Below are 136,416 nucleotides of genomic sequence, written 5' to 3' on the forward strand. Positions count from 1 at the left end.
TACTGGTGAAATTACTTTTAATTCAACAGAAATCCCTATAATATGTATAGGAGAAGGTTATATTATTGAGTCTTGTAATCAAATGTTCCAAAAAACTTTCGATTATTTAAGTGAACAAATTGTTGGTCATAAATTAACACTTGTAATAGAAAACCCAAATCAAGATGATACTGAAATGTCTATTGAAGAACAAGGCGCTTTTCATATGTATGATAAGATTAAAACTATGTTCCAAACAAATAATGAAATGCAATGTAGTTATCCTGTAAATGTTATTAATAGTAATGGAGATTTGGTTTCAACTTATGCAAATGTTTTCCCTGTAATTGATAAGAAACATAATAAGTTCTCTAACTTTATAATTTCGTTCACTAAACAAAAATCAAACGCTGAAGAAACTAAAAGAATTAATAAGCTGAAAGAAACTTGTCAAGAAATGGAAGAACAATTAATACCCAAAAATCTGGTCGAAAAACATCAAAATGAAGAAATCAACTTCACAGTGAAAACCGTAACCGTCGTCGCCATTCAAAATCTGTTGAACGTTTACGATGAAGAAACGATTAATATTAGTGAAGAAGGTTATAAAAGAATTCATGACCTTGCATTAAAATACCCGAATTTGGTGAAGGTAAACTTTATCCATGATACTGCAATATTCGCTTCTGGTGTTATCGATCAAGAAAATGCTGAACAAAATTTGAAATCGATTGTTGATTTTACTATAGAATCCGCAGAAATAATTGGTAGTGGATTTAAGATGGCTTTGTTTACTGGTGGACCTTTGCTTTGTGCAACTGTTGTTTCTGGTGGTTGCAAACAAGTACAATGTTTTGGATCAGTAATTAACGACGTCATTTTAATGTTAACAACGACAGAGAAAAATGAAATTACTGTGGACGAAAACACGAAACAGATAATGGGCGAGAAATATGGACATATGTTAAAAGAAAAACCAAATCATAATCAATATGTTTTAAGTATTGATTTATAATATTATAAGTAAAATAAACAGCAATATATTGTTAACTTTTCGATAAACATCGAATGAGGTGTTTATTTGTAATTACCAGACAAAGATTTCATTAATAAAAAGTTTTAATATTGCATAATAATATAATATATCTCATGGCTTTGTTATGTTTAAATATGCCTCGAGGCAAAGATATTTTTTGTGTATCGACTTACCAAACAAACTTTATTGACCTTACGAGATCAAAAAACATATTATTATCAACACAAACAAAAAATGAAATTTTCATTTTTTGGGCAAAAATTCATTAAATTTTTTTATTAAATGAAAGTAATTTTTCATTTTTTAGAAATGATAACATTTATTGTGTTTTTGATTAAATTTCATTTATCAAAAACTTTTTGCTACCTAAAAACATTAATTTGTTTTTAGTGTTTTTTGTTTTATTGTTCGCAAATAGATTCTCAACTTTTGATAATTCAACTAAAATACTTTCTATTTCCAATTCAACAGATTATGATAGTAGAATGTTATATAGAAAGGAAACAATTAATCTTATTATTGGAGGTTACATCACTGAAATTGAAGATGAATGTTTTTATGAGTAGAATAATTTGGAAAGTGCCAAAATGATTCAATCAATCACTGCAATTGCAAATTCTACATTTACACCATGTTCTAGTTTGGAAATAGTTTTTATTGGAGAAAATGTGGAAAGAATTGGAAATAATGCATTTTATAATTGAACGTCGTTGGTAAATATTACAATTCCAAACAAAGTAACAGAAATTGGAAATTCTGTATTCGCATTTTGTTCCAAACTTTAAATGATTAAAGTTTCCGGCGAAAACTCAAATTATTCCAATTATAATGAAGATGGGATTTTATATAATAAAAACGTCACTAAAATTATTTGTTATCCATGCGGGATCACAAACGAAACATATACATTCCCAATAAATGTCACTGCAATTGGTGTTAATGCATTCTCTAATTGTATCTCATTGAAGAACATCGAAATTTCATGCAATATAACATCAGTTGGAAGCAATGCATTTGCATCATGCTGCAATCTCACATGTATTTTTTATTATGGCGAAACAGTACCAACGAATACATCGAATGTATTTGATAATAATAATTTAATCAGAAGTGTCATAACAATCGATTCATATAGGGGCCAAACATTCTGCGGTATAAATGCAAGTCATTGATGAATGTCTCCCACCAACGCAATCGTTCACATACTCAAACACATTTACCAAGTCTAATACATCAATGAAATCAAATGCATATATTAAATCTAATGCATTTACAAATTCATATGAAATTTCATTTGTTGTAACAAATTCAATTACTTTTTCATATTCGAAGACAATAACATTAACACAATCATTATCTACTACTCAAACAATAAGTATTTATAAATCGACTTATTCGAATTGATTTTCTGTTTCTATTTTTAATTCTGAATTAACATATGTTTTGAGTGAATTTATTTATTAAGAATATACTGTTGTTTTATATTCTACTTATCATAGTAATTTCTTTACAATTATATATCAAAATGAAAATATTAAAGATGATAATAAAAACACAATTATAAATACAAGTGTTTGCGTTGTAGTTGTCGTTATTATAATAATTGCAATACTTATCATAGTTTTGGTGCGAATTCATAATAAGAAACAAATAAATAATGAACAAGAAGCAAAAAGTTTCGAAGAAAATCAAAATGAAAAAGAAAATAAATTTGCAATGGGAACATCAACAAATAATATTGATGAAGATCCATTTGCTGATGATTTTAAAGAAGAAAAATTCATTAATCATGTTTAGCATATAAATATTTGATTATTAATTAAGTAAAAATCGGTAAAACTTAAATTTATTAGTTGAATAAAATTTTTATCATGAGATATGTTGTGTTTTTTATGTAATATCACTGCTAACCTGTGAGATTTGTTTTAGGATTCAATTCAGAATTTACTTACAAAACTTATAAGTTTGCAGAAATATTATTATCTTCTTCAATGTTTTTTTGTAGAAATTGTTGTTGAATTATTCATTGAAATATCGCGATTCCAATCTATTACTTTCACTTCGTCATCTTCTTCAATATTCTTATGCTTTTTGTTTCTCATTAACAAAACAATAATTACTAATATAATCATGACTACAGTAGTCTATTCTAATTAAAAATGTTTTTTTGTTGTTGGCAGATAAAAAGTGACAAAAATTTAATTGAGTAGTTTGTTCGAATGTGTTCCTTCAAACGTTTTCCATTCAAATCCAATTGTTTACAAAAATTCATGTCAATTTTCAATCTATCGTAATGTCGAATTATTTGAACCGGTTTATTATTTCGCTAAAGCACATGACTAATGATGATACTGCCATAAACATAGGAGACCAACAGTTGGGTGATCTGTCAACCTGCATGAAATTCCTAATTGAGCTTGAGAAAACTATATTCGGTTTAACTGAAGAAAAATTCCAGGTGTCAGTTAAAAAAATATTGGAATTATTCGATTCAAATTATTCCTACACATATAATACTATTGTAAGTAGCATCGCTTATAATGCATTTTCATCAAAAAAGCGTGTATTTGATATTTTCTTAAATTTTTTAAAGACACTTCCATAATGAAAGAAGAAGAAATTAATCAAAACATAGTTAAATTAATACCAATTTTTATCAAACGTATATCTAAAATTAACACACAAGAATCATATTATTTAATCGAACAAATGATTGAACAAAATTTAATTGATAAAAATATCACTAAAAACATTAATTCAAAATATTTTGCACATTATAAACCAAAAGAAGAAAACCAAAACCATTTTTCATTTGGGTTTAATGGAAATGATACAATAGAAAAATACTTTTTGGATCATTATGAAGAACTTTCAAAGAATGATTGGGAACTTCATAAGAAATATATTAAAGAAGGAGTTAATCCAAGAGAAATTGCGAAAATAATTCGAAATGATGAAATCGAAAAACTTCAAGAAATATCATCACAAACAAACTTTGATTTTAATCAAACAATTGAGCCATCACTATATGAAAGATGTTCATTTATTAATCAAGAAAATGTTACATTAATTGATTATGCAGCATTCTTTGGATCAATTAATTGTTTTAAATATTTACTTATGAATAATGCAAATGTAAATAACACAGGTATATATGCAGTTGCAGGTGGAAATGAAGAAATCATTCATTTATGTGAGCAAAATCATTCATCATTTGAAGGTGCATATGAAACAGCAATTGAATTTCATCAAAATGATATCTTTAAATATCTTTATGAAAATAATTTAGAAAAAACACAATCAATACCAAAAATGTCTGAAGATAAAACTTATGATTTAGTAAGTTTTTGTATTAAAAAGGATAATTATGAAATTTTAGCATTTTTGGAAGAAAAAGGAATTAATGTTAATGCTAATAATATAAACGAATCAGCAAGAAATGGAAATTTATATCTCGTTAAATGCTTCCTTCAAAACAATCACATTCCAAAAGATATTTTGCCATTTGCTTCAGAATCAGTAAATATTGAACTTGTGAAATATGTTTTTGAACAAAAAGGAATTGATGTTAATGCAAAAATTATCCATTTGAATAATTTGAAATATGTTTTAATAATTTGGAATATGTTTTAATAGTTTTTAATATGCTTTAATAATTTGGAATATGTTTTAATAATTTGTAATATATTTTAATAATTTGAAATATATTTTAAAAATTTAGAATATGTTTTAATAATTTGAAACAGCACTTCATATAGCAGTTAGAAATAATAATATAGAAATAGTAAAATTACTTTTAGATAAAGAAGGAATTGATGTTAATGCAAAATATATTCATTTGAATAATTTAAAATATGTTTTAATAATTTAAAATATGTTTTATTAATTTTATATATGTTTTAATAATTTAGAATATGTTTTAATAATTTGGAATATGTTTTAATAATTTGTAATATGTTTTAATAATTTAGAATATGTTTTAATAATTTGAAATATGTTTTACTAATTTGAAACAGCACTTCATATAGCAGTTAGAAATAATAATATAGAAATAGTAAAATTACTTTTAGATAAAGAAGGAATTGATGTTAATGCAAAATATATTCATTTGAATAATTTATAATATGTTTTAATAATTTGGAATATGTTTTAATAATTTTATATATGTTTTAATAATTTAGAATATGTTTTAATAATTTGTAATATGTTTTAATAATTTAGAATATGTTTTAATAATTTGAAATATGTTTTACTAATTTGAAACAGCACTTCATATAGCAGTTAGAAATAATAATATAGAAATAGTAAAATTACTTTTAGATAAAGGAATTGATGTTAATGCAAAATATATTCATTTGAATAATTTATAATATGTTTTAATAATTTGGAATATGTTTTATTAATTTTATATATGTTTTAATAATTTAGAATATGTTTTAATAATTTAGAATATGTTTTAATAATTTGTAATATGTTTTAATAATTTGGAATATATTTTAATAGTTTTTAATATGTTTTAATAATTTGGAATATGCTTTAATAATTTGGAATATGTTTTAATAATTTGGAATATGTTTTAATAATTTGAAATATGTTTTACTAATTTGAAACAGCACTTCAAATTGCACAACAATTAGGTTACACAGAAATAGTAAGTTTACTCCTTGAAAAAAGTACAAACGAAAATTCTAATTCAGATTCCTCTTCTACAAAATCAAATCTTTATTTTTAAGAAATAGTGAAGCATATATTGCTAATAATCAAAATCAACTCAAAGATCGAATGTATGCAGAAAACAATCTAAATAATTGTATCAAAACAAAAGTTGATATAAACACACAAACATATGAAAATCATCGAAATGGCAATATACAACATAACAAATATCCCCACAAAGCAAAATGTAAATAAATAAACACAATAATATTATAAAGTGCATTATAAGAAAAACTTCAACAAAAAATTTTGGAAACAACATTACAAAGATAATGCAAAAATATTTTATAATAATTGCTTTGGGTTCAACTGAATCGAAATTTTGATATCTGCAATTGTTCAATCAAAAAAATAATAGATTCGACCAAATATATATTGAATTTTAAAGAGACAATATTCTGAGAAGTAGATGAAGTTCACTAAATTTATGTCTGTTCAGGTACAACAACCAAGCGAGAAAACACTTATTTTATGAAATTAACGTACAATTTTTGACCGTTTATTTATCCGAGCATGTACTTAGTAAAAAAAACGAGTAAAAACTGTCACAAAACGATAGGGTGTACATAAAAAAGTGGCTACCGGGTACCCTATCGGAGGGTACCAATTCATTCATAATTATCAAAAATTTTTAGGAGCCGTCCGAAATTGAATGCAATTGAGCATATCGTTTTTTACGATATGTATTTGTTTTTTTTATTTGGTCATATCTCAATATCATAATTTTTTTTAACAAAATCTGACGTTTTGCTCCATCTATTTTTTATCTAACAAATTTAATTACAGCAAAATGACATCTAAATTATTTTTTTGCTACTAAAATTGACAAGGTTTGTCTGTAGCAAAAAACGATTGCCCAAATCTTTGAGTGAATTTTTTTTAATTAATTTTTAAACTCTAAAAAGAAATTGAACTAAATGTAAAGAAATAATCCAAATAAAATCAACATAAATAATATTTTATTACATTTTCCAATCAATAATGACCAAACGAATTATTTCTTACCAAATTCCCTTTAACCTTATCATAATACTCAGATAGTTCAATTTGCTTCGAAAAGAATTCGCTTGCCATATCCTTATCTTTGGATATGCACTTGAGTATCATACCTTCGAACATTTGCCAATAATTACTTTCCTCTTTTCCCCTTAATTTCGTGAAGTATGTCTCTTTAGCGATGAGCACGTGGATTTGTACGTAACTTTTAAGGAGTATTTCACCAGGTGCTTTCTTCAATATATTTCTCATTTCATTATCTTTAATTTTCTTTGCACTTGATATAATATGCATTTCCTTCATTACTTGCATGATCACCTTATATTTCCGTAGCAAATTCGCCTCTTGTAATGATTTTATTTCATTGATAATTTGTTCTGAGTATGGTACGTTTTGAATTTCAATATTCGAAAACATCTTTTCCCATTTCTCTCCAAATTTTCCTATTTCTTCAAACCTTTTCGAAAGCTCTTCATTGATTTTACTTTTGGTTGTTTGTACGATCTTCGATATGAAGCATAAACCCTGTAACCGATTTGGCATTTTTTCCATAATTGTGGGGCGCCCCGAAAAGAACTTCAAGTTCGATTCGACCAAAACCGATAGACAACATTCGGCAACGTTTTTCCATTCAAAAAGTGCCTTCTGCTTTTGCTTTAATGCCATCAAACTTTCAAATGAATTTGCGCCACCAATTAACTTATTTAAACATTCGTTAAAAACGAAGTTATAGAAATCACCATTACCAGAATGTTGTAATAAAAACGAAAAGTCTCTATTGACCGAATACATTGCATTGAATTGTCTCGAAAATTCGGGATTATCAATCTCATTCACTTTATAATTATCGAAAACAATTCTTTTGCTTAGCTTAATTTTGTTTTCTTGTGGTTTTGATGTGGACGAAGTTTTAGGATATGCATGACACCAAAACCATGTGAATTTGTAATTACGTTCGATGTCTTTGAAATCAGAAATGTCAACTCCTGATTTGGATAAAAGATTTTGCGAATTGAGAAGTTTCGCAATAAGTAATATGTCATTGACACATACATAAAGCATAATGGATGACATATTAAAGTCTTGGAACAGAAATGGCGTGCCAAGTGTGGAACGCGTGTGAAATAACGCATGATAGAAATTGCGTAAAAGATCTTTTTTGATCCCAACACTACTAATAACGCGCTTAAGAGCCGCACGATGAGTAGTACAATGCGACGCTTCAAGCCAGCGAAGGGCTGCAGGCCATATAAAACGAACTAGGACGAGATTTGCAAATACTTTAGGTGACCAATTTTTGGATTGTATGGCGGTAAAAAGCTGTAGAATTTGCTCAGGAAGGAGACTGACAGACGATGTGAGATAGTCGAGAAGAATTGGAGAATATTTTTCTGATAACAAAATCATCTCTTCTTCGGTTTTAGGTACGGATTCAAGTAGAAACTGATCAAAAAATCGTGTAAGAGCAGATTCAAGAAAACGAAAACTTGCAACACTTGTGAGAAATGGTTCAATAATCATTGCTGCAAATTCTTGGTCTGTTGCAAGATCAACAATGTTGTAATAGAAGCAATGTGCATAATCAAGTTGTTCTGAGCTGCTAAAAAAGCCATAAAATGATGGAATTGAAACAAAAATAATATGTTTGAAATGGTTCCTTCGATTTGAAACTTTCGAATAGTCTAAAACAGCCTTGGCAAAAACGTCTGGATTGGTTAGTAGATAGGATAATAAAAAAGACGCATTTTGTGAGAGTTGAGAAACCCCAATAAAAGTATTGACTTCAGTATGATTAAAAATCCCATCTGAAGCTCTCTGATCTGAGAGGTCAGGGTCCTTGTCATCTCGAATATGAACAAGAGAATAATTATATAAATTTACTATTCTATGTTTCCGTATTATTTCTTTTCTGGTTTCATTCAAAGATGAATTGCATGAAAATGTAACAGATTCAATATTTGAAGGAACTGTTGAATTAAGGAAATGGAATATTTCTTCATTTTTGCAATCCATTTACTGGAAACCGTTTATATAATCAAAAGTGTCAAAATGATCTAAGTAACCCAATTGCGGTTTTAAGAACTTTTTTAATCGAATATCATCGGAACCAAATAAAAAGAAGCAACAATTAACTTACTGATACTACTAATCCGGTAGTTTTAACGATTGTTTAAATGCCATAAAATTGAATATAAGCATTTTTTAATTTTCATTTTTTTTCTATCCATGCTTTCTACGATTCAAGTGCACATTTTTTGGATAGTTATTTTTTAACATTTTTTTGAAAACAAAATATATCTTTCTCAAAACTTCCGTTTTCATTTTTTTTAATTACTATCTACTTTTCCCCATCAGCTTATATTTTTTGCATGCCTGAGTTCATGCTGTATACAATACATTACTACATCTTGAGAATCATGGTCAATTGGAAGCAGGCTTTGTCCATAATTTAAAATTAATTTTTATAAAAGTTCATTTTTGGAAGTGTGGAAACTGATTAAAGTTTTACTCTTATTCCATTAGTTTTTTCATATAAAGCTAATGAGACATATCTGGGAGGTTGGGGTAACAATACTTCCCTATTTGGATCTTATCAATTTACAATTTCAACAAAAAATTTTTGCGATTTTAACAAATCTAACTCTATTCAACATGTGGAAGTTTTATTGCGGGAAGAAAGAAACATTATCTCATATCAGTTCAATGGCAAATTTGATTCGACGAATTTAATTTTTAATGGATTATCTTTCTTTGATAATAATTTAACAAAAAATTTAATTTTTGAAATAACCAATAGCATTCCAAACTATTCTTTGGATTTATTTTTAAATTTTTACCATAATTTAACCACACAACATCTAATTGAAGTAAAAGGTCTTTATTTTCAATTTTTTCCAAATGCTTCATATCCAGATAGTAACTATTTTTATGATCCAATAGAACTAAATGGTACTATTTTTTCTTTACAAAATCCAATCTCTTTACATGGTTTTAAATTTCGTTAATTCGATTATCATGTTGAACTAATTCTCTTCAACACTATATCCAATCTCTTCTTAATTTTTTCTATATATGCTTGGAAATCTCTTGCTTTTCCTCATAAAACTCATTCGCTATATTGGGAGGTTTCCATCATTGGGATCGTTCTGCATTCAAATTTTGAATGCGCCTTTCGGCCGATATTTCTGGGTTGTAAAACGATAACCGAAACCGTTTTTGACACGAGCGGTTTTCTATATTTTTTCCCTTTAATTCTTTGTCTTTTTGGAAGTTTTTTTGTGCTTTTTCTTATTTTTTATAGAAAATTTGTTTGGAGGATTCAACGTGGTGTGGCTAATAAATTGATAAAACTATGTTTAGCTCTTGCTATTTTATATACTGTTTCATTATTTGTTCATGTTCTTTTATTTTTCTTGTTGTCTTCATGTTTTAATATTGTTTTACCTATAGTTTATTCGTTTTTCATTCCACAAATAATATATAATATTATATATCCGAATAAATATAAAAAAGATTTTTGGTTTAATACTTTTATAACTATAAATCGAATTTTTTATCTTTTTTACTTCGGTTATAGGAAATCAAATGTTTTGGGATGTGCTCACCCATTAACATGTACATTATCTTTGATTTATTTATTGTTACAATATTCGATTTTAATTTGTCAACACTTCTTCGGAGGTAATTTTTTTTTTCCAAATAAGTACAAAATGAAAAAATATAAATATAAAACAGTCACAGATGAAGAAGTAGATTGCCCAATTTGCTTTAACAAGGTCAAAAGGGTCAAATTTTGATGATTACGCCTTGTAAACATTCGTTTCATAAGGATTGCTTGTCGAGATGGCTGGATGATAAGTTTGTATGCCCTGTTTGCAGAGCTCAAATACCACATAACGATGATTGATTTTAAAATAATCATTTTTAAAAATTCATATGGTCAATCAGTTTTAGAAAATTTTTTACTTGTTATGTTAAAAATATTAAAAGCGTTTTAAATATGGGGGTATTTTGAAGTTTGGTGTATATCAAATATTCAACTAGATGTATCAAATTAATTGGTATTATGCAATCATGACTCGCCGATTGATAACCGTCAAGGCTCGAAGAAGGTGTAAATATATCAAAAAGTCGATCTTTGACTTGGATAAATTGAATAAATAATACGGTTATCGATAAAAAATGGGCGATGAACTTGGAGAGCTCATTCATTTCATGAAAAAATTAACAAAAATTATATTAAACTTAAACGAAGAGAACATTGAATCATCAGTTGAATTAACCTATGAATTAATAGATGCCCATTATCCATATACATTTAATCAGATTATTTTAAGATTAATATATTCATCTTTTGTAATTCATTTTAATCATGCTTATAAATATATTGAATATATAAATAAAATGATAACAAAATTTGAAATCAACAAAAATAAAATTAATCAAGAAGCTTTTTTTAAGCCTCTTCTGGAATTGAATACCCAAGAATCATATTATCTCCTTGAGCAGATGATTGAAAATAAAATAATTGAACCAAGTTTTATAAGTGATGTCAGAAGCTTATATTTTGCGCACTTTCAAACTAAAGAATTCATCAAAAAATTCGATAAACCCTATCTAATGAAACCATTATTTTATCAAGAATTTAAATTTAATATTGAAGAACTATCAAAGAATGATTGGGAACTCCATAAACAATTAATTAAAGAAGGACATAATCCAACTGAAATTGCTAAAATAATTCGAAATGATGAAATAGAAAAACTTCAAGAAATTTCATCACAAAATGATTTCGATTTTAATCAAAAAATTGAACCATCACTTTATGAAAGATGTTCATATATTAATGAAGAAAATGTTACATTAATTGATTATGCAGCATTTTTTTCTGCTATTAAATGTTTTAAGTTTTTATTCATGAATGGATCAAATATAAAAAATACATTAAAATATGCAATTGTAGGAGGAAATACAGAAATAATTCATTTATGTGAGCAAAATCATTCATCATTTGAAGGAGTTTACAATACGATTATTAAATTCCATAAAAATGATATTTTTCATTATTTTTTCAATAAAGAAAAAATTGATTTTCAAAAATTGATTAATCTAGGAGTCCGATGTATTAGATTTGATAATTATGAGCTATTTTCATATTTGATATCGAAAATGATGGAAATAAGCAATGATATTATAAATGAATTTGCAAGAGTTGGAAATATATTCTTTGTAAAATATTTTTTTAAGAAAAAACAAATTCCGCAAAATATTTTGGTTTATTCAATAAATTCTGGAAATTATGAATTAATTCATTTTATTCTGAAACAAGAAGGGATCAATATTAATGGAAGAAATATTTATATTTTAATGTTTCAATAAAACTTTTTTTGAAATTTATTTTAATTTTATGAAACACCACTTATTCTTGCATCTTCAAAAGGTTATGTTGATATCGTTAAATTTCTACTTGCTAAAAAAGAAATTGATATAAATGCAAAAGATGTACCTAAAAAAAATTTGATATTTGTTTTAAAAATACGAAATTAATTATAATCATTTGGACCTTATTTAATTTGTATTTTACAGCACTTATGAGAGCATCTTGGAATGGTTATATAGAAATAGTTAAATTACTTATTGAACAAAAAGAAATTGATATTAATGCTAAAGATATTTATTTATTTTATTTAAAATTTATTTAATTTACTTGATTATAATAAAAATTTTTTGATTAAAATTCATATTTGGAGTTTTTTTATAATTGTATCAAACTGCATTTATTTTAGCATCTTATAGTGGTATTATTGAAATTGTTAAAATATTTTTGGAAAAAAAGAAAATTTTATTTAATTTAAATGAAAAAGATATATCATTATTTAACTTAATTGTTAATTAGATATTTGAATATTTTTAATGTATATTTGGAATTTATTTCATTCATTGTTTACAGCTTTAATGTTTTCTTGTCAGAATAATCATATTAACGTAGTTAAATTACTTCTTGAACAAAAAGGTATTAATATTAATGAAAAAAATACATGTTTGTTTTGTTTGATTTTTATTTTCTTTGTTTAATATTTATTAGGATATTTTGGAATTTACTTGAATTATTTGATACTGCATTTATGATTACAACTGGACTTGGTCATATTGAAATCGTTAAATTGCTTCTTGAACAAGAAGGAATTGATATTAATGCTAAAGACAAAATTTATTTTAATAATTTTATATTTCAAAATAATATTTGGAAATTATTTAAATTATTTTGGACAGCACTTATATTAGCATCTAAATATGGTCATACAGAAATATTTAAATTACTTCTTGAACAAGAAGGAATTGATATTAATGCTAAAACTATTTATTTCTTTTATTTGATATTTATTTTAATAATTTGATATATCAATATAATATTTGGAAATTATTTAAATTATTTAAAACAGCACTTATTAGAGCATCTGAAAATGGTCATACAGAAATCGTTAAATTACTTCTTGAACAAGAAGGAATTGATATTAACGCTAAAACTATTTATTTCTTTTATTTAAAATTTATTTTAATAATTTTATATTTCAAAATAATATTTGGAAATTATTTAAATTATTTAAAACAGCACTTATATTAGCATCTGAAAATGGTTATACAGAAATAGTAAAATTACTTATTGAACAAAAAGGAATTGATATTAACGCTAAAACTATTTATTTCTTTTATTTAAAATTTATTTTAATAATTTTATATTTCAAAATAATATTTGGAAATTATTTAAATTATTTAAAACAGCACTTATATTAGCATCTGAAAATGGTTATACAGAAATAGTAAAATTACTTATTGAACAAAAAGGAATAGATATTAATGCAAAAGATATTAATATATTTTAATTAATATTTTATTCATAAATCCGAAATTCTAATTAAATATTTGGAATAATTTTATCTCATTATGTACATCACTTTTTTTAGCATCTTATACTGGAAACTTGAGCATTGTTAAGTTGCTTCTTGAACAAAAAGGAATTGATATTAATGCAAAAGATATTAATATTTTTTAATTAATATATGTTTTAATAATTTTATATTTTATTTATCTGTTTGAAATATTTTAATTTTACTTTATACACCACTTCTCATTGCGTCTGATAATGGTCAAATAGACGTGGTTGAGTTACTTCTTAAACATAAAGAAATTGATGTTAATGCAAAAATTATTTTATAGATTTTTTTAATTTTTATTCTCTCGTTTTAATATTCGAATATTCCATTTGAAATTTATTAAAGATATTTATTACAGCACTTATGATAGCATTAACAAAAGGTTACATTGAAATTGCAAAACTACTTGATGAACATAATAGAAATGATATCAATGCAAAAGATATTTTTTTGTTTCGTTTAAATTTATCCCATAGACTTGGAATTTATTCACATTATTTCAAACTTCACTGATGAGTTGTTGTGTTATAATCACATTACACATTAATAAACAATACGTTTAAAATTTTTAGAGAGATCTAACAACATTAAATTTAAATCTTTTTCATGATAAAATTATAAAGCTTTAAAATTATAAAACCTTATCAACTAGAAACAATAATTAAATTTTTTGTTTTTATTCTTTCGTGATAACATTAATGTTCAATCGATTGAATATTTTGTAGCTAAATTACTTTTAATAACTTTCGAAAAAAAAAATTGATTATGTTTTGTACAATTTATTTTAAGATTTTATCATTTTTTTTTTTGTCGAAATGTATGATAAATCATTAAAAGGAAAACGAATAACAAATTCGATCAAATTTTATTTATTCATTTAATGGTCTGAACAAATCCCCGAACAATTCTATATGCGACAACCAGAACACAGTTTTAGCGTTATCCACGTCCATCAAAGTAATTTTAATAAACCTTGCCGGGTCCAACATATTTAGTACTGGCCAATAGCACTCTTGGTTTTGTCTTTTATAATTCTCTCTATTAATATTCATATCGACCACTGTATAATTTTTATCATCATTCGACACCTCTACTTTCCAAGACTTAAAGAAAGCAGAACCATAATGCGATCTCAATGCGTACAAATCCAATTTCACTTTCATTTGTAGGAGGTCTATTTTGATCCAAGTTTCTTTTCCTCTTGGCGATCTCCAACAAGAAGAACCTTCCACCAAATACTTTGGGTCACAAGAACTTGTTATATCTATTTTACCAAGTTCGTAAGGGTTCCCTTGTTCTATTCTCGTTATATAATCGAAGACGCCTTTATTATTATTATTTGGTAAAATCCTTTCGTTTTGTAAAGGCAAAGTACCAAAGAATTCGACCTCAAACAAAAACATACAATAATTGCCCGACCCGTTTTTATCTATTTGAGTAATTTTTATATATTTACATGGCTTAGATACATCGAGTATAGCCCAAATATGATCTTTCGTATTCATTGTACTTCTTCTTTCATCTAATAAGAACCAATGAATACCATCACTAGAGCCATCTACGCGCCATGAATGCATACTCGGAAGCTTCTTATCAAAGAAAGTACGCATCATATAACCAGTGGGGATAATTTCATATTCTTTAAAGTTAAAACATACCCATGAATTAGGGATATCAGGCGTAGACCAATACTTTTGCGCGTTATGATCGACGTCGTTATCTTTTTGCTTGGAGCGACTTACTAATAAATGTTTACTATTATGTGACGTGATACGTATTAAGTTAAAATCTTGCGGATTACCATTACAACTTTTACATAAATAAGAGAAAACGCCTTCACTCGGATTATCAAGTTTTTGATGACAATTAATGATTTGATAATTCCCAATGTTCGATTTAACATCTTTGTTTAAATATGTAACAAGTTGATTACGAATAATGTTAATGTTTATGTTGGAATTTTGGATTAATTGCATTGATATTTGTGGTGTTAATGAATTGGAATCCATAAATTGTATCATTTTGTTTCGTTCGTTTGGATTAATTTGGATATAATCATATAGCCAACTCATAAAATCTGGTGGTAATGGATCTTTGATATATTTCAAGTGATAATATAATATGGAGTTAACTAAAGTTGGCTGTAATTCTGTTTGAAGTGATTTGTCTTCAATTAACTCATTGATATGTGTGCTTAGATATCGAATATGTGGTCCCGTAGAAATGTCAATGGAAATTAAATCATTGAATAACTTTAAAGATGAAGTTAAGTTTAATTGCGGATATAATAATTGAGAAGATGTATTGATCAAGTCTTCAATCCCAAAATCACAGGATAATAGGTATAAGAAGCGTGAGTTTTCGGGAGTGACTTCGATTTCTTGGCCAAGTAACGTACTGGCAATTAAATCAAAAGGTCCTTCTTCGGTTATTCGGGAATGTACAGAAGTCAAAAGATTGTTACTAAGGTATAGATGTTGAATTCGAGTGGAATAATTATATGAAAGATATAAATTAACCGGATACATTAAACCACAATGGATTAAGTTAAGGTCTAAAAATTTCTCATAAAAATTGGCGTCAAGAGTGGGATTAATATGGTTGAATTGAAATGATATTCCTGTAACACGTTCTGGATAAAATGGAAGATCTGGCTTTACAATTTCAAAAGGTGAATCAATGGAATATTTAAATGAGGCTTCATATGAAAAAAGGTCAACAAATTTGACAATGGCAAAGCCTAAATGTTCATTGGAATAATTCATTTTAACAGAAATTTCTGAAGTGCGAAGTGGTCTAAAGCGTGCTTTAAGGTATTCTTTGGTTACTTTCTCACTAGAAAAAAAGATAAATATCGATAAATCAAGTTTTGTATCTGGTCTTGATCTATGAATATGTAATAAATTATTTTTAAATACAATACTATGTTTTTGTGAAATGCATTCCTCTTTTGACAAACGTTTAGCAAATTCTATAAAACCAAATCCTATTGGATAATCATAATCTTTATATCTATGAGTAATAATTTTGATTCGTTTTATAGACCCAAATGGCTTAAATAAATGATACAAATCTTTTTCTGTACACTCTGGAATAATATTTCCAAGGTAAACAGTACAATTTTCGTTCATTTGTTGCTTGACGACGGTTTTAATCGTCTTTTAGCAAAAAAAAATTTTTTGCACAGATGATAAAATTCATTAAAAAAAATAATAAGAAAAAAATGTTTTACATGACAGATGACATTCGTAGTTGAATAAAACGAAGTTCAAAAATATTAATAATTATTGAGTAATGTCAAGAATAATTGAATCTATGAAGACATCACCACTATCTTGGTTCAAGTCTTTGCATGTGATTGTCTTATCATTTATATCCTTTACATTTACAATTGATGTTGCAGGTACTCCCAAATAATTATCTTTACACTTCAACTGTGGGTTTATCATTATTGCGTATTGGCAATGTATTGGTCTGATAGCATTTGAAGGTACAAATCCTAATTGGTTTTTCTTATTTTTTGCCAAAAACCAACAGAACCCAGATTCATGTTGATACTCATAAAGGTATATGTACTCTCCTTTTTCTAATGATAGTTCGCTTTGGTTCTCCCCTTTAAAGTTATGAATAGCGACAGCAAAGTAACACGGAGCACTTTTTGGTAAGAGTCGCGGCCGTTTAAACGCTTTTGTCAATTTATGTTCTTGGAAAGAGAACTTATATGGCTTGAAATAGCTTTGGGAGATATCGGTACGAACAATACCTTCTCTTTTAACAAATTCAACAAAAGAGTTCTTCCAAGAATCCGAGAAATGAACTTTAAAGGTATCTGGTATTTGGATTTTGACCCCTTTACATATGTCACAAAACATTAAAAAGATATTGAGTAAGAACGCACGCTTCTCGTTTTCCATTTGTTTGATCGTGACCATACTTTTTGAAATAGTAATGAGATGTCGTGAATGTTCATTATTGATTCTACGAACAAGGGATGATTGAAGTGTGAGCTGAATAGCATAGTGTCGGAATTTGGATTCAATATCTTGTGACTTTTTAGGTGAACGTCCTTGTTTTGGTTTGGAACTTGATTTTTGGGCTGAAATAAGTTGGTTATAAAGGCCATTTATAGTTTCATTGGACTTTATAAGCTTTTCATATAATGATTTGTAATTTTCGAAAATGCCATTGACTTTTTGTATTTCAGAATCAATAAAAGAATCGAAGTCAAAAAACATGGCAACTCTTTTGGTGGTAAAATTTTCTTTGACCATTTGAGCAAATTGATTAAATGTATTACTGATTGGTTGAAATACAGAAAAAAAGTCAGAACAGTTTTTGGTTATGAAACCAGGAACTCCAGGAGCTGGTGGCATTTTACTAATTGCTGCTTCATCAAGAGCGAATTTAGGAAGACCATTAATAAATTCTAATGATATTTGGTACTTATCAAGGAAAATTGAAATAATTTCTTGGTGCTTTGAAGAGACTATTAAGGCCTTTTGTATAAATGCATCGTATTTGCCTTTTAAAGCTTCGAATTCTGCTTTTTGTTGGGCAAGTTTTGCCTCCATTTAAAATTTGTCTGACTAACGTATTCAAAACAGCAAAATGAAAAATAGGTTAAATCACAAATTTAACACACTTTCTTCATTTTGATTTTAAACACATTCAAGAATCCATTTATTAGAAATGACTTTTACTAAATACAATGTTTAAAAAATTCACAAGATTGATTGCCAATGAACAATAATTCATGCTAAAAATGAATGGCATTGGCTGGTTGAGATCTGCATTTTTTTTAAAAAAATTAATTAGTATAAGGCATAACTTATTTTGATCGATATATCTTAATAAACAGCAAAAAAACTAAGATCATGCATGAGATAATAAGTGCAATTACTTTTTTTTTAGTTAGTACTTTTTCGATATTTTGGAAACCTTTTTCAAATGCAAGTGCTGTTTTAAATAATTTAAATAATTTCCAAATATTATTTTTAAATATTAAATTATTAAAATAAATCTCAAATAAAATAAACATGGATTTTTAGTATTAATATCAATTCTTTTTTGTTCAGAAAGAAATTTAACTATTTCTATTTCCAGACTGTGATGCATTTATAAGTGCTGTTTCAACTGAATAAAATAAATTCCAAATATTATTTATAAATTTAAAATTATTGAAACAAACTTTAGACAATATAAAAAAAGTTGCTGCTAATAAGAATACATGTCATTAGTTTTGTACAATCATTGAAATATGGTTATGTTTCATTCGTATAACTTCCAGTGGCATATATGATTAAAAGCTTTTTCTTACCAATACAAGGGCTTCCAGTTGAAACAAATCGAACTGTTTGGGTGGTACTTTTAGAAATGAATTCATTTATATTAACGTGCGCTCTTTGTGATAAAAGTGTCAAAACTCCACTTTTATTTACTTCATCATGGTAAAACCGTTTTCTTCATTGAACTATGTAAACGGTTATCATTCAAAAGACAATAAATTTCAATTAGTTTACTTAGGAGATGTAGCACACTGTCCTGCAGACTGGTGGATTTGACTTTGTGCAGAGCTTACGGCATCTCTTTGGCATTCTTTTATATACATTTTCATCATCATTTGCAATAACTGAAATGATCTTTGAACCAATCTTGATAACCTTAGTAACAACCTTGATAACCTTTCCAAGCTTCTTGAAGAACTTCTTAAGTCTAAATTTGTTTTCACCAAGTTCTGGGGCTTCTTCGAGAACATATTCAACTTCATATTCATCATCATCTTCTTCATCGTTTGTAACTTCATCAATTACATCAACAACCTTCTTTGTCTTGTCAACGACATCTTTGATCTTCTTAATGACTTTCTTAATCTTGAATTTGTTTTCGTCATAATCGTATTCATCATCATTTTGAATAGAAACTGGTGGGATTATTGGCTCAGTTGGGACTGTCGTTAAAATTGTTGGCTCAAGTTTAATTGGTATCCTTATTGAGCGTAAAGCAAGGAGAGCAAAAAACATTTTGGCAATTTGATACCGATTTAAATATTTTTTCAACTCACACAAACTTTGAATTATAATTCAATATTGAATTAAATTTAATTCAAAACCAGGCCAGCGTTTTTTTACAAACGGTTTGAATTGTTGTAAAAAAACATTTTGAGGGGTGAAAACCGTCGTCATAAAACAAGAGCTCCTGGGTGGAATCAGAGGAATTGATTACAGGATGGTAAGTACCCCACGTGCAATGCCGAGGAGTTTTGTTGCAGAAGCTGAAGGCCTGCTAACGCAACCCCTCATTTATTTTTGCACATGGTTTTTTTAATCCCCACCAATTCAAAACGATCAATTTCAACACAAAAACGCTAACCGTCGCCATAAAAAGACGATAAGTATTCAATCCTTTTCAATTCAATCTTAAGATTGGTTAAAAAGTCCTTCTTGTTTTTCATTTTGTTGAAATTTCATTTCTTTTTAGTTACTCACGGCTTGAGTGAAAATTTCCTTCATATACAAGAAATTAAATTTAAATGAAGATTTGCCCCGTTATTTTTAGTGACCACTCATTAAACTGTATTATAATTTTATTGTTTATTGATATTAATTAAAAAAAATATATTTCAATGATAAAGATTGCTCTTATTTCATAATTTAACTATTTCTGAATGACCATTTAAATATGCTTTCATAAGTGCTGTTTTAAATAATTTAAATAATTTCCAAATATTATATTGATATATCAAATTATTAAAATAAATATCAAATAAAAGAAATAAATAGTTTTAGCATTAATATCAATTCCTTCTTGTTCAAGAAGTAATTTAAATATTTCTGTATGACCATATTTAGATGCTAATGTAAGTGCTGTATAAAATAATTTAAATAATTTCCAAATATTATATTGATATATCAAATTATTAAAATAAATATCAAATAAAACAAATAAATATCTTTAGCATTAATATCAATTCCTTCTTGATCTAAAATATATTTAACAGATTCAATATTTCCTGATTCGACTGAACATATTAAAATATTTTACGGAATTGGATTTTCTTTAAGAAAATATATAATCAAATTTTGTTTGTGATGATATTTTTTGAAGTTTTTCGACTTCATCATTTCGAATCATTTTTGCGATTTCATTCGGATTATGTCCTTCTTTAATATATTTTTTATGAAGCTTCCAATCATTCTTTGATATTTCTTCATAATTGGCAAATATTTTTTCAAAACTGAGTGCGTGCTTATTCTTTTCAATTTCTTCTTTGGTCATATAATGTATAAAAAAAGGGTTTTGATCTGTTTTTTAATATTTCTGTATCCACTGTATTATTTTCTATCATTTTTAAATGGGGACAATTTACTTCTTGATTAAAGTGAAGAATAAATTGAGAAAAAAACATCAAAAATTTTTGGTTTGATCTTATTACTTTCTTGAAGTGTCTGGATTTCTTTCATAAAATCAAAACATATGTCAAAATCATTCAATCCAACAAAATTGTAGGAAAATATAAATTGACTTATTACTTGATTAAAAGAATATGGATAGTCATAATCAAATTTGGCAATAATTGATTCTGATTGAGAAATGTTTTCTTTGTTTAAATTTAATATAACTTGTTGAATTGTTTCAATAATTTCCAATTCTTTTATTTTTGGCTTTTTATCTTCTTTATTAGAATTGCTTGTTTTTTCCATTTAAAATGAATCAATTGATAATGTCACTTTTAATATTCTTTTTAATAACAAAGAAAAGGAATTTTAACTTTTTGAACATTTTGACAGCTTCCAATCATTTTATAACTTCACACTAGTGTAAAGTATTCATTCTGCTTTACGACAACGATACAGATTTTTGAGATAGCTCCTGCTGTTTTTTAATAATATCATTTTGAAGGGTCTACCAAGGATCATATAAATATCAAAACTTTTATGCAAAATCTCCAATTTTTTTATTAGACATGCAATGTAAAACTTTAGCAAGTATTAATAACTCAATTTTCTATAATAGAGAATACTTACAGATATGAATGAAAATGAACTAACCCCTGTTGCACTTTTTCGAAAAAAACAAAAATATCCTTATATCTACTTATTCAATGAGAAAATAAACTAATATGTTTGTTGTTAATTTTTATTAGATTTTATTGTTTTTATGTTTATAACTTAATATTGTCCTCAGATGAAGTGATATGGAAATTTTCAGAAATATTGATATTTTCACTTTTTTTCTTCACACATCAGATATTTTAAATATCTTGTGTGTTTATTCAAAAGAACCTTCTGGGAAGTATTCCTTGGTAATAAATTTTTACTTGGTGTTTTTTTGTTCTTGATATAAATTTGATTCATCAAAATTGATGTTTCATATTTCAATAAATTCGAATGAATTTATCACTTTTTCCTGATCAAAAATGATTCTCCTTAAGTTATCATCAAGTTCAGACATAATTCCAGCTCTCGCGAAGCTAGCGCGTACATTTGTGCGTGTCGTAACCTGTTCATAAGCCCGAAATATTTTTTCGGTTAAAGCAGCAACATCATTCAAACTTTTCTTTGAAGTAAGTCTATTTTTTACATTTTTTAGTCCACCAAATATTACAAGATCAAGCATCTGGAAAATGTCGGAGATATGAGGAGGAAATGTAATCACGAGCTAAAAATCAATTTTTAGCGAGAATTTCCAAAATCTCGGGGTCACAATGTGTTGAATGATCATTCATTAGTATAACTGCGAATTCATTTGAAAATCCATCAATACTCCTTTGACGACTTACATATGGTAGGAATACTTTAATTATATATCCATATAATATCTTATTTGTTACATAGAGTGAATTAGATTTCGATATTTTTAAATCTATATCTTCCCTCACACCTGTTTTAAAAATTTGTTTCGCTTGGGGGCTGGTAGCAATAACCATTGCACAATTGCATCCCCTGCTGCGCTAACGCATGCCATTAATGTTTGATGCCTTACTGAGCGCTTTACTGGAACCATTACTGGCTTTTGGCATAAATTTCTAGGGGCGATAACAGTTTTTATCTTCTTATCTTCCCACTCACTTGACCCCATTTCATAAATGTTAAACACAAGTTCAGCAGCTTTCCCAACAACATATTTCTTTATATTTTCAATATGTTTGTTCAAAAAAAATTCTTGGTACGCTCACTCTTGTGTTATCTTATGGAATTGCTTTTGTGGAACTGATTTGTGAAACATTTCTTCCAAAGAATCCCGAGAGCCATCCTTTTGTTATTACTTGATGAAACTGCTCTCTTATGTAGTGCAGAAGTTCTTGTTTTGTAACAAATTTGTTTTTATCTGCTATATCAAATATATATTTCAATATTTGTTCTTCTTCTTAATCATCAAGATTTTTGGGACGTCCCAACTCTTTTTTTATGTTTTTTGCCTTTTTTCTAATATTTGCGATTACGCCATGACTTGTGCCAAATATTTCTCCTAATCTTTTGTTATTGAGCAAAGTATGACATTCTAATTCGCAATATTCGCGCATAAAAATGACTTGTTCGTTTCTAGTTTGTAGCTTCAAAAAATCAGGATTTCTTAATAAAGCTCTTCGATCTGATAGGCTTAAGCTAGTGTGATTTAGCCTTTCTCTTAAGATATCAATCGAGATAGCTGGAGCTTTGCGTAGATCGCTTGTTTTTTGCATTTTTCTCAAAAAAGTGAAAAGTGCAACAGGGGTTAGTACATTTTTATTCATATCTGGATATAGTTTATTTATAAAAATATCGAAAATTTAGTTTTGATCAGAGAATTTTCATAAATAACACATAATTATTATATCTAGAAATTTTATTTCTCTTCATAGAAAGGTGAACAACACAAAAAATAAATAACATTTGTGATCAAAAATTTGAACATACATGAAAACTTACTCATCATATAGGCGGTATCCAAAAAGGCGAGGAACAAACCGTTCTGGATTGCCTTGAGGAACAACAAAGTGATTGTATTTTTGTATAAATATATGAACCCATGAATTACCAAAAAATGATCCATCAACTAAGGCATCATCTGCATTTTCTGGGTAATATGTTTCATTACAGTTTGGGCAAAAAAATGCTAGTCTTGATTGACCAAAATCATTAGATTGCCCAAATGGTAAACATTGAGTTTCATGGCAAAGAACTCTTGGACAATTTTCAAATTCATGGTTTTTATATTTTTCGTACATTTTTGATAGACCTTCGCTTGTTAATAAATACCTTGAATGAATCAATCCATAAAGAATCATAGCATATTCTCCGATGTTATTTGGCCACTCAGCAGGCATTTCCGATTGTGGAATATATTTTCCTTGAATTAATTCATAAGCGTATCTAAAATAAGGAACTTTTTGCGCGAGTCCATATAAATTAAAGCTATTATTTAAATAATGTTCATCAACTTTTACAAAATATTTCCCAATTGGTTGGGATAAAAACCAATCAACCCAAGAGTAATCCATCCAAACCCCCTCCTGAATTGTGTGATCAAAATCAATTGAATATTTTTATTCTTTTATGAACTCACTTTAAATAGATTTTTCTCAATCAATTAATCATATTTGTTAATTTTAATTGTATTTATCTATTAGGAAAATTATTTCTTTTTGGAAATTGCAAAATTAATTTATTGGAATCAATCCTTATTTTCTATTTTGGTGATACATCACAATCATACCTAAAGCCCCCATGAAAAACTCTCTACTACTATATACAACCTATAATAAAGTATATATGTATATATTTGTAGTATGTGCATTTCACTCTCAATGCTTTTTTAAATGATCTATCGTTTAAGGGATCTTCATTTTTTACAACAATCTTCTGTATTTTTGGCAATAAGTATTTTCTGTTACAAGGATCATTATATATTTTCCCAAGCATTTCTTTTCACGATAGTGTAGACAGATTTTCACTGCGTCTTTACACCTTCTTTAGGTATTTTTATCTAAAAAAAAAACAAATTTTAAAAGTCACATCATAAGGAATGCTCCTTAAAAAGCATTTTTTCCATAAAAAAAAATAACTTTCAAATTAATATTTTATTTAAAATTTGTCTTCTTCAAACCACAAATTATTCGAACTTTATCGACTCGATCAAATCAGCTGCTCTATTTTCTCCCATATTTCTCAACTCCTTTAAAGCCATTTCAGTATAACCTAAAGCTGCCAATATTGCGTAGGTCTGGTCCTTCATTTTCATATAATTTAGTGTGTCAATTAGCTTTGATGTTAATCTTTCTTTTTCATCATTGGTAAGTTTTGTTTTAAACAATACTAAAGCACCTTCGATATCATTAACAGACAACAGATGTTTTGCCGCCTCGAAATAATCATTCACCAAATGTAATATATCAATTGCGTCTTCAAACTTTTCCGAGTTAATTAACGATCCAACGGCTAGCATGACACTTTTTTCATCAAGTTTCGCCGATACCAAACCGGCCTTCAAAATGTTCTGTGTAAACTTCTCATTATTTGAAGGAGTTGAGAACAAAACCGAAAACGCGTCATCGTCTTTTCCGACCACTTTCATCAATCGAATTTTTCGTGAAATAAATTCCAATGAATCTCCCACTAATATCATTTCATTTAAATGTTTTAAGAACAATTCATTATTGACGTTAACACCATAAGCAGAAAAGTCGAATGAATCCTTTATAAAAGGTTTAATTCGATCTGCAATATAAAACAAATCGAATTTTTTCGCATTTTCATAAACATTTTTAATGCTTAAGTCATTAGAAATGATTTCTTTGAACTTATCGAAACTTAAATATTCCGATTTCTTGAAATTATTCCGAATGGGCTCGAAAGTAGGGAACTGAAACAAAACAAAAGAACTCATTCCTTTAACTAATGCAATAACAATTTCATTCGTCAAAAACGCCAAATTTTTAAATTGATATTTAATTTGATTTGTTGTTATGTTTCCATTTTCGTCAGTCTTACATAGAAGTGGTGAACCAGAGTCAAACATTATAACGCAAGAAAACCAATCTTGTGAAGAAATGATTGATTTAATTTTATTATTAGAATTTGATATTAAACTCATTTTTTCGGAATCTATATAATATATTTCACCAATAGTTGATGTACATAAATATGTACCACAACCAAATTGTATAATTGTTAAAGGTTCTCCTTTAATACTTTGTATGAGAATATTTTGTTGTACTTCGAAATTCGGTAATGAAATAATTTGAATAACATTTCGTAAGAAAAAGATAACATTTCCATCACAAGTGAAATATGTTGAACATTTCCGTGGTAATAAGAAATGTTTAAATAATTCAGGTTTAGATCCTTTTTGGATCATATAAAATAATAATAAAAATGGTTCGATTTCTAATATGAAATATTTACCTTGTTGTTGAGGAATGATTTTGATAGGTTTAGCGGAAAGTGACTCTATCTGTGGTTTTAATAATGAAATAATTTCCATCGTTTCGAAATCAATAAAATATATTTTATGATGTTCATTAATTGTCGTACATGAAATTACCATTTGAGTGTTGGAAATAAATTCGGTTTGATTGATCGTGGTGATTTGTTCTATATATAAATTGATTCGTTTCTTTGGAATTATATTTGAAATTGTGTTTTGAAATAGATTTATGTTTCCATCTTTAAATGTAATGGAGACAAAATCATCATTCGATGCTATTAAATGTGTAGGTTGGTCTGGAATAGATTGATATAAACTTGCCACAAATAATTTCTCTTTATATATCTTGATAAGCATTAATTCATGTGTTAAACTTGAAATAATAAACGTTCGCTCGTCTATCGGCTGAAAAGTGCCAATGTCTTTGATTTGAATTTCATGAATTGTTTCCCATTCACTTGATTCATTAACCTTGGTAAGACATATGGAATTACGCTGTATAATTGCTAAAAGATGTGTGCAATATGTCGGTTGAAAAATACCAAGCATTTCAGAAAAATTGGTACTAAATTTTGGTGCAAAGATACAACGATCTTTGATATAACCAAATAAAATCTTTTTGGTTGAGAGGACAAAGAATGATTCTCGTGCATGAGAAAGAAATCCACAATTTGCAAGTTCACATTTATCTTTGTCTTTAATTGTGTCAACTGATATTAGACATATTGGATTTGTTTCATATATGTTATTAAGAATTCGTATTTCTCCTTTCTTTGATCCTACGATTAATGAATTATGATTATTTTCATCAATATCTAAAAAATCAATTGAAAAATCATATTGAGTAGACCACATTTTTGAGATGCTCATTAACGTGTCTGAAAGTTCATTAGATTTGGTTAATAAAATGTTGAATATTCGGCCATCTGCAGTTCCTAAAAAAAGTTGATTAATATAATCACGTGACCATGTGCACTGTGTAAAATATGTACCGGTAACGGAATATTTGGCAATTATTGTATTATCTGAAAAATCAATAAAGCAAGAATTTCCATCTTTAAATGCAAGAAACAAAATATCAGGAATAAGTGATTCTTGCTTATATGCTCTGCACCAAGCAGCGCAAGTTATATCTGAATTAAGCTTTTGTGAACAATAAAATGAAGATATATCTGAGTTATTATTAATTATCTTATATGTAAATAGATTCTTTCTGGAATATAATGCTACAATTCCATTTCTTGAGCACGCTAAATTTATTGAAGCACCATTTTCATGAGAATAAGTCCATAAAAAGCCATCCATTTTTTACACACAAAAAGTTATTTTTTTTTCTAAACAACGTAGAAAAAATTGAATGCACCGACATTCCTTACAAAAAGTCGTAAACAATCACTTCGTTTCCGCACGCCACTGCCAGTGTTTTTGTTCCAGGCACTATATCTATTGCACTAACACATTTCCCTTTCTTATCTACACTTTCTTTTGCAGGTGATCTAAATATATTTTTTCGAGATTCTTTTCCTACTTTGAATTTTTCAACTTCTCCTGTTTTCTTTGCAATGTATAATTTCCCATTGTAAAATCCAGTGCCAATGGATTCATCATTAATCCATGATGACCGAAAGAATTCCTTACCAGATTTGTTGATTTTATTCATCTTAAAACCTTTACTAGATGAAATAGGTATATGAGAAAATGGTTCACTTGTGTTTCGTACGTCCCAAAAAAGTAAATCAAAGAAACTTCGCGTGAAGAAATATGTTCCATCAGGTGAAAACTTGCATTCATTAATAAAAGTTAGATCATTTCCAATATTTTTAGTTACGTCTGCACGAAAATTTGGTTTGTTTTGTTTTGGCTGAATTCGTAAATCAATAATGTTACAAAAACCTGATTCATCGCCTGAAAGAAGAAGATCATATTGTGTTGGATGGAAATCAACACGTGTAATAAGTGAATCATTTGTATAAACATTTAAATGTGGATCGAAATTATCAATGCGACGAATAAATACATCATTGCCTTCTGAATAACAAAGTGTGAGATTGTCTCTACAAATACAAATGGAGTTAAAATATGAATCTGAGATGGGCTGGAAATGTTCAACTTCTTTTGCAGTTAGAACACACTTTTCTGGAATAGAAAATGATGGAAATTCTAATCCATTTGGGTTATATGGTGAATTTAAAATAGGTTTGGGCTGTTCAGAGATGAGCCAAATACCAATTTTGCGTGAGCTACAACATGCTAAAATTGGCTTCCCTTGATATTGAAAAAAATCTGTATCTAAGATGCAACCGTTGATTTGTTTTTGAAGTGCTGGATCTACTTCGTCATTAGAACCGATCCATTGTAGTGTTTTATTCCATTCACCATTAGATGACTTTTCAAATAATAACATCTCGCCAGATTGAGAACCTGCGCATAAAACGTCACATTTACTGGAAATTGATAAGGATGTAAACCTGCTTTGTGATGTTTTTGGTTGACTAAATCTATATTTTTGTCTGATTTTTTTCTGTTTTTTCATTAAAATGACGATAGAAGATTTGGCGGTTAATTTTTTAGTTCAAGTTACGTTAAGTGACCGTTTATTTATTGGCTTCGTTTTTTTTTCACTTTTCTTATGCTTTCAAAATGATTTGGCTGTGCGCATCGTTTACAGTTTAATGTCAAATGAATATCGTATTAAGTATATTGATAATTGCATTTGGCAGAGATGCTTCATGTGTTGTAAATAATTCAAGTTTACATCAATCAATTTTTAAAATTTCGAAAGATTTTTTTCGATTCTTCAAACACAATAAAACACAAAATAATCTTTTAGAAGAAAAAACCAAAAAGCTGTATGATAGGTATATTAAAAATTTCTTTTCTAACTTACAAACATCTAATTTAAATGAAAATTTTCGCTTAATTTTCAACAAAAATAATGATAAAATCGATGACACTGATATACAAATGAATGTGAGGAACGAAAAACTTCTTGCGTCAGACGATACAATTTGGTTTGAGCTTATTTCTTATGGAAGATTCCAAAACGGCGACAAATTTGGGTTTACAATTGTTGATGCACCCAGGAGTGACATGGAATTTAAGTACATAAATAAGCAATGCACTTGGAGTAGTGATATAATACGAACTGGTATTTATTTTGAAGATCGAGATGAAACAATAACCTTTACTGTATATTATCCATATTTTTCAGATGTGAATTCACAAGGATATAAAATTATTAATACTAATGTAGTGCAAACATCATCGGCAAAGAAACAATTAAACATCATTGCAGAAACATCAGAAACTTATTACGGAAAACCAAACCCTCAAATTCAAATGTATACTATAACGCCAATTCTTGAAATTACAATTCAACTTGGTTCTGGATTCGATCCGAATGAAATATCATCAACGAATTGGCGATTTTATATTAGTGGATTAAAGCACGAAGGCACATTTAATGTTAAGACACATGCAGTCAGTGCTGATTCCAATGCAAGTATTATTAATGATTATGAAATTACGAATGGAGAATATACGAATAATGTTTCAAGAGGCACAAGAGTTTATAATGTATATGCTCTTGAACAAAAATATGAAGAATTAACAATTAAAGCAACAATAAATGGAGAAACATTTTATAAACGATATGATTCTGCTGAAATTAAAACTCTAATGATACGTCATTATAATTTTACATTGAATAGACCAACAAATACATTTACTAAATCAAATACATTTACTAAATCAAATACATTTACTAAATCAAATACATTTACTAAATCAAATACATTTACACAATCAAATACATTTACTAAGTCAGATTCATTTATCAAGTCGAATACATTTTATGAAACATTTCTAAACAGTGAATCTTTAACTTATTCATTTGTATTAATTCAATCTGTAACAAATACGAAAACACTTCTTATTAATACATTTTTGTCGCAATCATTATATTTAACATTTAGTAATTTAAATAGTTATTTCAAGTATTCAGAATTCATATTTTATAAATATACAATTATTCAATATTTAATTTCATATTCATTTTATTCAAAATATTATTTTATCATCAAAGAAAACGAAGAAAATGTTCAAAATGATAATGAACATAATATTCTTATAATTATTTGTGTTGTTATTATTGTTATAATCATTGTTTGTTTGATTCTCATTATTTATATTTATCGACGAAAACATAAAAAAAATTCACCATCATTTGAAGAAAACGAAATGAACGAAGAAAATGACAAAAATTATAAAAATGAAGGAAATGTTATCGATCACAAAATCATAAACATTCAGATGAATCATATTGAAGAAGATCCATTTGCGAATGATTTCCAAGATAATGAATTTGATAATCACATTCAAATATAAATAATTTTTAATTATATCATTCATCAATGTTTATATAAATTTTGAATTTCTTCATTTGACATTTCTTTACATCGTCGAATTCATTATCATTTTTAATTATTTTTTACTAAATGTAACAAATTCTTTTTAATTTACATTTAATGTTAACATTGAAGAATAAAAATATTTTCCCATCAATGATCACATTAATGAATCCAGCAAAAATTTTATGCATCCTAAAGAATTCGATTGTTTTCTCTTCATGCACCAATTAGCCATCACGATAAAATCTTCGTAATGCATTGTACATAAAATACTTTTTGTTGTGAAGATGTTTATCAACTCTTAACATGTTCAAATGCATTCTGAAGACAATATTTAAATTTAATGATAAATAAAGAAATCAAACTCGTTTAGATGTGTTTTTCTATTTTTTCCGTCTTATCTGTGCACTTGTTATCTTTTTAAATGTGGCTTCCTTTCAATAATATCGCAACGATTGTATGGAAACATAAAATTTTATGTATACGAAAAAATCTCATTAATTACAAATCATTTAATTGATTCAAATGAATTCATAAGTCCTTGCATAAAAGATGAGCATTCTATCGTTAAGGAACTTCTAATTTTATTAGCACGGTAGAAATTTTATTCGTAATGTAAGGGAACAAATCAATTAAGGTGAATTAAATATATTCAATTTAGACAAAAAACTAAGTTGACCAAAAAAGAGGAAACCAGAACTCGAATCAGAACTAATAAGTTTGACTATAGCTAATAGAAGAATGGGAATTAAGGAGTTAGCAAATCACATGATTTTCAGATATATCTGAAAATCCAAATTTCTCAAATATCTCATCATGAATAGTACACTCATACACACAAATAATGTTGGATCTGCCCCATGGTGGTGCACTAATTTGTTAAAAAATAATTTATTCATTTATATTACATAAATTAAGTTTTCGGTTCGTCACTCGATTGTGAACTTTACTCATACGATATATTTCTATGTAATTTGATCGGCATATAAATTGAGTATGTTTGTTTGGGAAATCTTCTGAACTGGTTTCGATCATTTCAGATACAAATTGTATAAATTAGTAATTAATAATATTTCATATTTTAAATAATTATTGGATACAGGAAGAGGAAAAGAAAATTGCTAATAATTAATTTTATAATGGAGATGTAATTAATGTATATTTTTAAGAGCAAGAGAAAGATGTAGAACAATTCATCATCACGACTTGCACGAAATGGCTTCACACCATGTGCCCAAAAGGGGAAAACGGGGGATTTTGTTCAATATTGTTGCGAGTTTTCTGGGTTCCCAGCCCAACTGCTAAATTTTCAAAAAAATAGGTTGTCCATTCTTCATCAATGTGTCAAAGACAAAACAAGGCTTCCACCTCTCCTCCTTGGATGTTAGGCACAACCACCCTACAATTGATACAGATTTTATTATCGATAAAAATATCGAAAATGAAATTCATGTTCTTCATGCCGCCGATTGCTCCATCCACCCATAGGCTCTCCTCTTGACATAAGCTCTTTTAATTCAAATAAAAACAAAATTCATACAAAAATTTTTGACAATTGAATTGTGGATAATATTGATTAACGACATTAGCAGTTGACTCACTTGATAACACATTCACAACCATTCAACTTGAAACTTTAAAGGACCAAGGAAACCAAAGTCTACTGCTTTAATTTTGAAATTCGAATTTTCCACTTTTTTTACCACTTTTATGTAAAGTCCTTATCTGGTGCGGACATAAGCGCTTTCAAATTTGAACTTCCTGTTCATAAAATGACTTTCTTTTTTCTTCTTTTTTCACATTCTTTGCAGACATACGATAGTAAAACAAAAACGCTTACAATAAATAATCCAAGTGAATTTAATGATGACTACCAATTAAGTACTCTACATATTATTATTGGAGAAGGAATCAAAGAAATTCCAAAAAATGCATTTGAACTGTGGATAGGTGTACTTTCTGTGGATATCGGTAATTCAGTTACTTTAATTGGAACGAGTGCATTTATGTCGTGTATCAATTTGATAACAATTATTTTTGGGTGAAAATTTAACTACGATTAATGCCACTGCATTTGCAGGGTGTCCAATAACAAACATTAGCATACCCAAAATCTGTTTCTTCAATTAACTCAGATTCATTTATGAGGTGTCATAAGCTTAATCACATTGCAATATCTGAAGACAACGCACACTATTCCAACTTTAATAACGATGGTGTTATATATGATAAAGACATCACAACAATTATTTTTTTCCCATCTGCCAAAAAAACCGAATATCAAATTCCGGATACAATCATAACCATTGGCAAATTATCATTTTTTGAATGTATAAATTCACAAGATTTAATAATACCAAATAATGTCTTAATTATTGAAGCGAATGCATTTATGTTATCAAGTTTTAAGTCAATTACAATTGGTGATAATGTTAAAACGATTGAAGCTGCATTTTCATATTCGGTAATTGAGAACATAACAATTTCGAGTTCTGTTACTTCAATATCCGAAAATGCATTTAAAGAATGTAATCATCTTCAATACATTAAAGTTTCGGAACAAAATCCGAAATATTCCAATTATGAAAACGACGGAATTTTATACGACAAAAATGTTTCATATCTTATACAATATCCACAAGGAAACAAAAACGAAATATTTAATATACCAAATTCAGTTGATACAATTCGAAATGAATCATTTTCTGGCTGTAATAACATTAAAATTGTTACAATTCCTGAATCAGTTACATTAATTCAACAAAATTATTTCGGCTCTTGTAAAAATCTTCGAATTATTAACATATCGAAATCAAATCCAAAATATTCCAATTATGAAAATGATGGAGTTGTTTATGATAAAAATATTACGAAATTAATTGTATATCCTTTATTTAAAGAAATTTCTGATTTAATTTTACCAAATACTTTAATTAACATTGGCAAAAGTGCTTTTTCTAAAGTCAAATTTTTGGTAAACTTAACAATTCCAAATTCCGTAAAAATAATTGAAGAATTAGCTTTTAATGAATGTTATAATTTAACAACTCTATATATCGGGGAAAATGTGGAAGAAATTCAATCATTAGCGTTTTCTGAGTGCTTCAAACTACAATGTATTTATTTTTATGGTGAAAATAAACCAACAGTTGCTGAGAATGCGTTTAATCAAGTTCGAGCAAAAATTGTAATGACATCAGAAACATATAAAAGTAGCAAATTTGGTGCTTTAGATGTAGCTAAAGGAAAATTAATCGATGAATGCAATCCAAGTTATGGTGTCGAAGATAATAATAAATGGAAAATTGTTGTTGGAGTTTGCGTTCCAATTGGAGTTATAATTGTCATCGGAGTGATTTTGATCGCTAGGAAAAAGAAGATGAATCGGAAAAATAATTTATCGAGTATTTCAAACGAATACGAAAAATTAAACTAAATAAATTTAATAATTTTGAATAAAATAATAAAACTGAGTGAAATCAGGTTGAAACGCTTCAACTAATTTGAGATTTACTGTATCCTGAATAGAATTTTAACATATAACAGTAATTCCATCTGAATAAATAAATAAATGGTACAGCTGTTTGCTTTTTGTTTGGCTTGCTTTACAAAATTAAATATCCGAAAAGTGACACATCTACAAAATAAATCACTTGCTTAACAAAAATATTGTCTTGCTTTGGAAAAGTAAATGTCTAAAATTGAGAAGTTTACATATGCTATACAAAAAAAATGTCTATCCTATCAAAAAGATTCTCTTGCTTCACAAAAGTAATTGGCAAAAAAGTGACGATTATAAAAAAAAGTGTCTTGCTTTACAAAAGTAAATATTTAAAAATTGAATAAAAATAAATTTGACACAACACTTTATTTGAATTATTTGTGCCTTAATTATTTTTTTGCCCTGTAGGGGTACATATGCGATGAGCATATTTACTTTTTCTCTCCATTTTCATGAGAATACAAATTTTGCTTAAAATCAATAAAATTGTTCAAAATATATTTAAATACATACACTGTTCAAATCTAAAATTAGTTAACTAAAAATTCAACACATTTTGATCACCTTTTAAATTGAAAAGATAATTGGTTGAATGTATAACTGCTTACGATTAAATGCAATTCAATTACAAACTCTATAACAATGAATTAGGGTGCCCTAAGACATTATCTCAAGTTTCGGAGTTTTCTCCAATATGGAAGTCAAAGCCATGCCAACTAACAGAGGAAATCTCCAAATATTACAAGATCTAGAAAAAATTATATTTGATTTAAATGAAAATAATATTGATCAATTAGTTGAATCTTCATTAAATTACATTTCTTGAGAATTTCAATATTCTATTCTTCATATCATTTGTAGAATTATTTATTCATATTTTGTATCACGTGGCTATGAAAAATTATGTCTCAAGTATTTACAAACAATCGAAACAAAGTCAAGTTATAATATCATCAACATTTTCACTCAATTATTATTATTAACTGATAGTCAAGAATCAAATTATCTTCTTGAAAAATTGATTGAAGACGAGATAATTTAACCAAAAATTATCCAAACATATTTTATGCATTATTTCCCAGAAAAAGAAAACACTAACAAGCAAATAGAAGAACTTAAAGAAAATGATTTTGAACTGCATAAGAAATTAATTGAAGAAGGACATAATCCAAATGAAATTTCAAAAATAATTCGAAATGATGAAATAGAAAAACTTCAAGAAATATCATCACAAACAAATTTTGATTTTAACCAAACAATTGAACCATCACTTTATGAAAGATGTTCATTTGTTAATAAAGAAAATGTTACATTAATTGATTATGCAGCATTTTTTTCTTCTGTTAAATGTTTCAAATATTTACTTGTGAATGGTTCTGATATAGAAAATACAGGTAAATATGCGAATGCAGGTGGGAATTTAGAAATTCTTCATTTATGTGAACAAAATCATTCATCATTTGAAAATGCATATGAAACAGCAGTTAAATTTCATCAAAACGATATCTTTCATTATTTATATGAAGAAAAAATGTGTAAAAATCTAAGTTATCTAAAATTTATTAAGATTTTCTGATGTGATTATGTTCCATAGAACAGAGTCCAATCTTGACAATGATTGACTAACCATTCCAGTTAGTGTAGTAGATTCAAATCGCCACACACTATCAACTGGTCTCTGTTATGTGGCTTTTGAGACAGAAGAAGTTTTGGAATTTCTATGGAAGTGCATTTTCTCAGATGACAATGTTGGAGCTTTAAATAAGGTTATCATCACTGATGAAGATCAAGCATATAAATCGGTTATAGCGAAGCTATTACATTGACCAAGGTACATATTATGCGCCTTGCACAAATCTAAAAATTTTTACATATATTTAAAAATGAGCGATTTTACAAAAGAAAAAGAGCATGAGAGTTAAGGAGCATGAGTGTTCAGGAATGTGATATTTCAAGACCATGAAAATTCATAAATGTGAAAGTTAGAAGCATTTTCATTCTTAGATCAAATTGGAATTTGGCGCCAAAAAGAATATACAATTTTCAATAGCAATATAAATTTTAGGTAAATCCACTTTTTCTATACTATGCCATGCCGTACAAATGATCCTAAAAAAAATAGGGAAAATTATATTTTCATTAATATTATAAAAGAAAAATCCTTGCTTTATCTCGATTTTCTCCCATTCTTGTTCTCAAATCAGATTCAATTCGTGTCAATTTAGAAAACCCTCGTTCTTTTTGTAAAAGGTTCGGCGTTTTTGTGATATTTGGGTGAATATTGCACGATTGTACGATCGAATTTCCGATCATTTATAGGGTTAAAATGTTTCCAGGGTATAACGGTGGCCCCTATTGAATTATTGTATGATTTATTTTTTCGAATTTTTTAATTTTTACTTTATAAATGACGCTTTACACAAGATAAAATTAAATTAAGAAAATCGAATAGAACAAGTGTCATAATATGGATTATGGGTAAATTATTCTATCGTATCATATATTAATTTGAAGATATTTACTAATGTAATATATGAAAACTCCATTATCAACTAAGTAATATTATAGAAAATCATGAAAAACAAAAATGTAATAAGTTCAAACTATTTCCCCTCAATTGGTTTGTGTTTTTTTTTTTTTTTACCTACATCATAATTGTTTAAAACTGTGTTCATTTCATGAATCTCTAGAAATTATTCACTTTTTTCATCAAATTTTATTAAATGCTATACCTGGTATATTTAAGTTTTGTAATTCCATGTTTTATGACAATTGTTAATAATATAGGGCACCCCATTTTATCGAACGTTATTGGCAGTTATCGAAAAAACAAAACAATTGAAGAAGTTCGTTTGCCATTCCATGAAGGGAACGAGAACAGACCAAGAAGACATTCATTCAGTATCTTCAGACCAACTTCAAATTGATGATGAATTTAATCGTTGTTACAGTGGCGAACCAATGGAACCAATTTTTGAGCTAAATGATATTGATAACAAAGAAGGATTTTGCATCTTTCCTAAAAATTTAATTCTTGATCACAGGTACCAACTAAAAGAAGTCATTGGACGAGGTACATTTTGTCTTGTTTGGTTAGCACATGATCTCATATTAAAAGAAAATGTAGCAATAAAAATTCTCAAAGGCACATCTGATGAAGAATATGAAGATGAATTTATAATCAATAGTTATCTTTGCGATAACATGTCTTCTGATGTCAAACTTGTTAAATTTCATCGACTTTTCCATCACAACAAGCATGCATGTTTTGTATTTGAACTTGTTGCCCACAACATCCTTACGTTTCTCAATTATTTTGATGCCACTTATATTCAACTTCCAATCCCCCTCATCAAAAAGATTGCAAAAGATACACTTTTAGGACTTGAATACATGCACAAGAAAGGTGTTATTCATACAGATCTCAAGCCTGAAAATGTTATGTGTACATCACCCCTTTTTCCATACAAAGGATTTCCAGGATTATCGCAAAAAGTATTTCATCCACTTGAAGATGATCCTAATTTAGTTAGCTTTAAGCTTGGTGACATTGGGAATGCATGTTTTGTTAACAATGTTTTAAATGATTTGATTCAAACCAGACAATATCGTTCACCAGAAGTTCTTCTTGGTCTTCCATATAACACTTCTGCCGACATATGGTCCCTAGCTTGCATGACATTCGAGCTCGCAACTAGGCACCACCTCTTTGACCCCGTTTTCGAAGGAGAAGAGGAAGAAGAAGAAGAAACCATTGAAAATCGGGCGGTTTTTGATGCGTTTCACATTTCACTGATCGAAACGGTTATGGGGCCGATACCACATGACTGGGCTCTTGAAGGACATTGTTATGATGAGTTATATAATGAGAATGGCGAGCTAAGGTATAAGACAAGCGAAAGTGAAACAACATTGTTTAACTTGTTGGTGGGATATAATTTGACAAAGGAAGACGCAGCTGATATAGCTGAGTTCATCGAGCCAATGCTGGCAATAATCCCGAGCCAGAGACCATCCGCAGAAGAACTGCTTTTCTCTCCATGGTTGAATAAGATTTGATATAATAAAACAACTTGGTGTTATTGCTCAATAACAATTTATAATTTATAGATTTTTTAATGTGTTTAATATGTTTCTTATTATGTATTCATTATTCAGTGATGAATTCCTATAAAAATTTGACTGCAAGAAAAAAATTAAAAATTGGGACTCCGCGGACTCGAACCACGTACCTCACGATCTTCAGTCGTGTGCTCTCCCAGGTGAGCTAGAGTCCCTGTTGATTTTAACAAAAAAAGAGTGCTTGTATTGGATATTTTTCTATAAATTAAAATATTCGCTTTATTTTGCGCTGTATAATATTATCAATATATTTCGCTGCATAATGAGACACATGAAAAAATAATGAAATATCTCCAAACTTACGCACAACGCCCTAAAAAAGATGTTCAATTTAAAAATATAATTTTGCTTCATTACAATAAAAATTTAATCATCAACAAATATAAAGAATTCACACACCAACGATAAAATCTGTACACGATAAGATAAACCGAATGAAATTACATTTAAAACATGTAAAACATTAAAAAAGTGGAATCTGAAGGTGATGTTTATCCTTCACGAATAAGAAATTATTTAATCGAAAAGATCATCGAATCCACCAGCTAATTCGACAACTTCTTCCTCTTCCTTCTTCTCTTCCTTCTTTTCTTCTCCAGCTGGAGCAGATGCAGCGGCTGCAGCTTGCATCTTAGCAAGTGCCTCTGGATCAGCAAGAAGTGCTTGGACATCTGCGATTTGCTTCATTTGGTAGTCAATGGCAACAGCAATTGATGCAATATCCTTGAATGCTGAGCCAACCATATGTGGAGCAGATGCAGCATTGACATAGCCAATTCCAATGGAAAGACCAGCAACGTTCTTGAGGGCTGTGGCGAACTTTCCAGAAAGGACTTCATCGGAAATTTCAAGGATGCTTGGTTCATAAAGATTTCCATTATCGTAAAGTTTGACAAGTTTAAGGGTGTACTTGAATGGCATGATGTTAAGGAGACCGAGTAAGTTAGCTTCTGAGGCACCAACCTTTTCACCTTCTTTGATAAGAAGTTTTTCTGATGTGATTTCAATGGTACCCTTGAAGATCTTGGATTGGATGTTTAAGGCGTGAAGAACGGAAACTTGTGTTGGTGGAAGGGTTGTACGCATTGGTGGAACAACAACATCACATGGTGAGATAGCACCAACTTTAGCTGGTGAACCCTTACAGTGGTTGTCGATGACATCTTTGATCTTTGAGAATGATCCGTTTGTGAAGCAGAAGCCAACGCCGTGGTAGATAAGTGGTTCAAGAACTTCGATGTTCTTAAGTTCGCTCTTAAGTTCTTCAACAACTCTTCTCATGAGTGAGTTCTTACCGAAAACAATTTCGGCAAGACCTTGAAGATCGTGACGGATTCCAAGAAGTTGAGAAGCTGTAACATTCTCGGCGGAAACAAGGGCAAGCTTGTTATACTTGTGGAACATTTCCTTGAATTTAGCGCAGAAATCAAGCTTCTTTTGTGGGATTTTCTTCTCGTGATGCATCAGAGATAAAGGACGGCCAAGGCCAAGTCAATTTGCGGCGGTTAGTTGTCATATGGTCGGGGAACTTTTTGTATATGGATATGGGGCGGGCCAAAAAAAATGAATAAAATAATTTCATGTAACATGTCCGTTTTAAACCATGCTGCGAAGAATTTCAAAGATTGCAGCAAAAAATGACGATAATACAAAACAAACAAATGCGGTTAAGCCAATTCAAACAAATAAGAAAGTTGTTAATAAAAATATAACAAAATATAATTATCAATCATATTCTTCCAAAAAATTCCTTTTAAATACTTATAAAATTTATGATGACTTTCACACAAACTTTCAAGTAACTATTTTTAACATATTATCTAATATTAACCAAGCAAATCTTTTTATTTATGCTGATTATTTCTTTAAGTCTATATTACCTCAAAATTCCCAATACAGTGAGTCGGGTATTGTCGCTACAGTAACATTCACAGAATCAGATTTACAATATTTTGCAAATGCAATTATTCAAGCTGTTTATCGAAGACCACAAAATTACAGTTCAATTGCCAAGTTTGTTTCGATTTTCTTCAATTTCCTTAGTGAAAAATCCCAATTTTTAAAAGAATTATTTGATAATTCACCTGATCTTCAACCAATTTTCCGTGGCTTTCTTTATCGCTACAGAATTCTCCAGCCACCTCCACAAGGCTGTACCAATTCTCTAATTTATTATTCATATGGTACCACAAATAATGATGATGATATTCTTTCCACTTTCAACATTCCTTCTGATATAAATTTGAAGTCAACTTTGACTGACAATGAAACTGCCGTCTTCAGTTCCTACACAGCGCTTCTTAACGATGATTCGCAATATCTTATCAGCACTAGTGATCAACAAATTATCTATAGTTATGGTTCGAATCACATTGTTCGGCTTCCGCTTTGTTTTGCTGCTGCTTATTTTGGTGCTGAGTCATGTTTTAACATGCTTAACATTAAATCATTTTCAACGACCATATCAGAAAACTTCGAATGCCAAACAATCGAAGAAGCTGCAGCTGCAGGTGGCTCCATAGGCATTTTAGAGGCTCTAAAATCATCGGGACATGCTTTTAATGAATCATGCATCAAATGCGCAATTCGTCATCATCACTTAAACGCGACGAGTTGGCTGCTGGACGAGTTAAATATCGATTTTAGAACAAACGGAAACGTTTTCTTGAAATTAATTGGAATCACTGCAAAAATTGGAGCGTTCCATATTGCGCAGTTCTTGTGCGATGAATTCAAAAATGTTGACGACGAACTCAAGAAAAGAATAGAATACGAACTGCACTTCTTTCCGATAGTACTACAGATATATAATAAGCAAATAAAAATATAAATTCTTAATGATCAAGATTTCACTTTTTTCCCATAGAATAGATGTGAATTTGTTTGAAAGTATAACAAAAAAAAATTGTTAAATTAATTGTAGATCAGATGTGAGTTTATACAAAATTCGATGAGAGTGATTTTAAAGAACGAATGAAGAGGTACTTGATTCAGAATAAGAAAAGAATAAACAATTATGGCATGGGTCAATATTTATAATTAATATTTCATTCGCTAAGAAAATGGTATTTCACTTCTCATAACATTGGGTGAGTTATATACATGAAGACTTTTAAATGATTTTGATAATCTATGAATAAATTAATATTAAAGAGTCTAAATTACCACGACATAACTCACATTCTTTATCACCATAAACATTCTATATAAAAACAAGGAAAATTTATGTCATGATATTTTTTATCTTTTGTTAAAAAATTATAATAAATACAAAACTTTATTCCTGGATTTGTTCTGATGTGTGCTTCTGGTCATGCTGTCCAACCAGAAATGTTTTATATGTATCTAAATGTTCCATCTGTTCTTATTTGTGCGAAACATTTAGGATAACCACAATCGATGATTACATCCCCGCTTCCTTTTGAAGTATTACTTGGATAATAATATTTAACAAAAAAATCATTGTTTTGAAGGATCAATTCCAAGTCGACGAAGTTCTGAAAAATCAACTTTAACTGTTTTTGTAACTGGAGCTTTCTTCAGTTGGACAAGTCCAGGATGCTGGTAATCAACACGAATAAGATTCCTAATTTTTGATATGATGCAATTAGTCGAGTTTTCATTTTTCGCTTTAGAAAACCATTTCACTAATTGAAGTGCATCTGAGATTGTGTCTGAGTCAGGTTCTGCACTTTCGATTACAACATGTGGAGAAGGACGATTTTTCAAATGACACCAAATAAAATCTTGATGAGAATGTCTAATTAGAAAACCATTTTCTTTCTCATTCTCACCAACCTTGATATGTATACCAGACGAAGAAACAAACTCTCTCATAAAAATTTTTGTTTTTCACATGTGGAATGGTCACAAGAACCGAAATCCAATTTTCATAGCAAAATTTTTCACTTTTCAAAAGTTTATGGTATAAGACCGTTTAATTTGTTGTGAACGAACCGAAAAAAATTGAATGAAAAGTTTGCATGTAAACTTTATAAACTTTAGGCTATTTCATGAAAATTTTTCTGTAAAAATGACTTATTACCGAATAAGTTTTATTTCAATAAATTTATTCCGGAATAAGTCTGTTTCGGAATTAGTATTAAATTTAGTACATTGTCTGTTCGAAACATGGGTACTTGTTTTTATTGTAATAAAATTTTTATGATATACAAATTAAAGATATATTTTGTTCATTATCTTCAAACATTTTCAAAACATTTCATATGGTTTTTTTATTTCTCAAAAAAATATGTTTTAAAATTCATTATCTTGGTTTCATTTTTTCTGTGATCTAATACAGGGGGCTGAAAAAGTATCCAACCCACCTTTCAAAAATGCTAAAATCTTAATATTAATAAATTTAGTTAATGTTTTTAATTAATGTATTCACCATTGTTTCTAATGACATCTTCCAATCAATTAATCCATTCATGGAACACATTTTGAAGGTCTTCGAAAGTAAGATTGTCCCATATTTCTTTAATGGCACTTTTTAACTCTTTTTCATCGTTAAATGATTTACCTGCGAACTTGTTTTTCGAGTATCCGAAAAACCAGAAGTCACTTGGTGCAATATCGGGGGAATATGGCGGATGGGGTGCTCTTATTAGTCCGCTTTTTTTTATACAATCAGTGGTCACTTTTGAATTATGAATGCGACAGTTGTCCATATGAATAAACATTTCCTTAACCTTTTTTTTTCTAGTACCAATTCGTCCATTTTTGACGATGCTGGATAAAATGCATCCACAAAAATGTGTTGAATTAAATTTTAAACTCAAATCTAAAATCTTAACTGTTACAAGGCCAACACCAGTAAAGAATATTGTAACCATCCGTTTTTTTGTATTGATACTTTGTCTCAACCTTGGTGTAACAGAATCTGGATTTGGTGCCCATTGAAATACATGATCATAATGCATATTAAACCAACTTTCATCACCAGTAATAATATTGGCAAAATTGTTTGGTTCATCTGCCTTAAGTATCTTTAAAAGTTCTTCTGATTCTTGGTCCCTTTTTAATTTTTGTTCATTAGTGAGTAAATGAGGAATCCATTCTTTTGGATATTTTTTATAATTCATTACTAATAAGTTTCTCTTAACAAAAAATTTATCAACGTGGAAAGCTTTTGCCATTACCTTGGTTGATGCATAAGGTTCATCATTGAGAAAATTTAAAATTAATTTCTTAATATCGATTTTTGGCCTTCCACTCCTTGGGAGATCTTCGCCTGTGGTTCTACCCTCCTTCCAGCTTTTGATCCAAAATTTTATTTGGATTTCAGAGTATGCTTCCTCCTTATACGTTTCATCTAATTGCTTTTTGATTTTCCTGCAACCTTGGCCTTGTAGCATTAAAAAATGAATGACATACATTTGCTCAATAGACATAATACCAATTATTTTAAACGTTCGAAAATTTAAACGTATATAACTTTCCACTGAATTTATATTTTTTAAAAATTTGTATATACTTAAATACACAAGAGTTTATACTTATATATAAATACCATTTTATGTTTTAATTCATTCTTAATAAAGAATTACAGGGGTGGGTCGGGTACTTTTTCACCCCCCTGTAAAATGATTTCTATGATTATAATTTCACAAAAGTTGTTGTAAGTCGAAATTATCATGATACAAAATTTTTCGAGATCTATCATCGATGAAACTTATTAAATATTTTTGTTCTTCCCCTTACCTTTTATCTAAGTAATGAAGATCAGTGTTTCAAATCTGATTAACAAATGGCGCAACAAATCTAAGTTTATGTTCATTTTCAGGTTTATATTCTTTTTCAAACATAAATAAATCATTACTTTCATAAACCTTTCGGATCTGGTTCTGAGAAACACTCTATCCTTTACTTAGAGAAACATCTGTCATCCTTTTGTAACCAACTCTGAATTTTTAAGTGTATTGCAAAATGATATCGATCGCATTTTGTTCTACATTCTTTAAATGCCTCCCTCTTTTGAGTTTTGGATATTCAATATTATTCTTTTGAAAAACTTTCTGAAATGAAGTGTTGGAACACCTAAAGTGAGAAGAAATTTCTCGCATAGTAATTCGCTCTTCTTCAAGCAACATATTTATTATCAAAATATTAACTTTAGAGAGGAGTTCAAGATGATTTCCAAAATTGAACAAGATGTTTTCTTCGGAAATTTTAGTTTTCACTTCCTTTTCATTTTTCGTGTATACTAATGAATTTTGAAGAGTTTCAACTAGATGCTCATCAATAATTTCTCTATCATTGATTTTTGCTTCCTTACAAAACAAGAAAAATGTGTGATCAAAATTATTGAACTTTAAATATCCAGCAATAAGTTTATTGGCCATCTCACTTGTCACAGTGGTAGTAAGACAGGATTGATGTGGAGGATATTTAATAAAATCAAAAGAATGATCACCTGAATCAATGTTACCATTTGCAGCTTGACTAATTGCATTTGTGAGTATTAAAATAATCTCTAGTACGTATTGATGCTGTTGGTCTCGATTAAACATAAATTTCCATCATTGTTTGATGCTCTGGATCCATCGATTGTATATATTTTGACATTACCACTTTTTCAATTGATTTTGATCGTTCTCGAAAGTGGAGTGACATTTCCGCGCACCATAGCTGTAATTATTTTTTTAATGTCCTCTATCGAGTTAAAATCAAGTAAAGTATTCAAGTTCATTGGTCACTTCACAGGAAAATGACGTTGAAACAAACTGAGTAGGGAGATAAAAATTTCAAAATTAACAAATGAACAAATTAAATATATCAACTTAGATTATTAGGAAACTTAAATTTAAATTCGAATATGGATGTACTATGCGATTTATGGAAGGCTTTGAAAAAAACATGCGAAAAATATTCACTGAAAAGGTTCATTTGTCATAGACACCTCATTGAACTATTTAACCCATAATCATTGGCAGAATTTCTAATAACGAGGCTCTGTCAAACTATTAAAAAGAAAAGTAAATTAAGTACATTTAATAGAATAGCTAATTTAGTCGATTATGTGATAGAATCTCATAGAAATTTCAATGGGAATGGAAAAGCTGGAATAATAAGAAACATAAATAGACTTCGAATAAAAGCAGAGTTTCGAATTATAAAAAGAGAAAATATTCAAAATTTTACAAAGGATGATTGCACATGTGATGCAAAAAAAATTAATGAGCAGAGATATGGATCAAAAGACGCTGATTGCCTTCACACTTGCTTATGTCCTTATAGAAATATAGAGGGTGATGAATTTGTTCTTGATCATTTTAATATCACTGATCCGATCATTAGATATCAAAAATCAAATCTAGAATGGCCAGATGTTCAGAAAAAGAAAAAATTCAAACTTTATCAAATCGATCTAGATGCGGAAAACAAATACATATCGACTCATGTTAAAATGCTAGAAACAATTGAAGAGATCAAACCAGAGATTGTTGTAGGACACTTGGAGCTACAAATATTGGAAATATATCGAGTGGTTATAGAAGAGGAAAAATTTGCTAATCTGGATGGTAATTCTCGTGAAATTATAAAGAAATGGAGGAAACGAGTTTATGCTTCTATTTTCCAGGAGGATTTCTTTCAAAACCAAGGGAAAAAGTAAAAATTAACAATTAACGATATATTTCTGCATGAAAATCTGAGGTTATTGCTCATAATATATCAATTTTTATTCGACAGTTATTTATTATATATATTTGTTTTCAAAAACAACTGCTTTTAATTTTTCAGCGACCATTTATGAACAGTTATGAAAAAAGCAATTTCAAAATGATGAAATCATATTCCCTTTAGCTTCTGTGTCATAGTCATTCATTCGTATGGAAATTAAGTATTATATATATATTATTGTAGAGAAATTTGATTAATTTTATCATTTAACACATATATAACAAATACATTATATTGGTACATAATTAACAACTGATCAATTTTATCTTTTTTATAGTAAGGTCTGATTGGTGTGAAAATGTCTGAAATGAAGTGAAAATCTGTCACTCTGACATCTATCGGCCCTTCTCAAAATTGAATGAAGGCTAAACGTACGAGCAATTTTAAGCCAGTTTTCTGGGTGAAAAAATGTAGTTATCAATGAATAAACAATATCCATTCAATACATAATTTTTTTTCCTTTATGAATGTATCATAAAAACTCAAAAATCATCAAATTTTAAGAATAATTTCGATTTTGAAAATCTGTGTAAAACTCGAGTTTTTTGATATAATTCGATTGAAATATATGAGCGCATTTATAAGCATACAAAATTTTGTGAAAATTTCCTTTACTGATTCAATTTCACTTCATTTTTATTTGTGAGATGAATTCAAATTCTATTCCGACATTGACGCAATGCTGCAATACTTTTGGTTTTGGTGATGGCATGAAGGTCCACACTTCATGTCGTAGTGCTGAATTTCGTTCCGAAAAATCATTACTCATTCGCATTAATTTAATCAAAAAAATTCATCCAACAATAACTGTAAATCAATTGTGACAAGTTCTCGGCATATCTACGCGCAAATACTATATAGCGCATAGAGGTGATGATGTCAACGTTATAAAAGAAAAAATTCCACCACCAGCACAATTACTAACTGAAGAAGAAGTAATTTTCATTTATTAATTCTATTTTTAATGGACAATGCCACAATTCTTGTCTCACAGGAAAAGAAGTCAGGGATATTGCATCTGAAATATATAAGAAAAGGACAGTTATAGATCGTGATTTCAGTCGAGATTGGTGTTTTAATTTTCGTAAAAGACATCAAGATCGAATTACAAAAGTCAAAGTTCCATGCGTAGATGTAGAAAGAGCTTCAATTGATATTGCTCAAGTTCATCAATATATTGCCAATATCGAGCGCATTTTGACTGACCCTCCAAATCCGCATTCATTGATAAATTTCGATGAAACGGGTTTCAGCAAGCGACCAGATAAGGGTAAAACAAAAAGCGTTTTTATATGCAATGATTGTGAAATAAAACCATACTGGAGGGCAACAGTCGAACAGCATCACATATCTCTTGTAGCAGCAATTACAGCTTCATTTCTATCAATACGACCACTTTTACTGTCTACCAGGAAGACTTTTGATCAAGATCTCAAAGAAACTTTCTTTTGTCGATGGGGGACATGAATTTATACTCCTAAGGGATATATGACGCAGGATTCGATGCTATTTTGGGTCAAATATTACCTTGCTCCATATGTTAAATTAATTCGTGATAACATAGAAGGAAACAAGCATTGTGTAATAATCGCTGATGGATGCACGGCACATTTTGGACCCGAAATTGAGCAAGCACTTAATGAAATCGGAGATATCGAATTTATTCCAATTCCGTCTCACTCAAGTCATATAGTTCAAATGCTTGATGTGTCTTTGTTCTCTGCACTGAACAGAAAATATTCAACAATTTTTGTTGACAAAGCATATTCCAAGTTTACTCAAACACTTTAAAAAATCAAAAAGGCATATCAATCCTCTGTCAATGAGGAATTGATTCGAAGTTCGTGGGAAGCTGCAGGATTTAAATTGAAAATTCACAATGGTCAAGTAATTGACATTGAATTCGAAGAAGAATTTAGGGATAAATTAATAAGAGAAGCAACACATGAATATGTTGCAGATAACTAAAAATTTATCAACAAGAAATGAAGTGAAATTGAATCAGTAAAGGAAATTTTCACAAAATTTTGTATGCTTATAAATGCGCTCATATATTTCAATCGAATTATATCAAAAAACTCGAGTTTTACACAGATTTTCAAAATCGAAATTATTCTTAAAATTTGATGATTTTTGAGTTTTCATGATACATTCATAAAGGAAAAAAATTATGTATTGAATGGATATTGTTTATTCATTGATAACTACATTTTTTCACCCAGAAAACTGGCTTAAAATTGCTCGTACGTTTAGCCTTCATTCAATTTTGAGAAGGGCCGATAGATGTCAGAGTGACAGATTTTCACTTCATTTCAGACATTTTCACACCAATCAGACCTTACTATAATATAAAAAATAGATTCACAGAATAATTTTTAAAAATTTTTTCAAGTGCGTGTCAATTTTCTGCTTCATCAAAGTATGGAATTTCAAAAAAATGTTTTTTATTCGAAATTTTCATTTTCGCATTTTTTTAAAAGATATTGTGATTCTCAAAAAACGAAAAAAATTAAATGTATCGTTCATACAAAAAGTTGTACGAACGATTATTTTTAGTTTAAAAAAATCATAGCTTTATCCCATGGATGTGACCCCATTTTTTTTAAATCATTTAATCACGTGAACTTTTCGCTTTTAAAATTTAAAAAAAAATAGATAAAACATTAAAATAAAAAAAAATTTGATTTGATGAGGATATTTTGACGGTTATGCTGTCAATTTTGAATGCATTTAATTTTCAGAGCTGAAAAAATGTCATTCAGAAAACATAACATCAACATGTCGACTAACTACACTTTAGCGGAATCATAGCTATAAATAAATGAAACGAACCACATATTGTCTTACACTAAGCAGATCAAAATTCGATATTTTACGAATGTCATTTATTAATATTATTAATAATGTAATGTTGTGCATAATGTTATTTACAAATGTTATACATAAATGTTATTCATTAATGAACATAATAATAAATGATCAGTAATAATTAATAATAAAGAATGATAAATCTAATGTTTAATGATGACTATTATATTTAATTAGTAATGATAAATGTTAAAAATGAATTATGATCAATAATAATAATGAATGAATAAAATAATTAATAAAGAATGAATGCATATATTAGTATGTATTATTTATAATAATCATAAGATCTAAATTTCGAATGCAATCAAATTGAGATTAAAAAATTCACTTTAATAAAATTAATGAAACTTTGATATGATCAATAATTATTAATGTTTGTTAATATTATAATAATTCTGAAATTATTAATTCATCATTTATAATTCAGATATTTTTATTACAAACAAAATATCACTTTTGAGTTGAATATCGTATGTCAAATTGTTTTGAATGTGTCGTTTTTATTTACGGTTTTTCCGCGTATTAATTGAATACTCATTCAATAATTGAATACGACTCAATTTTTCAAAAAATATCATCATTTCTTCCCATAAATACAAATTATTTTAATCAAAAAAAACATTATAGATATACGTTGCTAAATGTGTAGATTCGATTAATGCTATCGGAATTTCAAAATAAAAATATTTTTTTAAATCGATCTTATTCTATTTTATAATTAATTTTTTGAAGATTTAATATCAAATTATTTAATTACTTTATATAAGTTATATTATGAATTAATTTTATCTATGATCTGTAAGTTTGATTTACGAAGTTTAGAAAAAATTAAAATAATTGGAATTTTTTATGATTGAATCGGCATGCATTCAAAAAAGTAAGTATTTGAATGGTTTATTACGTAAAGCGCGTATAAAAGTGCGTATGTGAAATATGCTCCCATATGAATAAAAACAAAGCATGAATAAAAAATGAAACTCATAATAAAAAAACAATAATAATTATTATAAAAAATCCAAATAAAAATAAATAAAAATTGATTTTCTATTCATATTGAATATCTTTGAGTGCTATTAGAAAAGCATTCAACAAATTTTTTTTTTTTTCGTCTTTCCTAAATAAATCTAAATAAATAATGACCTTCTATATATTTTTGATTTTTATGGACTGAACACAGTAACATCTGATACCATTCCATATTCCCTCAATGGTATTGGTATGATTCCTTCATCGGATTTAAATCCTTCGGGATGGTCTACTTGTTTGAGTGTAATTACAATTGTAAAAATCTAGATTTTTGTTTAATATTCGATTGCTGGCATGTATGCACTTCAACAATCTGTATATATTATTGATCCTTTTTCTACATCAAAAAAATCATATTAGATAAGGTTTCGATGTTTCTATTGTTTACCTTTTGTGCGAAAAGTTTCTTTTCTGGTGTTCTTTCTACTCCTCCCATGACCCATGATCCTTCTACTGACATCCACTCTGGATGTCCTCTATGGTGCTCATTTTTCCCAAAAAAATCTACAGAAGATACAATGATTTTATTGAAAATCAAATTGATGGTATGATAATGGAGAAGTTTCGAGAGTTTTTATTTCTGACTTTATATTTCAAACTTTAACTAATCTTCTCAAACTTATGCCAAATTTCTGACTTCGGAAAAATCTATTTGGAGATGGCCAAAATTCTCAAACTTTTGCCAAATTTATTTTACGGAACTTATCAAAATTTGAATACAATTTTACGGTTATTGGAAAATTCAAAACAAAATTTCTAGAATAACCATTTATTATTTTATAATGACATTTACAGGTATGCCTAAAAATACTATAGTGAGTTTATATTTGGAAAAAAAATTGCTATTGATAATTATAAGAAATTTAAGAATTGATTATCAGTATCAATCTTTTGAACTTCAAATGATAAGTTCAAATGAAGGGCAATTGGAATTATGGAAGCAAAATACTGATTTGTTGAAAGAAAAGCAAAAAAGACAATAAACTAGACAACAAATAAAAAAATACTTGGAATTTTCACCGAATTGTTGTTGATATTGATAAGCAATTTAATAATTGATTATTAATATCCACCTCTTGCACTTCATATAATAAGCGCAAGTGAGAAACAAATGGAATAATTTCTTCTGAATAAGAAAAAAAATATTTTTCAATTTTTGGTTTAGTGCATTTCTGGAACCACTGGATCATTTTCAGTCAAAAAATAATTGAAAATATGAAAGTTTGTTAAAGCACTACAAAAGATATACGTCATTTCGTATCTATCTAATTCAAAGGATAATCTTGAAAACATGATTTTCCATAAACTTTTGTGTCTACCAAACCATCTTTCAACAATGACTCTATCATGATTGATATTTTAATTGTAATTTTGTTGTTGTGTTGTTAATCCGTTTCTTGTTTTCTTGAAGGTGTTTCTGCACCAGGATAAATATTTTTAATTTCTATATATCCCTTATCAAAAATAGCTGTTGGAGCAAATTTATTTGGGAACATTGATATGTAACGATTCATTTCAGATAAATAGATATTTAGTAATCCACTTTTTTGGAACATTTTGAAGTCATGTGTAGAACCTTTAACTGATCCTCTTAAATCAATTAACAATCCTTTTGGACCAACAGCTGCTTGCATTTTGATACAATGTTTCTTATGTTTTCCTGAATACCAATCTAAGTTTGATTTTGATACTTGTACAGAAGCATCAATAGCACGTGTAGCAAATGGAAAATGTTCAAATAAAATCCCATCTCTTTCATTTTCTTTTTGTGAAATCCATCGAACTGCAAAATTGAATAAAATGTTATGACAAATTGAAATTGTTTGAAAGACAATTCTTTTCAAATAGGAATTGTCATAACCAAATTGCATTTGAAGGAAAACAAAACTCAAAGCATGCTTACAAGAGCATAGTGCTATTAAAAACATTGTTTTAATTGAAAGTTTTGGTTTTCTTCCACTTGTATGAGCATTTTCCAGATAAGGTTCTATGACTTGGAAAAAAATTAAGAATTCTTGACATTTGAAATTTGTCAATGTTTTCATCATGTGATCATCTTCTTGACTAATAATAAAATCTGCATCATATTTCATTTAATCTTCTTCATCATCACTTGATATTCAATCAATAGCAAGATTAATTTCCTGTTAAAACTAGTTTTTCATTTTCTTCGAAAGTTTCAAGATTAAAATTCATTAGAAAAATTTAAAAAAATTCATGTTTTCAAAATTGAATAAGTTCACAAAAGTTCGTAAAATTTTGCTGAAGTTTGAAATATTTAACAAAATTTGAATTAATTTAATTAAAGTATAAATAATTTGGCATAAGTTTGAGAACATTGGCTTAATTTGAATGAGTTTGGTTTTTATTTCTGCATAACTTACTAAACTTTCAAAATCTTTCGAAACATTCCAAACCATTTCTCTGAAAAAGTGGGATCGTTCGAAATTTATTTTTCAAAAATCGATTGAAATAAATTGGAAATTTGGTCTGCGGTTATGTAATTGATCCGTAATACATTATGCCCAACTACTACTATTAAGGTTCTTATATTAATTCTTAAAAAAATAATAAGATGTATCTGCTAAAAAAAATACGATTGCAACTAGTTATTCAAATAAAAAAAATAGAAAAATTTGTAACGTTATGGGACGCCCCGTTCTACGAAATAGGGGGGTGACAATCGGATTCGAACGAAAAACGTTCAAAGGAATAAAAAAGTACTGGGTGCGTCAAAGGAACCGCTTGCAATTGAAAGGAATTGAACATATCGGATTTTCCCGATAGGTTTTGTTCGATTTTTAATCGGCAAAGGGTAATTCCTCGTTGTAAAAAAACGATGGGAAATTTCAATGAAAATAATTCAATAAAAAATGCTTAACATTTATGACAATGATTTTTGTGTGGATATGGTATGTGTCATGGTGATTTTCAATAATATGTGTCAAAATGTTATCAAATATTGTCGAAATAAATGAATTACACTCAAAAAGTATTAGAACAAACGAATCACATTCAAAAAGTGTCAGAATAAATGAAACACATTCAAAAGTGTCAGAATAAATGATTCACATTCAAAAAATATAGGAATAAATGGATTTAAATTTCCAAGCAATAAGCAGTCTTATAAGCCAAGGATTTCATTCTTCATATATTACTCAAATTACAGGTGCATCTTTTTCTCGCACAGAGATCGTTACTTGCAAAAAATGCCAGAAATATATGAAATTTAACATACAAAATATGAATTTTAGATGTACAAATCGATTATGTTTTACAACCGTTCATGCTTATTCTCCTCTCCCTTATGAATCAGTTAAAGCTGATATCAATAAAATTCTATTTATATTCGCTTGCTTTTGTGCCGATTTTTCGATTCACACTACCCACGAGGTTGTCGGAATGTCAATGCCAACAATTATTCATTGGTTTGACATCTTCCGACAAGAAATGATAAGAAAAAATTTAAATGAAATGACAAGCAATCCTTTAAAAGATTATATGCAGATCGACGAAAGCGTTTTTACAAAACGTTAAAACCATGTGGGAAGAATTGTCCCACAACAATGGGTATTTGGAGGTTGCGATGGGAACAAAGGAGGAAGAGTTTATTTTTTTTCTGTTCCAAACAGGAAGATATAAACTCTCCAACCCATTATTAAATTAATGATTGCTCCTTCATCACTTATTGTAAGTGATGAATGGAAATCATATTCTTATTTAAATAAAGATTCTTATTCCCATTTAACAGTAAATCATTCTCAGAACTTTGTGGATCCTCAAACTTTAGCACATACACAACGAATCGAATCTTTATGGGCTGCGGCAAAACTTTGGCGAAGAAAAAAAGGTTACTCAGATAAAAATAAATTATCTGATTACCTTCACGAATTTTGTTTTAGGGTCAATCATGGAAGAGATTTCGGATATATTTGGAAAAATCTTTTCAGATAAAATCAAACATTAATTAGAAATTATTTTTATTTTATTTTATTATTATTATTATTATTATTATTATTATTATTATTATTATTATTATTATTATTATTATTATTATTATTATTATTATTATTATTATTATTATTATTATTATTATTATTATTATTATTATTATTATTATTATTATTATTATTATTATTATTATTATTATTATTATTATTATTATTATTATTATTATTATTATTATTATTATTATTATTATTATTATTATTATTATTATTAATAGAGAGATGTAACAATAGGTTTACTTAAAATTCTGAATTTTTGAAAAAAGAATATCATAATAAAGAAATCTTTCATTTGATTGATATAATTTGATATTTGATTTAATAAAAATTATCTTTCATGTATTTTTATTTATATATATTTATGATTAACAATATGATAAATACAATATGAATAATAATATGATTAACAGAATCCTGTTATAATAACCAATATACGATTCATTTATTCTGACATTATTTGATAACATTTTGCCACATACTAATGAAAATCACATGACACATACCATATCCACACAAAAATCATTGTCATAAATGTTAAGCATTTTTTATTGAATTATTTTCATTGAAATTTCCCATCGTTTTTTTACAACGAGGAATTACCCTTTGCCGATTAAAAATCGAACAAAACCTATCGGGAAAATCCGATATGTTCAATTCCTTTCAATTGCGGGCGGTTCCTTTAGCGCACCCAAAGTACTTTTTTCGAAATATGTCACTTTTAACGATAAACATCAGCTTTTTCCAGAATAAAATCTTTTTCCGAAAAATATCTTTTAAATTCCCTTTTAAACCCTTGTAAGTACTCTATCTGAAGGACTTCTTTTCGTTGTAAGTTTTTATCATAAATGTAACATCCTAAAATATATTGGTCATCATGATAATTAATAAATTGGTTTGGCAGAGAAGAAATATTAATTAACAAAACCATTTGTTTAGAATATAATCAAACTTTGTTTTTATTACATCAAGTTTAGCTGGTTATGCCATTCCTGCCACTTGTCGAACAAATGCATCGATAACATCACCATCTTTGAGATTAAGATCATCTGGTGTTTGTTCTTCATTGATCCTTTCACCCTGATGGAAAAATCTCATGGTTGTTGGATCAATTCCTGTACGTTTACAATACACGTTGAATAATCTCCCCATCTTTGCCCTTTTCTTAACTCTGAAATATATCTCTTCTCCTTGAGGGTCTTTTATTGTTAAGTTAACAGTTTCTTGAGTTGAAGAATCTTGTGATGGGTCAGGTTTTGGTGAAGTTTCTGATTCCATTTAAGTTTTGACCATAGCGCACGTTATCTGGTGTAAAGAATTCAATTTTATTTGGTTGCAACTATCGGGGCACCCCCATAAATTTATCGTATGTTTTCCATCTCATGTTTGAAGATTTTAACACTCTTTTTTTATTATTTTTTAATTGATCAATACACCATATTCCATAAAAGCATATATTTCTATCAAATTAACAAATAAACTTACTTCTGCACGATATTTATTGTATTTTGTATTACGTTGCTCTTTAATATGTTTATCCTATTACTTTCTAGTTGCCATATGGTGTTTCCTGTTCAATAATCTTTTTTATGAGTTTTTCAAAAAAAAATTCAGTTTGCTTTGCTTCTTAAACGACGCTAATTGCAGGCTTCTTGAACAAAAAACAATATTTTTAAAACAAATTTGTATGTTTACTAATAAATAAATACCTTATTTACGTTTTGAATGAAATTATTCCATTCTTCAAGAACATCATTATTTTTCGGTAAAACGAAATGATCAATTAATGAAAGCAAACTCAGCCAGCCATTTTTAATGTATTCGCAGTAATTCATCAATTTTTTCGATTGCGAAATCAACGGCACCGCTGTTGTCAGGCAAAAGCAGAAGCATTTTACGAAGCTAAGTTTACACTCATCGCTTAAAATGGACACAAAAGTATTATACATTGCAATTTTCTTTCTTTCCTTATCAAACCCACAAAATCTCAAACTCAAATTCATTACAATTATCGGTATTTTCTTAATTATCATTTTCCGATCTTTTTCGAATATTTTTTTCAAATGATTTTTCATTTTTTCGATTTCTTTTTCAGGCAAAAACTCTTCGTCCGTATTTTTCACCAATTTCTCAGCAATTAATCTATAGATCTTTTGGTTTCGTGGCATGTTTCGATTTTCAGTTTCTCGCCAAAACTTTATAACTTTCGTCGGTTCATATTTCTTGTTTTCGAATGATATTAATTCGATTACATTTTCTTTCGCTCGTAATAAGATATCATTTAACGTGTTATTGAAATCTTTTAGCGCTAAAGCAATTTCATAATCGCAAATATGATCAATGTATTTATTCGATAATTTCTTCAGAGCAAAACATTGGAATTCTTCATCTCGAATAAGTGGAATTTCTTTGTTGAGTTTCTTGATGATAATATTATGATTCGTAGAATAAAATTTCTTAAATAAATCAAGTACACTGTACTTATGTATTAGGCCAAAATGAAGAAGTGCGCGAAATCCTTTTTCAAATTGAGATATTTGTGCTTGAGAATATTCACATCTTAAGTCGAATTCTTTCGGCATCTCAAGTAAAAATTCTTCTTTAAGTCTTCGCTTGGACTCGATTTTCTCTTCTTCAGGAAAATTAAAATGAAAATCAATGTAATATATGAAATTCAATTTTTGGATTTGTTTGTCATCAGACTTCAATTTTAACATCTTAACTAATATGGGAACTTCATACTTGGATAGAAAAAAATGTATTGTAGAGTTGGCATAAGCTTTAGCAGTGGATAAAGAGTTAAGATACGAAAAACCGCCGTAAATTGAATACTTATTTGGTTGGGTGAAGCGGTTGTTAGTAAATGACTTGGCAAAAAGAACAAATGATGGGATTTCAATGTTGGATGAGATAAAGTTCAAGGCGTTAACAAGGGTTTTAGAATTGTTCCGTATTTTTACATGTGGGATAAGAAGAAGATCAATGAAAGCAAATGCAAATAGTCGTTTATCTTGATTATAACAAATAGATGCAATTTCGGTGTGTTCGGGTGTGAGGAGAGTGCACGCGTGTTGTATTGATAACATGAAATTGTTGAAGCATTTAATTGGTAATGGATTATTTTCAATTTCAAGCATTAGTTCATCATATTTTGCGAATAAAGAACTAATAAATAATGGATAGGATTCAAAGAATGAACAAACAAAATGTCCTGAGATATGTGGTAAGGTTTGAGAAATCAATGATTTTATAATGGGAACAGCCATGTTGAATGTCTTAGGAAACATAAAATAAGAAAAAATAGCTGGAAATGTTACGTGAGAAAATAAACATAAATCACTTAAACCATTTTGGAAATAATTTTTGATGTTTTCAGTCATCTGCTGTACATCGTTTTTCTGAATGATGTCTGTTAGTTTGCTTTTAATGTTTGTGATCAAACCAGAGCTTGTTGAATAATATTTCATAAAATGAAAGATTTCTTTACCTGGTATCTTCTTATTCGGCCTAAGCTCTTCTCCAAATCTAAAGTTTACCATTAAATAAGAAGAGATTTGAAAGTTTTGGAAAATATTTTTGAATTCATTCTCCGTAGTTTTGTACTCATTTTCAGTGTTTGTATGGAACTCGTATTTTGTGTGTAGTTGTAAAACATTTTCATACAATTCGGTTGTTTGCGTGCATTTCATTTAGTGATTTGCTGTGGTATTCAAGCCGCTTTTTGAATAAACTTTTTAAATATACACGATAGAATACTTTCCTTATTGTTTTTGCTCAGTAATTACATTGTAATTTTAATTTTACTTACGGTAGCATCAAATAATCAAAATGTAAATTTCATAAAACCAGAAGAAACTTTCATCAAAGTATATCCTTCCTTTAAAAGCAAACTAAACACAAATTTGGTAATGATGTGTTTAATATTCCAATCAGTGATAACAAATGTGATATCTTAATTATAATTGGGATAAACCTTTTAAAGATGATTTTACTCTTTTCAATGGCAAAAAATGATTCATCAGTTTTAATATATTTTGAATAAAAGAAACAAATTTTATAATTATTATATATTTATTATCATATTAATTTGTTTTAGAACATCGTGATGATTATTTTCCGATTCCCCAAACTTCTAAATCAATTACTTTAAATTGCACTTTTGATGTTAACTGTAATGAATTGAATGCTTTACATTTTTCGCTGAAGCCTTTCATCAAGTTTCTATCTAAGTAAATCGCTGCAGCATTACTACTTCCGCACATAAGCTCATCCTGGGAATAATATGTAAAGTATTTTGCAGTCCTTGCCCATCTATAACAAACAAATTGAGGAGTATATGTAAATACAAAACTATCACCACTTCCATAACTTGATGTAGAACTGACAGAAACGCCGTTCGAAGAGAAAAATCCAATTGTATCTCCCGTGGAAGTCTTTATCAGAATTACACATGAACGAATTCTTTTAAGTGTTGAAGAAAGAGCTTGATATGAGACGCCATCACGTGAAAGCCGATACTTCAAAAACCATTTGAGTGTCTTGAAGCGTAAAGGTAGAGAGGAGCGAAGCGGAATTGATGATGAGCTATCAAGTATCGATGATTCACCATCTGAAAAAGCAGGCTTCTCTATGGACTTTTTAGACTTTTCGGGCGGAGTCATGAATTTCGTAAGTGGTGGAGGTGTATAGTTAATTTCTGCTTGTAATTTTGCAGCACGAGTTTCAAGAACTTTCTGATATTCGGTAAGCTCAGATAGCTTGCCAGTAAAAACGTATGTATCAAGAGATGTGTCATCATCTAATATATAGAGAAAATAAACTGTTAGTAATGATAGTGAATCTTCGCTGATAACTTCATCTGGAAAACTAAAAAGTTCACATGGATGTGGTTCTATAGTGGATGCAACAAGACCCTTGATGTCAATAGTGATTGGTTTTATTGATTTTGAATATGGATCAAAACGAATACATTCATCAAGTAAAAGTAATAATCCATTAATCGGCGCTGGGCGATTAAATATCTGTGAGTCAATTGGATTCAAATTATTTAGTGTTGAATCAAGTTCAATGATTATTTTATCACCAGGAATTACATCCTGGATATTATTAATTTGCCTGATAGAAAAAATTGGAACACCAAATTTGAGGGCAATTAATTGAAGGGTATCATCATTCTGAACGGTGTACTCAACTTTGTTCCTTTCCATTCAGAATCAAATTTGATAATAGGAAATAAAGCATTGAATTCAATTCAATTTTACAATTCTCAGATTTTAATATGCGGTTTATATCAAATATTGGATACTTTACGTTTATAATTACATCAACATCTGTTCATTCCGATGTATCATGTTTCATATCAGTTATATATCACATAGAGAAAAACAAAAACAGTGAAAAATCTCAACATATTCCCAAATTTATTTATACAGTAATTTATATATACCATATATTAAAGAATTTATTATTGAAACATAATTTTTAAAATAAATCTTCAAAAATTTTTAAATTTTACGCAACAAAATATATCAATTAACTTTATCAAAACAATTATTTTCTTACTGCATTTCTTTGGTTCACAAACCCAGCAATTCTTTGCCCATTTCTTTGAGGATATACCATTTGAGGTCTTGACTTTTTCGGTGACATAGTATGTAATGTTGCAGGTCCTCTAAATTTCGCGAGTCTACTTGGTCTTTCCGTAGTTGGTGAGTGAGCTCTATTTGCAGCAGTTGCCGCCTCCATTTTTTGCATTTCATTTTGTATTTGATTTACGTCTACTTGTATACTTTCATTTGTATTTAATGGAGATGAAAGTATTGAAGGAGCGAAAGTAAATGGTGGTGGAATAGTGATTGCATTTTTCTCCACTTTTTGAGTTGTTTCTTCTTTCTTTTGAACCTTATCGTCTTCACTTTTTGAAGGGTTTACATGCTCATCAATTTTTGATGTGCTAATTACATCAGTATTTCTTCTAATGCTAACTTTCGGCTTTGGAATAGGGCCATCATGTTTACTTTCGTTACTTATTCTATTAAATTTATGTCTTACTTCCTTACTTAAATCATCTTTTGAAAGACTTGTTCTTCTTCTAGTTCTAGCTTCTCCATTATTTCTTCTCAAGGAAGGCGGAGATTTATTTTGGAAAGGAAGTGAAGGAGGAGGAGACATTGGTGGTACACTAATTGAACTTTCATTAACATTTTGTTTTCTTATTCTTAATTTATTTCCTTTATTAGCATTAGGAGGCAACGGCGGCATTTCTTTTTTCCTTTTTCTAATTCTTTCACCATTATCATTTTTATTTAAATAATTTATAATTTTTTCATTTCTAATTATTTCAGTTTCATTATTAATATTATCCTTCAATACAACAGCAGCTATATTTGATAAAACCTTTTCGATAACAATAGCATCGGACACGTCAATATTTTTCTTACCACAATTAATTTCATTTATTGCAAAATTATCAGTTGTATTAGACATTGTCGAAAGAGATAATCTTCTTATTGCTTGTTGATTTTTCATTTCTTGTGAATGTGATCTTCTTAAAGCAGATAATCTTCTGGAGTTTGAATTCTCAGTCAAATTCTTTCTATTTTCTACTGGCAAATAAGTTGTTCTACTTGCTATTATTGAATGACAACAATTCATATTAAGTATATTACTCCACATTTCTTGTTTGAACAAGTTATTAATTGGTATTTTAGGTGCATCTGATTGTTCTATTTCCTTAATCCAACTTGGGCATAACTTTATAGTATACAAAGTACTTAAAGGTAATTTACTTTTGAACTCGATACCTCCATATATTATAATATCCAAATTATCTAATACTGCACCACTTGCATATCTTAATGACTCTGGAAAGTTACCATTATCTTCGACTTTTTTAACATTTAATCCAAACAAATCAATGACAAATGTATTACAAATTGGCTTATCTGATATTCCGCCAATTATTATCATTTCTTTCCCTAATATTAATGATATATGAGCTTTTCTTGCATTAATTGAGTTTAATATTTGTTCTTTCTTCCATTCATTTGTATTAAAATTAAATGACCATAAATCATTCAATAAACCTTTATGACCTTTGCCCCCGAAAATAAACATCTTATCCCTAAAAACTACTGCTGAATGATCGACACGAGGTTCAGGGAAAGCGCCAGAAAACTTTAATTGTTCAATCGATTCTTTCGTTGGATCTAAGACCCAAATTTCGGAATTTAATCCTTTTGCTTTAGTTTTACCTCCATAGATATATAATTTGTTTTTATAAGTTACACATGTATGTCCATAACGATAAAATTGGATTCGGATACAGAACTGACGCCATTTTTGAGTCTGCATATCGAATCGCATTATTTCGGGTATTTCCTTAATACCGACGAATCCTCCGATTACATATAATGAATCATTAAGATATGAAAATGTACATCTTCTTCTACCAATGATACCACTTTCGATTGTTGTCATTTCAGACAATGGATAATTATGGAAATACTTTTGATGATAAGTCGAAAAATCGGAATATATTAATCTTTGTGATGTTGATACACCGCCATTAAATATTATTGACTTACCATTAGTAATACAATTATGTTGACAAATCGATGGTAATGAATCCGAAATAGAATTTAATGACCAAATCATTAACTTCGGCTTTGTATTTTGTTTGAATGATATTTCATCTAAGAGACGTTGTAAGTTATCGGAGAATTGCGTCTTCTCTTCCAACTTAGAAAACGTAACACATAATTCTCGTCGCTCGAACTTATTCACTTTCGAATCGCGAACAAATGGTATTAATATCGAACGAAACTCTCCAACAATTGGTAAGTAATGAAATACCGAAATTGATTTCTCGAATATTAACTTCGCTGTTTTCCCTCGATCAATATATATGAAGACAATATCATTACAGAGACATAATTGCGCATTTTGTGAATTCTTCTTATCAACTAATGTGACCTCAACTAACATTACAATTCGACGTTGTGGATCCACAAATTTAATGTCATATTTCCGTAACTTATCTTCGATCTTCTTCAACACGGTCATTTGTTTCGCACGTTCTGTAAGGACATCTGCATCTTTGTTAATGCGCTCAATGACTTCCGTTGCTAATGGTAACATTTGCGCGTCGGGATGATAATGCGGAGTAATTTTGACCAGCTCGCGAAGAAATAATAAGTAACGTGGTAACCTTTGGATTGGAGTGATCAAATATGACATCAGATCTCGGCCATCATTAACTTGTTGAAGTTCCGAAAGAATCGACGAAAACGCTTTGTTCACCTTCTTTAATGTCAATAGTTCGGTGATTGTCGGATATAATGATATGTAATGAACTGATGAACGAAGTTTGTCTTCATACTCAAGGAAAATGGAGCTGACACAGGCCGCGTAGTTGTTACGCTCCGACTCGCAAAACGCGGTGTAGAATTCTGTATGTGATTTTTGGATGTCGGGGAAGTCATGAAAGATAATGTCCCGCTCATTGTCTGTGAGAATCCCCTTCGATTTGAGTTGCGGATGCCATACGTCTGTGAGATATTTGAGGTCATCGATAAATTGGAGTTCCGTTTGTTTGACTTCGTGTAAAAGATTCGCACGTCGTTGGAATTTACGGACTGACGACTCCGGGAATTCGATTTTCACCGATATTTCGACCGGATTCTCGAAGTTTATGTATGGCGCGATGATGATATTCTTCGAGATGATCTCTTTGTCGATCATCAAGTATTTGATTGTCATCTCGCACTCGAATGTGCTTTGTATTTTGTTGCAGATGTCTTCCGCTGTGAGAGTATTGAGTAATACGATACTTAAATTGATCGGAAATTTCGGTATACAAAACGCTGTGTTATGTTTTATGGTGAGAAATAAGTTGAATGTGTCCTTTGGTATGGAAATTGTTTGATAAAGATAATATTCTGGTCGATCATATTTCGACTGATGTTGATAACTTAAAAGCTGTGGATACGTTCTGAGCGGTATATCTTTCATGGACAAAAGATGCATAAAATATGGAGTACATATCCATACGGGTAACGAATCATCTAATATTCGTTTGTCAATGAATTTTTGTATCGTAAGCCCTTTGCATTTGGATTCCTCGAGGTATTTGTTGGGGTGGCCATCATAACATACGCAAAAATACCGAGGTGCCATGTTTGGGTTTAGCGGGTATTTTTCCTTTGAATTTTTTCTTGTTGGATTTCAATGGAGCCCAAAATCAGTAACGATAGAAATTTGTGTGGATTTTGATACGATGGGCTCTGAAATGTTCTGAAAATGACTTTCGAAAAGTAAACTATTTCATCTATCTAAATATAAGTAATTTAAAGTTAAAATTATAATAAATATCTTTCCTAAATGGTATTGTTTCTAATAATATGATTTATTCTATGACAAAAATAATTGGAATTTTATGTTTTGGTAGGAAATTTAGCCATTAACGGTCTCTTTGTGATGGATAATTGGAATTAAATACTTTATTTTTTATGTTGTGGGTTTTTGGACAAAATCATTTGTTTTGTCTTACTCTTAAATAGATGTAAATGCAAAAATTATTGACAGTGATAAAATTGGTGAAGTAATTCAACTAGTTGAAAAGTTTCTCAATTATATTGATCATTTTTCTCAGAATTTTAATAATGTGAAGCATTTGGTTTTGTAACATTTATTAGATGAATTGTTAACTATTTTTATCTTTCTTTTTGTGTATGCACAAGCAATTCAACAATTTTAGTGTGAGGATATTGAGATGCTGCTTTAAGTGCTGAAACAAATATTTTGAAATAAAAAATGATTAATTTTAATTCTATATAAGTTAAATAAACATTTTTTATATTTATATCGATATCTTTTTGTTCAATAAGTAGTTTAACAGTTTCGGTATAACATTTTTCGGATGCCAAAATAAGTGCTGTATATCAAATGATGTAAATATTTGCCTTTGATTATTTTCAAACATAAAATTTTTAAATAAAACATCGAGATAAAAAAAAGAACAGTTCGATTATTGATATAAATTAATTTTTGTTGAAGATGTAATTTGACTATATCCGCATTTCCTTTTTCAGATGCAAAAATAAGTGCTGTTAAAATTGATTTGTTGATGTATTAGTGGTAAAATTGAAATATCAAATATGAAAAACAAAGTATAAAATACTATTAGCATTAACATCAATTTCTGAATGTTCAAGAAGAATTTTAACAATTTCAGTATATCCTTTTTCTGATGCAATCATAAGTGCTGTTACAAATATTTTAAACAATTCCCAAATATTGATTTATTAAAATAAATATCAAATAAAACAAATAAAAATATTTTGAATTAATATCAATTCCTTTTTGGGAAAGAAGTAATTTAACTATTTTTATGTTACCATTATAAGATGCATAAATAAATGCTGTTCTAAGAAAACTAAATTATCGCCAAATATTACTCATAAACAAATTATAAAAAACATTAATTTTATATAAAATATTACTAATGTTGCATATAATTCCTACTTGTTCAAGAAGTAATTTAACTATTACTGTATGACCATTGCAAGATGCTTCAATAAGTGCTGTCCAAAATAATTTAAATAATTTCCAAATATTATTTTGAAATAACAAATTATTAAAATAAATATTAAATAAAACATATAAATACCTTTAGCATTAATATTAATTCCTTCTTGTTCGAGAAGTAATTTGTTGTACATCTTTCACAACTTTTTGATATCCTGTTGAAAAACTGGGTAACAACCATAAACCATAGAACAATGGATACCCGTTTTTCATATTTCAACATTTCGTACAATTCTTTTCATCCTTTGATGTAGAAATGAATATGAAAAGAAAATTTATCAAAATTGGCGGCGTTATAAATATAATATTTTAAATGTTACAATTGTAATTTTTTATAGAACAAAATAAAAAATGTATCTAATAAAAAAAGCCACCGGCGGGACTCGAACCCGCAACCCCAAGATTAAGAGTCTTATGCTCTAGCCGATTGAGCTACGATGGCTGTCGAATAGAGAAAGAAGATATAATATAAAATAGATTTATAAAATTAAGATAAATGTAATAACATCTCTCAAAAACAAGAATCAAAAAATTTTTTTGACGTATTTTTCTTAACTTTTTAAAATATTTTTTAATTAAATAAGGAATCATGAAAATTCATAAAGCATTACACATTTAATAATCTTTAAATCCATTGATCTTCCTCTTTTAATGCGTAATTTTTGATCTCTTCATCAATAAATTCAATGTGTTGTTCATGTGGCTCATTTTTTACAGCAATGTATGTTGATGATTTTGTTGATTGTTTATTGTTTTTTTTATATAAAAAAATTAAGAAAAATCCAATAATGATAAAAATTATTCCTGCTGGAGCACATACAGCACCAATAAGAACTTTTGTTGATATGTTATTTTGTTTATTATTGCAATTTGATAATGAAATAAGATAAGTATAAAATTGATAATAAGTTGAATAAATGATAGTAGTGTAGTCATACCAAATATATCTGGTTAGAGAATAAGTATATAATGAATTAATTTTGGAAATAATAAATGAATTTGTTATAAATGAATTATGAATAGAAATTGTATATGTAATCGATAAAATATATGTTAAAACATAAGAATTGGATATATGTGAAATTGGATTTAGTTCAGTAATTAAACTACTTTGAGAAAATGTATCAGAATAAGGTAAAGATTTTGAAGAATATGTAATAGATTCCGAAAATACGTTCGATGCAGTAAAAATACTTGATTGTTCAAATGTTTGTGTTGGCATTGGTAAACATTTATCAAGTGTTCCTTTGGTTATATTGAATTTTCCGAATTTTTCACCTTGATATGATTCACTTACCATAATAGATGTGACCGATGTTTCAGAAAAACTATTAATATCAATTGTTGGAGAGGTTTTTCCATAAAAATACACACATTTAAGTGAAGTACAATGCCCAAATGTGTTAGCTCCAATATATGTCACATTTTTTCCAATGAAAACTGTTTCTAAATGTTCACAATAACGAAATCCTGATGATTGAATAAGTTTAACAGAGTTTGGAATCACTATACTTGTAAATGCACAACTTATAAATGAAGAATCTTTAATTATACTTACTCTGTTTCCAAATGAAATTGATGATAAATTAGTACATGAATTAAATGCATTATTTTCAATTGAAGTCACTGAATCTGGAATTTTAAATGTTTCCAATCTATTTCCTGGTGGATAACTAATAAGTTTCGTAACTTTCTTATTGTATAAAACTCCATCATTTTCATAATTAGAATAATGTGAATTTTCTGATGGAATTTTTATAATTTGAAGACTAGAACAGTGAAGAAATGGATTATTTGATATTGAAGTAACTGATCTTGGAATTGTGACATTTTTAAGATTATAACATTTCTGAAACATAAGTGATCCAATTGTTTTAACACCATCAGAGAAAAATACAGTTTCAAGACTATCACAAAGACAGAATACATTTTGACCAATTTTTGTAAGGGGACTTTTCAATGTTATATTTTTTAATGCGGTGCAATATCCAAATGCATAATCACTGATATTTGTTATCCCTTTACCAAATGAAACATATTCTAAACTAGAACAATTTTCAAATGCCTTTTCTCCAATTATAGTAACTGTATCATTAATCACAGCTGTAATCAATGATTTCCACATATAAAAAGCTTTTGGTGGAATTTCTGTTATTTTACTTGAAATGATAACATGTTTTGTGATACTTTGATATGTGGTTGTAAATTCACTCGAATTTGTTATAGTTAAAGTATCGTTATTAAAAATTTGTAAAGAATGCGAAAACAAGGATATAAGTACTATAATTGTAATATTAATTTTTGTCTTCTTTTTTATTTGAAGAAGAATTAATTCAAGTTTTTCTTAAAAAAAATGATTTATTTTATAAATTCAAAAATATAAAAACAACATTTGAAGACATGTCTCAACAAATTTAATTTAAAAAATATTATTCTAAATTGGTTTTGAATTTCTTAAATTAGAATCAAATAGAATAAAAACATAAATGAATAGAATTACAAATTTTATATTGAAATAAGCAACCTAAATTGATTATAAATCACTCTAATAACTGTAAAAAAAGTGAACGATAAAATTCAATCATCGGATAAAATATTTTTTTCTTTTTGTATATTATTTATATAAAAACAATGAAAATTTGTTTTATAAATTTCATTCTGTTTTAAACAAATTTTTTAGCGTAACGAATTTTTAAACAAAAAAAAATTTAGATTCTTAATAACAACAATTTTAATTTAATATACATCCGCATTTTTTACCAGTTTTATATTCTCATTGAAAGCGAACTGATCACAAGCGACGAGTAAACTTGGGAACATTCCAGGAACGAATTGCACGAAGTTAAACTTAATTTTGAACTCATTTCCCGGCTCAAGTCTTTCTACAATTTTCATTGCGACTCCGCTCACCACAAAACACAAATCTTCCAAAGGCGACATCAGAGTAACTTTCATGTCAGTAAGCACATAATTCGAAATATTTCGCACAGTTAACACAAACATATCCTTTCCGACATATTCATACAAACAAAAAACGCATTGATTAAAATTATCCATTGGATATTCAACATAACCACATTCAGTCTTAAACCAAAAGCTAAGTTTCGACTTACTTCGAAACACCTCAACATATTCAGGGAGTTTCAATACCTCTCTTTCATGTTTTCTTGTTACAAATTCAACATACAATTTATCATTAAAAACATTTTGGACAAACATCGATGCATTATAATCAGGCGAATAAATGCCTATCGGTTTACACCCATCCGGGCATGAAAGCTCATACGAGGTTCGAGTTATGACGTGATTTTGCATCTCGAATCGGGAGACGTTAAAATCGTACGATAGAAATTTGTACAACGGTTGATGCGAATTTGATGTCCAGAAAGGAAACAAAAGTGTCAGGTTAAATTTTCCTTCTTTGTCGGCATGGATTGCAAACTTAAGCTCTATTTCTTCATTCGATTTAAGATTAGGTAAAAATGTTTGCCCACAAATTTCTTCAAATTGTGGATCATAAAGAATAACATTAATTTGTGATTGTATTAAAACAGCTAAATGTTGTAGTGGAATTTCTCCATTAATAATTTTAACATTTAAAAGAAGTGTTTCACCGACAAATAATGACGTACTAATAGGTTCGGATTGAATATTGATTTGAGGTGCTTGGTCTTGAACATTATATTTTAATGTGTTTTCTGTGAATAATGACTTTAAATTAATTAGGCCAGCAAATGAAAATGAAATTCCATAAATCGTCAAAACTCCTGTTTCAAGTGGTGTAAATGACAGTTCTATTATATCCTTTACAGATTTCTTGTTTATCGTATAAGAAGATAATTGAACATTTTTGATTCCACTTGTTAAAAGTTTTATATCATTAATAGGGTACCCCGAAACCGCAGACGATAAACTTACCTTCAAGTAAACGGTCTCTCCGACACCGCATTCAATTTTACCGAAATTTTTAAACGTAAAGAATTTTCCTTTTGTAAAAGAGCCGAATAATTTTTCACATATTAATAACCAATTTGCGTTTCTTAAACTTGGAGGAGGGAACATCATTGATCCATTATTTAACGATATATCGAGATTACTTTTCATAAAGCCACAAATGAAATAATCATTTGATGGATAACGTTTTAAGTAATTTAATAATTCGTCGATATAATAAATTTGTTTCGATTCCATTAACTTACCCAAACATTGATTAAATTCGACATCTTTCGGCAAATTCTTAAACGACAATATCTTCATCAACAAATTCGTAATGATTAAATTCCAACTTGAATACGAACAAATTAAATTATAAGAGAACCAAAAACATTTTAATGCAAATTCATCGTTAAATTTAATGTCGTCGAAATAAGTTGCGGCGATTCCATACATCAGCGCTTTTTTCCGATTATTATTACTATTTAATGACATTGCTATGAACTCATAACAAAATGGTTTAATTAGTTTTAATGTTAATGAGTTCTTATACAATGTAATGATTTTAATAATTGGAGCAACATTCGCATTCGTTATAAATGTTCGCGCCCAAAAGTTTAAAAGATAACATTTCGTTCGACTTAATGACGTCGTTGAGTATTCCGATGCTGTATTTAAATGTTCTATTGTTTGTTGAGTGACTTTGGAATGAATAATATCATTAATGGCAATGTAATAATGCGCTTGCGTAAGAAAAATGCGTTTCGTCGGATTTAAATTGAGAATAAGTTGATGATAATATGAATGCGCTAAGCTAAAATGACACTGTGCTAAATGAATATCAGCATAAAACTTTAACGTGATGAGATCAACGTCGGATTCGCTCTTGTTTCCGATTAATTCTTGGAGATTTTGTCGCCAGCCAACCCAATGCTGTTGGTAATTGGATTCGTTTTCACTGAGAATTGTTTGGTAGCGCTTGAATAAAATGTTGGAATGGTAATTGTTGAGTTTTTCTTCAAGTTCTTCATCGCTGATTTGGAATTTTAAAAGATTGGATTTGACATGAGGAAGATATGGCTTCATCCAGTTGGGAAGATGCGTCGTGTTGATAACATGCTTCTCATTGTCTAAAACTAACGCAAGAAGAGAGATGGGAATATCAAAAAAGGAATATGGTGTCATGTAATCAAGACTAATAAGTTGCTTGGTAAGACGTAGAAGTGGACGGACATTTAGTTTGGCATTACGTGGATTGATTTTGAAAAAATCATATGGTTGAGATTTTGGATTGAGTGAATAATAATCAGACATGTTTTGCTTAACTTTATTTAGATCTGGTAGCTGATCATAAAATAATAAACGAACAGGGAAATTTGAATCAGATGTAACTTTATTCCAAATTGAAAGAAGACGAATATGATAATCAGGAAACTTTTCAAGAATAACTGGTGAGGCAAAACATAGAACACATGGTGAAATTTGTGATTGAAGAAATTTTTGTATATTTGACGAACTTGATTTCATTTTTATGAAATTTAACGGTCGAAATTGTAAATTATTTTCAGAGAAAATCGGCGGTTATTATTCAACATCATTTAAAAAAAATGAAAACTAATTTATTTAATATAAGTTTGTATTAAATTACGTTGTTCGATTCGCAAACATACTTCTTATATACCATACCTCTATAGCGCCAACTTGGAATTTATTTCTGTTCGTAAGCATTGGAGAATTAAAAGTCTCGCATTGATCCGAAAAGCCGTCTCTTAACCCATTTGTTAAGTAAATAGCTGCTTTTGCATTACCTCCACCTATAATTAATTCTTCTTTTGTGATTGATACAAAGTATTGATTTGCCTTACTCCACCGATATATTTGGATAAATGGCTTAAAGTTGAAGACAAATGTTTCTCCTGTTCCAGAAAACCCTTTCGTTGGCTTCAGCCCGCATGATAAATATGCGCCGATACGAATTCTGTCTGTTGTATTTATGACGATCAAAAGTGGCATCAGTTTACTTGATGCAATGGAAAGAGAATTTATAGAAAAGCCATCAACAGAAGTGTTGTAAATAAGTTCCCATTGGTGCCTTCGGACTCTAGTTGGTAACGCAAGACGAAGAGTATTGATTTCTTCCATAGTAAGGATTTGAGATGTACCATTGACTAATTGGAATTTTTCATTTACTTTCGGTCGTGGATTGTTGACTTTAACTTTTGGAGGATCAAACATAACTCTTTTCTTAAGTTCATCTGAGGTTTTTTCAATTACGTCTTTGAATTCTTTTAACTCATAATTTAATGCTGAAAAGTTAAGTGTGGTTAGAGAATAGTTGTCAAATAAATCATCAAGATAAGCCAAAACTATGGTAGCTGGAGAAAAGTCTTCAAAAGGAACATCATCGCTTATGCTTGGATGTGGAATTATTTGAGTGTCTAATAATCCTGTCATATCAATGTCAATCGTTTTGTGGTCCTTAAGCCACGCAAAGCTTTCGCTGATAAAGCCTTGATCAAGTTCAATGAAAATGTGTTGATTTCTAAGATAAATCCTTGCTGGACAATCTTGATCATTAAGTGTGACAACACCAACCACAGATGCTTCCTCTTCTTCTTCCGCAAAATCATGTGGATTGTTGGGGTTGTTTTCTTTGTCCATTTTCTCTTTTCTGTCTAAACGTTCACCTCATTTACCAAAATTTTAATTCTTTTGACTCAAAACTTTTGAGTAAAATGGTTGTACACACCAAAGTTATGCAAAGTATTTATACATTTAGCAAAGGTTGTATCAAAAAGCGTGTAAATTGAAACAAAATAATTTTTGACTAAATGTGATCGAGAAATTGTTTTTGATGAAATTTCATTAATTTCAAATTTTTACATCAAAAATATAATGAAATTTTATTTTTATTGTATCAAACTATGTGTTTTATATCAGTTGTCTTTCTGAACAAGTTATGATTTCGGCTTTTCAAAAATTCAATATACAAAACTAATATAGCCGAAGAAAACATGCAAATCAAAACGAGGACATTTCCTTTCAAAGTTTTCAAATTTTGTTTTTCGCTTTCATTTTCATTCATTTTTGTATTTTCAATATCATAACCGTGTGTTGGGTTTTCGGCTTCAAAACCGATTTGGAGACTTTCAATTTCCATATCGTCATTCAAATTTTCAATATCGTAACCGTCGGTATCGCCTTTTGTTTCAATTTGAACTTTTCTATACTGTTGTGTGAGGAAGTCATTCAATTCTGGGATGTCAATTAAAAATTGCTTGAAATTATCGATGTCAACACTGAAACTCATTGAATTTGCTATTTGATAGAACCTCCAGAATTTTTGTCCAATCAAAATTGAATTCGACCACATCGCCATGTGTGCGAAAGAGGGAACTTTTTCCTTATATAATTGATCAGGATAAAGGCCGTCACTTTTGATTGGCATTATTTCCACAATTGTTGTGTCCTTCGGAGAGAAGAATTGATTATAAAAAGCACCTCCATGAACGCCAATAATTGCTTTTGCTTTCCCGAAAAGTTTTATTGTTTCTTCGAGAGTATGTTGTGAGTGATCATAAATAACCAAATTCTCTCCGTATAGAGATTTTAATGTCGAAATTACATCTTCTTGATTTTGTATAAATCGTTGATGATAATACGAATTCGATGGCTTTCGACAGAGAAAAATTATTACTTCCGGCGTGGATAACTCGAGCTTTAAATGTTCCCGAAGTTTATCAAAAAACATCGGATGTACACGCGGACATATTTCAATATATATTAATGTTTCGGCAGTGTATGTTCGTTTCGCAGATAAAACTTCTTTGAACCCAAATCGATCCCATAACTTTGGTACATTTGGATAGCGAGATGATAATTCGACAACTGCCGTTACTTCGTTAAAGTTAATGTCCGGAAACGCAAAGGTAAATAATCCAAAATGCGTTCCAATGTTATCGAAAAAATGTTGGAAGAAATAGCCCCAATGACCTGTTAATATAACCATTGTCTTGTAGTTTGGCGAATCGGTTTGCTGTGGTGGGCCTTTATCATTTATGTAATGAGTAACATTTTCATATGAAGGTAATGGCAATTTGACGCTTCCATTATGTACGACACGTACAACACCACAATGATCAGAAACATTGGTGTCTAAAAAATGTCTCATGTTTTCTGGTTGAATCCAAAATTGTGAAAGCTGATTTTCCTTGATACCATTTGGAATCGCCCAGTTAAAAGGCGGCAAACATATCCTTATTTGTTTCCAGTATCCATGATCAATTGTTTCTATTTTTGGATACAATTCTTTTGCATTTACTAATTTTGTAGAACATATTAAAGAAAACATAATTAATAATATTAAGTAATTCCTTAAATAATGGAAAATCATTTTTTGGGCTATGATAAATTATTGGGTTTTGCCCAAGAAGTTTCTATCTGTTTTGACTTAAAATTGGAAGCAAAAATTTGAATTGTCAAGCTATCAGATAACTATCAAAAACCTTATTTCATTGCCTTTTTTTATTCTATAGATTTCGTAATCAACAGTTGAATAAAAAAATAAACTTTTTCAAAGAGGTAAATCTCGTCTTAAACTATTTAAACGGAATGTTAAATATTGATGATCATCATAAGTTTTCTTAAACAACTTAAAAAATAAAACAGAACTAAATGAAAACCGTATACAACAGCTCCTATGTTTTGCTGAAAATTAGATTGAATTCTTACACAAAATTGAAACACCTTATATAAATTTAAAGTATGATTTATTATAAACTGATTCCGAAATAGTTATTATAGTAAACATTTCACAACCAACAAAAGTGTTTCCGTTTTTGATTTCATTTTTTACTTACGATGATTCATTTTGAGAAAGTTAATGTGTGGTTTTGTCTTCGCTAAATAAATTTTTCGTAATCCTTTCAAATATTTATTTGGGGCCTCAATTGAAAGAACCAATTATCAAAAGTGGCAATGACGATAGGGCACCCATGCCGATGGTTGACTTTTTGCGTTTAGGGTACCCTATGAATTGATAAACGTGCATAATTGGAATGAGGTCACTCTGGGAAGATCCTTTTTCAATTGACCAGACAACAAAGGGCACAAGGAAAGTGAGCACAAATAACCTTAAATTTTCAAGAAAAATGAATATGATGAATGATTATAGACAATATTCATCATCAACATCAAGTTCTTCTCCAACACCCATTCAAACCAAAAGAAAACATAAAAATATGGCTCACAAGAAAAAGAAAAAAGAAGCAATTGAAAAGAAAAAAACGCAAAAAAGTAGTCAAGTAACGCCAATATCAAGAAAAGGATCGACACAGATGATGAAACTTGAGCGTGTTTTATTTTCGATTATAATTGTTATTGCGATATTTATTTTTTTATTTTCACCACTGTTTGGTATTTTCATGTTTTTTGTTGTGTTTTATGTTTGTGTACATTTTAGCAATAAACTTACCTTGTAATCCTCTCCTTTAAAAAATAATGATCATTTTTTTACAAAAGTTTTCATTAAATCTATATAATCATAAAGTTCATCTCTTTAAAACAGTTTCATGAAGTTCTTCTTTATATTTCACAAAAACTCAAATTTTTTCCGATAGTCTGAGCTTGCCAATTTATTGGTGGCGTCACTTTTCCATGCAAGCCTTTTTAGACCTTTTATCCATTGAAAAACGAGCGGTCTTTCTTTTAAAAAACTGGATTTGAATTCCGGTGTATTCAAAGAATATATAATTCTCAGAAAAACTTGAGTCACAAAAATATGATTGATCAAGAAGATAGCTACGACTCCTCTGGAAGCGAAAGTTCAAGCTCAAGTTCAAGTTCAAACTCAAGTTCATCATCAACAAAAAACAATAGACCTAATCACGGAACTGTTTCTTTCGCTCCACCACCATTTGAACAATCAGACGATAACGACAACGCAAATTGGTGGGATGAAAACGTAGCAACACCTGCTGCAAGTGGAATTTCGGTTCGCTTTACTAATGCTGGTTCAAAACCAAATTCTAATAGACAAAGGTCTTCATTCAGAAATACACCAAAGACACACGCAAATAGCAATAGATCAGGAGGAGGCAACCCTTCACGAAGTAGAAGCACTACATTTGCTGCACCAAATTCTCATCAAAACCCAAGAGTTAGAAGCACAACAGTTTCGGGCCAAAACCCCAATCGCCAAGGAAATTCTCGTGCTATACGCCCTCAATCAGTTAATGGCAGCCGTCAAAATCGATCAAGATCTGTTCATTCAGCAAATTCCTCAACAAGAGGCATTCAACCAACGACACTTATTCACATCCAAGCACCTACACCACTTATCTGGACCGTTGGAACAACTCTTATTATGCTTTTAGTATTTGTATGTGAAATTCTTCAAAGTGGTGGATTTAAATCCATGTCAGTCAACCCTATGTTTGGTCCTGATGAAAGTACTATGATTCAAATGGGTGCTAAGTATGGTCCACTTGTAATCGGAGGAGACATTTGGCGAATTATCACAGCTATTTTCGTACAAAATGGTATAATTTCCTTTGTTATCACTGTTATTCTTGTTATTTTCACACGTAAGATTGAACGCGACGCAGGATTTTGGAAAGCGTTTATTCTATTTTTCATTTCTGGTACTTATGGCTATATTGCTTCATGTCTCTTTGTTTCATCTGCTGTTTCATGTGGAGCCACAGGTACAATGTTAGGATATGTTGGCATGTTACTTGGAGATTTAATTGCATCTTGGAAAACTACTAAGAGGCCCGTCTTGACCCTCATTGGAATGATCTTAGCGATCATAATACTCTTAGCTGTTGGCATTACACCTTACGTTGATAACTTTTCTCATGTCGGAGGATTTGTAATGGGATTTTTGTTCGCTTTAATGATGTTACCCAACTTAAACTTCGGCAAATGTCAAAGGTTTTGCCATGGAGCTGTCGCATTTTTGGCATTTCCGGTGATGTCTGTTCTTTATATGGTTACATTAGTTTTATTCTTCAGAAATATGGTCGATGACAACTGGTGTAGAAACTGCTACCTTTTGAACTGTGTAAATATCACTGGTTGGTGCCATCAAATCGACTGAATCAGGTGATGTAAATGTAAAATGAATAAATAGAACTGTTTGTAAACTATTGTTTTGACTTTTTGAATGGAATTCATTGGGAAACGATCAAATATTTATCGTTTGGAGCTGTAACTGATGTAATTGCAAATCTATAATATGTTGAACTGCATAAGGTATAACAGACAACAGCAACATAATCAAAAATGGGATTTGAGGTTTACTGATATTTTGAAAATAGTGGCATCACAATGAGTTTAAGTCATTATGCTCACACCCATTTCAAGTATGAATAGTGCTAATCAAAAGATATCTTTTGATTTTAAATGTGAAATCTTAAATAAATGAAGCATCTGATTTTGCTTATTTCAATAACATGTTATGCAGATCGTCACTCAAAAATTTTGAATTAAATTCATTGGAAATCCAGCATTTGGAAGTTGTTACAACATCTGAAATATATATCAATTTTTATAGAAATACAGAGCCAACTATTAGTGTAAGTGCATTTTATTTATGATGTTAGTACAGCAATAACATATCTTACATTTGCAGACACAAAATTTATTTGTAATGATTCAATCCATAACTGGAATAAGCAACCCAATACCAACCCACTCATTTTTCAATTCGAATACATTTTCACAATGGAATACATTCTCTGATGTGATAACAAAATCATTTTCTTATACGTTAACAAGTACGCTATCAGTTACACACTCATTAGCAATATACGAAATTGAGATGAAAACGCATTATGCATTCATAATCTTGTTAATGTGTTAGTTTAATTTTTCCTTAAAAAAAAATATTATTCATAAGCAAGAATTGAAAATGAAAACTTGTGAGAATAATTTATCAATATAACTATTGATATTGCATTCCTAAATTAATTTAAATTGAGTAAAATATTTTTAAAAAAATTCTATATTATGGTGTATACAAATGTTTGTTGAGACATTTTATAAATTCATCAAGAAGTTAAAGATATATTTATTATATTTAAAAATTGTCCACCATTTTGATAATTATTCATAAAATACATTTTACTTTTATTGCAGATTTAATTTTGTTATTCGAGATTTTATTTTTATTTTTTGAGTATTCAATTCGAAATTTTTTATATAACATGTTTGCCTGATTTAGATAAAGTTTTTTTGAAAGGTGTTGAACAGTAAGCGGGGTGCCCCAAAACCATATTTATCGCGCCGTTCATTGAAAACCCTAACCGAAAAAGTTCAGAAATGGACAGTCCAGGCGAAAACACCAAGCTTAATTGCAAAGTCGTACTCCTCGGGAATTCCGGCGTAGGAAAAACTTCTCTTGCTGTACGTTGGTCTACTGGTGTGTTTTCCAACTTGATAAATCCAACAATTGGTGCTAATCATCAGCGAAAAACAATCAAGATAGAAAAGTCAGAAATGGATTTATACCTTTGGGATACATCAGGGCAAGAACAGTTTCAATCACTTACACCTCTTTACGTTCGATCTGCTTCTGCTGCATTTGTAACAGCATCAATTACCGACCTGGAATCATTCGAATCCCTAAAAATATGGATGGATCTATTAAACAATTCATGCGAAAAAGTACCACCTGCAATTCTTGCGGTAAACAAAATTGATCTTGAAGATTCTGCGGTTATGACAAGAGAAGAAATTGAAGAACGTTTCTCAGATCAGTTCAATTCCATTTTCTATGTTTCTGCGTTTTCTGGAGAGAATGTTGAAAATGCATTTATTCAAGTTGCTAAACTTGCATATGATTTCACAAAGACAGTCGAAAAGACATCTACCCAGGATATAACACAACCCATTAACACCAAAAAATCATGCTGCAACTGAAAAGGAAAAAATTTTCAATTTTTTTGAATAAATGTAAACCATTAAATATTTTTGAGAATTTTACCACGGGGTGCCCAACATAAAAATAAAATTGATTTCCCATCGTGAAGGATTTTAGTTAATATTATATCTCAACAACATTCTTTTATGTTTTTTAAGAGAAAGATTTTAAAAGAACTTTATTTAAAAATTTGATGAAGTTCTTCTAATAAGGGTTCAATATTGGTATTTGAAAGAGCAGATACTTCAAATATTTTATAGTCAAAACCACTTAAAAGTTCACTACATTGTTTCTTCAAGTCATCTAATGTAAAATAAAGTTTTTCTTTTATATCACACTTATTCATAAGAATAATAATTTGAGATGATTTCACTGAATAACTTTTTTGAATATCAACTAAGAATTTTAAAGAATTAATGTGTTGATTGTCATCAGGGCTGACCACACAAATAATTAAATCAGCATCACGGGTATACATTGGAATTAAGGAGGCATAGCTTTCACCTCCTGGAGTATCAACTATAGTATTTTGATTGCCAAAAATGAAATAGTTTGATTTGTTTTCTCCGGAAAATTTATCACATAATAATTCAAAAAGTGTTGTTTTTCCTGTTGCACCAAATCCAATAAGAACTGCTCTTTTTGGTTTTGTCTCTATTGTTTCTATATCTTGTTTTTTATCTTTATTTCTTCTAAACAACTTCATTTTGAACTGCCGTTTCAATTGATAGACATTGTTAAATTTTCATTTTTTGGTAATGTTTTGTATTTAATCTTTATCTTCTATGCTATATGCAAATTCTTCATCAATATAATTAACCATAAAATATCATTGACATCAAAATTAAAATCATCAGCTTGGAGAAAACATATGGATAATATAATTTGTAAGTTCTGGAAATTTGCAATTTTTTCTTAAAATTACACTGATTAAATATGTGGATATAAATTTATTTGTGCTTATGTTGTTTTATGATTTTCTCTATTGTTTTTGGAGTGTGCTTCGTTACAAACTTGGGGTGGTATAAATAAACTTATCAAAATTAGTTTCCAAAAGAAACAAATGAATCTTACTCTTATATCATTATCTCTGTCATCTTTGAATAATTATCCATTTACTTCTCTACCACAATCCAAAGTTACACATAACCTTAAATTTCATAATCTTCGATGTGTTAACTTTTTTTCCACATTTTTTTATTCAACAAATCAAGCATGCTCCAAAGCTTCTTTCTACTCCTCAACATTCTCTTCCTTTTTAAGTCGTGTAATAACCACAGAATCTCAAATACTATCATATCAAATTTTATCTCGGCAATTCATGAATTGGTTCACAACCATTGAGGTTGAAAAATGCACATTTTATAAAATCATATCTACTTCGACCAATGGTGCTGCACTTTCTTGTCTTGGTGATGCAATAATCCGAAATACCAAATTTCAAGACATAAGAGGTTATAATGGGGGAGCTATTTATTCAGCCAATAGCATTGGACTTCAACATTGTTGTTTCATTAATGTTTCAGGGAATGAAGCAGGATGCATCACTCATTGTGCCACTTTTAATCAAAAGATGACCGTTAATTTTACCTCATTTTACGATACGAAAGCCGTTTATTTTGGCGTTTTTCAAGATTCTTCCACAAAAGATTCATACACAATATTCAATTTCAACAACTTCACTCAACCATATGCTTCCGAATGCGTTGGTTGTGGCGAGGTTCATTTATCCAATTTTTATATCAATAATTGTATCTTTAATCAATCAAGTGCACGCGTTCATAATGGGTGTATGGTTGTCTATAGCTTGAGTAGCTTTCTTTGTCAGAACACTTTATTCTACAGATGTTCACATCATACAAATATTAAGCCAACTGCTGCTGTCCTTCTGTTTGAGACTAATAATATACGCTCCAACATGACTGATTGCGCTTTTGCTTATTGTGGTATGTCCGCAACATATACGCTTACAGTTACAAGTGGATATCCTCTTGTTGTTAGAAACTGCTGTTTTAGCAGCAAGAAAATTTATGAAATATCACATGAAAACAACCTTATCGTTGTACAAAATTCACAGTTTGAGAAAAAGTGCGACTCCAAATTTACGGAGAAAAGTGACATGGAGATTGGATGTGTAGAAACGGGATATATAGATGACTTCGATAAGAAACTGTTCATAAGAAAAATAATAATTCATACGTTATCTGTTGTGATTTCTTTAATTTTTGCGTTTTTGTTTATGATTTATATGAAAAATTGGAGATGCGACGGAGTGAAAAAACCGGCTGCTTTAGAATGAAAATTGTTTTTATATAAATAAAGTAATGTTTTGTAAATAATTTAAATTTTGATCTCAATCAAAGTTTGGATTTCAATCAACTCATCTTGATAAGGAAAAACTTGATGAACAAACTGATTTTTTACGAATCCCAGAAAATCAATATACAGATAATATGCAAACATCGTTATGTTTTTTCTTTTTAAGCGCTACAAAAATTTTGGAAAACGATAGATACGCGAAACATTTTCATGTACACTAATCCCGAGCTATAGTAAAAACAAAACATTCACTCGGGACGGTAAATTTTCGAAATTTTCAGACCTTTTTAGAGTAAATTTTCTAAAATTTCACATTTTCACTCGTTTGTAGGACAATTAGAGAAAAAATGTTTATATATAAATCAATAAGAATATATGCTTAAAACAATTAATTGGTGATAATAATAAGCCCACTTTTATTATTTTATTTCATTTATAAAGTAAGATATTTTCATTTGGGGATTCGTTTTTTGCTACAGACAAACCTTGTCAATTTTAGTAGCAAAAAAATTGTGTAAAAAAAAGGGGAATTCCCCGGGGTTTTTGGAAATGTGATATAAAAAAATTGTTCTGACCAACAAATATTGAAGAAACAACACCTGTTCTCTTTACCCCTTTTATAGACTTTTTAGACATTTTCGTTTTTAATTTCAACTTCTAGTGCAGCTTATTAAATCATTTGGTCTCTCCCATTTGTGATTTAGTACACCAAATTTATTCATATAGAAATTCAATCATTTTATCAATCACATTTAGGCTTTCAATATACACATATAGTTTCATATCTCATTTAATCATTACTATCTCATTTATCTCTTTATTTCAAACATCTGTGATTCACTTAATCATTTTTTGCATTTTTGTCTATTTTGTTTAATTTTTTAGTATATATTTTAAAATAGTTTTTGTGTTTTTAAATCTTTAGTTATATGTTTGAATTTGTGGTTTAACTTCCCCAGTTTATTGTTTCAGTTTTTGAATATAAATCCGATGATTTTTCATTCATTTGATTCTATCGTTGGAAATCTGCATTGAGTTTATTAAAAATATCCTTATACTAAAAGGTGTACACCCTTTTTTCCCCTCCAATATTATTTTATTATTATTCTTTCAACAGATATGTGGGTTTAAATATATTATAATGTTTTATTTATTATTCATAAATCTTTGATTCTTTTTCTTTTTCAGAATATGATATTAATAAAATTTCTAATTAATTGTAATTAATTTGTAATTAAAAATAATAAAGTAAATTTATTTTTGAATATTATAAAAGAAATAAGAACATTTGAAGAGAGTAATAAAATCAAATCCAATATATTTGATATATTTGGTCGATTTCTTATCAATAATTATACAAATGAATCATCTTATCTACTTGAAGCTATGATTGAACATAATTTTCTTGAACCAATCATTGTAAAAAACAACCAAAGCGCTTATTTTGCGCATTATATGTCTAAAGATAAATTAGTAATTTTAAGGGAACATGATTTTGTAAATTATGAAGAACTTTCAAAGAATGATTGGGAATTACATAAGAAACTAATTAGAGAAGGACATAATCCAAATGAAATTGCGAAAATAATTCGAAATGATGAAATCGAAAAACTTCAAGAAATATCATCACAAAATAATTTTGATTTTAGTCAAAAAATTGTACCATCGATTTATGAAAGATGTGATTTTGTTAATAAAGAAAAATGTTCATTCATTAATGAAGAAAATGTTACATTAATTGATTATGCAGCATTTTTTGGATTAATTAAAAGTTTTAAATATTTACTTATGAATAATGCAAAAGTAAATAATACAGGTAAATATGCAGTTGCAGGTGGAAATGAAGAAATTATTCATTTATGTGAACAAAATCATTCATCATTTGAAGGTGCATATAAAACAGCAATTGAATTTCATCGAAATGATATCTTTAAATATCTTTATGAAAATAAAATTGAAGATATTAACAAATTAAAAGAATTAGGAGAAAAATGTGTTTCATATTTTAATTATGAAATTTTTACATATTTAGAAAAAGAAGGAATGAAAATTAATAAAAATATCATTAATAAAGCAGCAAAAATTGGAAATATTTTTCTTGTAAAATATTTCCATAAAAATAATCAACTTCCAGGAAATATTTTAGTTTTTGCTTCATTATCAGGAAATATTGAACTTGTTACATACATTTTAAAGCAAAAAGGAATTGATATTTATTCTAAAGATATTTATTTGTTTTATTTGAAATTTATTTTAATTATTGAATATTTCAAAATAATATTTGGAAATTATTTATATTATTTGATACAGCACTTATGAATGCATCTTATGAAGGTCATACAGAAATCGTTAAATTACTTATTGAACAAGAAGGAATTGATATTAATGCCAAAAATATTTATTTGTTTTGTTTAAAATTTATCTTAATAATTTAATATTTTAAAATAATATTTGGAAATTATTTAAATTATTTAATACAGCACTTATGTTTGCATCTGAATATGGTTATAAAGAAATAGTTAAATTACTTCATGAACAAGAAGGAATTGATATTAATGCTAAAGATAAAATTTATTTTAATAATTTTTGATTTCAAAATAATATTTGGAAATTATTTAAATTATTTGACACAACACTTATGTCTATTTTTCATATCACAATTCCTTAGAAGTACAAAAGTGCTACTTTCTAATTGAATTCATGTAAAGCAAATTTCCAAGATCTTATTGTTCAGTTTAAACTAAGTTTGTTGCCATATTTGGGTGACACCGATCATCTACCATGTACTGAAATATTTCGAAATTAGGTTTTTTGTTTTATCTAGCCTCGTAGAGAGTTGGCAAAGATATAGGACATTCAACAACAACAACATAAAATGGAGCATTTGAATCATTATAGTTTAAAACCTTCAATAACAATGTGAACAATGGATAAGCTTTAAAGAGAACAAATGATATCATTTTCATTACCAAGAAAAAAATAATTTAGTACTAAACCTCAAAATAAATTTTTTTGAAATTCCAATATGCAAAATATGATTCAAATCTATTTAAAAATAGTTTATAACAATTTTTAATTCTTATTCTCTTTCGCTCAAGCTATATATCAAACACCAAGTTGGTCTTCCATGCGGACAATTCCATGGGTAATCGCTGCTTGCCATTTTTTCCAACAACTTTCTCATTTGCCTATGAGACAAAGCGTCGCCAACTCTTACTGATGAGTGGCATGCGTGGTAAGCGAGTTGTGACCTTGCATTAAATGTCATTGGCGTTGAATAAGGAACGTCATTTATAAGTCCAATTAGTTCTTGTAAGTCCTCAATTCCATTTACGACATTTTTATCCATTGGAACCGATTTCACTTCGATTCCATTATCCAAAATATTATAATCAAATCCAAATTGATTACATTGTTTTTGATGCGTGAACGCATTCTCTAAGTCATCTGGTGTAAGTGGAACAAAAATAGGCTCAAGTAAAACTTGTCGATCATTTGTCTTTTGTTTGCGAAGTTTCTCAAAATTAGCTGCTTCATTAGCTGCATGTTGATCAATGGCAAAAATATCATTTCCGATTTTGGTTATGATAAATGATTTATTCCATTGCCCAATAATTTCCATATCTCGAAATGCAGTGGTATTAATTTCAGGTGTAGGAGGATATCCAGCTGGGGAATAATCACGCATTTGTAGAAATTGTGAACAAATTTGTTCAGTAGTAATGTTTGTTGTGGTTGTAGCTCCTGATATGTTTTGTGAAGTGGATTTCAGAGGAGTTGGCGGTTTTGGTATGGTTTCAATGGGTTTGCTTTTTAGGTCTTTGAACGTTAAAGTTTCAGATGTTGATTTCCATACATTACGAAAAATTTCACAAAGGCACTTTTGGAGAATCATTTCATTTGAAAAAGTGACGCCTATTAACGGCGAATCTGGTGTAAAGTCATATAATGATCGATCTGCATTAATGAAAAGAAAAATAGAGGGATTCTTAGGACCTGCACAAAGACGAAATTCTTGTTTCAATGCTTTGATAATGGGCAAATTTACACATGGACGTCCATTTACAAAAATATTGACTTTTCCATTTGACGGTGTTGTAGGAGTTGAAGTATAATAATCAATTGAAGAATCATCATTCCATAAGTGTAAGGGTGAACTTCCTTCAATTAATCCGTTTGATATCGATTGACCTAATACATCTTTAATTTTTTGAAAGCGCGTTCTATTGGATAATTGCAAGATTGGCTTTGAGTCTAATGTTAATGAAATTCTGATATCTGATGAAACTGCAAAAAGAATTGAAACTTCTTGTATTTCTTGAGATAGTTTTTGTTTGTGTTCAAGCCAAAATCTCCTTCTAACAGGATAGTTATAAAATAAAGATTGGACAATAATTGTTGTGCCTCTTGTGCGTGAGATTGGTTGAATAATTCTTTCACCACTTTCAGAAAACGATAAACGATATCCATATCCATCATCATTTGAACTGCTTTCAATTGTTACATAAGATAAAGATGAAATAGCATCAAGTGCTTTTCCACGACCTCCACTATTATAATCTTTTCCAAACTCTTTTGATGTTGCACCTTCCAAACATAAAATATCCATACTTTCCCTATCTATTCCAAGACCATTATCTGATACTGTTATAAATTCTAAACCTGTTCCAGAAATCTGTATATTAATAATTTTGCTTTGAGCGTCAAGACTATTTTCAATAAGTTCTCTAAGTACATGGGAAGGGCTTGCAATTGTTTCAGTTGCCCTTACCAATTGGCTATCATTTTTTTGCATAATTTTCATTGAAGCATTTGAAAAATCTTAAACGGCAAAAAACCGCCTGGTATTGACTATGTTTGCTTGATAATTCAATCAAGAAAACAAATGATATCAGAAAGAGATGCTGATCTTCATATGGTTCAAATTTTAGATCAAACAAGTTGTTACAAAGATATGATTGAATTAATGAAACATGTTGTAGAACTTAATCCAGAGCTAACTGCAGATGAAAGAAACTTGTTATCAGTTTCTTATAAACGAGCAATTAATATTTCTCGAAACAGCTTACAAAACCTTACAGAGATTATTGGTTTTCAGGAAACTCAAAGCTCGGAAGCGAGAGTTAATCAGCTCAATATTTTTAAACAGAACATAATTCAAGAATTAGAACAATATTGTCAAGAGCTCATCAGTATTGTTGACAATAAGCTTCTCCCATCAGCCAAAGATGTTGAAGCCAAAGTTTTTTATTACAAATTAAAAGCAGATTATTACCGTTACATATCTGAAGCTAAGGAAGGCGAGGAGAAAGAAGAATCATCACAGAAGGCACAAGAAAACTATGAAAAAGCTTTCCAACTCGCCCAGGCTGAACTTCCGAAATACAGTCCATCTTTTCTTGGAGTTGTTTTAAATTACTCTGTATTCTTATACGATGTTGCTCAGAAGCGGCAAGAAGCTATTGATTTAGCAACAAAAACAGAACAGGAAACGTCGATCTTAATTGAACAAAATAGTGAAGCTCAGATCAACGAAGCAGTTTCGATTCTTCAGTTTCTTCGTGAAAATATTTCACTATGGACCAAATCAAATGAAGAAAACCAATAAACATTTACACCATTTTTTCAATCACCATTTTCCACGACCGTTAATTTAACGTACTCTATTTTAAACGTTCGCTGTTAACGGCCGCCAACGGTTTTCCCTATTCTCATTTTTCTTAACAAAAATTTGTATAAAAATTTAAATCAATAAACAAACATTTTAAATCTATAATAAATAAGTTGGAAATTCAGCTTATCATGCATGATTGTTTTTCTTCTTTCTTTTGTTTTTTTTCTTCCTTTTTAAAAGGGTAACTTTCTTTCCTTTGCCTAATATTAACCATAGGAATTTGATCTGTACTCTTGACTCCAGCGTGTGAGTTATGATTTATTCTTAATCTCTTTTCTGGAATGTCAAAGCTTTCATTTGACATTCCTGATTTCAGAAAGAATTGAGCAGTTTTTGGATCTAAGTCTATTTTTCCAGATATTATTTCCGTGATCAATTTTTCGTCCCAGCCATTGACATTAAAAACAAATTCGATTGGATACTGAAATCCCTTAGTGAAGTGAAACAAAACTTCCTTTGAAAATTTGAACCACCCCGGGAACGATGAAATCGTATTCAAAGATACGGAGCACTCCAAAAGGAACGATCGAATCAAAAGGTTTTCTTTTGCTTCTTTGATATTCCAGAAATAAGCGATCAAATGCTGCATCGCAACAATAAAAAACGACACGTATGCGTGGCTTATAATGGTTTCTTCAAAAAGACTTCCCGCTGTAATTAATATAAAATTTGTTGGTGGCGTCTTTTGAGGATCATGATTATTCGGATCATAATAACGAAACAAAACATAAAATACATTGATGATTTCGCCGATTTCCAAGATTTTCGTGCAGTGTGTTAAATATAATATTGATTTCTCTACTGCTTGGTTATTAATACACGAATTACGTACATTTTCTAATGCGGCATTAACCAGTTGTTTGTTTGGAGGAAGAGAAATTGATGTATTCATGATTTCCCCAATTTCTTCAATATCTGAAACATTTTTTATATTTGAAGAAACGAAGTCAATGAAGTCGTTTTTGAGTTCGTGTTTAATTGGAAATAAAGTAAAATATACTTTGAAGATACGATATAATAGAATTCTTTGTGACTTGTTTGGATTTGCTTTAGAACATTCTTCAAGAAGTAAAGAGTTAGTATTGTATTCCGATGGAGGATAATAATGTTTTTCGCTTGTAGATGTTAATGCTAAGAAATATCCCCAAATAAAAATCGGTGAATGATCTTTTATTGAATTGATAATTTCTGTAATGAGATTGCAAATTGATGGAATTTGGAAATATTTAAGAAGATCGACAAAAAAAAAATGTGAATTACACATTGTATTAATGACTTTGATTGGATTTTTAGTTATAGAAATTGATAAAATATTTGAAGCTGTTCCTATTTTATATATATTTGGCTGTTTATGCTTATGAAAAATTTTGAAAATAATTTTCATATCTTTTGGGGAATTCGCAAGTGAATCAAGAAGAGCTGTATTTGCTGACCCGAAAAAATAATTAACAGCTCTGATAATTTCTGTATTATCTGTTTTTACAAATATTTTACAAATTGGCCTTAAAGATTCACATAATAATTTTGTATAACTTGGAACCTGGATATGATACTTTTGTTGTATGGTGGTGTCGGTAAGCATGGAAGCGATATCTTTAGGTTCTATTGGCTTCCCTGTTTCATCTTGCATGAAGTGATTGTTAACCAGAAAATTCAGTTCTCAAAATTATACGATATCGCTCTCAAAAATATTTGTGATATTTATATTTACAATGTATTGAAATAGCTATAAAAATCAATTTTATCACAATAATTGGAGTTTAAGATTTATTCTGTGCGCCGTATCCAACATGTTTTTTGGTTATAATTTTTCGAATTACTTATTAATTTTCAAACAAACATATATCGAGAATAATAAAATCTAGTTCTAACTTTGGGTTGGAGTAAAGCAAAGAATTTGCCATCGCAATTCGAAACCATTAAGCAAGTGTTATAATACAATGACAAAAGCTTAATCAAATGGGCCCCTGTATAGGGAATCATTCCTGATATTCACCAAATCAAATATGTTCGGTGTGTCAATCCTGATGGTTCTATATATAGATGCTGCTCAAATAATTACTTCTCCATGGAGAAATTCAAAATCAATTGGATTGGATCCATGGGTATCACAATCAAAACTATAATTAAGAAGATTTGTTCACATTTTAGCGTGTTGGGAAGAAGGTTTTGATATAAGAACGACAATATTAAAAAACATGTGTATGTAAACGATCAGTAATTACATGGTTTCAAACTTTTCTATCTATTGCAGAAAAAGAATATCTAAAAGATATAGCTCAAAATTTAATTGATGATGGAATAGTCGAAATTGATGAAAGTCATTCTTTCGGTTCTGAATACAACGAAGGAAGTGCATTGGAAAGAGAAGAAATTCGGGTTTTGGATCAAATGGACAGTAAAAGAATGTGAGTTGCTGCAGAGATTTACGATAATATATTGAAATAAGTTCTCATTCCAATTATTTGTGCAACAGTGAAACCTAATTCAGAAATTTGGTCTGATGAATAGAAGGCATATAATACTCTCTAAGTTATGTACACGAACAGCAAATCATCTAGAATATTTCGTATATTTATTGGATTAGTAATACTAATACTTACTAAATCCAATACTCAAAAAAATTACATTTAATTTTATAAAAGGATTCTCTATAAAAAATGGATTTAAGAAAAATACTGGAATGCAATAATCGGTATAATTTTTATAATAAACTAAATCAAAATTTTAAATATTTTATCATTCAAATAGAGTGCTCCTTGTATCAGACCCCCCGAAAAAAATATTTTGCCAATCTTCACTTTTTGAAATGATTTTGATTCCTTATCAAAAGTCGAATATTTTTATTGACCCATTAAACTGAATTATAATTTTTTTATTTATTGATATTAATTAAAAAAAAAATATTTCAATGATAAAGATTATATAATTTAACTATTTCTGAATGACCATTTAAATATGCTTTCATAAGTGCTGTTTTAAAAAATTTAAATAATTTCCAAATATTATTTTGAAATATCAAATTATTAAAACAAATATAATATAAAACAAATAAATATCTTTAGCATAAATATCAATTCCTTCTTGTTCAAGAAGTAATTTAACTATTTCTGTATGACCTTTATAAGATGCTTTCATAAGTGCTGTTCGAAATAATATAAATAATTTCCAAATATTGTTTTGAAATATCAAATTATTAAAATAAATATTAAATAATACAAATAAACATCTTTAGTATTAATATCAATTCCTTCTTTTTCAAGAAGTAATTTAACTATTTCTGTATGACCATTCCAAGATGCAATCATAAGTGCTGTTTGAAATAATTTAAATAATTTCCAAATATTATTTTGAAATATCAAATTATTAAAATAAATTTTATCTTTATTATTAATATCAATTCCTTCTTGTTCAAGAAGTAATTTAACTATTTCTGTATGACCATTCCAAGATGCTCTCATAAGTGCTGTTTCAAATAATTTAAATAATTTCCAAATATTATTTTGAAATTAGAAATTATTAAAATAAATTTCAAATTCTACAAATAAATATCTTTAGCATTAATATCAATTCCTTCTTGTTCAAGAAGTAATTTAACTATTTCTGTATGACCTTTTACAGATGCATGAATAAGTGCTTTATTAAATAACTTAAATAATTTCCAAATATTACTTTTAAATATGGAATTATTAAAATAAATTTTATCTTTAGCATTATTATCAATTCCTTCTTGTTCAAGAAGTATTTTTACCATTTTTGTTTGACCTTTCCAAGATGCATTAATAAGTGCTGTCATAAATGTTTTCAATAAATATTTTAAGCAGAAAATCAACAAAAAATAAAAGTCAATACTATTTGTATCTATTTTGTTAATATGTGCAATGTCAACACCATTTTGCTTTAGATATAATTGCTTTTTTAGTTCTTTTTTTCTTCTATCATTGTTTATTACATTTCTTAATTCTTTAATTTCATTTCGAATTTCTTCATTTTCTTTCTTTAAGTCAGTTTTACTTTTTACGAATTCTTTAATTTCATTTCGTATTTCTTCATTTTCTTGTTCTTGTTCTTCAAGCTTTTTTAATATTTGAATTAGTAAAAAACTTCTTTTATCTTCATTTCATTCTCCATTTGATAATGAAATAATTGAATCAGATTCATTATATTTCCCTTCAAACCCATTTTCAAATTTGTTTTCTTAAATGTATTTTGGAAATTCCTAATGAAATAAATAAAGATTTTTCATATTAAACTTACTTTCTTTTCGTTTAAGAAGTAATTTAGTAATTTCTAATTCAAAATTTTTTGTTTCATTTAAAGGTTTAGTTTCAAATAATAAGAAAAAATTCTAAAAATGCATTCTTAATTAAAAATTAAGTGAATTTTCGAATTCATTTTATATTTTAATCTAATTAAATGGAAATTGCTAACCTCGGCTCGTACAGATTATAAAAGATGTTTTTTAAATTTAAAGCTTCTTTTGTCACATTTCTAATCATTGAAGCAATATTTCACATAAAAATAGAATTTTGCAAATTTTCTTGCAAATGTATACATTTAGGTAGATTTAGCTAATTTGCGAATTAGCATTTGATTCCAATTTTAATTTTTTTGTATTTTAATAAATTACTTGAAAATAAAACAGGTGCCTTCGTAGCTCAATCGGCTAGAGCATAAGACTCTTAATCTTGGGGTTGCGGGTTCGAGTCCCGCCGGTGGCTTTTTTATCAATTATTTTGGTAAACCATATTTTTTGGAAGTGAGAAATGCTTACTGCAATACAACTTATATCTAAATTTAATGGACCATTAAAGAATTCAGGTAAAAGTTATATTGTGCTTAGGACCTCCAGTTACACTTAAAATAGCAAATAGTTAAAAATTTATGAAAAATATCTGTGATAACAGTTACTCGAGTAATATCATCTTTAAAAGTTCTAGATTTTTGGTATCATTCACGAATATGATACGAATACATGTTTTCTTTAAAGGTTTTTACCAAAATCAAATAAATTGCCACTTTTTATTCCGAAAATTATGAAAAGCCAACAAACACAAGAAGAACAAGCAGCTGCCATGGAATCTCGACTTAGCACCGATACAGATGCACTTGTTTCCTCTGTTTTAACCAATGAAAACATTGATAAGTTTTTAGAAGATCTTCGAGCATTTATTGCTAAAAAAAATCTTGATATTTCTGCAATGTGTGGTGAACATTCTCTTACATTTTCCCGTAGTATTGAAGGTGCCCAAGCTCTTGGAATTCGTGCTAACAATCTACAAAATGAAGTTAATGAAATCTCCAAATCCATTAACAATGCCATTGACAATTATGAGCAACAACTTCAGAGCACTGTCAAAGCACGTGAAGACATCAACATCATTGATACGAAATTGTCAGGAATTCATGAATGTTTAATTTTCTTCCAATTACTAGATAACATCAATGTCCTTATCCGTGAGAAATGTTATTATGTAGCTATTTATAGACTTCTTGAACTTTCTGATTATGATTCTCGAATTTCATCCAGCTCTGTTATTCAATCATATCTACGAGACATTGAGCCGATAATTGCATCCATTGAAGCTGAAGCTGAAAAGGACATGATTAGTTGGATGACAGATTTTCGAAATGTTTGCAAAGACATTGGCTCATCATTTTTATACGGCACAGAGATGCCTAAATTCCCCAACAACCGCGTATATGAGTATTACATGGTTGAAAAGCAATTAGGCAAGTTGTCATCTTTATGCGAATTATACACACAACGTCGTTTTAAGCAACTTGACCTCATCTTTAACATTAAGCCACCAAAAGAATATACTCCGAAAGAGCAAATACGATTTTTGTTTTCACATATTGCCGGATTTTTCTATACTGAATATAAAATTACAAGTGATGGCTTCTTTTTGATCCCACAATCTGCTCTTGATGACAAGTGGAAAGATATGATTAATCAAATCAAGTTAACAATAGGTACTTTAGTATTTCCTTCACAAACAGGTTATGATAACCTAATAATGGCATCCCAAGAAATCCAATTGTTTGCTGAAAAAATGAGCCAATGCTCCGTTAGTTGTCAAGGCTTATATGACTTCCAAAACAACCATTCTGAAAGCTTTAGAAAGCAAATGGAGAAACAAGGAAAAGCGGTTATTTACAAATTGATAGACGATAACGCCGCAGATTTTATGACCGTTAAAACTCCCGCTGAATTCAAAGAAATTGAACGCTATGAGTTCGTCGAACCGCCAACAGAATTTCCATTCGAATTACCGTTCATCCCCGGGGTGCCCAAAGCCTGTGAAGCCATGGAAAAGTACATCAATAACGCAATGAACTTTTATGGGAACACTAATAATAATAAGGTTGTGGAACTGTTTTGTGCGTATGTGAAATCTTGTGCTACACATATTTATCAAATTGCAGTGAAAGATTCTTCAATGCAAAATTGTGCAATGTTAACATCAAGTATAATGGTGTTTCCGAAATGTATTCCTTACTTCGAAAACATGATAGCTAAAAGAAGCTTCTCTTCTTCTAAAGCTAAAAGAAATGAGATAATTGCTCATTTCAAAAAGACTACAGATGATATGATCGAGCTTTTGAATTCGATGTTTAAGGAATTTATTGATCAAATGATTGATACATACTCATTCAAAATGATGGCAAAGGGAGACCCTCCACACAACTTCGCGATTGAGCTTGTAATGTTCCTTGAGTCGAAGTCGTTGTACTTGAAACAGGTACTCAAAGAAGAGCGGTTTGACGGTTTGGTTCAAAAAGTTGTGAAGTCGATCGCCGATAGAATTGTGAACGTTATAACCGAAAGTCACTTTTCTTGGACACCCCAATTGATTGATAACGCATTACAAAATGTATCTTATTTCGGTAGTTGGTCTGGATTTATAGCATTACCATCTGCAAAAAGATGCTTGAATGGAATTCAAAAAATGTTTCAGTTGTTATTGAGTAATCAGCTTGTGGCATTAACAAGTGATTCGAACTTCTTAACAAAATATAGAGACGTACCATTGGCTGCAATGAAGGTAATACTACAGAATTATGATCCAGTGCCATATAAAAATTTGTACATTCTATCTAATAATTTATGTCAGAATTTGATTTCCCAAATAGATAAAATATTGAAGAGGAAATAATCTTGATTTGTACATTTAAATAAAAAGTTCTTTGTGTTTCTTTCATTTTTCGTATATAAATTTTAAATTTTTCTCCAAATAGAACTTCACTTTCAAAAAAAAAAAAAAAAAAAAATTAATTTCATGCAAAAATAAACAAAGAAATATAACATAATAAAGGTTTATTGTTTGATGTAATTTTAATGTAACGACAACGTCATCTTTTCCGAAAGCATTTAACACATTAACATACTATTCTAGATCAATTTGGAAAATATGCTATTCATATTTTCTTCTTCTATCATCAGATAATATATAAAAACAACCTACAAACTATTTTGACGAACGTTTAAATAAATAAAAAGTGACACATATTATGTTAGTTCACTAATGTGCAATATAAGAGCAACGGAAAGATTTACAACAAATGATAATGTGCATAGTGAAGAAGAGCTAGTGGAAATCAACAGAGTTATTAAGGTTATATCACAATTAGATCAAATTGATGAAAATAACGAACTATTATTTCCTTATTTTCAAATGATTTCTGAATTTTTGGAAAAATATAATGACATAAGAATAGTGGACTATTTAAAAGAACAGAATTATGTATTTATGATTTATTTGTTAAAAAGTCAAAATTCTTATGATTTGAAATATACATTACTTTCGATATTTACATTTATTACTCAACAGGCCGACGTTAATCTTGCAAACTTTTTAATCAATGCTGGATTTATTGATTGTATTTATAATCTACTTCAAACAGAAAACGTTATTCAAATTAAGTCATACATTATCACTATTACAGAGAACTTATTCGAGTTTTTACCAATCAATATGCAATCCATCATTATTGATTCATTTTTTGGGATGATTCAGACGATTACACCAAACGACGAACTCTTCAAAGACTTCATAAATCTCTTTTACTTCATTGTTACATATTATAAATCATTCACGAACGAACAAATCTCTTCGATATTTTTGTTAATTTCAAATTTCATCACTGTGGAGACCGTTAAGCCGAAAATCTTTTTTTTAATTGTTAAACTTATTGAAAATAATAACTCATTATACACATTATTTTTGACGAATGAATTCGTTGGAATATTTAATGAAGCATTACAATCATCAAATGATAAAATAATTTACGGATGTTTATTATGTTTAGAAATAATATTTTATTATAACTCTGATGTTGCATTTGTGAACTCAATTAACTTCCCATTAATTATTTCATTTCTTCAAACAAAACCAGAGAAAATTGTTGTTAACTCATTAAATATCATATCGAACGGTTGTATCGTCTCAAATGAGTTAACGTGCTTGTGCTTCAATTTGAATATATTAGAAATTTTGAATGGTTTATTTCATGTCGGCACTTTTGATGTAAAGAACGAGGCCGTTTATTGCTTCTCTCAAATAATCCCAAGAAATGATATAGAACTAAGGGTGAACTTGTTAAAAAGTGATTTCTTTATGGAAGTCATTGAGTCATTAAGTTGCTTGAAGTATTTAACACAAAAATCTATTGTGAAAAATTTGTTTTTTACATTGAAAAAAAGTGAAAATACAAAAAGTCATGATGAACTATGCGCGAGGCTAAACGAATCGGAAATATACGAATACGCAATACAACTACGTTCAAATATGTTAATGGTTTACATGGATCAAATCATTGAAATGTTGGAGAAATTCACAAGTGAATAAAAATTTATTTATACAACTTCTCTATTATCTTTCATTTGTTATATTTTTTTAATTTTGCAAATTTATGTAATAGATTTCGAATTCATGTAAAAAATTCCAAAGATATTTTTTGAGAATGTGTGTTTGATTCGGATAATGCTAACGTAACCAATGACGTTTCTGACTATCAAAAAGTTTTTGTTTTCTGAGGTTTATTGTCATTTGCCGTCAGAAATATCGTGTTTTGGGAGGAGTTTCTTCAAGTCAAATATCATTTCATTTTATATTATGGATTCCCAACGCCAACCTCCTCAAAAGAGAAATACAAGTCATGCAAAATATGATTACAAATCACATCAAACGTGGGAAATTTTTCGAATGAAAAAATGGGACAAACTTGTAGATGGTGACATCCTTCTAATAGCGGAAATTATTTGTCGCTGGTTAGGTCTCAATTTGGGACGCAATGAGAAACGGCTAAAGAACGTTCTGTTCAAATTTTTTGATGACAATTTCGAAGTAATTGGTCCATTATTCCAATACATTACAATCGAAACCGAATAATAACCTAAGTAAAGACCAAACCTTACTCAATTTTTATCATTCTCCTCAAACCAAAATCATGTTCTACATTATTTTTGAATATTTTGGGTTTAACCAAAATTTCCCAGGATAAAAATCTAAATTATTTGTGCATAAATGAAAGAAATCACCAATTGTTCATGTGTGTATTTATTAAAAAAATATTTTATTTAATTTTTATTCTATGTATTAGCACAAAAAAATTCTTTTATCAATGCGAAACGTGTTCTTTTTCAGTGTTTTTTGATGTTTCTTCGATTCGTTTATGTACATACTTCTTTATTTCGGTTAATGCTTCAACAGGAAGCTTTCTAAGGTCAACACGAAGTGGCTCATTGAAGATATCTAATTCTGTATCATAATGGCGGAAGACATTGTTGAAAAATAAAAGATCATTTGACTTTTGTTTGGGCAATTTCTTGATATCTTCCAAAAGTGAAGTCAGATCATTTTCAGAAAACTCTTGTGGTTTAATACTTTTAAGGAATGTTTTAGGATAATTTTTTGAAACAGATGGTGGTGGTTTTGAGATCAAATCAGATATCTTTAACTGTAAATTAATAAATTGTCTTGTCCATCCTTCAATACCTAATCTGTATACCTTCTCTTTTTGCTTATTGAAATAGTGCGTAAATTGTTGAGCAACAATGAAAAAATACGAATTATTTCCATAATATTTTTCAACATTATATAGTATCATTTGTACATCGCGATCCCAATCTTCTATTGTGTTGTATTGGTTTCTTTGTAGCCTTTCTTGAATAACTTTTAAATTAGTTAATGTTGGAAGAACTTCGTCTGGAATTTCATCTGCACCATATTCAATTAAGCACTTTCCTAAAGGTTCTTCCATTAAATCATTAATAATTTGTAAACATATTTTTGTGTTTTCTGTGTTCATTTCCATTCCCAGAATTTTGCCGAAATTAATGAATGACTTTTTGAGCGTATTTTGACCGGCATATATTTAAATTATTTTTTTAGATATTAATGTACAGCATCTTTGGTAATCGTCAAGGGAATACTCATTTTGATACAGCAGAAACTATACACATCAGTGGTATGGCTCTTCTCAAAATGTTAAAGCATGGAAAATCTGGAATCCCTCTTGAAGTAGTTGGATTAATGTTAGGTCGATTTATTGATGATTACACGATTCAAGTTGTTGATGTTTTCCCAACTCCACAAACAGGAACTGGTACCTCAGTTGAATCAATTGATGATGTTTTCCAAGAACAAATGAAGAGAAATCTTAGACTTACAGGACGTAACGAAGAAGTTGTAGGCTGGTATCATTCTCATCCAGGCTTTGGTGTATGGCTATCCAATGTTGACATCAATCAACAAATGACATGGGAGAAACTTAATCCTCGTTGTATAGCCGTTGTTGTTGATCCGGTACAAAGTGTTCGAGGGAAAGTTGTTATTGGCGCCTTTCGTTGCATTGGTGATAATCCACTTCAGATGCAACAAGCTGATGAAGCGCGTGAAACTACTTCATTCATCGGTAGCTTAGAAAAGCCATCCATCAAAGCGTTAGTACGAGGTCTTGGCCGACTTTATTATCAAATGCCCGTAGCATATCGAATGAGCGAATATGAGCAACAAGTTTTAATGTCTTTAAATCATCCGACATGGAGCAATGGATTTCAAATTTCGAACTTTGTTAAGCGCGATCAAGAAAACATAAAAATATTAAAAAATATGACAAAAGCAGCAGATAATTATCGGAGAAGTATAATAGACGAAGAAGCAATGAACAAAAAAGAACTGTTAAATAGACACATAGGGAAAATTGATCCGAAGGAATATATAAAAGAAAACTCAAAAGAAATGGCCGAAAAAGGCGTAACACAAATGACAAGAATTTTCTTGGATGAGAGCGCGTTTTAGGAAAAATATGAATTATAAATATATTCGGTTGATTAAACTCGTGTTTTGATAGATGTTTGTATACAAAAATTAGTTTCCAATGTGGAAGAACTGTATTTGTTGTTGTGTTTACAATGAAATTTATCTTTTTCATGATATTGTCCATAAAATACTGTGCACTATGATTCATAAAACACAATACAACCATAAAATATACTTCAATATCAATAACTTGATTAACTTCTTTGCTGATTACTTTTTTTGATCGTATTTCTCAGAATTTATGCTCAGAAAACGGTTATTTTCAGATTTTTTAAAAAATGAAGAATCGAAAAGAAAAATCAAAATCAGGCGTTGGACTACAACGAAAAACCAACAACTCAAATGACTCAAAAACAAAATCAAAGAACGAAGAGGAAAAAATTGATGAAGAAACATATGAAAAGATTAAGAATACATTCGACAAACAAACAAAAGCCCATTTACTAGAAAATGTGGTGGTATTTTTCATTGTATTTTTCATGATATTAATTTTTTCACTGATTAATTATTTTATTCCCAAAAAAAATTTATACCAACCTTTATCAAAGAAAGAGCAACCATTGTGTTCAGCAATAGATGATGCAGTTCCATGGCTTTCCTATATTTTAGTTCCAATGATCTTTTCCTCTATCTCTGTTTACATCACAAATCTTGGCGGAAACTTTTTAATAGCAATAACCGGATCGGTTTTCTACTTTTTGTGTGAACCTCAAACAGCACTTTTATATCAATTCCCCTCAACCGCCATCATCACTTTTTGTATAATTCTATCGTACATTTTTATTCAAAATGTCTTTACTGAGAAAACCATCTCCACTAAATGGTTTTTAAGTTTCTTTTTCTCATATTTATTTGTTGCTTTATCAATTTGTCTTAGACCTGAGTGCCTAGGTCCATCTATTGGTGTCTTTTTTATTTTCTTTGTTTCTGGTATTTCTCAAATTGGAAAATATTTAGGAAACTTTTTGATGATGGTAATTCAAGCCTTGAAAGTCTTTGGCACTATGTTTTTATATGGGAAATTTTTGTCTAATTTAGTTTTTATTATATGGGAGAAATTCGATGTGGCATCAAGTAGTAATGAAAGTTTCGATTTAGCAATGTTTATGGTTGTTTTCCAGCAACATGAAAGTCGTCTTTTTATATTTTATTTAGTTTTGTGTGTTTTGTTATTGAACAAGGGTAAATATGAGTATAATAGCATAATACCAATGATAGCAATGATCATTGGCTGTATAGCTTCTTTGATAACACAAATACAATCAAATGGTTATGTGTATGAGTTAAAATTGATCTTCTTTAATTTACATGTATTCTTCGTTGCAATTATAGTGTTCTCAAAGCTGAAATATAAGTGGGCACATGTTGGAATTTTGGTGATTTTGATGTTTGTTGCGCTTTTAATTAAGTTAATTGAAATTGTAAAGTCATTAAGTAGATAAATTATTTTATCAATAAAAGTATATAAATTTTATTTAATTTTATATGTTAAATTAATAATATTTTCCTTTATAATTTTTTTTTCAAAATAATTAGAGAAACAATAAAAAAAAAATCATAAAAAAATCAACTTACATAACTTTATGAAAGATGTTCATTCATTAATGAAGAAAATGTTACATCAATTGATTATGCAGCTTTTTTTTCAGCAATTAATTGTTTTAAATATTTACTTATGAATGGTGCAAACGTAAATAATACAGGCAAATATGCAGTTGCAAGTGTAAATTAAGAAATTATTCATTTATGCGAACAACTTCATTCATCATTTAAAAATGCATATGAAGCAGATATGTTTCATCGAAATGATATATCTAAATATTTTTATGAACAAAATTTGATGAAATTAAAAATTCTGTTGGAAAAATTGTTGTTTTTTTTTTCGCGGAAAACTTTATGAATTTTAAAATTTTTGATTTTTTGTTTGAACAATAAGTTATTAATATTCATCTTAATAAATATATTTATTTATTGTGAATAAATTTTTTCCCTAATATTTGATTTTTTACAACAATACCCAGAAATCATTTCAAGGATTTAATACACTATTTTTATACCTCTGAAAACAACTATATCGAAATAGTTAAATTACTTCTTGAACAAAAAGGAATTGTTATTAATGATAAAGATATTTATTTGTTTTATTTATAATTTATTATAATAGTTTGGAAATTCAAAATAATATTTGAAAATTATTTAAATTATTTAATACAGCACTTATTCATGCATCTAAAAATGGTCATACAGAAATAGTTAAATTACTTCTTGAACAAGAAGGAATTGCTATTAATGCTAAAGATAATTATTTGTTTTATTTGAAATTTATTTTAAAAATTTAATATTTCAAAATAATATTTGGAAATTATTTAAATTATTTTATACAGCACTTATGCTTGCATCTTGGAACGGTCATACAGAAATAGTTAAATTACTTCTTGAACAAAAAGGAATTGATATTAATGCCAAAGATATTTATTTGTTTTATTTAATATTTATTTTAATAATTTTGGAATATTTCAAAATAAGATTTGGAAATTATTTAAAATATTTAGTACAGCACTTATTTTAGCTTCTTGTTGTAAATAAAGTATAGTAAAAAGCGGTTGAAGAACGTAAAAACTTAAAGCTTGCATTCACAAGAAGAACTAAATCAAATTTGTCGTTATGTTTATTGACCTTCAAGAGCTTCCTTACGTTGTTGACGGCGAACCTTATGACGTTGTGCACGAACGCCTGAACCCCAAACCTTTACCTTTTGCTTACGTGTATTCTTACGCATACGGCGAGTAACCTTGCTCTTTTCAGCAAGTCCAGCCTTGATAAGACGGTGCTTTGGTTCGATTGTTTTGAGTGCATCAAGATTGTCATAGATAAGGCCAAAACCTGTTGTACGGCCACCTCCGAACTTTGTTTCGAGTGAGAAGATGACAATGAGATCTTTGTTAGCTTTGAGTTGCTTTGCAACTAAATCTTTGATTTCATCGCGTGTTGGTGCCCTGTTTCCTGGGTGTTTAAGATCGACAACGAACTGTTTACGATCAAGTAATTTGTTTACGATGTATTTACGAATGCGCATTGTAACCTTCGACATTCTCCGAAAGGCCAACCAAAACCGTCATTACCCGCACGATATGAGTTTACAAAAAGTGCCATCGATAAATGTATCGTATCGGCCAAATATTAAAAAGTGACAAGGCGATAAAGATAAATGATTTTTGTTTTTTTCTCATTAACCTTTGCAACACCAATACATTTAACAGATGAAAATTTTACACGATTTTTAAATGAAACAAGTAAACCAGTTTTCTTGAAATTATGGGCAAGTTGGTGTCCTCATTGCAAAGAAATGGCACCAGCATGGGAAGCACTTACATATATTGATGATCTAGATGAATACGTTTCAATAGCTGATATCGAATGTGAAATGAATCGAGAATCTTGTAAAAAATATAAAACTGATAGTTATCCAAAAATATTTTGGATTGATAATAAAAACAACATTGAAATTAACTACGACGGAACTAGGAACCTTGAGCACATGCTTCTCTTCGTTAAAAAACAATTAAATTTTCCATTAATTCCAATCAATGAATCCCAAATAAGTTCATATATCAAAAGAGCAAACACAACAACAGTGTTTGTTTTCACAATACCACCAAATGATAAAGAAAAAATTAACAGCGTACGTAATGTTTCAACGCAGTTCAGAGACATTGAGTCACATTTCCTTTTGATTGATGGGAAAGAAGACGTTAAGCCATCCTTAACGGTCTACACTGATATTAACAGATCCGAAGATTATAATGGGGAATGGGATATAGAATCTCTTACAAATTTTGTTTTGCTGCACTCACTTCCTTTCTTTGTTGAAATCTCTTCTTACGTGATGAAACATTTAACAACCCAAAAATTAACAGCACTCATTTACTTAACAAACACAAGCAAAGAACCTACCAGTGATGCTATTTCTATTTGTGATAAAGTTTCAAAGGACTTTATTGTATCAAAGACAAATTGTGAAGATTATCAACATTTTTGTCGTTACATAGGAGTTAAAAACGCTTCTATTCCAAAGTATGTTTTGTACAATAGGGCTGGAGCTCGTTTTTGGATATATCAAAACGAAAGTATTATTGAAAATGATGTGTTGAATTGGGTAAAAAATGTGAAAAACGGAGTGATCAAAGGAAGTGGCCCAGGAACTGGTTTTGGTTCTTCAATATTGGCAATATATTATAATATGAGGGGCCAAGGAACACCAACATTTGTATTTTTCCTACCTCTTTTAATGGTGTTCTGTGTAGCTCTGATGGTTTGGGATAATTGTAGTCATAGAGAAAAGATTAAGAAAGAATAAATAAACATATACTATACAAACATGTTTATATTTTCCAAAAAGACCAAGTAGATAAATCTTCAGCTTCCTGGAACATTTTGTCAACTTCTTTATCTGTGTGTTTTACACCAAAAATATCCCATTTCTTTGGATTGTCTTTTGTTTGATCGTCATTGAACAAATCAATATGTATTCCAATCTCTGGTCTTTCGTGTGCATCAGGTTCCTCGTTTTCTTCTGTTACTTTATCAAAAGGGTGGTTTGTGCTCATTTGCTTTCGTAAAATACTTTTAACGTCTTTCGAAATTTTAAACGTTTTATACAATGGTTGAAACCCTAACAGCAGAACAAATCCAAGAATTCCGTCAAGCTTTCGATATCATGGATAGAAATGGCGACGGTGTAATTACCGTTGATGACCTTGCCTCTGTTATGCGTGCAATTGGTCAAGCCCCAACTCATAGTGAACTTCAAGATATGATCCGAGAAGTTGATGCTGATGGAAATGACAACATAGATTTCACCGAGTTTCTTGCTTTAATGTCAAGACAAATGAGGCAAAGTGATATTGAAGATGAATTAAAAGAAGCGTTCCGTGTTTTTGATCGCGATAATGACGGTTTTATAACTCCACAAGAACTTAGGTCATTGTTAATTTCACTAGGTCTTGATTCCTCACCTGAAGTTATTCGTAAAATGATCGGTGAAGCTGACAGAAATCGTGACGGAAAGATAGATTACCACGAGTTCAGACTTCTTGCACTTGGTAAATAAATACCGAAACTTTTTTACCTAAAATTTCCAGATTATTAAAAAGTTTTAATCCAGTTTTTAATCTCATGCGCTTACTTATATTTTATGAGGCTTAAACTCTTTTTATATCCCGCAATCTGAAGGTTTGTAGGAAATGATCACAAATATAGTTACAGAAAGAATAGGTGGATTAGTGCAATCCCTCTCTGTAAAGTGATATCAGTTGTCATTGATGTACTTGATTGTCATTATCTTTTATGTTCAATTGAAACATTTTCATTAATTAGTCTTCTTGCTTCATGTGCCAATAAGCTACAAGCGATCACCATAGTTTGTGACTCACAAAACATTCAAAAAACTCCGAAAAAGTCAAATTGTGAATTAGCAAAATTCAATTACAGTATATGATCTAAAACTTTTAAGACTCCTCAAACGATGTTGGGTTCACATCTTCGAAGATGATATCATTTTGGTCGGGATATCTATTTATTCACTATTATAATATATTACATATTTGAGCGCTTTATGTAATTAGTAACATTCGTAACATGGAGATGCATTGGCTTTGTTGAAGGCGAATACGATTAAAGCCTACGATAATATCATTCACTGGAAAGACATAGAGTCACCCAAGCAAAAAGTCGGAGGAAGGTTAAAACTTATTGTAATGGATGCGCAAGTTATACATTTCTTGATAACTGTTTTTCAAGTACTGATAATACAAGCTTATGGCACTGCTGATTCAGGTGGAGTAACTTTGGTTCAATATGTAACGATCGTTGGATAATATTTATCAAAAAGAAAATGTGTTAATAATGATTGGTTTTTATATTTTATATAAGAATTAAAAAAATCATAAAAAGTTACATTTCTTTTATAAGTTCATTTTTTGTAAATTTGTTTCTTTATTTACATAGTTAACCATTAAATTCATGAAGCTTTTTCCTTTTTTCCATTAATTTCTTTATCGTGCGAGATATTATAGCGTTTAATTCCATTGGATGATCATCTATTTTTAGATTATTCTCTTTATTATCCCCAATCTTATTTTTTAATTCATCAAAAGAACTTTCCATCTTAGATATTTCCTTTGAATTAATAATAGACCTCAAACGATTTACCACATCGTCTATCTTCCTAGTTGATAATTGGCTAAAGTCATGCTTACCTTTATTCATTTCTTTGTTGAATTTTTTGTTATTATTATAATTGTAAGGGGATATTAATTGTATTTTTCTTGTTGATGATTTCTTGATTTCCCGTGGCTTTACTTTAATCCACCTACTTCCAGTATTTCTTAGGAATGAACCTTTAGTGACTAATATAAGAAAAAACATTTAAATATTTTGACTTTATGCAAATAAATAAAATTAATAATAGAATAAAGAATATGAAGACATCAATAAAAAATTGTCATCTGACTTGTCCTTTAGAAAGGGGCTCAGGTGTGAATGCCAACATAAGTGCTGTTTTAAATAATTTAAATAATTTTCAAATATTATTTTGAATTTGAAAATTATTAAGATAAATATTAACATTAATATCAATTCCTTTCTGTTCAAAGTATAATCTCACTATTTCTATATTACCATTATATATATGCACTTATACTGAATGTAAGTTACCTTTCATGTCTTCAAGTTTATCTTGGTAAAAATTATTCAATAATAAATTTGCCTTGTAAAAAACACATTACTTTCAGTGCTTTTAGAATTCATTAACCAATAATTTTGAATATATATTTATATCTACACCATTCATTTCCTCAATGACTCAGCTCTCACAGACAAAGTTTCACATTTCATGAAACAAACAATTTTTTTATCCATAAATTTCAAGTCACTATTTTCATTATTGCCAATATACAAAATTAATTTTTCCGTAAATTCATTTGGTGATTCACAACCTCCCATAAAAAGTTTTATCTTTAAACGTTTGTATTGTTGATTATTTTCCCAAGTTTCAGTACCATACAAAATAACAACATTTCTTTGTAAATAAATGATACATATTGATGCATTATTAAAATTATTTTTGATTTTATTTTATTAAAATTAAGCAAAAATACAATTATTTTTGTGGTGATCAAGTTCCTTGTTATGATGATCCGATTTTTTAGGGGCATTAATGTCTTTTTTATTGTCAATGATCAGTCGAACAATGGTCGAAAACATTTCTTCAATATTTATGTATTCTTTTGCTGACGTTTCAAAGAATGGCGCTCCAATACTCTTCGCATATTCTTCTCCTTGTTCTTTACTTACTTTTCGGTTTGAACAATCGCATTTATTACCACAAACTACAATTGGTATATAACCAGTTCCTTTTCCATCTTTTATTACTTTGTGAAACATTTCGAGTTCGTCAAAAGTAGTTTTATCAATGATTGAATACATTAGTATAAAACCATCTCCAAATCGTACATAATCAGGCCACATTTTTATATAGTCAGTTTGTCCAGCGAATGTTGTAACATTAAATGTTATTTCATCATCATCAATTTTAATTTTATATCTGATTGTTTCCGTAATGGTAGGGTTATAAACTTCAGAAAAACTTCCACCATGAAACACTTCCATTACTGATAATTTTCCAGTATTTCCACTGCCAAACAAAACAACTTCGATGTATTTTTCAGTTTCCGTTTAAGTATATTTCTTTATTCAAAAAGTCCATGTTGTAAACGGTTTAAACCCTGAAAATGAATGACAAATACGATCAAATCATTATCAAAAAGTGGAAGTTGATTAGTCACTTTTGATACAAAAACATTTATCATCTAAAATATTTACTCGTGAAGTTATAGGTCAACAATCAAGCATATAACTCATTTTTGCTTTCATCATTAAAGGAGAATTTCTATCCAAATTATTATTGTTTTCATGTTAATACTTTGTATTAACTACTTCATCTATTAAAGAATTTATATCCAATTTATACAAAATGGCTGATGGTGCAATTCAAAACACATTTAGCCTAAGTGATATAGCAGCTGCTAAGACATCTTGATTATTAATTGAAACATCATTATTAAAAATCAATCTAATTACATTTAAATTCTTTTTCTTTTTTCAATTCAAAAAAAATGAGCCCATAATCTTAATATGATTCAAAATACAAAACATACGTATTTTTTATTTCATTCATTGCCGAGTTTAGGAATTTAGTATATTTTACTATTTCTTTGTTTAATTTGCTTATTTCTTCTTCTTTATTCGAGATTTCGTTATTAATTTCTTCTTTTAATTTATGAATCTCTTCTTCTTTATTTGTTATTTCTTGTTTATGTTGTTCTATTTCTCCATTTACTTTGTTAATTTCTTCTTCTTTTGTATTTATTTCTTGTTGAAGTTCCTCATTTTCATGTTTAAGTTGTTCGATTTCTTCAAATAATTTCTTGGATGTTTCATCTTTATTAGTGATTTCATTTTCTTTATTTGTTATTTCTTGTTGAAGTCGTTGTATTTCTTCTTCTTTTCCTTTAATTTCATTGATCTTTTCTTCATTTATTTTGTGAATTTCTTCTTCTTTTGTTGTTATTTCTTGTTGAAGTCCCTCATTTTCTTGTTTAAGTTGTTCAATTTCTTCATATAATTTCTTGGATGCTTCATCTTTATTAGTGATTTCATTCTTAATTTCTTCTTTTAATTTGTCAATTTCATTATCTTTGTTTGTTATATCTTGTTGAAGTTGTTGTATTTCTTCTTCTAATTTATTGATTTCTTCTTCCTTATCTTCAATTTATTGATTTTAACGGTCGCTTTTACCACCAATTGGACACCAGGTATCACTACAAAATTTTAATTAGAATATTATAATAGTGCATTTATTATACAACAGAGAAATATCTTATTTTGTCAAGTTTTTACAGTTTTTCTAAAAATGATTCACCAAAAAAGATAATGCTTGTACTTGGAAAAGAGGATTTGTGGTTGTAAAACACCTGCTATGCGTGGGTTCTGGCAGTGAGCAAAATATTGCTTCCCTTCTTCAGGATTGAGCCACTATGCATTTTTTTCCCCTAATTAAAAATATAAGTCATAGCAAACAAAATAAAACATTTATTTTTCTAGAAGTATGTTCTGTGGGTTAATAAAATATTTATGATTTATCCGCATTATCTGAGAAATCGTCTATTTCATCCAGAAGTTTTTGTATCATTTCCTGATTGACTGATGACGAAGAGCTAGAGTCATCAATAGCTATTGCTTTAACTTCGTTCTGTTGTAATAATGTTGAAGTATCTCTTACTGGTTCATCTTTATTAACAAACTCACCAATGTCAATTTCTTTTGCTTGTTCAACTTTGGGTTCATCTGCCTGTCTAAAACATGAGCAAAAACAACCCATTAAAGTTTTAACGTTTAGCTCCACAATTAACAGCACATGCCAATTTTTTCACAGCCGATAAATTTTTGAGAAAATGAAATATTTTCCACAACTACAATTTGCATTTAATCTTAATGACAATTAACCAAAAATAACAATTTATATAAGCTTTTAAAGAAAATAAATATTTACTATTAATGAAATCTCTCAATCATCATTATCATATCAATCATTTTCACTTCATTCTCTGGAAAATAATTAATTCCAATCAATCCTGGTATTTTATCTCTGTTTTTTGTCCAATTTTCTCTTATAAAATCATAAACAATTCTAAATTTATCCTCTCCCAATTTCTCTTTACATTCATCCTCCAACTTCTTTTTTCTTGCTGCAATATTCATTTGTATTGTTGGAACAAGTTGCTGAGGAGGCAATTTGGAAAGAGACGACTTTACAATCTCGGCAAACCGTAAACCGTCGTTGTTAATTTTTCTGAAGCTTTGTCGCATCAAATCGTTTGCGATGTTCGGATTGTCTCTTATCCACGAAGGGACATCTTGTTGCTCTATCTCACTATTAGTTGATTGCTTAGACGCTTGTGTGCTTTGTTGTGAATCTGTTCCTGAAACTTTTTGTTGGAATTTTTTGAGAGCATTTTGAATGATTGGATATTGAAGAATTTGACGACATGTCGGTCTAAGAATAGGATTCTTGTTTAAGGTCTTGAGAAGAATATCTGTGAGTTGTTTAGAATACTTAGAAAATGATTTTCGTGGAAGTGATTGATATTGAATGTTATTGAAGAGGTCTTCCCGGGATTTTCCGGTAAAGGCATGTTTACCAGTCATAAGCTCAAAAAGTACACACCCAGCAGCCCAGACATCTGCCGGATATCCATATGGTTTCCCTTTGATTATTTCAGGCGCCATAAAATATGGTGTCCCTATTATTGTTTTGGCAAGATCTGTTTTACCTATTTCACGAGAAATGCCAAAATCACCGATTTTAACAAAGCCGTTCTTAAAAAGAAAAATATTAGCAATCTTGATATCTCGATGAAGAATATTTTGTGAGTGAATGTATTCCAAACCAAATATAAGTTGTGAAAAAATTTGAAGTATTTTTGCTTCCGTAAGTTTATTTGTATCAACATAATGTGATAAATCACTAGCATCTGCATACTCTAAAACAATACAAAATTCATGATCATTCTTTTGAAATGAATCGAGATACTCAATAACATTAGGATGTTGGAGTTTTTTGAGATATTCTGCTTCATTTTCTGCACTTGCACGAGTTTTTGCATCTTTGGTACGAATTGTCTTGATAACAACATACTTGCCATCTCTTTTGTCATTTGCTAAAACAACAGAACCATAACTCCCTTTTCCGATATCTTTAATAACTTTGTAATTTTCCATTCGTTACATTATAACGACCGTTTAATATCCATGTCAACAAAAGAAACATCTTATTCACTTAATGAAAATACAGAGAATGAATATTGGTCTGCCAAAGGAGTTTGGGTAATAGATAATTTCCCTAGCCAAAATTATTCTGCATGTTCACAAAATTTTTCTTTATCAAAAGATTTTTATTTCTATTTTTCTTTTTTAAACCCATTTAGCCGAAATGAATTAAATGTAAATGTAGTTGTGATGTTTTCTAAGATTTCAAAAGATTATCCAATGATCTTAACAATGAACTTGATAAATAGTGACGATCCAAAATTGAACTTAAAACAAACAAAAAAAGTGATTTTTACACCTCAAGCGCTCAGGAGCTATATCGAATTTCCAATTTCTTGGAATGATCTCATTAAACAAAATGGATACGTAGAAGAAACAACAGGAAGATTAAGGATAGAATTCGAATTCCTCCACGTTGCATTTCTTCCTCAGGTTCCAATCGAAATATGATAATTTGTATTTAAAATTGCTATTTTTTTTAATTTTGTTATTTTTTTGAAATTGTCATTACTTTGTAAAAAAAATATAAATACGCAAAAAACACCAGCATATTGGAAAAAAACAAAAAATTGCAACAGATTTTGAAGTTGAAATAATTTAATCATTAATTATTGTTTTAAACTCTAAATTAATATTATTTCGATTCCAATCTTTTGACAATAAATGTGCACATCTTAACCGCACTAAGTGCAACATTAAGCTGCTTTGGTGCTTTATTTTTTTTGTGCAAAACAATTTTTTTTGACTATTATAGTTGACACTTTTGTAGAAAATTTGCGTCACTTTTTCAGAAAAACGATGACGAACTGCGTATTCATTGCTGTTTACAACGGGAAAAAAGCATTAGCTGTTCATACCCCAGTGATGGGGAACTACGATCAGCTTTATCTTAACATTTATAACAATGGAATAAAAACTCCATTATTATTCCGTCAAGCTAATAATTCATTGATCGGTATACTTCACGACGACAGCGATTTCAATGTTATGCTTGTAACAACTGGTGGGCAAATGAATGAAAAAATTATGGGTGATTTTCTTAAATCAATACATGGAAAATTTTTATCACAATATGCTGCACAATGGAAAACAGCTGAGCACTTAGAATTCCAAGATGCATTTAAGCCATACTTTGAAGAAATTCAGCGGCAAATTGAAAGAGGAACGAGAGCTAAAATATCACAAATCAAGTCTGATCTCGACGACACAGTTGTTAAAATGAAAGATAACTTTAAAGAAGCTATTCTTCGCGGCGAAGTTATTGAAGAATTAGATGAAGATGCACAAATTGTAGAAAATAAGTCAAAAGAATTCAATACACAATCAACCAAACTGAAGAAGTACTTTTGGTGGAATCGCTTTAAGTGGTGGCTTCTTGTTGGTGTTCTTGCGCTTGTTGTTTTATATTTAGTATTAGTTCTTGGCTGTGGCGGATTTGATCTCAAACCTCGATGTCGTTCATCACCATCTGTGAAACCAACTCCAACACCTGCACCAGTTCCAGAACCAGAGTAAAATTAATTTTTTTTTTCTTTATTTTGGATTCAATGAATTATATCGGTTTTTTTTTAATTTTGATTGGAATGTATTCAATTCCCTATTCAAATGATCAAGTTTGTTTCAAAAAGTGGTTCAGTGAAGTTGGCCCCTTAAAAGTGGCAGAATTCTAAATGGCAAGAAGACCAAAGAAAGGTGGTGAACCAGACTTAACTGGCACACGTTCAGAAGGCTATCTCCTTACACTTCAGAAGGATTTACAAGATATCAGAGAAATGGAAAAGGTTCAAAATCTTAAAATGACATTTCCAGATCCTTCTGATATCACTCATTTCATCATTGATATCGGTATCACATCAGGTATTTACAAGGGTGGTCACTTCAAATTCGACTTTAAGATTCCACCTGGCTTCAGAGCTGAAAAGCCTATTGTACGTATTTTAACAAAGATTTGGCATCCAAACATCATGGAACCCAAGGATGGAGGTGAAATTTGTTTGAGTGTTCTTCGTAAAGAATATCGTCCAGCAAACCCACTTCGTATTATCGTTGATGGTTTGGTGTTCCTTTTCATTCAACCAAATCCAAACGATCCTCTTAACATTCCAGCTGCACAACAAATGTTGACTAACCTTCCAGGTTTCAAGGCAAAAGTTGAAGAATATATGCAAGAAGTTGCTGAGATGGAAGATGAAGATGAGTGAGATTGGTAAAGCCTTAATATTACAAATTATTTTTTTTGATTTGTTGATTCTCTTCATCAATTTAGATTTTCTGCATTTTCAGAAGGTTACGGAAAAGTTGCAAACGGTTACGACAAAACGATAAACGGTTGAATTGATTTTAACGGTTTCTTAAAATATTGGTTTTGCAAAACTCTTATAATAATTGTGATGCTAATTTAAATATTTTTTAATGCTAAAAGTATCTGTTTCAAATATTAATATATAATACCACAATTGTTCATGTGATTTTTAGTATTGCTGATCAACAAAGCAAAATAAGAAAATGTAGTTGTAGGAACATCATTAAGTTATATAAATGCAGACGATATTAATTTTGTGGATTAATTCATAAATATATTGAAACTCCACACGAATTATGCAACAATTCATTGAGAGTAAACATCAGAAAAAGTTTCTCACCCATTATGTCGACCGTTTATGCTAATGGATGAAACAAAAAAAAGGAAAAATAAAAAACAAAAAGTATCAGAAATGTTTTACTTATTGGAAATAGAACAACTCATTTATAGTTTAAATTCTGATAACATCATAGAAATTGTTGAATCATTAATACAAAAATATGATCCAAAAATAACATATTCTTTTAATGTAATAATTTGTCAATTAATTTATTCATTTTTTTTAAGAAAATCTATTAGTGTTGATCTTATCATTCAATATCTTCAAATTATTAAATCTAAAGAAAATACTAATATTATTATTAGTAAATATTCATGTGATGATGATATATTTGAAATATTTACTAAAATTCTTTATGATATCAGCTCACATGAATCGAGTTATCTTCTAGAAATGCTAATTGAACAAAATGTTATTGATAAAAGTATTATAAAATATCATTTTTCAAGGGAAGGATTTTATGATTCTGATATGTACCAGAATAAAGTTTCATATTTTGCTCATTATTTGTCAAATGAAGAATTTAATAAAATTAAATCGAATGAATTTAATGATAATTTTTTTAAAACTATTGAAACCCTTAAAAAGAATGATTGGGAGCTTCATAAAAAATTAATCAAAGAAGGAGTTAATCCAAGTGAAATTTTAAAAATCATTCGAAATGATGAAATTGAAAAACTTCAAGATATTTCATCACAAAATAATTTTGATTTTAATCAATTTATTAAACCATCACTTTATGAAAGATGTTCATTTATTAATAAACGTAATGTTTCATTAATTGATTATGCAGCATTTTTTGGATCTATTAAATGTTTTAAATATTTAATGTTAAATGGTGCAAATGTAAGAAATACATGTATATATGCAATTGCAGGTGGAAATGAAGAAATCATTCATTTATGTGAACAAAAACATTCATCATTTAAAAATTCATATAAAACATCAATTATATTTCATCGAAATGAAATTTTTCATTATCTTTATGAAAATAAAATTGAAGATATTAGTTTAGAAGAATTAGGAATGATATGCATTTTATATTATAATTATGAAATTTTGTCATTTTTAATTGATGAAGGGATGAAAATTGATATAGATTTTATAAATACTTCAGCAAAAATTGGAAATTTATATCTTGTTAAATATTTTCTTACAAAAAAGAATATTCCAATCAATCTTTTGATTGATTCATCGTATTCTGGAAATTATGAACTTGTGAGATATATTATTGAACAAAATGGTATCGATATTAACTATATAGACACTTGTTTTTGTTTTTTAGTTATTGTTATATCAATTTGATGTTATAAAATTTTATTTGGAGTATGTAAATATTATTTCAAACAGCTTTTACAATTGTATGTTCAAGAGGTTATTTTGATATTGCGAAATTGTTTGTTGAAATGGGTATTGATATAAACTCAATAAATATTCTTTTAAAATATTTCAGAAATTTGGAGTTGATTTTTTGAATATTATACGCCTCTTTGTTTTGCTTGTTTAAATAATCATGTTGATATTGCTCAGTTATTACTTGAACAAAAAGATATTGATATAAACATAAAAAATGTTTTTTGTTTTGATTGAAAAATGTTATTATAAAATTATTGGAATTTTTTGAATTTATTTAATACTATTCTTTCAGAAGTATGTGAAAACGGATATCTAATTAATGTTGATATTGTTCGTTTACTTGTTGAACATGGAATTGATTTAAACTCAATAAATATTCATATAAATTATTTAATATTTTAAATCTGTTTTTGGATTTTTATTAATAATTTTAAAACATCTTTGTTATTAGCATATCAAAATAATCATTTCGAAGTTTTTAAATACCTTGTTCATCAAAAAGCTTTAGATGTGAATATTAAATGTATTCTTTTGTTTTGTTAGATGTTTGTTTTAATGATTGAAATTTTTAATCGAACATTTGGATTTTATATAATATGTTTAAAACAATACTTATTTATGCAACTGAAAATAATGATATAGAAATAGTTAAATTACTTCTTAAACGAAAAAGAATTGATATTAATGCTAAAGATATTTTTTTGTTTTATTTGATATTTTTTATGATAATTTAATATTTTATAATTATATATGAAAACCTTTCAATTTATTTAATACTGCGCTTATAACTGCAGTTGAAAATGGTTATGTAAAGATATTCAAATTACTTCTTAAGGATAAAAGAATTGATGTTAATGCTAAATGTGTTTTTTTATTTTATAAAATATTTAAATTTTTTGCTTCTTATTTCAAAATAATATTTGGAATTTTTTTAAATCATTTAATACAGCACTAATTTCAGCATCAATGATAGGTAAAATAAAAATAGTTAAATTGCTTCTTAAACAAAAAAGCATTGATATTAATATCAAAAACATTTATATAATTTATTTGATATTTATATTAATAATTTAGTATTTCAAAACAATATTTGGAAATTTTTTAATTTATTTGAAACTGTGTTAATGTCTGCATCTTTTAAAGGTCAGTTAGAAACAGTTAAATTACTTCTTAAGCAAAACGAAATTGATATCAATGCTAAAAATATCTCTAAATTTTATTTAATCTTTGTATTAATAATTTACTATTTAAAAATAATATTTGGAAATTGTTTAAATTAGTTGAAAATGCATTTATTTTAGCATCTTATGCTGATCACTCTGAAATCGTTAAAAAACTTCTTGAACAAAAAGAAATTGATATAAATGCTAAAAATATTTATTTGTTTTGTTTAATATCTATTTTAAATCAATAAAATTCCAAAATAACATTTGGAGATTGTTTAAATTATATGAAACAGCACTTATGTTAGCATCTGGAAATGGGTGCACTGAAGTAGTTAAATTACTTCTTGAACAAGATGGAATTGAGATAAATGCTAAAGATATTCATTTGTTTAATCTGAAATTTATTTTAATCGTATAATTTTTCATAATAATATTTGGAAATTCTTTAATTTATTTAATACATCACTTATATTAGCTGCTTATTATGGTCATCAGGAAATAGTTAAATTACTTCTTGAACAAAAAGGAATTGATATTAATGCTAAAGATATTTATTCATTTTATTCATAATTTATTTGAATAAATTTGGATTTCAAAATAATATTTGGAAATTATTTTAATTGTTTAAAACAGCATATTCATATTCAACTCGATATGAAAACATCAACAAACTCATGAACCTCTATTGCACGAAAACGTTTCAAAAATGCATCATAAATTAGTTTAATATTATTATAATAAATAAAAAAAATTTTAGATAAATTTTTATTCCCATTCTATTGTTGCTGGTGGTTTTGAAGTTATATCATATACTACTCGATTCGTATGAGGAACTTCATTCACAATTCTACTTGAAATTGTTTCCAACACATCATAAGGAATTCTCGCTATTTTTGCTGTCATGGAATCGATCGAATGCACAGCTCTAATTGCTATAACGTTTTCATAAGTTCGATAATCTCCTTGCGATCCAACTGTTTTACAATTTGTTAAGACCGTAAAATATTGCCATATAGATTTGTTTAATCCAGACTTCTCGATTTCTTCTTTAAGAATATGTTCACTATTCCTTAATATCTTAAGTTTCTCTTCGGTAACTTCTCCAATTATTCGTATCGCAAGCCCTGGTCCAGGAAAAGGTTGTCGAAGGACAATTTTTTCTGGAAGGGCAAGTTCAAATCCAACTTTTCTAACTTCGTCTTTAAACAATTCTCGAAGTGGTTCAATGATTTCTTCGAAATCGAAATTATTAGGAAGTCCACCAACATTATGATGACTTTTAATAACAGAACTTTTGTTTTTACATTTCCCGCTTTCAATAACATCAGGATAAATTGTACCTTGCGCAAGAATAGTAAACTTTCCAAGTTCAAGTGAATGTCTTTCAAATGAACGAACAAATTGTTCGCCTATAACTTTTCGCTTTTCTTCTGGATCAGAAATACCTTTTAATTTTTCGATAAATATTTTCTCATCATCAAATTTAATGAGTTGAAGTCCGACATTTTCTTGAAATTCTTTAATGACTTCATCTGCTTCATTTTTACGTAAAAATCCATGATCGATGAAAATACATGTAAGTTGGTTTCCAATCGCTCGATGAATAAGAGTTGCAGCAACAATAGAATCAACGCCGCCAGAAACGCCACATAAAACGCGACGATTTCCAATGATTCGTTGAAGCTCTAATATTTTAGTAGATACAAAATTTTTAATGTTCCATTTACCATTTGCTTTAACAACTTCATATAAAAAGTTGTAAAGAATATTTAAGTGATTTTGGATTCGTGTGGTGTCGATCATTTCTTGAACTTCGGGATGAAATTGTACACCATATATTTTGTTTTCTTCATCACAAAATGCTGCGTTTTGACAGTTTTGTGTGAATCCAAATGTTGTAAATCCTTTTGGTATCTCAACGACTGAATCTGTATGACTCATCCAATAAGTAAATGAATGGTTTGAGAATCCTTTTGTTACTTGTGTTTCAACAAAACGAATTTCGACTTCTCCAAACTCAGATTTAGTACATTTTTCGACTTTACCTCCAAGTGTAAAAGCTATTAATTGACACCCATAGCATATTCCGAAAATAGGGATTTTAAGTGAAAAAATTTCTTTAGGGATTTTTGGAGAATTTTCTTCATAAACACTATTAGGGCCTCCAGAAAATATGATACCAATCGGATGAATCGTTTTAATCTTTTCAATTGTGACCGACTCACTATTTATTAACTCACAATAAACTTTATATTCCCTAATGCGCTTGGCAATAATCTGACTAAATTGTCCTCCAAAATCAATAATTAATATCTTTTCTTCTTGCATAAATGAATACCCTCAAAAAGTATGAAAATTAATTATGAAATGTTTAGGTTTTATTCGGAAGAAAAGTTTATTATCTTATTGAATGAAGAAACTTTAATCATTCTATGCGCTCAATTTTGAAAGTTTCATTTTAAAAACATAAAATAAAATAAGTGATCTGTTAATTAATCACTATGTAAAAAAAAGTTTGTTATTCATTCAAACATTTAAACACATTTTAAATATAAAAGATCCACCCAAATAAGAAAAAGTTTGGCACGATCAAAATTAATTGAATGTGAAATATTTGAATTGATTTTGATCGTGTGGTACTAATCGTGAGGTAAATTCTCTCTGTCTTTTTGGATACGAGTGTTTTCTGCAATAACAAGGGGTACGAGAATGTTAGGAACATTAAGTGCTTTGTCAGGAATACATTCAACAAATATTTTTTCTCCATTAACAAATGTTCCATTTTTTTCATGAATGGCATTGGCTGCATCGCTTTCCGTATCATACTGGAGATATCCAACACTTTTTTTGATTTCAATCTGTTTTAAATAACCATATTTCCAAAAGTCATTATATAAATTTCGATCTGTGAGAAGTTGAGGTGGATACCCTCTTATTGCTAAAGTTCTTGATATGATTGTCTCGCCTCTTTTTCGATCAGAATAAGATGGAATATCAACATGTTCAGGCCTCTCAAACGTAACTTGTAAAGTAACTCCAGCAATTTTGAGCTGGTTGAAGTAATGAACAAATGCTTCAGCTTCTTGAATTTCTGGAAAATATATGAACATGCAATCATCAAAAACAGAAAATCTTGAAAAAGTATAAAATCCTTCCTGCTCAAAAAAGTCTAAAATGTAATTTGGATCATTGAAAATAGGTGCCACTCTCACGGGATATTCCTTGGACATCCACTCCATGATCAAACAAAGATAGTTAAATCAAGATCTTGATTATGTAGCACTTTTGTGTTTAATGTGCGAATTGTGATATGAAAAATGATTGTATGTTTGCGACCAATTGAAAACTAATGTATTTCGTTCACAAAGATATATTAAATCTTTGGGTTAATCTTCCCAATGTGTCATAAAACAAAAAATGAATTTGAATTAAAAAATTTTTGTGCATCACTTGATATTTATATCTAAAAAATACGTATGTTTTGTATTTTGAATCATATTAAGATTATGTGTTCATTTTTTTGAATTGAAAAAAGAAAAAGAATTTAAATGTAATTAGATTGATTTTTAGTATTGATGATTCAGTTAATAATCAAGATGTCTTAGCAGCTGCTATATCACTTAGGCTAAATGTGTTTTGAATTGCACCATCAGCCATTTTGTATAATACATTCCATTTCGCTTCAAAGTTATTTCTATCATTTGAACTTAATCCATTTTGATTAATTCTTTGCTTCATTGCATTCAAATCATACTTTAATCCACTGTCTCCTTTTGTTCCGATTGTTTTAGCTTGTACTGCTCTTTCAAGTGAATCGTATTTACTTATGAATTGCGAATAAGTTGAAATTGAACTCATTCCATTTAATGCGTTGATGTCTTCTTGTAGCAAAACATTCATTTTTTCTGTTCTTCCGGGTGTAATGTAATAAGTTTCGTTTGGACAGCCTCTACTGTATGCGGCGCCAACAGAAAAATCAGCTCCACTGCTAGAATTGTTTATAATATAAGTTGTAACTTTTTTGAACTTGATATTATATCTTCTCATTTTTTCATCGCCTTTTTGAACAGTTCCAGAAGCAACGTAACCATCCGTAACTATAATCAAGTGATCGTGATATTCGCTTCCTGCCATATTTGCAATGTCCGCAATGAGGTCAGAATCTGTACCTCCAGAACCATATTTACTTGAAATTATTAAATTTATTGAATTTGTTTTGTCTTCAGGCTGTGATGAATTCCATATATAAATCTTATCGCCAGGACTGAAGTTATTATTAATAATTTTTTGAAGTTCTGAATAATAAAAAACATTACCACTTACAGATCCAGATGTATCTATTGCGAATAATCTCTTCTTTATAATATTAGGCATTTGCTGGAATTTGTTCCATTTAACACCCAATTGTATGTTATAACTTACAGCTTTTGGCCTCCATTCATTAGGTTTATTACAATTATCTATCCACATATGCACTTCAGGTCGTGCTGTCCATCCGGCAATATTTTGTACGTATCGAAATGTTCCATCTGTTCGCATTTGCATAAAACATTTTGTGTAACCACAATCGATTATAATATCGCCATGAACAGTATCACTTGGATAAAACATTGAACTAATTCCACCTTCTGAATCACGTGAAAATGGAATGAAAGGCTCTATTTTATTTTGCGCATATGATATTGTAATTCCTTCGAAAATTTTTCCAAGATTATGTGATAAAGAAGTTCGATTAAATTTCTTGAAGTCTTGTTTCTTTCTATTGAAAGTTTGTGGATTCTTTAATTCGCCTGTTTCATCTCCAAGTAAAATTTTACTTCCTGCATGTTCGCCACCAATACGTAATTCAGAACATTTATTTCCTAATTCTGGAAAAGTTGCTGTTTCAAGGAATAAATTAACTTGATAATGAAGTGGATCTCCTTCTGCCCAAAATACAATTGAGCCTCCATTTTGCCAATACTGAATTAATACTTCATTAAATTGACCAACTAAATTCGGATCTGCATGAGGATTGTTTTGAGGAGGTAATAGTGCATAAGGAGGACCGCACATTACCCACACAGCATAATAGTCACAATATCCAGGTTTAGTTTGCTTCGTTAATTCGACAATTGCATCATAATAATTTATAACGACTTTAAGTTCAATGCCAAAGTGATCTACAGCTGTTTTGATACATTCTGTATGACCTTCTTCACTTGATTTAAATATATAATCTGGATGAACTTCTGTGGACTCTTTCTCAGGATTTAATTCATTTGACCATAACATTACTATAAGTATTTTTTGACCTTTTAATGAATCTTTATCGTATATTTCAGTATTATCTCCTTCTGGATTAATAAATTCATTATTTGCATCTTTCACATTTTGTTCTGGGTTATAGAATTCACGAAATGCATCAAGTGAAGGTGTGATATTTTGTAAATCTTCTTTTAATGAAGAAAATATTGGATTGTCCTTGTTTTTAATTAAGTTTTGGATTATATCAGATATAGTTTCAATATTTGGTTCATTATTTTGAACTAAAGATATTTTTTCAAGTTTTTCTATTAAATCTTCACCAAAAATAGAAGCAATACCATTCATTAAATAAGAAGGATTAGGTGAAAATACAACTTGTGGGAATAAATTCGTGATTCCTTTTGGACAAATACCTACACCAATTCCAATTGTAGTAATACCATATTGTACACATGAATTAACTTGTTCAAGAATTTGTTTTTGTTCATTTTCTTGATATAAACCATCAGTAATGACAAATAATATACTTGAATAATCCGTTGATTTGATTCGTTTCAGATCATAAGCTGCATGAATAGATGAAGCTAAATCAACATTTCTTTTATTGTTTTGTAAAAATGCAAATAATGATTCCCAAATTAGTGATTTTGGATTCAAAGCATTAAATGTATTTACACCAGAACATAATATATTTGGTGTTGGCGAACCTGCAATAATTAAATCAAAACTTGGTAAATCAAGAATTGTAAATACTGATAAAAGGCTTTGAATTGTTTGAAGTGTATGTGCACCATTAAGTTCACTAAAACATGAAATTGATGGATCAATAACAATAGTTACTCCATAATTACGAATTAATCCTCCTTTTTCTACTAAATAAATTAATGGATCTGGTACTGGATTTAATATATTTAATATTAATGCAGTGATATCAAAATCTGTACCTGTTGAAGATAAAACTGTTTGTGAAGCTTTATTTGGTTTAAATATAGTTTCTAAAGAAGAATGATGATTTCTTTCAGTTTTAATAAATGAATGAATTAAAGTATCAAGTTCTTTTTTCTCTATTTTTCTTGAAGATGCATTAATTCTATTTGAATGATTACGATAATGTGACATCTTTAATTTACTAAACCTACTTGATAATGAATTTAATACTTCTGTTCTTCCTGAATAAACTCCTTTTTCTAATGGTATTATATAATGCATTAATTTCTTAAAGTTATCCAAATCATTTATTTCTGGTATCTTTTCAGCAAACTGGGGAAGTGTAATTTCTTGATATTGTGAAATTTGTGTATCATCAAGTTCACGTTTCATTACATTCATAAACATTTCAATAAGTGATTTAGTAAGTTGACTATTGATTTCTGCTTGAATTGAAACAACTTTTATTAATGATTTTGCACCAAGTTCTTTAGTTTTGGTTTCGAAATCATTCCAAACACCTTCAATAAAGTCTAAGTTTTCTTTTTCAAGTTTACTTGATTTAATAAAGCTAAATCCAAATGAATAATTAGGATTAGATAAAAGATTTGCCCAGAGACTTGTTCGAAGAAGATTTTCATCTAATCCATCAGTAAATGTGAAAAATGAAACGTTTGGTCTTGTTTTAAGAATTGATTCAGGAATTGTATCAATAGCAAATTTAATCGAATGAATTAAATTAGTTCGATATCTTTTAATTAATAAGCAATCAAGAATTCTTTGTAATGCAACAATTGAATGTTCTTCTTCAAATGATTTAATAACACATTTAAATTTCTCATCTGCAATTAATAATACTGAATAAGGAATTTCTAATGAATTAAGTGCTGCTGTTAATGAACATATTATCAACATATTAAAGATTTTGTTTACATCAGATATAAATGAACTACAATCAACTAAAATACAAACACAAATATTCGAATATGGAACTGTTGAATCAGTTGCTGCTTGAATAAATGGTGCACTAAGATAATAACTTTGTTGAATAAGTTCTTGAATTGGAAATTCATTTTTGTTTGGTTGAAGTAAATCATTTGGAATTTCATGTCTTTCTTGATAGAAAATTGTATTATCTTCTTTTGGATTGCTCATCATTTGCTTCATACGTATAATTGCTCTTAGAATTCCATCAATTTCAGTTATCTGAGAAAGATTTTCTTCAAAATTCTTTTTCGTAACTTCTTTCATTTCAGTACCACCTCGAGCGGTTACAACATTCTCTTTATTACGATCATTATTTTCTCCATTATTCTCATTATTCTCTTCTTCATTATCATTTTCTTGTTCAATATCATTTTCTTTATATTTCACAGTTATTAAATCCATTTCTGATTGAACTCTTTGATAAATTAAATCATTACTTTTTGACATATTTTTATGTTCAATTAAAATTTCTTTTTCTGTTTTTTGTTTGTTTGGTAAATTATAAAATTGATCTTCTTCATCATATTGTTCATTACTAACAAGTCTTTGATTTTCTGATTGATTAAACATTCCAAATTTAATATTTTTCATATTATTTCCATCAGAATCTGTTGACCATTTATTTTTAGCTTGAGGAATTGAACCAATGTTTGGAATCTGTATAAAATCTTGAGATGACTGTGAATTAACCATCATATTACTTGGTAAATTCATGATACAAAAGTTAGCACCTGCTTTCTTTAACTTACTTGTAAGTATTTTGAATGATTCGCAAAATGTATTAACATAAATAGATAAAAATGAATGATCATTATATGGTAATTTTCGATATATTTGAAGTAATTTAGTATAATATTCTGCGGCTGGTTTTAATACTTGATTAGAAATCTTTAAATTACGTATATATATTGGAAGAACTCTTGTACCTTGTATACATAAAGAATAAATTTGAATCAAAGAAGAAATTGATTCAAAGTTCAAACCTTCTGTAAATGAAGGCAAATTAAAATTAATATTTGTTGAATCAGTGGCATCTTGTTTGATCTTTGTATTTGCAATAATCTTATGAGGATTAAATTGTTTCTTTTTCTTTGGTTGTTTGAATTCATTAATCAAATAACATTTTGAACCTATATCTTCTGGATCAAGTTGAGCAATTTTGGCTTTGATTTCGTTGTATTTCTGTTGATGATCACTAAAAATAGAACTAATTTCGATTTTGATTTGTTCTTGAGTTGTTTGTTCATCATATTGAATATATTCTTCATATAATTCATCCATTTTTTGCTTAATTTCACTTGGTTCTGGTGATGGATAAAGTTTGAAACTTTGATTCTTTAATATTTCATATCTTTCTTTGAATAATTTGTAAAACCTAATTATTGTATTATACATATATACAGAAATTAGATCACCATATTTATCTTCATTTGGTATTAAATCCATCGTTTTCTCTTGAAGTTCTTTAGGTAATTTTTCTATAAAGTCTTTGATTTTATAAAACACATTCTGATTAATTAACATGTACATAAATTTCACATAATCTCTATTTGAAATGTGTTCCATGTCTTTTCCTTCAAATAAAGTACAAACTTTTTCTATAGCAATTTCAATATTTTCATTAGATATTTCTAACTCACTTATGTCATCTAAATTTGGATATTTTGAAAATGCTGGGAACCATTGAAAATTCTCATCAAATCCTATTAATGCAAGGGAAAATTGACCATCTTTTTGAAAAATACAAGAATAATCACTTATTTGAAATTCTCCTGTTTCAAACCCATGAATATAATATAATTTTTTAATATTTTTAGGGGAAATATTAAATTCTTCATATTTTATTTCTTGTGAAGATTTTGGATTACCAAAATGAAATGGAGTAATTGACATATTTGATTTGAGTAATTCTCTATTAAATGGTGTAATATCAACTCTATCCCATTCCATAGTTGAATAATCGAGAATCAATGCAGAATATAAAAATGATGTGTTTATATATAGAGAATTTGCATCAACAAACTTTATTGTTACCATTTTTGATATATTATGTGATTTTATTACTAAAGAATAACAATAATTTCCATAATCACGATGATAAATACTTGAGTCTATTTCAAGTGTTAACACGAATTCAGAAATTTCTTGTATATATATGTCATCTGTATTCTCCAAAATCTTTACTATATTTGGAAGATTTGACTTAATTAAATTGGCTTTTTGCTTTCCAATATGAGGAATTCCGATAATTTTACAATGTAATGGAACACGCCAAATTAATTTTTCATTTGAATAAAGTATACTTATATTATTTTTAAATGACTTTGTGGGAAAATCATATATTTCAAATCTAAAATCAAACGGAACTAAGATTGTATCAATGTGTATAGTAATAATGAAATTCGATGAAAATTGCAAATAAACATTACAATTAAGTCTTGTCATTTCGTTAACCAAAGGAAGATTTAGATATAAATGATCTTTATGTGTGTCAAATTGTGGTTGTTGTGATTTATTGCCATCTAGACTTTCAATACTCGGAATATATCTTAAGTCTTCTTCTATATAATAATTTTTAAGTTTAAGTGTGATTTTAGATCCTGATATAATTTCTTGATAACATAATTGATATTTTCCATCTTTATATAACAAATTATATTCTTCACATTCAATAAGAAATGATAATGGAACTAATTCAAAATTAAATGTACATGGAAGGATTAACTCTTTATATGATTTAGACGTAAAATGAATATTAGTTGGAATTTCTAATAAAGTAATATCGTTATCCAAAAGAGGAGGGAAAGAAACATAAATTTGTACAATTTCTCCTGGATTAATGTCATGATGTGCAGAGAAAATTTTAGAATATTCATCATTCTCTGTCTCAATATCGATTGAAAATTGATGTTCGATAAACGAAATAAAATTAATTGCAATAGATCCATTGTATAATGATGGAACTATAGGCCCAATTGGACAAGAAAGTGATTTATAACAACATTGAATAGCACCTTCAGGTGATACACTTAAAATAGGTGTTGAAAAGAAATTAGAATCAATTATATTATCAAATGATGGAAGATTTCTTTCTGGGATTTTTGAAGGATATGGAATTTCATATGAACATGAAAATACTTCTCTATATGAAGAAGATCCTATTTCACCCCAATATTTTTTAATAGTATTTTCAACATAAGAATCAAAATCGCTGATATTCTTCTCCAAATGTTTTAATATTGCATCTAATTTATTCATGGAATCTTGCACTTCATTACATTTTGAATTATCTGTAAATTGAACATCTAATTGAGAAGATAAACTTTTTACTTGCTTTACTAAATCTTGTAGAATTTCAAATGTCTTTTTTTGAATATTTGAATTATTAAAGGCATCAAAGAACTCCTTAATCTTTGTGTAAATAGTGTTTTTTAAAGAATTAAGTTTTTCTTTGAATGTTCCATAAGATAAATTTTTGCAAAATATAATTTTTGGTACATCTTTTTTGTATTCATCTTCGTTTGGAATTGGAAAAGCTTGTGTAATGTCAAAATCATCCCTAATATTATAAAAATATATATTTTTATGTTTTAAATTTGAATTTCTTGAATTTTTGTTACGATATATTATTTGACAAACTTCAAGATGTGAGATATCAAGGATTCCCAGTTGATAATTGTATAAAATTTGTTTTGTTTTATTTAATTCAGAAACTTTTAACTTTGTATAGTCGCTTACAGGTTTATCAGGATTTTCATTAAGATTTGTTTTTATTTGAGATTTTAATTCATTATATCTACCTATATACATTGATAATTCATTGATTTTTCGTTCCCTTAAATTTTTATCTTCTGTTATTTTATTTTGAATGTATTCTTCTTTTTTATGATCTTGATCTTTAACAACTGATTCATTAAATTCTTCAATGAGATTATCCAATTCTGTTTTCATATTTTCAATGAAATCTCGGAATTCAACAGAACTTTCTGAGGTTTTAATTTCATTAATTCGATTATTTCTTTCAAAAATAATTTTATCATTAATAAATTTACTTGGATTAACAATAAATTTCAAAACATTATTTTCTGTTTCATCAGTTTTTGCGTTAATTACGTCATTAAACCCAGAATTAAATGTTAAATTTACTGTTTCTTTGATGAAATCTTCAATACATTTATATTTTAACTCACCTATAGTATTTTTAAATTTGAGTTCATCTCTTGATAAAGAATTAAGAAAACTATGTAATAATTTTGTATTTTGTTCAATAAACTCAGGAGGAACTGTTTCTAATAAAAGATTTAACCAATCTGTTCCAATATTTTCATGTCTTAACAACTTTTGTTTAATAGTTTCATTAATTGATTTATGAAGAGTATAATATATTTTTTCACCGGTCATTGTATTTTGATTTATATCTGGAACAACACAATTAAGCGAAGAAATGATTCTTAAAACAAGAATCCAAATTGGAAGTTTATCGTCTTTAAATTCTTGCTTTGAATAAATTGTTTGAAGTTGTTGTGCACATTGTTGATTTTTACATAACCAATAAACTAATGATGGATACTTATTAATGAATTCATCGTTAGTTTTCCAATTTGATTTCAAGAATTCTATGTCATTAAAATTAAGTTTATATGCTTCAAAGTTATCAAATTTTTCTGCAATATCAAACATATATAAAACATTTTTAAGTAAAATTTTCTCTTGAAATTTTCCATTTTTAATTTTGTTTTCAATTAGTCCTTTGATTTTATCAAGTTCATTTGAAGGTTTATAGTTTAAATCAAATAAATTTCGATATATTGACTCAGCAATTAAAGTAGACATTTCCTTAAATGTTTGAACACATGAATAACAATATTTTCTTAATGACTTGAAAACATTAGGGAATGAGCATTCTTGCGTGAATAAACCATTCTTTACACCAGTATCACTTAAAATATTTATAAACATAAATAATAAATCTCTTGGCTCAAATTTTGGTAATGTAATCATCGCTCTAGGATGAAATGTATTTGCATTTTTATATGCCCAATTAATTTCGTTATCATCTTTTTCATTTCTTTCTGCTAATTCATTTAGTATTTGATCAAGTTTGAAAATATTATTATCAAGTTTATCTTGTTTCATTTTATAAATAAATGCTGCTCTTAATGTTGAATGCATTATGTCATAATCATCGGATTGAATTCCTGTTCCTTCATTTGAGTCAGAATTCATTACATGACCTAATAATAATTCTCGAACATTATCCATTTCAGGGAAATTATTTAAATCAAGAATAGAATGAACTACTTTTGGATTATTTTTATCTATGATTTTTTCGAAAATATCATAAATTTTAGAGTACCAAATAAGATGTTGATAAATTTTAATTGAATTTGTCCTTATTTCATTAGTAGATAATGATTGATAAATTGGCCAGAATATTGAATTAGATTCACCTGGAGAATTATTATCTTGAATATAATTTAGGAATTCATTTACTTTTCGTTCACATGAAACATAATTTTCTTGAGTAGGTTTCTTCTTTAAAATATCTTTTATATGATTTAATATTTGCTTACGAATTCTTAAAATTTCTTTCTTTTCTATTTTAATATTATTAAGGGTTTCTTGAAGTGTTTCGAACGATCGTTGAAGTTTTAACATTTGATTTTTATTACATTCTTCATTAATTATTTGAATAAATGGTGCTTTAGCATCTACAAGTAAGTCAATATAAGGTTCTGGATCCCATATTGATTTATCTTCAAATAAAACATTTTTGATCAATGAAATTTCTTTATCGATTTTTGAAATTTCGTTTTTAGCAGCATTCATATCCATGTGTTGATTTACTTTATATAAATTTCCTTTAATTCTCCATAATATTGAATTCGGATTTCCAATGGCTTCTAATGCCTTTGAAAAATTCATTATCATTTCGAAATTATATTTTTCAACATTGTCAAGTATTGTTGAAATTACTTTAAGCATTTCAGATTCAAGAGGGATAAGATATTCTTCTAATTGTAAAATTTCATCCTTTGAAAATGAATATGCTAAACTCCATAAGTTACTAATCATATTTGATGGTTCATAACTAAATAACAATGATAATTGCCCAATTTGATTATCTCTTGGTGTTTTACCATGGATTTCAAATGCTTTATTAGAACAATATTTTTTACATATTTTATATATTTCTTGACTCCTTTTCATATTAGAATATGATTGTAATTCATCTATATGTTTATTGTTGAAGCTAAGAATTGTTTTTGAAGAAAGTAATAAAGAATTATTATCCTCAAAAACAAATTGTGGTTGAAAACTATTCTTTGGCTTTAGGAAATAAAAGTTGTATGGCTTTTCTTCATTAATTGTTATGGAAAAGTTGATTTGTGCTTGGTGTAAATCATTAAATAATGGTAACCAATAACAAATATACTCAAATGGTTTAGAAATAAATTTATTATATGGAAATATTTTTTCGATTAATTGTAATAAATTACGATTATCTCTTAATTTTGATATAAACGAATTAAAGTTTTCTAAATTTTGGTTGTTTGCCATTAAATTTATAGACCTTATTATATCAAAGATATTATTTTTAGTTAATTCATAAGGGATATATTGTGTAAAACATTGTGAATTCTCTTCAGCAAATCTTATTAATAATCTAAATTTAGAAAGTGGATGTTTTATATTTGAAAGTGAAAGCAAATAATCATCTTTAAGTTGGATAGTAGAAATAATTCCATTCTGATTTTCATTAAGTCTTTCAATTAATTCTTGGAATATTTTTGATATTATTTTAATCGAGTAAAACTTTCCAGAAATAAGTTTAGATTTCGTTGTTTGAACTGGATGTTTTTGAATTATTTCTAATGAATCATTAATATGATATTGAATTGTTTCTATATCATCTATTTGGCATACGGTGTGTTTACATTTACTAACAAAAGAATATAATGAAAAATCACTAAATTCTTTCTTTTCTATAAAATGATTTTGAATTTTACGAAGATCTCTTAAAATTTGTTCATTTCGACTTTTCACATTTGAAAAGTTAATTTTTGATAATAATTCTTGTTCTGGTTCTTTAGCAAAATTATTTATCATTTGATCTTGAAATTCTTGTTTTTTATGTAAATCAATATATGAATTCCAATATACTTTCATTGATTGACAAACAGGCTGATAAATATTTTTTGCTATATTATCTTTATAATCTTTTTGATGCTTAATGAAGTTAAGTATAGTAAATCGTAATGTTCTTCCAGTAAACTCTATATCACCTGCAAATGAATCATGATCAGTTTCACTTTCTTTTTTAGCAAGCGCATGCATAAGTGCCATTCTTGCACCTATTTCTATAGAAAGCTTATTTGGATATGAATTCTTGATTAAAGATCCAAATAATATTTGTGCTGAATATTCTACACTAGAATCAATTGGTGGAAGTGTAAATGAAACGCATTTATTCAAGAATGATTGATCTATAGTTTTGTTTTCATTTGTTGAAGTTGGATTATATGTAACAATTAGACGAAAATCATTATGAATTGTACCATTTCTCTTTGAATAATAATATTCTTGGCCTCGTTCATATAAATTAAGTTCTGGTTCATCACCACAAAGTGAAGATATTTTTTCTGCAATTTCAGGTGGAGCTGACTCTATACCATCAATTAAAACCATTTCTCCTTTTTTAATTGCTTTAATTATTGTTGATTCAACATGATGAAATCTATTTGCTGGTTGAATTAAATCTTTAATTGCATTTTCAGTATCTATTAAAATTTTAAGTTTGTCTTGGTCGAGTTTTGTATGATTTGACTTGAATTTTTCTATTTCTACAAGAAGATCTTTGAAATCTTTTGGTTTCCATTCATTTGAATTATTAATATTAATATCAATTTTAAGGTCTTTAAATGCTTTAACTTTAAGTTTTGCTAATGCTTCCTTTATAGAATGAAAATCTTCATTAGATATTGAATTATCAAGAATTGACTGACCTGTTAGAATAGAAATTCCTGTATCTGCATTCATTTGAAATACATTAAGTTTTCTGCCAATCATTTTAGCAAATAATCGAATTATATGCGATTTACCTGATGCAGTATTTCCTTGTATTACACATCCACGATTTGCAAGATAAGAACAAGCCAAAAATAATAAACAATGCTTTTCGGGAAGAGTTAGACATCCTATAATTGATTCTATTTCTTTTACATTTATTTCTTTAGGATTAATAGGCAAAACAAGTGGTTTACTATCTTGACTATCTTTTGATAAACGAATATTTAATTGTTTAGAAGGTATATCATATATAAAATCTGGATTATACTTGAACTTCATATCAATCATATTAAGTTCAGATAAAACTTTTTGTATAAATTCTTCTTGAGTAAAACGATATGCAAATAACATTTGAGATATAATATCTTCATCAAAAATACCATAAGTTACCTCCCTAAATAGAATGTATTTTGTAATATCATTTAATGCCATATTTTGATTTATATTTGAATCATTACAAATTTTATTAGTCTTGAAGTAATGTTCTAAAAATGGTAATTGTTCATTATTAAATGGTAAATGTTCAAATTGTTTTTTGACAATACTATTTACATCTTCATTGTGTGGATCAAATACGATATGATAAATTGACGAAAACATTAATGAAGTCGGTAAAAGATCACGATTATAAAATCCATTTTGTGGGTTAAATATAGCAACAAGATTCATTTTACCTTTTTCTAATGTTGACCCATTAGGTAATAAAACATCTTTTTGACTAGAATCAAAAATACTAATCATTACTTCTAAAACAGCAGGTGATGCATTATTAATATTATGAAATACAATTATTGATTTTGATTGATTGGATTTAATTGCTTTAACAAGTTTAGTTTCAATCATATTAACAAGAATATTATTATTTTTATCTCTTTCAATTGTAATTTTACCTAAAAGATCATCAACTTTTGTTGATTGAGTTATAATGATATTTACTACTTCATATCCTAAAACTTTTGCAATATAATTAATTGCTGTTTGTTTGCCTTGTCCTGGCTTACCTTCAAATATTACAGGTGTATGTGTAATTAAACCTAAGTGAAGAACATCAACCATTTCTGTAAACTTACCTGTGAATGCAATTTTTGGATTTTCTTTATATTCATTCGTTGTTTCTATAAATAATCCAGTAATATTTGATGTATATCCGTGATAACCATTTATATTATCAATTTTGAGTGGATCTTGATTAAAGTTTTGTAATGTTGTTGGTATATTAATATCTAAATCTTGAACAATATTTATAAGTTTATTTCTATTTGTTTGGCTTTCAAGTAAACCAGAGCATAAACGATACATAATTAAGCCAAGATTAAGTTTTATTTGTGTTCTTATTTCTTGTGAAATAGAAAATCGAGTTAAAACACTTAACATTTCAATTGTTTTAAGCATTTGTGGGAACTTAAATTGTTTCTTTAATTTTTTATTAACTTCATATGAAAACTTTTGAAGTAAATCAATTTCAGCATCTGAACAGTTTAATTTCTTTATTTTGATATAATTTTGAAGAACAATTGTTCGTTCATCTGATTTATATTCAGGTATAGCTATAACAGTAAAACGAGATAAAACTGCTTCTGACAATTTCGATGGGGAATTTGCTGAACATGTTGCAATAACTCTAAAGCTTGGGAAATCTGTTAATTCTTTATTATCTTCTGGTGTAAATGTATTATGTATATCTTCATTTAATGTTAAACTATGTTTACCTGAAAATAATTCATTAAATCTCTCTAAAACTATTGTTGGAAGATTTGATAAATTCTTTAAAATTAATGATTTCCTTTCAAGTATTGCAGATAAAAATAATCCTGGCCTAAATTCAAGAATAATATTTGATATAACGCAATTATTTTTGCTTTCATCTTCAAATAGTTTTTCTACGAAATGTTCGACTGCATGAGAAAATGATTCGGGAATTCTATTTCTTCTTTCTTTGGTTCTATTTACTAATTCTTCTTTTGTAAGTGTTTTATTTTTTAATTTTTCAAGTAGTTCTATATAATCATTAAAACCACAAATTTTACATATATAATCGAGATAAAATATTTTTGCTTCTGAAACTGTAAAGAAACTTGATGAGCCTAATAATTGTGAAACTGTTGATTCTTGATTTAATGTGATAACTTTTGCATTTCTTTGGAATTTTTGAGCTAAAAATGTCTTAAATCCTGAATTACCCATTAATAAAATTGGTTCTGATGAATCAGCTAATAATAATTGAAATGCACTATTTAAAAAAGAGTGAAGCTTTGGAGAAATTTCATCATTTATTTGAAATGGAAACATGTTAATAGAAATTCCGATATTTCCTTTCATTATATATGATTTATCAATTACTGGGTTTGCTAAATAACAATTCTTTAATTCTTCTTCTTTATCTTCTTCAAGTTTAAATACTTTAACAATTAATTTAACAACTTTATTAAGAATTTCACTAATATCATTTTCATTAACAGATGATAATGTATAAAAAAGTACTTGGTGATAAAATTTAATCCCAAGATAATTTAAAGAGTTCAAATCTTGATGATGCATCCGAATAAATAATTTTGTAATATCTCTAAGTGACCATTGTGGAAGAATTCTATTTTCTAATTTATTTAATTCGATCATATATTTACCAATTTGTTCAGCATTTGTCTCATTAATAATTGTCATTTGTACACCACCTTTATAACAATTCTTAGCTATATCAACACATATTTTTGAAATATCTTCTTCTGTTTGTTCCGGATAATTAAAATATCTAAATCTTGATGAAATTGAATCAGGAATTGCATTACGTCCAATTGTACCAAGTTCATTTTGACATGCTATGAAAAAGAAATTATCATTAACATGAATCGATTCTCCAACACCAGGAATAAATATTGTTCCACCTAAACATGGTTCTAATGCAGGTGCTAAAGTTTTCATACAACTTGCTGTTGATAAATTCATTTCATCTGCAATAAAAGTTAACCCATCTTTCATTGAATTTGTTAAAGTTCCATTATGAAAATAAACTTTCCCGTTTTTGATTGTAGGTGTTCCATAAAAATGATTAGGCTTTGTTCCAGAATGAAATGAATGCATTTGAAAATGAACACTAACATTTTCATTAACTGGACGAATTGATGCAAATGCTCTAGCTGCAGATGTTTTTCCAGCACCTGTTGGACCATAAACACAGATTGGTAATCCTATGATTGATGCAGCATATATTTTAGCCATGAACTCACAAAGAGGTGGTGAATCTTTATAAAAGAATTGATTATCATATGTTTCAGATATGTAATATGAATCTCTATTTAATAAATTTAGTAAATTATTTTGAATTATTTTATTTGGTTTAAAGTTTTCATTTGATTTTAACATATTAATTGCAAATTCGACAATATCTTGTGATTGAACATTATTTGGTAATATGTTGGAATATTTTACGATAGCTTTACAAAAGAATGCAAGCCAATACATTGACATTGGAGATTTTGTATAGCCATTGTATACTTGATCAATTATTTCATTATTTATTTCAAATTGATTTTGATCATTTTCGTCTTGATCATAATTCATATATTCATTTGTTTCATTTGAAGCATTTTCTTCTTCTTCTTCCTCTTTATCAAAAAAGGTTTCTTCTTGATAAAAATCATCTTGATTATTTTCATCATTTTCATTATTTTCATCATGAAAAATATCATTTTCATCATCATTTTCTTCAATATGAACATAATTTTCTTGTTCATTTGTATCTTTTTTGATTTTTTGGAGTTTATTATACCTTATCATTAAAATTTTAATTAATTCTTTGATATCTTCTTCTTTTAATTCATTTAATTGATTTTCAAGTACTATTACATCAAATCTATTTAAGAATGCAGGCGAAATTAAATGTATTTTATCAATATTGCAAGTGCATAAAAGTCTGAAATTTTTATCAATTGGAATTTGACTTTGTTGAGGATTTTCAGGAATATCAAACATTTTTTGTTCGCCATCATATTTTTGATCAAGAAGACTATTTAATCTTTCTGTAACAGTTGCTGGTGCTTCATCAATTGAATCAAGTACTGCACATTTACCATCTTGAATTGCTTTTGTAAGGAATCCTGGTTTCCATTGAATTAATTCTTGATCAGTATCTGTATTTGGCTTTTGTTTTCCGATTAAATCGGAACACTTTGTTTCTTCTGTACAAATACAAAAGAATTCTTCTTCTTTGTTCTGATTTTTATGTTTCTTATCATACCATTCTGAAACCCATTTTGCTAATTGAGTTTTACCGCAACCTTTTAGGCCAGTAAGAATTACATGGCGATTATTATTAAATGAAAATATAATTGATTTTAATTCTATTGATAATGATTCATTATGAAAACATTCAGGAAAATCATTTGGATAAATAAATTCATTATTTTGCTTTTGATTTAATAAAGGATAATTTCGAAGTGTCTCTTTAAGTTTTTCTCGAAGTTGTTTCTTATATCTAGCACCATAAATTGTCATAATGGTGTCATATATATCTGCACCATCTGCAAGAGCTCTAACAGTTGCTGCAATTTCTCTAACTGTAAAACAGAAAATATCTTCTGCAATTTCTGGTTTTTGAGACCATTCCATATGGAATTTAACAAGTTGCAAAATAACATCATTATTATTGTAGCCAAATCTTTGTGCTAATCCTTGGCCAATTTTTAAAAGTTCTACTTCAGTAAATTGTGGGAAATTAATTATTTGGAATCTTGACAAAAACTTAATACCTAAATCTTGTCTTTTGTTAGCAAATAATCCTTTATTTGGATTTTGTGTTGCTATAAGTCTAAATTCAGGATGCATTTTAATTGCTTTTAATGGCATTCCAGGAATTTCTACACTAATTACACCACTATCAAGTGCTTCTTCAATACATTGTAATACTGAAGGTGAAGCTAAATTAATTTCATCTAATAATAAACATTTTCCTTGAGAAAATGCTTGTAAAAATGGTCCTGGCTTAACTATAATACCTGCCCATGAATTGGTTTCACCTACATATCTACCTAATAAATCACAAGTCTTTGTTTCTGAGCTTAAATTAAATCGTATTAATTCCTTCTCCATTAATTTACATACAACTTCAGCACTAAGTGTTTTAGATGTACCTGTTGGACCTTCAAGTAAAACTGGAATTCCTACTGATAAACAATCATAAAGTTTTGATAATCTTTCATTAGCACCTTCAGTAAAAATGAAATTCCTTTTTATAAGTTCTCCTTCATCAAAATTAAGTTGAGTTGAAACATTTGCTTTTTCTTTGATTTTTGCAACAATTTGATTGAAATCAATGTTTTCATTATCATTAAAGTAATTATCATTATGCAAACTTATGATTTCTTCTTTTTTCTCAACTATAGTTTCTGCTGGTAAAATTTGCGCTTTATCACTTTCTGATTCAGAATTTTCATCTGAGTCACTTACAGGTTCTAGTAAATACGACTTTGCTGCTTCACTTCCTTCTTGCGCTGCTTTTTGGATATATTTCATTCCTTCTACCTCACTTTTTGGTGTTGGATTTTCTTCATAACGCTTAATCCCATATAGAAATGTATCATCCGCATTTGTAAATTCATTTTTTTCTTCTAATTTTTCAGAAATCATTAATTTGTATTCAGTAAATGTTGGAATAATTGAATCTTCAGATGTATCATCAAGCTCTGAAAAGATTTTAATGATCTCTGCAAAAGATGGACGTTTTTCTGGTGCTGTATCCAAACATTGAATTATCAGAGGACGTATTTCATCTTGTAAAGATGATGGAATAAATGGTTTTGTATTATTCACAATAGCTTTATATAAATCTTCATTTTTTAGTCCGTTAGGAGAGAAAACGTCATAATTTGAGGTATAAAGTTGTAACATTAAGATACCAAATGAATATACATCAGACTTTTGAGTAAATGCCTTCTGATTAAGTACTTCTGGTGCCATATAAATAATCGTATTGGTGTTATCATTTTGAAAATCAATAGGATAGATTTTATAGAACATAAAATCTGAAATAATTGGCCTGAAGTCCTCAGTAATAAATATGTTAAACGAAGTTAATCTTCCATGAATAATATTATTTTGATGCAAGGAATTCATAAAAGAAGCAATATCCTTCAGTATCATGAAATTAGGAGACCATGTTTCTTGAACATCTGCATCCTGTAAAGTTCTCAAGAAAATATATAAGGATCTATTCTCATAATATGGTAAAATGAATCCACCTGGATTTAATGCATTTGGCTCTATAAAATGAAGAACCTCTATCTTATTCTCGTGATTGAATTCGAGATATTTTTTATGAATTTCTTTGAATAATCCTTGTGGAATCTTTTTAATAATATAGATATCATTATTTTTTTGGTCTTTGCGCTTTGCCTTTATTGCATGTCCACTGCCTAGAATACTTATTTCTTCGAAATCATCTAGACAGGTCGATTTTTCGAACATCAAGAAAAAATGAAAAAGTATGGTATTTTTGGCAAAAATTAATTTCTTACAATTTATTTCTATCGAATTGAGTTGGGGAATCTGACCAGATATGCATTGAAAACACAAATAAAAACAAGCAGCCCAAATTGAGTATTGACAAAATAAAATTCATTGAAAATAATTTGGCAAATGAATTGAACTAAATTGTCTTCTAATGAATTTGACTCTTCTGCATCTATTTGCCTCAAATCTTATATCAAACTCTCCATTAATATCGCGGTCTAACAATGTTTTAAGAAACAAAGAATACATTTTAAATTGCAAATTTTCAAAATTGTTTAATTCAGCAATTTTTTCACATTCCAATTCAAAAATTACTGTTAAAAATTCAGAGTTTAAGTCAATTATATCGTCAGCAATCCATGTTTCAGGTAACTTGCAAGTTGGTCATCGGCAATTTAATTTTGCAAAACTCAAAATATCTTATACAAAATTTGAGCGTGGAATTGCTAAATATGGAGGTGCTATTGAAGCTCAGCATTCATATCTTGATATCGATCACTCTACTTTTTATTTCAATACTGCAACATATTCAGGTGCTTTACATGCATCCAATTGCATGACAGCCTCTTTTGAACATAACTGTTTTTATGAAAACAATGCTGATTATTGTGGTGCCATGTCTATAGATGTTTTTTCAAATGATACATACAAGCCCTCTATAGTTAATTTTGAGCATAATAACTTTACTAAAAATCGTGCATTGTTTTGGACCGGAGCCCTTAGAATCAACACGGCCAGTGGTAAGAGTTCTTTTTGCTATTTTAATTCTAATACCGCATCATCTATCGGAGCGGTTTTTGACTTCACTCATTCACCTCACAACCGCACAACAGAATATTGTTATTTTCGAAATAATACATCTGTTGATCGTGGTGGTGCTATATGTGCATATCATTTTATGCATGTTTCATCATATTCTAATTGTTTATTTGAGCTAAATCGGTGTCAAAAAAATGGAAATTCGATTCATATTAACTCAATTGATACACATATTGAAGTTGATAAATCAATGTTTGATGGTAAAAAAGAGAAAGAACTAACAATGTCTTTTGAATATTCCACATACAAAATTACAGATACATTATTCGAACAGAAAGAAATAGATACTGCTAAACTTAAGAAGAAAATCATCCAACAAGTTAAATGTTATTAAATTTTGTTTTTTTTAATAAAAATAAAATTATATTTCCTGTGAAAATATAAAAAAAAATTATAGAGAAATGTGAATTTTTTCTGAATAATTAATTTTTTTATAATGTGTAATTACTCACTTTATTCGAAATATTTTTAATGTTTTTCGATGTAAATTAAAATCATGCGACATATTAAGCATATCGAAATAAGTATCAGAAATCCTCCTGAACCAAAAATTAAAAATGTTAATAATACAAGAGTAAAAGAAATAAATTTTGAGGCTTTTTTATGTCTTAAAGCCGTATTAATTGAGATGACACCATCTTTATCAAAAAGAGGAAGAAGAAATTGTGACTTTGGAATGTGATAAACTGTACGAAATGGTACTTCAACATTTGTTCCCCGTATAAATGGTGTGAATGGAATTCGTTCACTTTTTATTTTTGATATTTTAAAAAATGTTTCATCATCCATTAGTTTATTTTGAATCTTATTTTCCAAGAAAGTAATATCAAACTTTACCTCACCTGTTTGCTGGATGTATATTTTTTTATTATCATTTTTAACCTTTATTTCTGTGGATAAAGAAAAGTTTTTAACATTATTAGTTTTATGAAATGATATAATTTCATTCATAACTTTGTGATAATCTAATCTTTTACCTCTTTGAATAAAACTATGCTCTAATAATTGATCAATTGTCCATCTTTTATTTTGATCGATAATCACACACTTAGAAACAAAATCCATAAACTCATTTGAATGGAGTTTTGGGAAACGATATCCTGGAAAACCATGCATAACAATATTAAGCATTGCTCTTGCAGGCTCATATTCTACGAAAGGTGGAGAGCCTTCAGCTAATTCAACTGCTGTAATTCCTACACTCCAAATATCAGCAGGAAAACTATATTCTTTAGCTTGAATTACTTCAGGAGCCATCCAATACAATGAGCCAACTATTGTTATTGTATGTTCCTCACTTGTTTCAAATCTTCGCGAAACCCCAAAATCAGCAATTTTAATTGAGCCTGAACTTGTTACCA

At 28.5% G+C, this 136,416-nt stretch overlaps 30 protein-coding genes across 30 annotated transcripts; 11 read left to right on the plus strand and 19 right to left on the minus strand.

Moving 5' to 3' along the window:
- Positions 1 to 6,706: 6,706 nt before the first annotated feature.
- On the minus strand, positions 6,707 to 8,248 carry GO595_007254 (uncharacterized protein; the record flags this gene model as incomplete). The annotated part of the gene is made up of 1 exon (XM_067920698.1): positions 6,707 to 8,248. The coding sequence occupies one exon, from the start codon at positions 8,246 to 8,248 to the stop codon at positions 6,707 to 6,709; it is 1,542 nt and encodes a 513-aa protein (XP_067772773.1).
- Positions 8,249 to 16,946: 8,698 nt separating this feature from the next.
- GO595_007255 (Variant SH3 domain containing protein) lies at positions 16,947 to 18,233 on the minus strand (the record flags this gene model as incomplete). Its single annotated transcript, XM_067920699.1, has 1 exon — positions 16,947 to 18,233. The coding sequence occupies one exon, from the start codon at positions 18,231 to 18,233 to the stop codon at positions 16,947 to 16,949; it is 1,287 nt and encodes a 428-aa protein (XP_067772774.1).
- Positions 18,234 to 19,181: 948 nt separating this feature from the next.
- GO595_007256 (uncharacterized protein) lies at positions 19,182 to 19,682 on the minus strand (the record flags this gene model as incomplete). Its single annotated transcript, XM_067920700.1, has 1 exon — positions 19,182 to 19,682. The coding sequence occupies one exon, from the start codon at positions 19,680 to 19,682 to the stop codon at positions 19,182 to 19,184; it is 501 nt and encodes a 166-aa protein (XP_067772775.1).
- Positions 19,683 to 27,439: 7,757 nt separating this feature from the next.
- Positions 27,440 to 28,600, minus strand: GO595_007257 (Protein phosphatase PP2A regulatory subunit B; the record flags this gene model as incomplete). Its single annotated transcript, XM_067920701.1, has 1 exon — positions 27,440 to 28,600. One exon carries the CDS (start codon positions 28,598 to 28,600, stop codon positions 27,440 to 27,442), a length of 1,161 nt encoding a protein of 386 aa, XP_067772776.1.
- An 8,240-nt stretch (positions 28,601 to 36,840) lies between these two features.
- GO595_007258 (CMGC family protein kinase) lies at positions 36,841 to 38,037 on the plus strand (the record flags this gene model as incomplete). The annotated part of the gene is made up of 1 exon (XM_067920702.1): positions 36,841 to 38,037. One exon carries the CDS (start codon positions 36,841 to 36,843, stop codon positions 38,035 to 38,037), a length of 1,197 nt encoding a protein of 398 aa, XP_067772777.1.
- A 579-nt stretch (positions 38,038 to 38,616) lies between these two features.
- Positions 38,617 to 39,564, minus strand: GO595_007259 (ribosomal protein L10; the record flags this gene model as incomplete). The annotated part of the gene is made up of 1 exon (XM_067920703.1): positions 38,617 to 39,564. The coding sequence occupies one exon, from the start codon at positions 39,562 to 39,564 to the stop codon at positions 38,617 to 38,619; it is 948 nt and encodes a 315-aa protein (XP_067772778.1).
- A 139-nt stretch (positions 39,565 to 39,703) lies between these two features.
- On the plus strand, positions 39,704 to 40,930 carry GO595_007260 (uncharacterized protein; the record flags this gene model as incomplete). The annotated part of the gene is made up of 1 exon (XM_067920704.1): positions 39,704 to 40,930. One exon carries the CDS (start codon positions 39,704 to 39,706, stop codon positions 40,928 to 40,930), a length of 1,227 nt encoding a protein of 408 aa, XP_067772779.1.
- Positions 40,931 to 41,559: 629 nt separating this feature from the next.
- Positions 41,560 to 41,937, minus strand: GO595_007261 (fibronectin/fibrinogen-binding protein; the record flags this gene model as incomplete). The annotated part of the gene is made up of 1 exon (XM_067920706.1): positions 41,560 to 41,937. The coding sequence occupies one exon, from the start codon at positions 41,935 to 41,937 to the stop codon at positions 41,560 to 41,562; it is 378 nt and encodes a 125-aa protein (XP_067772780.1).
- Positions 41,938 to 54,668: 12,731 nt separating this feature from the next.
- Positions 54,669 to 54,965, minus strand: GO595_007262 (putative small ubiquitin-related modifier; the record flags this gene model as incomplete). Its single annotated transcript, XM_067920707.1, has 1 exon — positions 54,669 to 54,965. The coding sequence occupies one exon, from the start codon at positions 54,963 to 54,965 to the stop codon at positions 54,669 to 54,671; it is 297 nt and encodes a 98-aa protein (XP_067772781.1).
- Positions 54,966 to 57,796: 2,831 nt separating this feature from the next.
- GO595_007263 (TLD family protein) lies at positions 57,797 to 58,894 on the minus strand (the record flags this gene model as incomplete). Its single annotated transcript, XM_067920708.1, has 1 exon — positions 57,797 to 58,894. The coding sequence occupies one exon, from the start codon at positions 58,892 to 58,894 to the stop codon at positions 57,797 to 57,799; it is 1,098 nt and encodes a 365-aa protein (XP_067772782.1).
- Positions 58,895 to 59,237: 343 nt separating this feature from the next.
- On the minus strand, positions 59,238 to 62,447 carry GO595_007264 (Kelch motif family protein; the record flags this gene model as incomplete). The annotated part of the gene is made up of 1 exon (XM_067920709.1): positions 59,238 to 62,447. The coding sequence occupies one exon, from the start codon at positions 62,445 to 62,447 to the stop codon at positions 59,238 to 59,240; it is 3,210 nt and encodes a 1,069-aa protein (XP_067772783.1).
- A 7,404-nt stretch (positions 62,448 to 69,851) lies between these two features.
- Positions 69,852 to 70,868, minus strand: GO595_007265 (TLD family protein; the record flags this gene model as incomplete). The annotated part of the gene is made up of 1 exon (XM_067920710.1): positions 69,852 to 70,868. One exon carries the CDS (start codon positions 70,866 to 70,868, stop codon positions 69,852 to 69,854), a length of 1,017 nt encoding a protein of 338 aa, XP_067772784.1.
- A 3,118-nt stretch (positions 70,869 to 73,986) lies between these two features.
- On the plus strand, positions 73,987 to 75,306 carry GO595_007266 (Clan S, family S54, Rhomboid-like serine peptidase; the record flags this gene model as incomplete). Its single annotated transcript, XM_067920711.1, has 1 exon — positions 73,987 to 75,306. The coding sequence occupies one exon, from the start codon at positions 73,987 to 73,989 to the stop codon at positions 75,304 to 75,306; it is 1,320 nt and encodes a 439-aa protein (XP_067772785.1).
- A 1,223-nt stretch (positions 75,307 to 76,529) lies between these two features.
- Positions 76,530 to 77,129, plus strand: GO595_007267 (small GTP-binding protein; the record flags this gene model as incomplete). The annotated part of the gene is made up of 1 exon (XM_067920712.1): positions 76,530 to 77,129. The coding sequence occupies one exon, from the start codon at positions 76,530 to 76,532 to the stop codon at positions 77,127 to 77,129; it is 600 nt and encodes a 199-aa protein (XP_067772786.1).
- Positions 77,130 to 82,528: 5,399 nt separating this feature from the next.
- Positions 82,529 to 84,244, minus strand: GO595_007268 (PMS1-like protein; the record flags this gene model as incomplete). The annotated part of the gene is made up of 1 exon (XM_067920713.1): positions 82,529 to 84,244. One exon carries the CDS (start codon positions 84,242 to 84,244, stop codon positions 82,529 to 82,531), a length of 1,716 nt encoding a protein of 571 aa, XP_067772787.1.
- A 90-nt stretch (positions 84,245 to 84,334) lies between these two features.
- On the plus strand, positions 84,335 to 85,057 carry GO595_007269 (14-3-3 protein; the record flags this gene model as incomplete). Its single annotated transcript, XM_067920714.1, has 1 exon — positions 84,335 to 85,057. One exon carries the CDS (start codon positions 84,335 to 84,337, stop codon positions 85,055 to 85,057), a length of 723 nt encoding a protein of 240 aa, XP_067772788.1.
- A 5,102-nt stretch (positions 85,058 to 90,159) lies between these two features.
- Positions 90,160 to 92,283, plus strand: GO595_007270 (exocyst complex component SEC15A; the record flags this gene model as incomplete). Its single annotated transcript, XM_067920715.1, has 1 exon — positions 90,160 to 92,283. The coding sequence occupies one exon, from the start codon at positions 90,160 to 90,162 to the stop codon at positions 92,281 to 92,283; it is 2,124 nt and encodes a 707-aa protein (XP_067772789.1).
- Positions 92,284 to 94,747: 2,464 nt separating this feature from the next.
- GO595_007271 (Bromodomain containing protein) lies at positions 94,748 to 95,443 on the minus strand (the record flags this gene model as incomplete). Its single annotated transcript, XM_067920717.1, has 1 exon — positions 94,748 to 95,443. One exon carries the CDS (start codon positions 95,441 to 95,443, stop codon positions 94,748 to 94,750), a length of 696 nt encoding a protein of 231 aa, XP_067772790.1.
- Positions 95,444 to 95,598: 155 nt separating this feature from the next.
- GO595_007272 (26S proteasome non-ATPase regulatory subunit 14) lies at positions 95,599 to 96,429 on the plus strand (the record flags this gene model as incomplete). Its single annotated transcript, XM_067920718.1, has 1 exon — positions 95,599 to 96,429. One exon carries the CDS (start codon positions 95,599 to 95,601, stop codon positions 96,427 to 96,429), a length of 831 nt encoding a protein of 276 aa, XP_067772791.1.
- A 2,689-nt stretch (positions 96,430 to 99,118) lies between these two features.
- On the minus strand, positions 99,119 to 99,541 carry GO595_007273 (ribosomal protein S24e; the record flags this gene model as incomplete). The annotated part of the gene is made up of 1 exon (XM_067920719.1): positions 99,119 to 99,541. One exon carries the CDS (start codon positions 99,539 to 99,541, stop codon positions 99,119 to 99,121), a length of 423 nt encoding a protein of 140 aa, XP_067772792.1.
- A 255-nt stretch (positions 99,542 to 99,796) lies between these two features.
- GO595_007274 (Thioredoxin family protein) lies at positions 99,797 to 100,807 on the plus strand (the record flags this gene model as incomplete). Its single annotated transcript, XM_067920720.1, has 1 exon — positions 99,797 to 100,807. One exon carries the CDS (start codon positions 99,797 to 99,799, stop codon positions 100,805 to 100,807), a length of 1,011 nt encoding a protein of 336 aa, XP_067772793.1.
- A 303-nt stretch (positions 100,808 to 101,110) lies between these two features.
- Positions 101,111 to 101,560, plus strand: GO595_007275 (Calmodulin; the record flags this gene model as incomplete). The annotated part of the gene is made up of 1 exon (XM_067920721.1): positions 101,111 to 101,560. The coding sequence occupies one exon, from the start codon at positions 101,111 to 101,113 to the stop codon at positions 101,558 to 101,560; it is 450 nt and encodes a 149-aa protein (XP_067772794.1).
- A 4,080-nt stretch (positions 101,561 to 105,640) lies between these two features.
- On the minus strand, positions 105,641 to 105,889 carry GO595_007276 (uncharacterized protein; the record flags this gene model as incomplete). Its single annotated transcript, XM_067920722.1, has 1 exon — positions 105,641 to 105,889. One exon carries the CDS (start codon positions 105,887 to 105,889, stop codon positions 105,641 to 105,643), a length of 249 nt encoding a protein of 82 aa, XP_067772795.1.
- A 173-nt stretch (positions 105,890 to 106,062) lies between these two features.
- Positions 106,063 to 107,289, minus strand: GO595_007277 (CAMK family protein kinase; the record flags this gene model as incomplete). The annotated part of the gene is made up of 1 exon (XM_067920723.1): positions 106,063 to 107,289. One exon carries the CDS (start codon positions 107,287 to 107,289, stop codon positions 106,063 to 106,065), a length of 1,227 nt encoding a protein of 408 aa, XP_067772796.1.
- An 846-nt stretch (positions 107,290 to 108,135) lies between these two features.
- GO595_007278 (Synaptobrevin family protein) lies at positions 108,136 to 108,852 on the plus strand (the record flags this gene model as incomplete). Its single annotated transcript, XM_067920724.1, has 1 exon — positions 108,136 to 108,852. The coding sequence occupies one exon, from the start codon at positions 108,136 to 108,138 to the stop codon at positions 108,850 to 108,852; it is 717 nt and encodes a 238-aa protein (XP_067772797.1).
- A 155-nt stretch (positions 108,853 to 109,007) lies between these two features.
- GO595_007279 (putative NEDD8 conjugating enzyme) lies at positions 109,008 to 109,538 on the plus strand (the record flags this gene model as incomplete). The annotated part of the gene is made up of 1 exon (XM_067920725.1): positions 109,008 to 109,538. One exon carries the CDS (start codon positions 109,008 to 109,010, stop codon positions 109,536 to 109,538), a length of 531 nt encoding a protein of 176 aa, XP_067772798.1.
- Positions 109,539 to 113,266: 3,728 nt separating this feature from the next.
- GO595_007280 (glutamine-hydrolyzing GMP synthase) lies at positions 113,267 to 114,829 on the minus strand (the record flags this gene model as incomplete). The annotated part of the gene is made up of 1 exon (XM_067920726.1): positions 113,267 to 114,829. One exon carries the CDS (start codon positions 114,827 to 114,829, stop codon positions 113,267 to 113,269), a length of 1,563 nt encoding a protein of 520 aa, XP_067772799.1.
- Positions 114,830 to 115,140: 311 nt separating this feature from the next.
- Positions 115,141 to 115,731, minus strand: GO595_007281 (26S protease regulatory subunit 4; the record flags this gene model as incomplete). Its single annotated transcript, XM_067920728.1, has 1 exon — positions 115,141 to 115,731. The coding sequence occupies one exon, from the start codon at positions 115,729 to 115,731 to the stop codon at positions 115,141 to 115,143; it is 591 nt and encodes a 196-aa protein (XP_067772800.1).
- Positions 115,732 to 116,092: 361 nt separating this feature from the next.
- Positions 116,093 to 120,064, minus strand: GO595_007282 (uncharacterized protein; the record flags this gene model as incomplete). The annotated part of the gene is made up of 1 exon (XM_067920729.1): positions 116,093 to 120,064. One exon carries the CDS (start codon positions 120,062 to 120,064, stop codon positions 116,093 to 116,095), a length of 3,972 nt encoding a protein of 1,323 aa, XP_067772801.1.
- Positions 120,065 to 129,269: 9,205 nt separating this feature from the next.
- GO595_007283 (Dynein heavy chain, cytoplasmic) lies at positions 129,270 to 133,684 on the minus strand (the record flags this gene model as incomplete). Its single annotated transcript, XM_067920730.1, has 2 exons — positions 129,270 to 129,333; positions 130,305 to 133,684. The coding sequence occupies 2 exons, from the start codon at positions 133,682 to 133,684 to the stop codon at positions 129,270 to 129,272; spliced, it is 3,444 nt and encodes a 1,147-aa protein (XP_067772802.1).
- Between the last annotated feature and the right edge of the window lie 2,732 nt (positions 133,685 to 136,416).

Source organism: Histomonas meleagridis, assembly GCF_020186115.1.
Source record: "Histomonas meleagridis strain 2922-C6/04-10x chromosome Unknown contig_51, whole genome shotgun sequence".
NCBI classification, from domain to species: Eukaryota; Parabasalia; order Tritrichomonadida; family Dientamoebidae; genus Histomonas; species Histomonas meleagridis.